Source organism: Silurus meridionalis, chromosome 18 (genome assembly GCF_014805685.1).
Source record: "Silurus meridionalis isolate SWU-2019-XX chromosome 18, ASM1480568v1, whole genome shotgun sequence".
Lineage (NCBI taxonomy): Eukaryota > Metazoa > Chordata > Actinopteri > Siluriformes > Siluridae > Silurus > Silurus meridionalis.
Genome location: NC_060901.1, coordinates 12,759,669 through 12,881,564, shown reverse-complemented (window position 1 = coordinate 12,881,564; position 121,896 = coordinate 12,759,669). Strand labels below are relative to the sequence as shown.

Sequence of the window (121,896 nt, the reverse complement as noted above, 5' to 3'; positions counted from 1 at the left end):
TCTGCAAATTCTCATCCAGCAGTCAACAATTATATGGCCACTGTGCGAAATCTTCCGATATCTGATTAAACCTGCTAGGGAGAATTAAAAGTAATGACAGGATGAGACTGATTTCCTGTACAGAGCTCTCTGGTAGTATATTACATATGGAGAGATAATGTAAAAAGTTTCAGAAACAATTTCATACTGCCACCTAGTGGAAGAGTGAAAGCACTCCATAAGAGGGTAAAAGGGCTTTTTTACTTGTAATATGTACATTATGGTACATTTAAATTCTTTCTGCACATATCTCAGCAATTTTAGGAAGCTGGAGTTAGAGCATAAGGTCAGCCATGATACAGCACCCCTGGAGCACAGAGGGTTAAGGGCCTTGCTTAAGGGCCCAAGGATGGCAGCTTGATGATACTGTGGCTTGAATCCCCAATCTTCTGATCAGTAACAAAGAGCCTTGACCATTGAACTACCACTTTCCAATAAGGTTAGATGGTTTACTAATGAAAGTTTATATTGTGATGAAGATTGATAGTCTCCAACAAAACTGTGAAATGACGAGAGCCATAATACACAATCGGTATATTTATTGCATCCGAAGACTGGATTTAAACTCCAGCAAGGCGATAACAGAAAACATGTACCTTTTATAAATAAAGGCAATTTAAATGACATGAAAAACATACAGGAACTAATACAAAGACTAAAGTGATTGCTATCATTTATCTACAGACACATGGCTCAAGGTTGAAGTCTAATCTTTAATGTAGAGACATCAACCTGATGCAATGGGATTAAACCATTTTAAAGTCAACTAGAGCTGGGCGATGTATATGTAATGAAAATAAAAATAATGTAGGGAACGTTTAGTTGTGTTCAAACATAAGTAAAAAATTCAGAAAATATTCTATGCAGATAGTTCAGTCGAAATGCTGTCTTTTTTATATTTCCTTTTCTACCCACAGACTTGCTGCAAGAAAAAGACCTAAAAACAACAAGGCCCAGACATTATCCTTGAAGGGTGAATGTTAGTTCAATGACAACATTTCTCCAGATGTCTGCGTCCTCGGGGATTTTAATTATCACCCAGCTCCATGTTGAACGTTTAACTTAGCAAATGAGATACTAATATATGCACATGACAGACAAGTGACAAATCAAAAGACAGTAAACATTAAACATAACACCAATAATGGTTGCTGATATCAATAAAGAGTAAGAAAGTGGTCAGAGCAGGAAGTAAGAAATAAGAACTATCACATCTTTTTTTTTCCCTTTTTAATAAAAAAAACTGAAACAATTATAGCGGTCCCGTGTCACCACATGAATCTTTGCACTGCAGGGCTATCGGGCCACTGGAATGTCTTCTGGATGAAGATGTAGATCGTTGCCGCATTGACCGTCGAATACAGAGCAAATTCGAGCATCAGTCTGGGGAGAGAGGAAAGAGGGACGTGGACACGGTAGAGCAGATATGGCAGGATAAAATACCGGAACTCAAGAAGCTTCTGGGGAACAGTGGCTGCCACCAGACACATGCAAAACGCGACGATCCAAAACAGCGACTTGGAATTCAGGGTGTCCATAAAGTTCCATGCTGCAAACAAATACGCAGGAATGAGGAGGAAGCGAACCAGCTCATGCTTCTGTACAATTCTCTTCCACACATAGAAGGGAAAATGCCTGTTGTCTGCTAATAAGTACTGGTGGACAAACGTGAACTTCCAGACTAGAAGTAGAGACAAAGCAGTGATTAGGAGAAAGAGGAATGGATGCCTCCGGAGAGTCTGCAGAAACCTGATGAGCCTGTGATAGCAAAGAGATATAGGAAGGGAGAAGATCAGTGTGAAAGAAAAGAAATAAAACAGCTGAGGGAAGTTCAAGCAGGCTTTATGACTGGTCCTGTCCCCAACCACAATCCCATCATTTAACACCACAAATGCAACAAAACCCAGAGCAACTACACCATAAGGCCAAGTTGCTAAAATAATATTCTTTATGTTGATTGGTGAAGTGAGGTATCTCAGTAAAAAGTGCACCAATCTAATCACACTGCTAAACTGCAATGAGATCTGTGATGTCGATTTCTCATCCCTCTTTTTGGACTGTTCCACCCTCCAGGCCTCATCCAATTTCTGAGCCACGACTGTCCCGGCACAGAATGCCACCCAGATGATGTTAGTCTGGCGGAACAGGATGGCGCAAATGCCCAGGAGAGCTGCAGCTTTGTGGCACCTGTACAGACACATGAGATAGGCGAAGAGAGTGAAGAAGGTGGAGCCGGCATCTGTGTAGTAGAGGAATGTGAAGAAGTAGAGCACTGGGAATGAGGACAGAGCCAGGGCAGAGAGCACACGCCTCCCTGTCGCACGGGACTACAAGGGAAAAAAGAGACAGAGACACTGTGGTGAGAACAAGGACACTATATACACTGTATGGCCAAAAGTATTGGGACACCCAATTTTTGTTGTTGTTCATCCCAAATTGTTACAACAAAGCTAAAAAGACAAAAGTGTACAGGATGTCTTTGGATACAATAACATGAAATATTTCCTTTACTTCAACTAAGAAACACAAAAACCTGCTTCAGCAAGAAAATGCTCCTGTGCATAAGTCCAGCTCCATGAAGATACACTATATTGCATTCCACATTTAGTCCCAAAGTGCTCTTATAATTCCCTCCACTCTGTTCCACCAGATTTTGAAGTGTGCTTATGGATATTTGTGTTCATCAGCCACAATGGTTTTACGAAAGGCAGGTACTGATGTAGGTGAGGAGGCCTGGGGTGCAGACAGCATTGTAATTCATCCCAAAGGTGTTCAGTAGGGATGAGATTAGAGCTCTATAGCAGGACACTCAAGATCTTTCTCTCCAAAGCATGTAAACCAGATCTTCAAGGAGCTCACTTTGTGCTCAGGTGTCCCAGTACTTTTGGCAATATAATGTATATTTACTATGGTTTGGAATGGAAGATCTTGAGTGGCCTGATATAGAGCTCTGACCTTAAAAACTTTCTAATGAACTGAAATACACATAAGCACAAACACATTTTAAAATCTAGTGAAACATCTTCCCAGAAGAGTGGAGGTTATTATAACTGCAAATGTAGAATAAATGTGGAATGGAATTTTTTTCTAAAAAAGGAAAAAAAAAAAAAAAAAACACTTTTGCCTATATATTGTATATTAGGGTCCAATAATAGAAGTCTTATCCTGCTTTTATGTATTTGCTTAAGAAATGTTAAGGTTGATTTATACTAATTTCCAACTTTGATTGGCTGATCAGAGATGTTGCTTATTTTTTCTGAAAGTAGCGATGGCTGTCATTTAAATAACAGATTTATATAAATATGCTCGTTATAATATTTCATTTCTGACTCATGTACATGGACTTATGGCAGACCCCTGCATGTTATGAAAGGATATTTATAAATGGATTTCAATGTGTTTCACACACAAACAAACAAACAAAAACATAATTGTTGATATGGAGGATTTTTCTGTAATGCGATGTTTAGGTAACATTTTAGGAACAGAGCCTTGTTTGTAACAGTCTGTTTTTCACAATGAAAAAGTTTGTTTGTCTTAATAATTTAAAAATGTACATTAAAGTAACTATGAGCATAGTTTTATCTGAATTATCTCTATCCATATATAAAAATATCACCTCCGGCATGCTCATTTGCTGCTTTGAGTCAGTATCCATTGTTAAAAGTACTTTACAAATAAAATGTGTCTGGTCAACACAAAAATACCGTATTTTCCGGACTATAAGCCGCTACTTTTTTCCCACGCTTTGAACCCCGCGGCTTAAACAACGGCTAAAAAGCAGCTAATTTATGGATTTTCCCTGGGTTTTTCCCGGTTTCACAAGCTTCAAACCAAAACACTGAGCCCCAAAACATTAGACCAATGAAACTGCTGAACGGGTTCAGGTGAACCAATGAAACTCTTTATATTAAATCAGATGCGCTCCCACTAAATCGGGCCGCACCACATCATAAATATGGATGATGTTCCTCTGACATTTGACCTGCCGCTCACTCGGACTGTCTACAGGAAATGCGAATCATTCGTCACGCTGAAAACAACCAGGCATGAAAAAACGCACTTCACCTGTGTTCTGAGCTGCACGGCATCGGGAGAAAAGATTCACTAATGGTGATTTTTAAACGCACGACGATGCCAAATGATAAACTTTGGGAGGAAGGAGGAAGACAGTGAACTATGATTTTCTTGGTAGGCTACTGTTTAGATACAAGTCGTGTAACAGACACTGTCTTTCGTTAAAACCTGTTAAAGTTCATTAGTTTCAATGTAGACACCTGCAGCTTAATTATGTTCAAAATAAAAATCTTTGTAGAATTCAGTGGATGCGGCTTATATTTGGGTGCGCTTAATACGGTAGATAGAAAAAGATTTTAAAAACCTTGTCTTTGGGGTGTATTTTGCAGATGAGGAGATAGAGGACGTAGAGGTTGCCACAGTTGAATAGTACATTGATGAAGCGCAGCATGGCAGTGGAGCACACGGCTGTTCCTGTCAAACCCATCAACCACACGACCGGTTTAATCACTCCGACAGTCAGCAGGTACAGACCAGGCAGCGTAGTGATCATAGGGTCCCACTATGGAAAAACAATAATGCCTAAAGATTTTTAGGGCAAAACCCCTCTGGGCAGAAATGTCATGTTTGGTTCTGTCAAATTTATGGTTAAAGAACATCTCTATTTTTTTTTTTTTTTCAGAAAACAGACTATTAAAGTCTTTAAAGAAGCCTTCAAGCATACATTCCCACATATGGCATTTGGAATACACCCTTATCCAGAGGGACTTACAAGATCTCATTCATATGACTGAGCAGGTGAGGGTTAAAGCTTTGTTTGTTTTTTACATAATCTACAGCATGCTTTGAGACATAGCGAACAGCTCATTACTGAGAGATGGAGGTGGAGGCACACAGACAAGCGGAAATTATCAGCTGCTTATGAAAGAACATCATATTTGTAGTCATTATAAAAGGAAACATTCTTCAGCTTCCTCAAAGCATGGCAGTGAAAACATTTACGTTCATGCAACATTTACTTTTGCTCCTCATCCAAGTTGTATTCTTGGCCCTCTTTTTTTTTTTGGCCCTTTTATAGGAAAAATCTCTTCTGATTTACATCATTTCTTTGCATGAATATCACATTTGCATACTAATATGCATACTACTAGAAGACGTATAAGACAACTAATATGAGCTAAATGTTACCTTATAGTACATCTTTTAAAAACAATTATAATAATAAATCCGCCCCCTCCCTGTATAGTGTCTTGCCTTGAATAGTGGTTTGTGTTGCAGTAAACAATAAATGCACAGGTTTATTAAAGATTATTTAGATAACATGAGTGTTGTTCATCTTTTACCTCGGTGAATTTCCCTTCACAGTATTTCTGAGCTTGAGGGACGTGAAAGATTTCGTCCATGTACGTCTCTCTCTGTTCCAGGGTGATTTTAGAAAAAAGAAAACATGATATAAAAAAATTTGTGCTGCAAACAACAGGAAAGATGTAGCCTTCAAACCTCTCCATCGTTTATTTTCTTTGAGAACCCGTCCCAAGGCGAATAAAAGAACAACACTGCTTTAATACAACAATCTCGCGGCAGCCATTCTATTAAAACTGCCTGCTCTGTGGCTCTGACTAGGTTTGGTTAAGGTTGTATTCCAAATAGCTCAATTTTGTTAATATAGTGCACTAGACATACGCTCTAATACTATTGCTTTGTTACGCCCTATATAGGGAGAAAGAAGCGATTTGGAATGCAGCGCTTAGGGCGTTTGACAGTTACTGGTACAACCGTTATAACTTTTCCGGTGGATGTTGTAGTTTTTAGAAAGACGTTCCGCCTGAATTATGTGCTGAACTTTTTTTTTGTAAAAATCTACATATCTACATATAAGCAATAGGTAACCTAATTTAGTATCTAAATTGATATTTTAATTGCATTATGGTTTGACAAACATTATACATTTGTATTATATATATACGTTCATAGTAAAGTTACTAGCTCGGAACCCTAATAGAGCATATGGTGTTTCAGTATTATTATCCCGCCCTGCTGTTTGTCTTGGAGGTATTCGGGAGAGTTTAGGATTGAAAGGATGCATTTAACCAATAGTTTGGAGCTGTTTCCGGAGTTTGCTGTGACTCAGTTGCTTTTTAGAGATGTTAAAAACTGTGCAGAATTGAGAAAGATGGCAATGGAGGGGAAAATAGCCGGCGCGTTGATAAACCCAGCTATGGTGAGTGTTTAGACACACAGCTCAATGTACAGTGGAGGGAAGGAATGGGCGATATCGAAAAAAAAACTGTATCGCGATATTTTATCGGTTTTTACAGAAATTCAACTATAGTCAGAATACAGTTTGGAGAGCTTTACAGCACAAACATTCATCCAAAAAAGTAGTTCTGTCAATCATCATATACAACATACCTACCTGTACACTGATCAGGCATAACATTATACTATTATAGCATTATGAGCGGTGAAGCGAATAACACCGATTATATCTTCATCATGATGCCGATATACTAGACTGCAGGGGAACATTTTGCCCGCAAAGTTGATGTGTCAGAAGCAGGAAAAATGGGCAAGCATTAGGATTTGAGCGAGTTTGACAATGGCCAAATTGTGATGTCTAGACGACTGGGTCAGAGCATCTCCAAAACTGCAGCTCTTATGGGGTTCCTGGTCTGCAGTAGACAGTATCTATCTAAAGTGCTCCAAAGGGTCAGGGATATGTTATAATATTAGTTATACACTCTCAGATTCATTATCCAAGCCCTGGAAAAGCAAATGTATATGTTGTAAAATGATTTTTCTTCAAGTCGAGAGGCTTTTATTGTCATTTCTACCTTATATAGTTGACGCAGTACACATTGAAATGAGACAACGTTCCTCCAGAACCTTGGTGCTATATAAAACAACATAGAGTATTGAGGCAGTTAAAATATGCTTTTATTTTTTTGAAAAAAAGAAAAGTTTTACCTAGGATCTTTACCTACTGAATATTATTGTGGTATTTGATGAAAAACTAATGAAAACTAATAGATTTAATTCGAACATCTATTTGTCTTAAATAGGAACTTTTGCACTCAGGTGTACCTGCTGCTAAATCAGATACACAAGCCGAATGATGGAATATGACAGTCTTTATTGTTACAGATATATAAAGTAAAAAATATACATGTAAAATATATAAATAGAAAGTAAAGTGAGGTACTGATGTAGGTGAGGTGAGGAGGCCTGGGGTGCCGTCAGCATTCCGATTGATCCTAAGGTGTTCAATAGAGAGGAGGTCAGAGCTCTATAACAGGCCATTCAAGATATTACTCTCCAACCCATGTAAAGCATAGAGTGACATGCGAAAGTTTGCGTACCCCGGTCAATTTCTGTTAATGTGCACGCTTAAGGAATTGGAAGAGGAAATGATCTCCAAAAGCCATAAAGTTAAACACACTTGAAAAAGGGAAAGCAGCACTCTGCAAAAGAATGGGACCCCCAGGAGACTTGAAGCTCTCAGAGCTCTCTTTGTCCAAGGTATCAGACCCATACATAGTAAGTAAAATCAGGTACTGATGTTGGTGAGGTGAGGAGGCCCGGGGTGCAGTCGCTATTCCAGTTGATCCCAAAGGTGTTCAGTAGGGTTAAGATCAGAATTCTGTAGCAAGTCAGTCAAGATCTTTCACTTCAAACCCTGTAGACCGTATCTTCATGGAGCTGGCTTTGTGCACAAGAACATTGTCATGCTGGAACTGGTTTGAGTCTCCTAGTTCCAGTGAAGGAAAAATACAAATGTATCCTATACTGTTGTGTGCCCCCAACTTTGTTGTAACAGTTTGGGGAGGAATCAAATATGGCTGGGAAAGTCAGATGTCCCAATACTTTTGTCCATATAGTGTATGATTTGTCTCCCTGTGTCTGTGTGAAGGTGTTGGATCCGTTCCAAACTTTACTAGCAGCAAATAAAGCAGTTCATGTGCAAAAGGTTGGCAAAATGAAGACAAGGAGCTTATACTCTGAAATCATCTTCAGCCTTTCACCAACAAACAATGTAAGTGTTGCCTCACTACAAAACATGCTAGATCTTATTTCAAATATGGGTATGGATATATTTCAACTATATAGCTTAATTGTCCATTTATTGAATTAACATTTATCTAACAAATGGGACAGAAACAACATTTAGAACCAGCACATAACCTCTGCCAGGTTGTAATATTTTTCTTTTGCACAGATCTCTGAGGCTTTTAAAAGGTTTGGGATCTCAGACAATGACCATGCAGTTCTCATTGTCCTGGTTCATAACAAAGAGGAGGAATACAACAAGGATGATGTACAGTCTAAAGTGGATGGCCAGCAGATTCCAGCTGACCAAATGTCCTCCCTCAGTGACTTTGCCAAGATTAAAAAGGTTTGTTTTACATCTCTTAGGACTCTACAGGACTTCTTATAGTCTCAGATCTGTACCAGGATGTAACCCGGTATCAGTTGAATGTTTCCAAGAATAAAATCCTGTGTTTGCGTTTCTCTTTTCAGCTTTACAAAGTTTCATCCCAGGAGGAAAAGTGTGGAAGTGTTTTGGATGCTGTTATCTGCAGAATGGCTGCTAAGGATGTTGTATAGCTGCATTTTATGTCGAAATACCTGTTATATTTATTTCTGTTTAAAGCTTAGAGGATATTTTTTGAAAATTAAAACCAAATTTAACCCAAAGGTTCCCGGCATTGTGTTTTTTTTTCTAAGAGGTCTATAATTTGTGTGTTCATGTTTGTGTGTATAGGTGTGTCACCCTGTAGGTGTGTCGTCCTATAGGTTTTGTCACCACGATGTCTTAGTCTGCTTTCAGACACTCAATTCTATTGAACCTTGGAGCATCATAAATGTGTAAACACAATCTGACTATATATAAGATATACCTTTATGGAAAAATTATAAAAAAAAAATATATATATATATATTAGTGTGACGTGTATATATAAAACAGTATATTTATATATATTAAAATAACTTTATATAAATAAACATAGAGATGGTACCTGAGTATAAGCTGTGTTAACATTCATGGTAATTGTTTCCTACAGCTATTCTTAACAGCATTCAGATGATCAGTTTTCATGCAATCAGTGTTTTGGAATAACTGCCATTGTATGCTTTCCTTGCTCTAGCACAAACTTGTTCTGTGGTGTTATTTACATTAATATCTTTTATGCCACTTTTCTGGAATACCACTCTTAGTTTCCCGGAATTAGGTGAAAACATAACTTTTATTTAAGGCAAGAAGCTTTAAAATGGTAAAACTATTTTATTGAAGTACCATAGTTAAGATAGTTTAGTTAACACAATATTGGTTTGAAAGATTCAGATGGGAGAAGCCAAAAGAAGAAGAAGAAGTTAAGATATGCAATACATTGTTTTGTTTTTTTCTTAATAATAGGTTATACCAAGATTGAATTATTGGAGTCATACAGGTATTTTCTATTAGACAGCAGGTTTCCATATCTGGTCATGGACGATCCTGTCTTGCAAATGTGTGCGTTTTTTTTTTCTTTTCTAAAATACTAAAAGGAAGGGTATAAAATTAAGGGATTAGTTGTGTCAGGTGTGTTTGTTGAAAGGAAAACACTAAAATGCAGAACAAAGTACTCACCATTAGGGTTGGGAATTAGTGTGATTCTGTATCATCTTCCTTCATTCAGGCTGCAGTAAATATAGTAATGTCAAAAAGCCAATATATTTTGGAATAAAAGATAAAAGCTAAAATCCTAATTGTAGAAAAGCCATGAAAGTTTGGAATCATTTTTAGCAAAATATATATGATAGGAAGGCTCTGGAGGATTTAGTTGTGTTCATTTGCTGTAAATTTTACAGGCAGCACCCGTCTGGAGTAGATGAAAAATCAGTACGATTCATTTGCCTAATGTATAAAATATGGTTGTGTTTGAAAGGAAGGAAGTAAAAGTAAAAGAGTGCATGTTTGCAGTCCAGGCTTTACTTGCTGCAACAGGAGTTAGAAAGGGAGGTAGAGATGAACTAAGAATTTTTATCTTGCACATTAATATTTTGTTTGTTTGGACTGTATGCTCTCTCTATAACTCTTTAACACATTTTTTCGTGAGATAATTCACCCTAGATGAAGACCAGCCCTAGCTATCGTCTAATGACTGAAAGAAAACTTGAGAAACTTTCAAGAGAAACTAGAGTCTAAATTCTAAAAATAAATAAAACTCTGAGTTAAATAAAGAAGGTCCCTGCAGGAGTCCAGATAAAGTGTCTCAGAGTTTCTGAATGTTACTCTTTTTTTCCATTCCTATAACTACAGCTTGTGCAGCCCTGGCTAATCATCCTCCACTTACATGAGCTCATTCATTTTAATGAGAGCAGAAATGTAGATCTCCAGCTGTGTAATAGGTGCTCGTGTAGCTCATCCCACTGCGCTCTGACAGAAAGGTCAGACATGTTCCTTTTGCATCTTTCATCCACAAAATGCTAGGTACTTCTGGTTTCTGTTGTTAGTATGTCTTCATCCAGGAAGGTTTCTCAAAATGAGCTTCCTGAACTTTTATTTTAGAGCTCAGCATTTGTTGAGCTACACAAGGATCTGTTATACAGCTAGAGAACGCAGATATTGAAAAGGTGACGATATACTGCATGTAATGCTAAGGAATTATTGTATTGTTGAATTTTTTTAATGAGATTTCTAATCCTTTAACAACAGTAAAGAAAATAGTAACACTTTCCCCCTCTATATATTTTTTCAATAATATAATATTTCAATAATTGTTCAGTTTCCAAACTTTCCAATAACGTGTCCAGTTTATAAATATATATGCCACACTGTCCTCATACATGTCCTGCACCACCCTCACATACTTCTCTGACACACCTGACTTCCTCATACAATACCACAACTCCTCTCTCGGCACGCTGTCGTACGCTTTCTCTAAATCCACAAACACACAATGCAACTTCTTCTTACCTTCTCTATACTTCTCCATCAACATTCTCATAGCAAATAATGCGTCTGTGGTGCTCTTCCTCTGCATGAATCCATACTCTTACAGATGGTCACCTCTTCTCTCAGCCTGGCTTCCACTACTCTTTCCCATAACTTCATGGTGTGACTGATCAACTTTATTCCCCTTTAGTTACTGCAGGTCTGCACATCTCCCTTATTCTTAAAGATCGGTACCAGCACACTCCTTCTCCATTCCTTAGACATCCTTTCACCTTCCAAAATCCTTTAAAACAATCTTGTTATTACTGCCATCTCTCCTAAACATCGCCACGTATGTCATCTGGTCCTACCGACTTTTCACTCTTCATCCTCTTAATTGCTGCTTTCACTTCCTCCATACTAATCCTATCCACTTCCTTCTTCACCATCTACACCCTATCCAACCTTCTCTCTCTCTAATGTTCCTCGTTCATCAGCTCCTCAGAATACTTCCTCCATCTTCTCTACTCACTCTCCTTACTAGTCAACACATTTCCATCTGTTGTTTAGGGTTGTCCTGCTGGAAGGTTAACCTCCGCCGCAGTCTCAAGTCTTTTGCAGTCTCTAATAGGTTTTCTTCTAGGATTGCCCTGTATTTAGCTGCATCCATCTTCCCATCAACTCTGACCAGATGTCCTGTCCCTGCTGAATAAAAGCATCCACACAGCATTATGCCACCACCACCATGTTTCACCGTGGGGATGGTGTGTTCAGGCTGATGTGCAGTGTTAGGTTTCCGCCAAAGATAGCGTTTTGCATGTATGCCAAAAAGTAGTGCTGTCACGATAACTACTTTTAAAGTGTTTCGCACAGAAGCACAGATCCCTCAACAGACAATATGTGCTACCAGATTTGTTTTAAAGTGTTAGGCAGATTTCGAGAAAGGAACATCAACATGTTTGCCTTTTGTGGCTTAAGGCAGAATCTTTCTGGGGTAACAGTGTTACCAGCTGTGCTAAACATTCTTACTGAGCTGCTGCTTATTGCACAAATGCACATGTATTTTTGTGCTAACTTGGCTATTAGGGGAAATCTTCTATGATTATCATGCCACCTTTTTCCTGGAGGAACTTGGTCAGCTTCGCATCAGCCTGCACTCTTTTTGGAACCAATGTCTAACCTTATCCCTAGAGTCTGGTGAGACAGGGCTCTTCTGTTCTGGAGAAGGTCACACAGACTCTTCTTCTTGGTTGCTGGAGGTTCAGATTCAGATCCTTCATTTCCCCTGCAGCTTTAACGCAGCTCTCACCAATGGCACTTTCTCCTTTTCCTTCTTCCCTGTTCATGTCTAGCAGTTCTTGCAAGAGCTTTTCTTTAACATCATCCGTGACCTCCACATGGTACCACGATACCTTGGATCCAAGATGGTGGCTTTTGTCAAAAGGTTTTAGATTTCAGATGGGCTGTATTTCTCTGTCAATACCCTGCTCATGTTTGCCTTTATTTTTGCTGTCAGTGCAGTGTCATTGGGGTCTGGTGATAAAAGTTTGCCTTTAAGAAGTTCCAACAGAGACTTTACTGAGGACACAGTGACATATTGTTCCCCTGAGAGGACATCCGTGATATCATCCACTGGCTTCATTGCTGGATTAATGGATTCCAACACACAAAACATCCTGTCAGGTTAGGTTGAGGTGGCCATATTTTCGATATTCAACCAAGACATGTCGCTTTACAACCCTCTTTATAATTTTTAGTTTGGTGCCCCATCGTGTGGCAACATCCTGTGGTCAAAGATTTATTGGGGTTTTTTTATTAGTTTTTCTAACATTATTCCACAAATACAGCTTATAAATTCCCTTTATTTAATCACAAATAATTTAACATGATTATAATTTAACCAATTATTTAATACATACATACAAACATGCCCCAAAGTAAATCATAAATAAAAAATATTTAACATTTAATTTGTGTCAAAAGCAATTGATCCATGGCTATCCAAGATGATGTACTGCAGTCACAATGTTAGCACCGTTGTCTGTAGTTATACAGCCCATTTTGCGCTCATCCAATTCACAGTCGCAAGTATATCCGCGTTGTAGTTCTGGGAAACGTATTTGGTCTCTAAACATGTTGACTGCAGAGTAGTGTATTTGTCAAGCTCATATATAGAATCATATTTGAGCTTGACTACACGTCTTTTATCTCCTTCAGAATATCGTCTTTTACTTTGTTGAACAAGGATAGAATGCCAGTTTGGGAGATGTACGATGTCCTTTCTTTGGCAATTCGTACTGTATGTCAAAAGTTTGCAGCATATTTTTAAATGCTGGTTTGTCGACCGTGTTTAATGGCTGCATCGATTGAACTGTCAGGAAAAGGCATCTGTAACAGATAACCATCTGGAGCTGTTGTTCCCAGGTTAAAAAACTGGGTGGGCTAGTTATTTTAGGTGAGATTTTAGGTTAGTTGTGCTGCCTGAGCACAGACTCCACCACAGAGAGCAGGCGAGATGACCGGCAGCACGATCAACTAAAATATTGGTGACATTAATGTTTATGTAAAAATGTATATAATTATTATTTATAATTATACAAAAATGTATCATTTGCAATATATTGCGGCACAAAAAATGATCCTGCTCATTTCCATATATCGTGCGATAAGTTGGTTTATTGACTATTGCGAAATGCCTACCAAAAAGTTACATTTTGGTTTTATCTGACCACAGCACCTTCCACATGTTAGCTGTGTCCTCTACATGGCTTGTGACAAATTGCAAACAGGATTTCTTATTCTATTTTGTCAACCATGGCTTTCTTCTTGCCACTCCCCATAATGGCCAGATTGGTGAGGTGCATGACTAATAGTTGTCCTTTGGACAGACTCTCCCACCTGAGCTCTGGATCTCTGTAGCTCCTTCAGAGTTACCAAGGGCCTTCTGTTTGCTTCTTGAATCAATGCTCTCCTTGCCCGGCCTGTCAGTTTAGGTGGACCGCCGTGTCTTGGTAGGTTAGCAGTTGTGCCATACTTGAACAGTGCTTCTTGAGATGTTCAAAGCTTGAGATATGTTTTTATAACCTAACTCTGCTTTAAACCTCTCCACAACTTTATCCCTGGTCTGTCTGGTGTGTTCTTTAGTCATCATGATGCAGTTTGCTCACTAATGTTCTCTAACAAACCTCTGAGGCCTTCACAGAACAGCTGTAATTATACTGGGATTTAAGTACACACAGGTAGCCTCTACTAATTAGGTGACTTCTAAAGGCAGTTGATTGCACTGGATTTTATTTAGGGGTATCAGAGTAAAGGGGGCTGAATACATATACACATTTTTATTTGTAAAACATCTTTAACACCATGTATAATTTTTTTTCCCCTTCACAATTATGTGATACTTTGTGTTGGTCTATCACATAAAATAGCAATAAAATACATTTAAGTTTGTGGTTATAACGTGACAAAATGTGGAAATATTCAAGGGGTGTGAATACTTTTGCAATGCACTGTATATATATAAATATAACAAGATATTCTGCCATGGATTTTGGCATGGAAGTGTGGTTTTACTGCACAAATACTTATATAGGGAAAGTTTTTTTCAGAAATGAGTTGTGAGCAGCATGGATACATCCCAGTTCCAGGGTCCCCGGTTAAAGCCTGAGGGTTTTTTTATGGAGTTTCATGTTTGCTTCAGGTTTTGAGTGAGAGGCAAAACTGAATGTAGAAAGATTCACACGCATACACAGTCATACTAGGGAAATTTTTTTTCATTCATGCTCCAACATGTATATGTTTAGACAGAAGTAAGTTAAATAACTTTGCATTTTAAGTAAACTCACATTAACAAGAGAACACTTAACACTCAACTTAGTTGTCACCCACAGTTAGGAATGGATGAGAGCAAGGAAAGTCGAAAGGGTTGACTTTTCTTTCATTCTTGCTGGTCAAAGAGACATGACAGCTGGCACTGAAAGTGTGGTTTTTAGGAAGGTAAATAGTAAATAGGACTGTGACTCTAGCAAAAGTAAATGCTCAAATTGTATACTTTTAGATATTTCAGGGCAGAATGAGTAGACATAATAAATAATTATAATAAATTAAAGATAGTAATATATTAAATATTAATATATTTAATTCAAATATGAAAATATTGAAATAATAAAGTTGGAAATTTGAAACAATGTTATTTTATTTTGATAAATTTCATTTTAGTGTTTTTCATGGGTGAAATCTTCATCCACATATTAAAAAAAAAAAAACATTTAAGTCCCACATTAAACAGGAAAAGTGGTGTGAATCAGTCTGGGAAGCTGGTAAGCTCATCTTTGCCGATGTTCCCTCCACTCAGGATTATCACAATGTTCCTGCCAGTAATGTCTGGTATTCTGTTGTTAACGAGTGCAGCAAAGGCAGCGGCTCCTGAGGGCTCTACAACTAGACCGGCTTTGTAGAGAGTGGAAACGGCAGACTTGATTTCATCATCAGTCACCAACACGATCTCCTCCACGTATTTCTTACACATTGCATATGGCAGGGCACCTAAGACATGGCACACCAGGTGCACACACCATGTTTGTCATTTACAGTATAAGAACTGAAAAAATTGCTTATAATGCACATTTTTAATTGGTGGTTTTTACTTCACATGTACATTTTTGCACAGTGAAATACTTGCTTCGCATATCCCAGTGGTGTTAGGAAGCTGGAGTCAGAGCACAGGGTCATCCATGATACAGTGCCCCTGGAGCACAGAGTTAAGGGCCCTGATCAAGGCCCTGAAAGTGGCCACTTGGCAGTATCAGGGCTTAAACCCATGACCTTCCAATCAGTGAACAAGAGCCTAAACCACTGAGCTACCAATTCCCCATATGGGCCACATGATTGGTAAAATTACAATCTAGCTTGTTAGAAAATGATGAAACGATGCAAAATTATCAAACAAGTTCGATTTATTTTATTTACTTAATTTTTTGTTTATTCTCTCCATCAAAATTGTAACTGATGTATCTGCTCATGGCATTAGTCAAAATTGTTCATGTGAAGCATTATGTTAAATTACAAAATTAATTTTTATTAGTAGGCGGTTTAGTGCTTATTCAAACAAATGATACCTGCAGATGGAGGTGCCAGACCAGAGGCGATGCTTTTGCTGTCCATGCCAACAGGTTTATTTTCAATGAAGCTTTTATACATGGTACATGCTGTTAATGATAAATAAAAAAAAATCAAGAACCTCAAGACATTAATTTATATTTCCACTACAACCAACTTATCCAATACAGGTTATTTATCTCCTCACCTCCTTCTGGTTCCACACCATAAATTCTCGTGTCCTCACAACCAGAAAGTTTAATGGCTGCTGCTACTCCGGCCAGTAAACCTCCTCCACCGCAGCACACTACTACCACATCAGGATTAGGAAGAACCTCCAGGATCTCAAACCCTAAACTACACCACCATGCAGGTTAGTAGAGAGGTAAGAAATACTACAAAACTCCATTTAACTGCTGTAATAAGGTATGATGAAGATGTTATGTACCTGGTATATCCTGCGATGAGATCCAGATCATTATAGGGATGAATTAAAGTCATTTTTTCTTTTTGAATGCATTGATTGACGACATCCATAATACAAGGTGTGGGCACTCGTTCAACCTCGATGCCAAAACTCTGTTTATAACAAGATCATATATTAATGGAATTTGTATTAATCAAGTTTTAAAATATTAAATGTTTATTTTTCCAGTGTGATCTTACTTGTATTAGCAGAGCTCTAGAGATTGGAGCAGTTTCAGGCATCACCACCTTTCCTTTAGTTCCGTAGTGTTTAGCGGCATAAGCAAAGGATTTCCCATAATTCCCAGCAGACAGAGTGACAAAATGACCTCCATCTGATTTTTGGGCGAACTGATTTGCGACACCTCTAATCTTAAACGACCCTGTTTGTGAGGAAACAGAATGCATATTAAACTTGAGCTAAATTTACATACTAGCTAATACTTTTAAAATCATTTATATTACTTTCTAGGTTTAAACCAGTCTCATCTGTTTTCTTGTGCAATAATCACAACACTAACCTGTAACCTGCATGTTCTCCAACTTCAAATAGGTGTTACAGGGCACATGGATGGGCAGTGTGGTCTGGCTGCAGAGGATCATGGGTGTTTTGATCACTCCTAAAGGGCTGTTCATGACAGTCTCCCGAGCATCAATAAGCATCTTGAGTGTAATGCCTTCTACTACCAGGTCTTCCATGTTGCTGATTAGTGGGAAGAAACTCTGTTATAGACTATATTACATTAATTATTTGGAAGTGTATACAGGTATAAGTGCATTACAGAGTTTGTATTAAAAGTGCATACTTAATCTATTGCAGTCATGCTGCTTTTGTGGGTGCATTAAAGGAGAATTTAATCCAAAATAAAATTGAGAGATATTTTTATTAATCCAAATCAAGTAGTTGATCAAATAACATTTAAATTTGGGGTAAAAAACAAAAAATAGCCAGATGTTTTCCCCCAACCTAAAATGCAAGCTTTGTATCTTGTAATACACACAAATTACACCAACAAATAACATTTTAGATTTATAAGCCTATATTATCTTACCAATATTTACTAATTACAAACTTGTAACAGAATCAGTGTACTTAACACTTAACATCGACAAAAAAAAAAAAAAGATTTATTCAAAGAAAATCTTTTTCCATAATTATATTTGCAATATTAAATATTTACTTTACACTTTCCATCTGCTTTCATCTCACATGATATACAGTACATTAAAACATATACATAAGATATACATAAAGTTAAATGCCAAAGTCCTCACATACACATTCAGCACTGTGAAAAAGTATTATGCACCCTATATTTTTTAAATATAAAAATACATGCCTATTTCATGGCAAAAAGTCTAAGTTACAGAGAAATTATTTTATGGATTTTGCATTTCATGAAATAATAACATAATAGGTCATGTCACAAACTATCAAGGAACCAGAGAGCAAAGAAATGTAACAGGTTTTTCAATAAATATTTAACAATAATATTATTCCCATAAATTTGGGAACACTAACCCAGAGACAGTGTGTATGGTTTAGTCCGTTTGTCAGCAGCAAATCCAGATTAGCAGACGTGTTGTCTTTGAATGTGTACTTGGATGTTTTTCTTGTTCAGAATCAAATTGCAGAAGCAGCACATGATTCGTTTGGGACTTGATTTCAGGGCTTTAAGGCTCCCAAGCACAGATATTGTGGGTTGGGTTCACAGACATCAGTATCATCTGGCTGTCAGAGGGTGTAACTGGAGCAGTCAAAGAAGAAGGTAAGGACGGAGGACTTTAGTTTCAAAGACATTCAGGTTTCTCCCTGTGGCACTGTCTTCACTGCACTGAGGGTCTGAGCCATTAATGTCACTGCATATAGGGACAGAGGTGTTGATTGGTGGGACAGAGTGACTACACAATGATGGTGAAGTGCTGGTGACTAAAGAGCTACACAGTTTGTGCACTTGCATGTTTATGGATAAAACACATTTGTGTATATGGTCGGTGAAATAATTTCGTGAGATTATAGTCCTCTTGCAGCAGCAGCAATGGTAGTGGGTGCTTTTACTGCATCCCAGATTGCATTTTTAATTTTTTTTTCTCTGTAAGAGAGACCCGATATATTGTGGTTATATGAATGTTAAAAATTATCATGCACGTAATAAACGAAACAAAAAATAAAAAACACCAAACCTGTATGTACAGTTTGTCATAAAATATAAAGCTCATTACTTACTTTACCTTAAAATTCAATCGCTGTTTTCTCATGAGTTTGTATGTGAGCCACAAGTGCAGCATACTCTCCTTTACTGTTGCAGAACTGGCATTTATACTTGTCTGGGCCGATACAAATAGGTTTAGGCAGTTTCCCTTTTGGGCAAATAGTGACATGAAGCTGTGATGAAACAAAATGTTTTGACACTTTCCAGTTAAAGAATTAGTTGACCGAATAAATGACTTTTATAGCTATCCAAACAGTCTACATGCACTAGCAAGATTAGCTCTATTGGCAAATGTAGACATGATACACATATTAGTGCCTTACCTCATTGGAATGTGGCATATTATGTACCTGAAGTTTGAAAATGAGCATTCATTCATGAACATTACTACAAAAAAAACAAAACAGGGAGTATAAATTAGTGTGCTGTCAAAAACAGGAACAGATTATTAAATGCGATATGTAATAATATGATAATGATAATATAATATGATGAAAATATTATACACTTCCATTTACCCCAAATGACAAAATCCTACTTAAACTATACTTCACATCCCAGATGACTAATCACTCATCACATACTATGTGCACGCTAAAAACTTTCTTTCGGCTTCTTCTGTTAGGGGTCGCCACAGCGGATCATCCGTATTCGTGATCCACATGTTTGATATGGCAAATGTTTTTACGCTGGATGCCCTTCCTAACACAACCCTCCCCATTTATCCGGGCTTGGGACCGGCACTAAGAGTGCACTGGCTTGTGCAACCCTAATGGCTGGGGTTGGTTCCCTGAACGGGGATCGAACCTGGGCCGCAGCGGTGAGAGCGTTGAATCCTAACCGCTAGACCACCAGGGAACCACATACTATGTGCACACTAAACACTAAAAAGGTATAAAAGCATTCACTTAATTTGGATTTCATCAAATGTTTGCATTGGGAACACTAGTATCGCCAATATCATCCATATAACATTATCATTATTATTATTGTAAAATCCTGCTTTCTAAAATAAACCACACCCCATTATAGTACTGTCCATGGCCATGTTTAGGGCAGCACACACTTGTTTTCATCTAATTAAATTTACAGACTAGCCAAAAACAAATGTTGAAAATGTTCCCCAATATACCCAGAAAGGTACATGATTCATATCTGTATCTGTTTTCTTCTCCCAAAAGAAAGGACACAAAAGAGAAAAAAGATTTTTAACCCAAATGTATCAAGTTAGCCAGCTTACCTCAGCTCAATGTCTCTTCTTTTCCTCTTGACACTGAAAGAGCAAAAAAGCACCTCTGGAATCCATTTTGTGTGAAGAACATGACTAATCCTTTGCATTAGGTATTACGCCTATATACTTATTATAGGACTCATGACCCTCACACCAATGCCATTCCAACATCTTCAAATCCACTGGGAAGGTTTTCAGCTAAATTTTGGAGCCATGGGGATTTTCCCATTCGACAAAAAAGACCAATGAGAGCAGGCAGTGATCATTGAATAGTTTTAACATTTAAACATTTTAATTTATCCCAAAGGTATTCAGGGATCAGAACCCTTTCAAGGACCACACCACCACATAACTTGTGATTTGGTAATTTTAGTTCTGGTCAAGTGAAAATTTTAAAGCTACAGTATACAAAAAAAAAACATTTTATTCACAATAGAACATAAAACCATATCAATGGCTTAAACTTGATCAAATGTACCATTTTGGGGAAATATAACAAATTTTAATTTGATGACGCAACACATCCTGTCTGATACAGGATTCTAGCGGCTCAACAGTCTGAAGAAATGCCAGTTCAGCACCTAGACTCTCCTACTATTAAGCCATGCTGTTGTAATAGGTGCAGTATTCAGTAGCATTGCCTTGCTAAAATATGCAAGGCCTTCCATAAAAAAGACATGATCTGGATGGAAGAATTTCTTGCTATAAAATGTGTAAACCTTTAGCATTGATGGTGCTTGTCCAGAAGTGCAAGCTGCCCATTCTATACTCACTTACGCACTCCCATACTATCAGAGATGCAGGCTTTTGATATGAGTGCTGATGAGGAGCCAGATTGTCCCTCTCCTCTTTAGTCCAGAGGACGTAGTGTCCATGGTTTCCAAAAATAATTCAAATTTCAATTCGTCTGACCACAGTTTTCCACTTTGCCTTAGTCTATACTAGATAAGCTTTCACATTATGAGTATTATGAGCTCTAAATGAGCTGGATCATGTTCACATATGTACTTCTTATATTTTAGGCTTCTTTTATATGCATTTGTGGGTGGCACTGTAAACTGCGTTTATAGACAATGATTTTTGGAGGTGTTTTTCAAATCTTTTAATGATATTACATAGATAAAAAGATATTCAAAGTCTTCACAATTTGATGTTGAGGAATATTATTCTGAAACTGTTCCACAATTTTTTTGACAGTTTTTCACAGATTTGTGAACTTCTGCCATCCGTACTTTTAAAAGACTCTGCTTCTATAAGATACTTTATTTATATTGAATCATCTTACTGCCAATAATGACCTGTTGCCAATTCTACTGTGAATAAATGGGTTTTGAAAATGAGTTTATAGGATTTGCAAATTTTCCCCACCCTTGGGGTTGTAATTTCAACTGCAATATACAGTGGTAGGGAGCTCCAAAATCTCCAAATACAATTTCCAAATTATGAGCCTGACTGCATGTTAATTTTATCACATTGTGGTTAATTAATTTTAATTTTTTATGGTCATGGTTGTTTTCTTTTCACCCAAAAGACAGCAACATGATACCTGAAAACAAAAGTAACCACAACTACCTAGTAAGTCTGGATTCACAGCCAACTTTGTCAGTCACATATTGTGAATCTGTCTCTTCCTTCTAAAGAGAAAACTTGTCATCAGAATCGACATTTTTCCAGAATCCTATCAAAGTCACATGTAAGGCTTTTTCAATGAACTGACTGTGATGTTAGGCACTGGTTTCATTCAATCTGGTGTCTGCATGTAGCATGTTTTTGGTTGTTTAACTACAGCATCAAGTGTTCTTGTAATCCTTGTGTACACAAATTGTGTGTAAATATATACATCAATCAGGCATTATATTATGACCACCTGCCTAATATTGTGTTGGTCCTTCTTTTGCTGCCAAATCAGTCCTTCAGCAATTTGAGCTACAGGAGCTCATCTGTTGTATCGTGTGGAAACAAGGCAAAAGTTCCATTTGGTGTCTTGATGATTTACGTGATTTAATACACGAATAATTACTTTAAAAATTTACAAGAATATTTAGTCTTCATGCTCTATGTTAAGTATAGTTTCACTCATAATAAACATACATTTGTATAAAACACCCATATTTGTCCATACCCATGTTGATTAGAATATTAAAAACTGGAAAAGTATTCATTGAAGGTATGTTGCGATTAATCATGAGTTTACTCATTACAATCATGCGATTAAATATTTTAAGTGAGATCACCCCTCACATTTTAGCAACCATTTTAGTATCTTCTCAAGGGACAAAACTATAGAAATGTGGATATCTTTTAGAGGAGTCAATGTGCAGTTTGTATAGCAGTACAGATTTACTGTCCTCTAAAACATACAGCCATTATTGTCAAGATAAGTGGGCAACAAAAGTGAGTCATAAGTGATCATTTCAAAACTGTGCCCAAAGTGTCAATATTTTGTTTGAGCACCATTGATATCTATCACTGCCTTAATCCTCCTGGACGTGGATCCTCTTTCACTGCTCCATAATGACATCATGGAGCTGCTGGATGTTAGACACATTGTGCTTCTCCAGCTTCCACTTCAGGATGATAGGATTCAGGTATAGAGACGTACTTGGCCACTCCATCAACTTCACATTCAGCTTTTCCTAGCATGGCAGCTGTCATCTTGGCGATGTGTTTGGGGTCGTTAATATGTATTACGGAAAACTGCCGTTTGGCTCAGATTCTCAACGGGGGGCATCATGTTCTGCTTCAGAATGTCACAGTACATGTTGGAGTTTGTGTGTTCCTCAATGAACTGCAGCTCCTTTGTACCAGCAGCACTCATGCAGCCCCAGACCATTATGTTACCACCACCATGCTTGACCATAGGCAAGACACATTTTCTATCATTCTGGAACTCCTCACCAGGGCAAACATGTTTATCTTAGTCTCATCAGACCACAGAACTTGGTTCAAGTAAGTGTGCAGAGCAACAATTTAAATTCTCAAATCCAGTGGTCAGTATGAGAGAATTGTACTTAAAGCACCAAATTTTAACTGCTCTAATACATAAAAACATAAAAAAATATATATATATATCTTGTTTCTTTTGTACTGTCAAACAGCCAAAAACATGAACATGATGAATAGGACATGTGGCATCGCATAGTTACATGACATACACCTGTTATCATTTAGGATGTACTCACTTTGGTTGCCAGCTATTTTGAAAATAATCGCTGTATGATGTTTTTATTTTTTTTTCAGAGGACAGTAAATCTGTACTGCTATACAAGCTGCAAATTGACTACTCTCAAATATAACCAAGTTTCTATAGTATTCCAACGAGAATACTATAGAACATGAAAACGTTTCCAGCTCACTGTAAAGTTAGATCAGAGTCAGATCCATTTATTTGGAGGATCGGATCCAACTGTTTATCGTCACATAACCCTCATCTTTATTTTCACATATTGCTTGTCATTAAAAAAAAAAAAAAAAAAACGTATAAAACGCAAGAATTACGCAAACACATAAAACGTAAAATTGCTCACGTTTTTGACAGACTGTTCTCCAAGATCGTCTTCCCCGAATCTGTGCTTGAAAATGAGGGTTCCGTGTATATATTACAGTATTATTCAAACAATGTTGTCAATTTTAAAAACATATGTCTATGTCTAGGTTTACTTTGTCTATGTCTAGGTTTACTTTAAAGCTTATTTCTATAAACCATTTGACAAGAATATGTCAACTTGTTCTGTTAAATATAATATACCGAAAAACAAAACAAAGATTACTTTTACAACGTACCGGCTATAAAAGTTATATAAATTTAATGCGCGACGTCATGTATCTATGTATAATATGTCATCGGTTATACTGACTTTTGTTATAGTGTATTTTATTATTTTATAATGTACTAGACAGTGCACCAATATACCAATATCAAAGCACTATTTCAGTTTCTTACCGGACATTATTTTGTGTAGGACCGCAAACATGGCGGCGCCCTGTTCGCGAACATGACTCCTTCGATACTTCTTGTATTTTGCAGAAATAAAATAACTCATTTAGTGCTGGTGTAAATGTCATGGGTATAGTGAGATATGTCGTGTGTGCCATGTCTGGCGGGGTGGACAGCTCTGTTGCTGCTCTTTTACTGAAACGTAGAGGTGAGAAATTCATCCAGTGGTTTCAGTATTCACATTTAGCAGTTAGCATTGTCCAAAATGACTTACAATGATCTCATTTATATAAGTGAGCTGTTGAGGGTTAAGACACTTGCTTAAGGGCATCTTGGTGGTGCTGGGGTTTGAACTCACGACCGTTTGTAGTCCAGCATCTTAACCACTCAGATACCATCCCTATCATGATGTTTATTGATCTTTAGTGTTTTCCTGCTCTAGCATGCAGCTGACAATGAACTGATTAATCAGAGCAGGTGTGTCAGGTGTAGGGCAATGACTTAAAATGTTGAGACTATTTCAGGGGCAGGATTAGGGAAAGTAGACAATATGCTATAAGTACATTTTGATCAAAATAAAAAGAAATCACAATGACTTTTAATAAAAAAAAAATGCGTTTACAGCTTTTTACATTTTTTTTACATACATACATACCAGGCATTACGTTATGACACTATAGCATTATGAGCGGTCAGGTGAATAACACTGATTGTCTCTTCATCATGGTGCCTGTTAGTGGGTGGACTATATCAGGCAGCAGGTGAAGTGTTAGAAGCAGGAAATCTGACTAAGCATAAGGATCTGAGTTTAAGTGACGAGGGTCTAATTGGGATGTCTTGACGACGACTGGGTCAGAGCATCTCTAAAACTTCAGCTCTTGTGTGGTGTTTCTGGTCTGCAGTGGTCAGTGTCTATCAAAAGTGGTTCAAGAAAGGAACAGTGGTGAACCGGTGACAGGGTCATGGGTGGTCGAGGCTCATTGATGCACATTGGGAGTCCGAACCAACAGAAGAGCTCCTGAAGCTCAAATTGCTGAAGTAATGCTGTCAGGGTCAGGACTGTTTCAGCAGCAAAAGGGGGACCAACACAATATTAGGCAGGTGTTTTTCTTAGCTTTTATTTAGCTATTTTAAATAAGAGTTACTGCAATATTATTGTCCCACTAACAACAAAAAAAGGTCAAGTGCCGTCCAAAGTCAGCATTATTGATCAAACTACTATAGAATTACTACGTCATGTATATAAGATTTTAGTGAATCAGTCATTCAATTGTGCTGATGTGCTTATGTCTATATTTGTTACCTTAGGTTACCAGGTTACTGGAGTTTTCATGAAGAACTGGGACTCTCTGGACGAGAAGGGAGTGTGCACCTCAGAAAGAGATTGTGAAGATGCCTATAAAGTGTGCCAAATGATGGATATGCCGTTCCATCAGGTCTCCTATGTCAAAGAGTACTGGCATGAAGTGTTTAGGTACAACAATTTACTGGTATTTTTGACATTGTGGTCAATTAATATCATTGATTTTATTTGACCTAATTCTGTTGTTATTAATTGAATTATTAGAATTCATTCTCTTTGTGTATTTTTTTTTTTTTATTATCATGAGCCAATGGGTCAATGTTTGAGTTTTTTTTTTTTTTACTTACAGTAATCTTCTCGGGGAGTACCAGAAAGGCAGAACACCAAATCCTGACATAATGTGCAACAAACACATCAAATTCAAACACTTCTATCAGTATGCAGTCAATATTTTAGGTGAGGTTTCTGCGTATGTCTTTAAACTTGAAGTTTAGTAGTGATGCTGATGTATAGTAATGGAAAACATTTTTTGTTTGCTATGCAGAAGCTGATGCCATGGCAACCGGTCACTATGCAAGAACATCTCAGGAAGATGAAGAGGTTTTCCAAAAGTCACTTAAACCAGCTGATGAATTTCTTTTCAGAAATCGTTCGGAGATCAGAAAAAGTGAGTCTCCGTGTGATATATATATATATATATATATATATATATATATATATATATATATATATATATATATATATATATATATATAGTAATGTTTTCATACAGTTGGAGTGTAATCCTGTGAGTTTATGAGTGTCCTTCTTCTTTCTAGCTGTGCGGCTGTACCAAGGTGCTGATCGCCTTAAAGACCAAACCTTCTTCCTCAGCCAAATCGAACAGGATGCCCTGCGGCGAACCATCTTCCCACTGGCTGGACTCACCAAAGAATATGTCAAGAAAATAGCAGCCGAGGCAGGGTTCCATCATGTCCTGAAGAAGAAGGAGGTAATAAATCATGTGTCCTGTATTTTGACATATTAGAACCTTGTATATTTTGTGATATGAGAGAACATGCTTACTGTTTCTTACAGAGTATGGGAATCTGTTTCATTGGTGAGCGACATTTTGAAGATTTTATCCTCCAGGTATGTGTTTCTTATACGCCAAAGAGCAATACAACACTGCCTAACGTCATGAGACCCGAGGTTTGCTGAATGTGGAACTCTTTCCGTGACAGTACTTAGAGCCTAAACCTGGACATTTTGTCTCCATTGAGGATGGGAAGATAATGGGAAAGCATAAAGGTATTTTTCATATATTATGTAATGCATGAAAATTCTGTAATCTGTACTAATAACAGTTTTAGCGAGAATAATTCTTTTAATTTTACATGACACAAAGGGGTGTTTTTTTGCCGTTTATAAAAAGGCTTTTGTTCAGCCGCATTCTTTGTGCCTGAAAGCAAATATAGTGCACGAGGTATCAATGTCGGTTATATTATACTAAAGACAAAGCAAGAAAAAGCACTGATATTGTTTTCAAAATGAATAATGAAATCTTGTAATAATCACTCAGAGAAAGTTGCAACATACATTAGTATTATTTACATACTGTCCATTTAGCTCAGTTATGAAATCATCCAATCAGGTATCAGCTGTACGGTATAGAAGCACATACAGATACAAGCGCTTTAGTTAATGGTCATATTGATCATTAGAATTGGCTGGATAGGGGTGGATTTGGGGTTTAGATCTCTGTGAAAAGATTGTGCTCTTGATTGGGGAACTGTGTAAAATGGCGAGTTTTATTTAATGAAAATGAACAGTGATTTTAGGAGAGATATTATTTATGTTAAGATTTTTAACTTAAATAAAATTTTATTGTCTCACCCTCACAAATTATCTTACCGATAATATATGCATAAAAGTGTTACTCTTTTGCACAGGCATAAAATACAGTGTTGTGTATTAAATAGCATTATTTGCATGTGTACAGTAAGTGAGTAGGTCTCTAACACTGATCAGGTTTGCACTCACATCACTGTATTTTTTTATTGAAGATGAAAGTACATAATGATATAAGCATAAGTAAATATTAGTGAATTTTCTTTCCATTTTATTATACAGTAAACATTAAAATTATCATATGTTTGTTACTATTGAAACTAACTTGATGTATCTGATACTGGTTTTCTCTGTGATCAAGAAATATTCCACACTTTTTCACCTCAAATGTGACATTCCTGTTTTTGTTTCATTTAGTGTTGGGTTTATTGCTGTTCAGTGGGGGAAAAAATCACAAAGGAGGTTGTGATTTGTCAAATTTCCCCCCTTACAGCTCCCATATTTTTTATCTTAGGAGCATTTTTGAATTGTTCATAATTATAATTGTGTAGTAATCATGTTACTGGTATAATTCAGTAGAAGTATACACAACACATATGTGGTTGTACATTTCAGTCTTGATGACTAGACATTGACTCTAATGCATTTCAATGTATCTAGAAAATGCATAAGGCTTTAGAAATATCATCACATGCGTCTGGATTTACGAATGTGTTATTAAAGTAAAAGTTTATGAAATTGTAATAGCACCTAATCCACTGTATATTATATATCAGACAATGCATGACATTATTGTACATTTTCCTCATAGGTTGGTTCACGTTTACTTTAGGACAAAGAGCCCGGATAGGTGGACAAAAACATCCTTGGTTTGTGGTGGATAAAGATATCAGGACTGGTGAAATCTTTGTTGTGAGTTGTATATCATTTCTTTTTTTTGAAAACGATTTTTAATGCAAATTTGCTGAAGCTCGCTCTTATTTTATCAGGGTCCTACTACCAACCATCCCGCACTGTTACGAGACACACTGCAGACGAATCGCTTCCACTGGATTAGTGGAGAGCCTCCTGCTGAACTGGTGCACACACAGATGATGGAGTGTCACTTCAGGTTCATTCACCAAATGCCTTTAAGTAAGTCATAATATGTTAGGAATAAAGCATGAACCAAACACAGTGTGACGTTGTGTGTCTCAGAGAGACTTTTATTGCCCAAAGTTGTTTTTCAGTAAACCACGTGTCTCATGTATGCTGTATTTATGTTGGACCTCTGATCAGAAGTATGTTGTTGGACTTCTAATAAGAAGGTCATGAGTTCAAATCCCACCACCATCAATCTGCCACTGTTAAACCCTCAAACACGGCCTTTAATACTCAACTGCTCAGTTGTATGAAAGAGAGAATTGTAAGTCGCTCTCTATAAGGGCATCTGCCAAATACCATAAATGTATGTTTTATTCATATACTACAGCAGTTTAGCATTTTCATCAATGTTGTGAGATATCCATCAAACCAGTTTCCATTATTGTTTACTTTATAACAGCTTAAACAGTTGTTCCTCATAAACCTATCTTTTTTTTTCCTGTCATGTTACGGTGTAACAGTTTAATCTGTTAGAAAGCAATGACTCTGGACAATCCTTCCAAATTAAAATACAATTTGTAATTGCTTTTCTAGAACCATTGCCAGAGCTGCTGTTATTAGAAGAAGAAACATCAGCACCTTCTGATGAGTCCGATTCATCGTTTTTTTCATTAGCATGTGCTTTATATTCAGAATGATTTACAAATCATGTAGGATCCAGTTCAAGATTAGAGTGCAGCGGTTAAACATAACCTTATCAAGTGGCCTAAGCATAAGACAGTATGCCTTATTGTAGCCCTGTTGTGAAGTTGCATTTGTTTGGGGTTTTTTTTAGCTCCCTGTTGTGTGACTTTGAATCTGGACGGTTCAGTCTGGATAACGTCAAAGCAGCCACTGAGGGCACTGACTCCTGGACAGGTACATAAAATTACTAAAAATAGACGGTGTGTCGAATGACAGGCTGACGTTGTGTTTTTTTATTTCACAAGATTGCCTGATGTATCAAAAAGTTATTTCAGACAAAAAAAGTTAATAAATAGTTTGCTGCTTGAATGTTAACACTTTTTTTTCTTTACAGTCTTTGCAATAAATCAGTCTGAAATTATTGGAACATCAATATGGTGTCCTATATTTATAGGAATATGAATTATTTAATTTTTATTCATAGAAATGTATGGAGGAAAGTGGAATTTTTGGATTAATTATTACTGGAAAAACTTTCTAGTCTTAACCATCCTACACAGTATTATTCACTGAGTGATCACCTGGTGCATGTCTCTTGCAGTTTGCAGTGTTATATAAGGGAGATGAGTGTCTTGGCAGTGGGAAAATTGTTCAACTGGGCCCCAGTGAGCACACACTCCAGAGAGTCCGTGTTCAACAGCTACCAGAATCAGCCGCCTGAAATAATCCACGCCGAACACCACAGACACGTGTATATTCACACACTGCCTCAATATGCATCCTTACTAGCGTCTGAACAGGATCAACAAAAAGTGGAAGCGGTTTTAGCATTTTGTATAAAAGAATTGTTAAATGTAAAAACGATGGCATCTATCGAGAATGCTACATTTTACAGTATGCAATGTATGTAAATTAATTTACTTGTTATATGTATGACTATTTCATTTGTCAGTTTTATGGCTCACATTCTACCTGTAAAAAAGAAATGTCATTGAAATACATAATATTGGATATTTGTGTAGATACTCCTCGTCTTATTGAAAGAGTGTTTTATATTTATTTATCGTATTTCATGACCACTAGATGGCGCGCTAAGCTAAGTAACAAACTAATTTTAAATTAGTTCTAAATTCCCAATAGAATATATATATATATATATATATATATATATATATATATATATATATATATATATATATATATATAGATAGATAGATAGATAGATAGATAGATAGATAGATAGATAGATAGATAGATAGATAGATAGATAGATATACACACACAGCTGTTTCTGTTTCAGCTAATGACTGTATTTTACCATTTATATTGTTATATTATTGGTATACATACATATGCATATAACTATACAGAAGATAATTATTGAAGAAAAAAAACAGTTGTTTTAACTCTGTAAATGAACTTGACTTGTTCCTCACTGCACAGATTGCACTTATCTCCCAAATTTGAAGAAACATTACATTATAATAAAATGTGTGGCATAGTAACAATTATTTAAAGTATATAATAAGATGTATTTAAATATTTCAGGTGTGCCGTTGAAATATAGTTATTATATTTCATCCTAGATTTACAGCAACATATTTTGCAGTGGACTAGCAATACCAGATAAAACCTCAAATCTGATTTATTATTCTGTGATTAGCTCATACAGTTTGGTCATAAGACTTATCATTGAGACTGTGGTTATTTTTAACAGGTTCTCCATGTGTCCTTGGACAAAGACTTTAAAAGTCATTAAAATAACGGATAAATAATTATATTTCTCCACCTACCTACCATTTAGTGATGCTTAACTCATGGGATTTATTTTTTACCTGTTCACGCAAAAATAAAATATCTTATAGAATTTTATCTGGTACATTTTATTAGAAAATTACACTAGACTAAATATAAATCAATAAACCTTTTTATTAATTTTTTTCCCCCCTTTTTCTATTGCGGTATTTTGTTATTTTTTTCTAAAAATGTTTATTCATAAATAGATTATCTTCCAAAAGAACAAAACTATTGTTTTTACTGAATTTAGATACCTTTAGTTAAAATGTGTAGGAAGAGTACAGTGCATTTATTTGAATCTTTATGGGATAAAATGAATAAATAAATAGATGTTTGGTTTTCTAAGCCCTGTTGTTGTTGTTGTTTTGTTGACGTGAGATTTTCTTAGCTTTTATGAACTCCTCTGAGCAGTGGAGGATTATATATGTTGAACTCCAAAAAACGTATGGTTTCTGAGGCTTGTATCTCTAATAAATGTATCTGTGAGATACTGTAGCTCTTGATCTTCCTTCATCATCAGTTTTGATGAATGTACTTGAGGATACATTTAAAGTTCCTGAGGTTTTTCAGATTGACTGGCCTTCATTTCTTAATGTAATTATTGACTGTCTTTTCTCTTTAATATCCTTTTAACAGATTATGGCGGTCCCCAGTTGTTGTGTAATTCATATTTCTTTACTAAAATAATCCTGGGGACCCTCCTAAGTCTATTTTTTACTTGTCATGGGGGTCCCTGATTCCCCCCACCCTCACCCACCAATTCGAGCACTGGTTTCCTGTCATAATATTGATTTTTCAAATAGTTATAGCACTAATAGTGTTATTGACTGAGTACTTTCAATTTCCTCTGCATGAATTGAAATATTCTGACTACCTCGTGAATATGAGAAAATCATAAGTTTGCTAAACTAAATCTAAATGTAGTTTGGACAATGTAACATATAAAACAAACATTCTGGGTTGTTTATCACTTTTTTTTGTTTGCTAGATTATTCGATATGTGTTCTTTCAGTCTTCAGATTTTCACTATTAATTTACAATGTTGCAAATTATACATATATTTGTCTGTTTGGTTTTTGTTCTCCCTCAGATGAAGTATAAACCGCGCGCGCGTGAAGGACAACACGCCGATGGAGCGCGTGAAGATCCTCGGTGCGTGGAGTCGCGCGCGCACTGGGTTCATATGCTAATCTCCAGCAGGAGAAGGAGGAGGAGAAGGTGGAGAAGGTGGAGGAGGAGGAGTGCTGAGCGCGGAGCCATCTTGGCGTCATTTGGGACTTTGCTGGAGCAAGAGCGAGAAGTTAGAGCTCTATGGAGCGTGGATATTTTGGGGTGGTTTAAAAAAAGAAAATACAACAACAACAGGAAAGTACCATGAAGGATAAAAAAAAGTCGAGGATTCGTGAAAAGGAGAGCTGATGGTTGAGTGAGATTGATCTCGAGGAAAAGTTTGGAGCTTTTTTTTATTTATATATAAAGGACCATGGAAGGGACCGTGTGTCTCCTTCTGCTTCTGTCGCTGTCTCTCGCAGAATGTTTCGACCTGCACCTTTCAGACACTTTACACCCAGGATCCGTTCTGCTGGATTTATCACTCGGACCGGGTTGGACTTATACACTTGATCAGACTTTGACTTCTAAAGCGTTAGAAAACGCTGTCCAAGTGGACCGGCATGACGGAGCGCTCCGTCTCGTGCGCCCTGTGAACTGCACGCGCCTGGCGCAGAGCAACCCGGTCTCCCTGAGGTTCAGGATCTTCTCGGTAAGCACTCACGATTTGGTGTTTGCTCACGTCAACGTGTTCGTTCACGGCCAGGACTGCTTTATCAAATACAGACGGAAGAGAGTCTGGAACGAGCCTGACGTTCACATTGATCACCATTACAGCCTTAAGACTTCCTGCTTGTCCTCGGGTGTCCGGCTCGTGAATCTCGAGGACAGTGTCCCTGCCTTCACGCGGCGTCACGCCCGGGAGTTTTCGGAGCACTCGTGCGTCTCAGAGGGCTTGAACGCGTTTGCGCGTGATGGCAGCGTTTACGCTCGGGGGGAAATCTGCTTGGAACAGACGACACATGGGACAGTAACGTGCGCGCTACGCGGCTCTCCGGTCTCGGTGCGCGTGAGGCTGATCTTGGAGAGGACACCGGGAGCGCGTGCTGAGCACGGAGCTCAGGAATGGAGGCTGCGCAGGAGGAGAAGTGTGAATTCAGCTCCTGTCTTCCAGCTGCCCAACTACCAAGTGTCCGTCCCGGAGAACGAGCCACCGGGCACGAGGGTCATCACACTCAAAGCTGCAGACGCAGACAGTGGAGAAGCTGGTAGGATCGAGTACAGCATGGAGGCTTTGTTTGATAGCCGCTCCAACGATTTCTTAAGGATCGACCCTCAGACAGGTGACATTGAAACCGAGCGACCTTTGGACAGAGAGTTCAAGGACACCCATGTGTTTAAAGTGACTGCCACGGACTTTGGCACACCTCGGCGTTCTGCTACATCTTACCTCACCGTCACGGTCCGAGACACCAATGACCACGGGCCTGTTTTTGAGCAAACGGAATACAGGGTCAGCATTCGAGAGAACGTCGAAGTTGGCTTTGAGGTGATGACGATAAGGGCCACGGATGAAGATGCGCCTTCCAACGCCAACATGATCTATAAAATTGTGAACGCCGATGGTGTAAACTCGATTTTCGAGATTGACCCCAAGAACGGACTCGTGAAGGTCCGAGTCCGTCCAGACCGAGAGACGTTAGCACAATATATGCTTATCGTAGAGGCAAATGACCAAGGAAAGGACCCAGGACCTCGCAGTGCAACAGCTACCGTTCATATAACTGTAGAAGATGAGAATGACAACTATCCTCAGTTTAGTGAGAAGAGATATGTAGTCCAGGTGCCTGAGAATGTGCCTGTCAACACTCGGGTGGCTCAGGTGGAAGCCACGGACAAAGACGAGGGCAACAATGCCAAAGTTCATTACAGTATAATCAAAGGCAATGTGAAAGGCCAGTTTTACATTCACTCTCTGACTGGTGTCATCGATGTTATAAACCCCCTGGATTATGAAACGCATCGGGAATATAGTCTCGGAATTAAGGCCCAGGATGGAGGCAGACCCCCTCTTATTAACAGCACCGGACTGGTCAGTGTGCAAGTAATTGATATTAACGACAATGCACCCATGTTTGTAAGCACTCCTTTCCAAGCGACCATTTTGGAGAATGTACCCATTGGGTATTCAGTCATTCATATCCAGGCCATTGACTCAGATTCTGGTGAGAACGCCCGCCTGGATTATTGTCTCACAGATACTTCTCCTGATTTCCCCTTCACCATCAACAATAGCACAGGCTGGATTACAGCCAGTTCTGCTCTGGACAGAGAAACCACAGAATATTACACCTTTGGTGTGGAAGCCAGAGACAACGGGATTCCTGTGATGTCCTCGTCTGCTAGCGTTAGTATAACAGTGCTGGACGTGAACGACAACGCACCTACCTTTACTGAGAAGATTTACTCCCTGAAAATGAATGAAGATGCTGTGGTGGGGAGCAGTGTGCTGACCGTGACAGCTGTGGACCGGGACATCAATAGTGTGGTGACCTACCAGATATCCAGTGGTAACACTCGGAACAGGTTTGCTATCACCAGTCAAAGCGGCGGCGGCCTCGTCACGCTAGCATTGCCTTTGGATTACAAGCAGGAGCGACAGTATGTTCTGACTATTACCGCTTCAGATGGCACTCTGTACGACACAGCACAGGTCTTTATTAACGTCACCGACGCCAACACGCACCGACCCGTGTTTCAGAGCGCCAACTACCATATAATGTTGAGTGAGGACAAGCCTATTGGGTCCACCGTAGTGGTAATCAGTGCAACAGACGAAGACACGGGTGAGAACGCACGTATAACATACATCATGGAAGACAAAGTGCCGCAGTTTGCGATCGACCCAGACACTGGTGCAATTACCACAATGATGGAGATTGATTTTGAAGACCAGCCCTCCTATACACTGGTTATCATTGCTCATGACAACGGCATACCCCAGAAATCAGACACCACTTACGTGGAGATCATGGTGGAGGATGCCAACGACAACATCCCTCAGTTTAACCGAGAAAAGTACCAGGGCACAGTTTTCGAAGATGCACCTAAGCGCACCAGCGTCCTCCAGATCTCTGCCTCGGACAGGGATTCAGGACACAACGGCTGGGTAATCTACACCTTCCAAGGTGGCGATGATGGAGACGGAGATTTCTATATCGAACAGTCTTCCGGAATCATCCGAACAAACCGGAAGCTGGATAGAGAAAACATTCCAGTTTACAACCTAAAAGCCTATGCGATAGATAGAGGAATTCCTCCCCTCAAAGCAGCAGTGGAGATCCAGGTGTCAGTGCTGGACATTAACGACAACGCGCCAGTGTTTGTCAAGGATGAGTTTTATATCGAAGTCAAAGAGAACAGCCCTATCGATTCCGTGGTGGCACGGATAACCGCCATAGACCCAGATGAAGGAACGAACGCTCAGATCATGTACCAAATAGTGGAGGGAAACGTCCCTGAAGTATTCGAATTGGATATTTTTACTGGAGATCTAAAAGCACTCACGGATTTAGACTACGAGACAAGGACAGAGTATGTGATCGTAGTACAGGCCACGTCCGCCCCGCTGGTCAGCAGGGCGACTGTCCACGTCCGTTTGGTTGATGTCAACGACAATGAGCCTGTCCTGCAGAATTTTGAGATCATCTTTAATAATTACATCACTAATAAATCCAACAGTTTTCCTACCGGGGTTATAGGAAAGGTACCAGCTCATGACCCGGATGTGTCCGATAAACTTAAATATAGCTTCATGGAAGGGAACGAATTAAGTTTGCTCATTCTAAATCCAGACACCGGAGAGCTAAAACTCAGCCGAGCCCTGGACAATAACAGACCACTGGAGGCCACCATGAAAGTATCTGTCACAGGTAAGACCATGCTGATATGTAAATAGGTTCTGGATCAGTTATGTTATTATTATACAGTATATGTCTCAATAGAAGTGCAGTGAACTGCGAATAATGCCGTCGACTGATCTGATTATCCGTCTGTCTCAAGCATGTGTTCGCTCCAGGCTGTAGCAGGATCAAGTTCTGCCGCTTTTTTAACTGTTTGTACTTTTTATTCAAGTGTTGTTCTTGATGTGGGTGGTGTCCTTTCACATGTAAGAATTGAGTTACTGTCATTGGTGAAAGTGAGTTCTAAGATTATATCAAGTGGGAGCGTGAATGTAAAAGGTAATTGTTTGCACTGGTACAGCACTGTCCGTTTGATTACGCTATCTCTGAGACTTGCTGAAACATGTTCGTTATCATATTAGTACAGCAGAACACCAGGAGATGCCACTGCTTTTATCCTCTATTCTCTCTGTCATTCAAATCACATCAGGGGATGTTTTAGATGCTACAACCCTTTTAGTATTTCTTTCTTTTTCATGTTCTCTCTTTCTCTCTCGCTCTCTCTCGCTCTCTCATGCATTCCTCTTCCTGCTTGTTTGCAACCTGTATTTTGCATACAGCCCATTCAGAGAGCCTCTCTTGCTCTTTTGTGTGCTGCCTGTGGCTTTATGGCTTACTCTTTGTTCTCATGATTGCTGTTCTTCAGCTCAGAATCCAGGCTTGCGGTTGACCCTTTGTAGGACAGCATCGGCCAGCATTACCTTGTCGTCCAGTTTATATTTCTCTCAGCCTCTGTCTCACTGTCTGTCATTTTATTAAGTTTTTCTAAATAGTTTTTTTCTGTCCTTTTGACTCCTCTCTCTCTCTCTCTCTCTCTCTCTCTCTCTTTCTTACATGGTGTATTTTAATCCAATTAAAGTAATGCATACTATGCCCCCATTTACCAACCCACCACACACACACACACACACACACACACACACACACACACACACACACACACCAAGGCTACATGTCAAATGTTAGGTAACCATTAACACTGCTTGTATGACCTCTTCACCCTTGACTCTAGGGAAAGGAAATTGGCCTGAAGGCATAAGAACTGACTCTGAGCTAGACCTTTTAGCTAATGAAGAGCTTCTTTGAATTTGCCTTCATTGAGCTAGTAATCACTATTTTTTTTTTTATGTTCTGTCACATTATAGACTTAAACTCCCCACTGTGTTTTTGGAAAGTAAACACAGAACTGCCAGATTTCTCTGTCTGATAATAGCTAAAGTTAACATTGTAGACACAACAAAGGCTTGTCTTTCCCATAAAAACTCATTTAGGATGGCAAACAAGCGGGAATGAGGGCTAGGTGTTCCGGCTGCAACCTAATCTCCCTTATCAGTATAATTCGAGCCCTTTTCCCTATCATCTGAGGGGTCTCTGTGTAAGCATGGTGGCTCTCGCCATTGTGAGGAGTATTGATTTTGATTTTCCGCCTGTCCGCTCTGTTTGACCGGATAAGTACAAGTGATAAGCCGTGTTGACGGCTAAAAGACTGTTAGGGCCATTGCTCAAATAAGACGTGAAAGTTGAAGATCTGTGCTTTGTCAGAGCTCTTCAACTTGACATGATACTGTGTGTGGCATTCAAGGGGATGATGAGTGCTAACTCGGGTAATCACGACAGCAAGAATGCCCCACTCAGGTCTTCTCAAGCCACAGTCTGACAGAGATTTGACTCCTAAAACAAACCATTAATCTTTAAAAAAAATCTTTAGAGTCGTAGTCATACAGGACCGGAGTCTGACATCTACGGGTTATGGTCAGCAGAGGAAGCTTGCCGATACATGTAAGCCCCGTAGCAACATTGACATGTTTTTTTTTTTTATGACCTGCTACAGGTCTCGCATAGCTGGGCTTTTTTACATTTCTCACCCCAGACCATTCAAGTTTATCTCAGTTTCAACCCCACAAGCTACTTTTACAGCTCCACATTGAAATCTATCGCCTCCATTCACATGTTTGGTGTACGCGCATCGACTACGGATGCGCTTTATTGAGACGTTCCTTTATGCACGGAGAACAAATCGAAGGTCCGTCTGTGCAAAATGTTGTTCTGCCGAAAAACATATAAATGAAGCTCCTACCCTGTAATATAAGACATTCGTGCGAAAATGTTTTCGTTTTCTTAGATCCAGTTTTTAAAGGATATATATATTTTCTATAAATCTATAAAAAAAAAACTTGCTAAAGTGTGTGTTAAGGTAGAAAAGAGTGTGTGGGAAACAACAGGTTAAGAGGTAGTGGCCAGCTGTGACTGTACGTCTACCCCTGCCATTTGTATAGCAGCTGCACAAATGAAAGGACGAGAAAAGAGAGAACACATATTCATACACTGGTTACCTTCATGCTTAATGTATAAATCACCATTGATTTTCCGTAACTTGACATGAAGCCTGTCCTGCTTTTCCTTCAGCCTGTTGTCATAACAAGTTATCCTCTTCCCCAGGTGTAAGGTCACTTACGACATGACCCTCTACCCTTTAACCTCTCCATACTGCAGGTCACGCTGTCTGCTGTTGGAAGTCTAGTGCTTTTATGTACCTTTTGCCTATAATAGTGAAACTTGAGGTGCTTTGTGATTATCAGTTCGTCTCAAAGTGATGTCTTCGAATCATAGACAGGTATCACAGTATAGTACTGTTATTGAGTTCCATTAAACTGATCACTGAATAGGTTTAAACCAAATTTTATTCACCCAAAAAGAGGTGGGCAAACTGAGGTGGAAGAAAACTCTCCGATAATCAGGCAATATATTATTCTCTCCTAGAAATGTTTTATGCATAGGATAATCATACAGAATTTAATTAATTCATATTATTTTGTGTCTAATAAAAATCACACAAATGTCTTTTTTTATGAGGAAATCCAGAAGGTTTTTTTTGGTCTCTGGCAACATTTATTTTTCTTTTTTTAAATTAATTTTATTGATTTCTTATTTACAGTCAACCAAAACAACAACAGAGCCAATCTGTATACAGCCGACACTCACAGCATACATTTAAATAACAATATAACAACAATGTATTGTTAGTATGAAACGGTGACCATAGAAAGGCAAAGGGCAAGACAAGGGCTAGGGTCTTGCTTGTTAAAGTTTTTCCGATGAGAGAAGATTAGCCACAAATTTCTACAATTAACGAATTAATAGACAAAAAAAAGATGTCCGCAAACAATATACTCATTGAAGTTCTTCCGCTCATTCTTCTCACTACTCGGAATTTGTCCCGTGCCAAACCTCGCCTGTTTTCATAGAAACTTCTGCAGCAGCTGCTATATCTGTCTGCCCTGTCTATAGAAACTGTTAGATTACTGAGTCTGGCTGGCTCAGGGACCTTCTGTCTCTTTATACTTCGACCACCTACAATCTGTGCTGTAGACAGACTCATTTATTTGTTTAGTGATATTTGCAATTCTTTATATGAGACTGAATATTTTTCATTCCAAACTCAGTCGAAGTGCAACCGCTCTTTATTCTGCATACGGACTTCACTGAGCAACCAGGGGCCCACTGAAATATGAACATCAATTAACCGAACCTAACAGCACAAGCTCTGTTAAATGAACAGGAAAGGAATCTGATTCATGTTTAATCTTGCAGACTCATTCAGGAGCCAAGACAGAAATATGGGGGATGTGATTTCACTCCAGTGCCAAAAGTGGGAGTAATGAAAAACAAGACAATAAGCCTCAAAGACAGATACAGGGTTATTCTAGGACAGTACGCACTGGAATATGGCATAACTACATTTTATAGTGCAGTAAAGATTGATATATAACAACTTATTACATTGTATATAATTTGTATAGTTGTATATAACTTTTAACATTGCATATATATTGCATAAGTATATAACTTATAACCCACCCCCCACCCCCACCCTCTTTTCAAATGATTGCATTCTAATGCCGGTACCTTTATGTAAATTTAGTAGAAATTGTGACGTCGCTCTTTATTTGTTGTCTTATGTGGAAATGTCCTCCAGTCTTTCTGTCTAGGTTTTGAGGTAAAAGTAGCACTCAACCAATTGCATTCATTTCTAGTTTGACCACTTCCAGTCGAGCAGCTGAATGGGTCTAGAAGTGTAATTACAGTCTTTAGAGCAGCATTCTGTACGTTCTGGCTGTTTCATCTATGGCCTCAGGCAGCACACAACCCCAAAGATATGAATGACCCAAACCTTGAATGGCTCTAGAAATGTTTTACAAAGGAATTTTTAACGATATCCTACAATAGACTTTTAGCCTATTTTTCTTACTTCCTTCTTTAAAGTTAGGTGTTTTTTTTTTTTTGTTTTTTTTTATCAAAGAGTTAATACCAGGAATTTGGTCACTTATGGTAATTTATTCCACAATGCTGTCGAATTAGTGAATCTGATTTTGCTGATCGAGCAGGTTTATATAAATGTCACACTAATATCATACAGTATTATGAACGCATTACTGTTTCTGTAGTAACAACTCTTGCATTGGGTTGACGTGTACACTGGATATATGTATATACATATAACAACTGATGATATGGCGACGTTCTTTTAGAAGGTGTTTACTTATGTAAGATGTTTATGGAAGAAATCATTGCAAAGTCTGTCAGTAGTTTTCCATCATGAGGAAGTCTTAAAGACAGAGGACTTAACAAGCTCCCGTTTAATTTGTCCGGTTACCTTCGAGGTAAACTAGGAACGAGATGATTCATCGTAGATGCATTTGTCCTTCATTTTGTTCTCTTTGTATGCATCTGTACATGCTTTCAGGAGCTGCTACAGATTTAGTAGTTTCAAGTTTCAACCTTATTTGTCGTGCACAAAATGTCGGTGACAATTGTTCACTGAAATGCTTGAGGGGATGCATATACTGTACATCACAAGATAAAGGAGAAAGGAAATAGGGGGAAAGGGATTAGTATGCACCTAGTAGTATGTAGTGCGTAGTTAATATGTAAGTGAAGTGCAGATCCTGTGACAAGTGGAATATTTACAGTCATAGAATGTGAAAAAGAGGTGCAAAAGGTAGTCAAAATAATATAATAGAAAGAGTAGAAATATCAATATAATATCTGTGTTCTGTTTAATTGCAGCTTCTAAGGTTCTATAGCTATAACAGTAGTGTTGCAATCTAATTTAGAGTAATGGTTTAGAGTTTAATTTCAGTAATGGTTTTGGATGAAAATGATAGCTATCAGGTTTACTGAGGAAAAAAGCGTACTTCCTGCTTAACAATGTAACGCAGCTGTGTTTGTCTATTATTGTGAGTCCAGACATAAAGATTTTTGGTTGTTCATTGATATTTTTGGTTATGGCTGTGGTTTGACAAGTGGATTCACATTAGTTTTTATTTTCTATGTATGATATATGTTTTAAGATGAAAATGTTACATAGAATGCAAATTCTGGGCTCTCACACTTTAGTTCTCTGAAATAGAGTGAATTATTAATGAAGGTTTCCTTGTGAGTGCTGGTGTGTTTTCCCTGGAAGGCACATCACTAGAGCTTTGCTGCATACATCAAATCACGTCTCAAGTGTTACTCTTTATGCTCAGGAGCTTAGTTTGTGTCTAACAGGCCAAACACAGCATGGGATAGCGATTTCACTGGTTGGAAGTTGGAACTGAGAACCTGTTCCAGTGTAACACAACACACTTTGCTGCACTTTCTGATGTCCCCATTCTGGCACTGGTGACAGCATGTCTTTGTCTCTCTCACTAAGGGGCTTTAACAGGTACTGGTTGAGAAAGTTTTCTATCAAAGCCCAGAATATTTGTACTACATTGAGGACATCTATCATAATTCAATATGCTGGTCATTACCAGTGTGCAGCAATGCCAGCAGATAATTAGAGGACATATGTGTATATCAACAAATTCCCATGGTTTTCTTTTAGGTTGTGGAAGTGCTACTGGCGTTTAATACACTGTATTATTATTAAACTTTTTTCTGTATTGCCTGCATCACTGATTCGAATGGTATTGATCTGATTTATATATGTATTCAACCATTGTTGTCAGTTGTTGTTCAAATAAGGTTCAGAGGGCTTACTTTATCCTAAAGGTGTTTTTTCAGCCTTCAGGCTAAGCTTAAGCCGTATTGAATTTGCACTGCCTTTTAAAGTTGTCCGCTCTTTTGAGAACTCCTGTCATTCATTCTTAAAGGATAGGTTCTCCTTCCACTCTTGCTCATACAGCCGTTATAGACATTTGCGCACGACCTTACAGCGATCCTTGTGCTCGCGTCTCACAACAAGGCGCGAAAAAACAGCGGCCTCAACCTTGTGTGTTCACAGCCACACATCGAACTTAATTCTGGGCCTCTCAAATTACATTAATGCTAATGTAGGTCCAGTTTCACAATGGCCACTGAAACAGTTCACACAAAAGCATTCTCTGTTTCATACGGAAATCCATGTGATGTGGAAAATGATCTACATGCTGCTGCCACATTTTCGAGCTCCATCGAGCTCTATCTAATTTCCATGAGGATGAGTCAGAGTTTGAAGTCCAGGATGCTGTTGTGTGCATGTGTGTTTATGAAGTTTTCAGTTCCTTTCTTCCCCGTGAACATCTGTGTGTAAGGGGATAAGGTGGAGGATTTTTTTTTTATCAATGCCAAGAAAGCTAATGCCAAGTAGCTTGTTAGCTTAGCTAATGACTATCTACAAGCCAGATTAAATGTACTTCCTACTGTTCTTTCTTTTGCTGAGCTTTGACTTGCACATAATCAAACCCTATTGCTACTGTGTAGCAGTAACCAACTGACTTTTTTTCACTGCTAAATCTCAATTGCGATAAAAAAATGTGGGAAAGTTTTAAGTCCACAAAAATTTGTCTTGTGTTTTGTAATGTTTGAATGGTCAATTATGTGATTATAATCTGCTTTAAAGTCAAAGATTAATTGAAAATGAAGTCTCTTAAATGCTTCATAGTGTAAATAAAAATTAAATCCTAATCAATTAATAATGCAAAGCACAAACACTTCCTAGGTCAAAGCCAGGATAGACTTGTTGTGACCTTGTGTTTTTATGCACTGAAAAGTCTATAAGATCACATTAACACATTCTCAGACTTCTATTCCTTCTTCAGTTTTTTCTGCCTACTTTAACTTAAGACCAAAAGCAGTGTTTTTCTGAAGGTTGTTGTGAACCATAAACATATATTATCTCTCACGTTTGAAGAAATTAGTCCAGCTCCTTCCTTTTTGCGGTCATTCAGCGACTGTTGTTTTGTTTATCTGCTTCAGAAGGACTTTTAAAGTGCTTCCACTGCTTTTTTTTTTTTTCGAAAGTCATTCATTTCATTTCAGTTTTGCTGCATTAATGACTCTGTGTGTTATCTGGGAGTGTGTTGAGTTTCCCTTCCAGCGCAAACACTTCGACAAAGGAGCAGGGGGGAGGGGAAGCGGAGGGTCTTTTCCATGTCAAAAGACCTATTCTGAATTGCAATAGGCAGAATCAGTGTTAAAGTTGAACCCATAGGACTCCCTTTTTTTCACAGGTGGCACGACCGTTCAAGCCGTCTCATCTCACAAAGCAAGTATAGGGCCGAAAGACAATGAGGTGTGAGCGCTGCTTTAAAGGTTTTCAACGGTTTCATTACTATTCAGTTTCCTACAGCCTTTGGTTTTTGTTTTTATTATCATCGAGACCTTTTCTTGTTCTTGTGATATGTTCCGTTTTTTTTTTTAGTTTAAGTAGTCCAGACTCAGGTGTTATCACAGACAAATTTTCAGTGGTCTAGATTATAATCAATGTCTTGTAGTAGGTTCGCCACTTTTTCATGCCACTTCATTAGATCTTCTCATATTGTGATTCATGAAGACAAGTATTTAACAGAAACATTTACAATACCGCTAATTGCATAAAAATAAAATATTCTCATAACAGTAGAGAGGAAATCATACACATGCTATGAAAATTGGCTAAATATTTTTAAATAGTAATATAAGCATCAATTTGGTTATTAACAGATTTAATTGGCACCGGTAGTTGATATTGGTCAGTATAGAATGAATATGTTTTATGAGTTAATTATAAAAATTAGTTTTTTTAAAGTATAGTAGGATTTAATTTATTATGATAATATTATTATTGAACCCACATTCTTTGAACCCATAACCTATTGAACCTATTGAACCCATAATATTATTTTTGAACCTTATACTCTCAGGAATATCAGACTACCAAGCTGTACTGTTTGTCACTTGGGTGGTACCATCTCATGTACCTTGAGTATAAATAGTTCGCATAGATCAGGAATGTATAATACGTAAACGTTTCTAGTTACCAGTTGCATAAGTGGAGGGGAGCAAATTAAAGCTACACAATGTGCACCTTTGCAGGTCAATGTTTTTTTTTACTATAATTTCTTCTATAATTTCAACACACATTACTCTCACAATAATGATATCAGTTCTTGAGAGGAAATAACTGAAATCAGCATTTTTGACACTGAAAAATTCTCATCTCTCAGCTGTCAATAACTAGAAACGTACCAGTTAAAATGTATGTGAGGGCCAGTGCTGCATTTCTTGCCCTGCCTCTTTCAATCCTACGCATTGCCCAAGACAGTTGCCCCCAAGCATGTCTCCTCATGTGCTATGAAACTTCAGTTCGTTTTGCAATGGCAGGAATGAGATCAATCTCCACTGGCGCTGACATGTTCCATACCATGGCTGCCAATACAGCAGCTGACCTCATCCTCTATAGGAGTCGGTAAGTAAACACACCCCAACTCAATGCTCACAAATACAGTGCTATGAACGTAGTACATTTATTTGGTCAATGACACCATTGGTAATTTTAAAGAATTATGAAAAAATATAGTTTTAGCAGAGCATGGGCTTTTTTGAGGTTTTGCTAATTATTGTATACGTGGCAATATGTAGAGGGAGAGTCCAGGACAATCAACATTCTAAAAAATGAAATCACAAAATAACAGACTAATGGCAGAATGGACAAAACAGAAGCGATATGCATGAACTAATCCGGTATGTGTGCGCAAGAGAGAGAGAGAGAGAGAGAGAGAGAGAGAGAAATGGCACTTGTATCTGATCACCCTGTGTGTTAGCTAGAGACCTGTGAATCCCACACCTTCCTTACTTCAGTCACACCATGTAGATTGTGTTTACTCTGAAAGGTGTGTTGTTTGCATTTGGGTTTCATCCCACTTCTGCTGGACTTCAGCACTTCTTTAGCACATCACAGCACCATGGTTAGAACAAACACATTGTAAGAATGCTTAGATTCGTCTTCCTCTCCAAAGTATTTGATTACGAATCACTCTTAAAGAATATATATGAAAAATATAAATGGTACTTGTAAAAGTATTAACTTGGTAATAATGCTTTACCTAATAAATAATAATTTTAAGCTCCAATCTTCAGACTGAATGTGGTAACCAATGTACTTTAATAACATGAGTGTGCTAGTTACCTGCTTTTAATAAAGAGTAAAGGAACAAAAGAAGCATATGGATTCCCAAGAAGGGGGTGAAGATGTAACAATATATTATGATTCTCTTCTTTTGAAATTTTTCGATTGAGCACATCATATTTGTGGCCTTAACAAAACACTTTTGGTGAACATTTCAGCTATAAACTCTTCTGCATCCATGGCATTTTGGCAGATACCCTATTTCATGGTCACTTCCATTTATCTCATTTATACCACTGAGCAGTCGACATCTACAGACCTTTGTTCCACACTGCAATGGCATCTTGAAAGTGCTGGGATTCGAGCTCACGGCCTTCCGAGCCAAACTGCAACAGCTTTGCTAGCATCCTTATTTTCCTCTCAATATGAATAGTCGCTAGGTCACTTGGTAAAGCAGGAGCGTCATATGACTGCTTTGTACCTCAATTTATTCCGCTCGATTTCATCACGGTTTCCACATACCTCTGTGTTCCTGATTCTGAAAAGATCTGCCACTCCTGCAGGTTAATTCATCCTCCTGGTGAAAAACCCTTCTGTACTCAGCTATTGTTGTATAACCTGCTTTTCCACTGGGCTACACTGATAACAATCTTGCAAAGTCTTTCCGTCAGCCCATTTTGTTAATATTTTTAGGTAGATATGTGGCATTTTTATGATAGATTTTGGAAAATGTTCCTAGTTTGTAATGCCCTGTCCATTTTTAAAAGGTATTTTTTGGTGCATTTTTTGTTATTTATTAATGTATATTTTTGGGTGAGAGAAATAAAATAGCATTAGTATAATAAGATATTTGTATTTATATATGTCTATTTATGCTTTGACAAACCCGCCTGCATTCTTATGAGCGGTGTGTGGAGAAAGGTAATGTGGTTAACAAGATGTGACTTTTAACTTTGATTTCTTTGCCCATGCTTGTGCATTGCAGGAGTGTTGGGTGCTGCATCTCCTGCATGTTGGCTGATGCACACACTATTATTACAGTGATGACAGTGCTGCTTTGGCATGTGTGCTGCAGGAGCACATCTGGCTTTGTATGAGCTGAGCACTCTCTCCTCACCACAATACCTTCTTTTTTTTTTCTTCGTTTTCTCAAAAATTTGATCATGTTATTGCGCTGTTTGTCTGTTAAAGAATTGAGCAACAATTTTAATGGAATCTAAATGCAATGTTTAAAAAAAAAAATGCCGTAGAAGGAACAGCTTAATTAATACTTTCTGACTGATTTTAGGCATATTCCTTACGATGTAGTCATTATGTCCCTGCCACGTTCTAGGTTTGTTTGTGGGGTTATCGTCATGGTGACCGTAAGCCTCTCAGAGGCACTCAGAGGCTGAGCTGATGGCTGCTTACACCATGGTTTGGCTTTGGTGCTGGGCTGTTTGGGAACATTGAATTCGGTGTGAGCATTGTCCTCTTGAAGCTTGCCCTTTGATTCAAAAGCCTTTAAGGCCTTCAGCCAGCTTTCCTTAGCGCTGTCTTTGTGCTAGCCGTCTTGTTTTGTGCATGTGCATAGTGCTAGACCTTCTTGGGCATTACAGCACTAAGTACAAATTGCACATGGATTTAAATGTCTTACATCAGTGAAAATGTACAGCATGCCAGTTTTATATTAGTTATTACAGCTAAGAAGGCTTGAATCATTCTGGAACCAAAAAGGAAAAAAACCGAGGAGTGTAAAGTTTGCAAAGGAGAAATGGTGCATGTAGATGGGAGAGTGTGTGTGTGTGTGTGTGTGTGTGTGTGTGGTGGGGAGTGTTAGTTCTCTAGAGGAGATCACAGCAGATCAGGAGTCAAACAGCCTATTGAGCTTGTGTGAGAGTCAGTGAACTGTGACAACGCAGGTTATAGCTTTCACTAAGACAGCAGCCAGACAACCAGGCTTTAAATGCAAACCACAGACCTTCCCAATCGACTCTCTTCTCACCTGGAATGGATTTCTCTGTTGAACATGATTGTGTACATTGTGTCCCGTTCATTCTAGAATTGGCTCTGGATCTATCAAGCTTGAATCAAGGGGTTACAAAATTAGGGATAAGAATGCATAATCACATCCATGATCTACTATATTCCCATCTCAACCCCAGTGTTCTCAGGATACTGCAAGGATTTGGGATATATTCCACTTTCATGCAATGGTTTTACTTATGCAAAATATTTGCTTTAATCATTTATTATTGACTAAAAAAGTACCATATGAGTATTCTTTTTTTTTTTGTTTGTTTTATATAAAATACTAAGGAAATAGATTTCTTTTTTCTTTTTTTTTGTAGCAGACCTAGACTTTTGAACCTGATAGCTCTGGACTCCGGATGATCACATGGTGCCAAGTCTCGTTAATAGTTGTTTTGAAAATGGGAACTTCATTCGGTACTGTGTTTATAGCTGTAGCTTGAGATGGTAGATAGTTTGGTTTCTTCTTCAAAGTCACCCACCCATGTATCTGCTCTTGCTTGTGAGTGCCAAGTGTATCGGTGTCAATGTCATTAGATTCTTCCCCCCCCTCTCTCTTGCTCTTGCTCTCTCTCTCTCTCGCTTTTTCTTTCTCTCTCACTGTAGAGGCAGGGGCAGTGTCTGGTTGCAGTCATTGTTCACCCAGGTTACTGATAAACACGCGGCTTGGTTACCAGCCCCCGGTTGATTGGCTCTTTTAAAGAACAGCAAAAAGGACGTTGCCAAGGGAATGCAGGAACCTGTGCAAATTTGGAATAAGAGAGTTTGTCGAATCACAAGGGAGTCAGTGGCATTTTTTTGTCACTTTTACAAATGCACAAGCAGAAATCACTGAACCAAGTGAGCTCTGTGTGCTTCCAGGAAGTTACCACTGCATTAGGAAAACTTACTCCTTTAGTTTACAACTAGTTTTAAAGTTCCATCCAGTATTAAGAACGTCATTAGAGATGACGGGATCAGTGGTTTTTGGGACATGCGGTGTTGTGGTGCATGATTTACCATATTTATTACGGATAACAATCCATTTATAAGGTCTAAATAGATAATTCTGAAGTGTACAATGGCCCTAAAATTGTGGTACAGGCCTAACATTCACCATGTGACATCTTCCACCACTTTAACTGCGAACCTGAATGAATTGTGAACAATCGAGTGCCTTTGAAAGTGCGGGTATAATTGCACTTTTCATACTTGATTATCCGTGGTGAAACTCAACCTTTTTATTTTTTTTTTTTTTTTTTTTTTTTTTTTACCATCTCTCCACCTCAGACTGCCTCAAGCTTTTTTTTTATTCAGAAAGTGCAGAAAGAACAAACTGCTAGTAATTCCAACCTCCCTAAAGCGGTCAAGTGATGTAAAAGACCAGCGATTAGAGAAGCCCGGCACACTTATTGATTTATATAATGCCTCCGAGTGGCATTTTACACCCATCCAGACTTATTAATTACAGATGTCTGGAGTTGTATTGTAAATCAAAGTAATTCCAGTTTGGTCGCATATTTTATTTGCATTATTCCATCTCACAGGCATGCAGATGCCCTTCGGGAGGTGGTATCTAAGCTCTTAGGATCCGGTCTGCTGAAAAGGCGTTGTGGTCGTAAAGCAGCAAACACACCTGGAGCTCCTCGGAGAAGGGTTTTTGATGTTTTAATTGAGTTTTGGCTGTCTTTCGAATGATTCCTCACTCCTGTGGAGTGCCATAAACTCCAAATGCCACTACGGTAGCTGGGATCCACTTCAGCTCGTTCCCCTTCCATATTTTAATGTCCCACTGTGAAGAGAACAAAGACATCCAGGCCGGGGATTTTGGTGTGGAGAAAGGGGGCAGATTAAACCCAGAAGAAGCTAGGGTGAGGCAAGCCAGGTGCTTTTTATTGGTCCCCCTCCTCTCAATGAATAGGCTCGAGAGTGCAGGCCAGCCCATCACACTGCGTTCTAGTCTCATGCGTCTATGCACATGTGCTTTCTGTTTTTGTTCCATCCTTTGCTGGGCCAGACAGATGCTTTTCTTAGTAAGAGGCCCTCGTTAATTAAGCCGAATGTGGGAATGTTAGAGGCTTTAAGGCCATGAGAGCTTGAAGATGAGGATGGCTTGTGATTTCTGTAATGAGATGAAAGGAAAAGCTAAGAGGAATGTGTGTGGAACAAGGATTAGTCTCAGAGGAAAGTTTTTTTTGGAAAACATTTTCACCACATTTTCTTACTTTATTTTTTCTTAATATTTTTAATCTATATTTTAACATAATCTCTATTTACTCCATCTGTAGCGATGAACGATTTCTTATGCTACGGATGAGAACTACTTCATGTTCCTCGTACGGAGAAAAAAATTAGATGAATGACACTTCCGACTGTAATCCACAGGACGTTAGAATGCAGATTTATTCGGGAACCATTTTTCCAAGCAATATCGACTACAACGTTAGTATACTTTAACATGTTCCAGAGGAAAAAGTCTTATCTCTGGCGAGTTACACAGATTAATAGCTACATTAACAAATAAAATTAATGAAATAATGCCTGACAGTGTTCTACAGTGATACAGGTTTTCATACATGTTCACTGACAGAATTCCACAACTGATCATAGGCGTCCAATATAAGCAACATGTCTGCATTTATTTTTTACATATACACCATGCTGCAGATGCAGTGGATTGGGAGAAATCCATTTCAACTGGTGCAGAAGATTTTAAATTTCATGCAGTGGATCACTTGTTTAGTTCTCTAGGATAATTGAAGCAGGCAGTGTTTGAGGAAAGAAATATCTCCTTTTTGCTGAGTTGCAGAACATCACTCGTTGCTGTTTCATAGTACATGGCTGAGTGGAAGTGAATCATTTCGGCCTACCATGAGCTGCCTTGAAGTGAGTGTGACTAAGAGTGCCAGTTCTGCCTTTGTGCGTTATTGGTGAAATCCAAACAGGGATCAGGCAGACAGAGTTTTCGCTAGCAGGCCACTAAATCATGAAGTGAACCTAGCACTAACCCTCTTATCACCGTGGGTTGGTAGGGGAGACCCGCATCAGAGGAATTCCATTCACTTTTAATACCTTTCCTCCCTTTAGTCTTGTGTTTCTTGAGGCTCTGCATGAGAGGATGTAATAATTTCATCGTGCCTGTCAGGTCCCCCAAAACCCTCAAAGAACAACCGAGACAAATTCTTCACTAGACGAGTTATTAAAGAAGTGCCAGGTATAGGTGCCGAGGAATCCTTTTAACCATCCGAGGTGTGAATGAAGCCTAGTTGTGTTGGCACACGTTTTAGTTCGACCTGTGTGGGAACAATTCCACATTAAAGGCACATAAATTTGACTCAAATGTGGGGCGTGACACAGAGTGACAAGAAGAATCGGGTTTGCAGTTGAGGGTATGTACAACCCGTCAGCCATTTTAAGCGTTTAATGATTTAGAGTATAAAAAGCTCCTTTTAATAAGCAGCGTATTGGTTACAGGCGGCGTCAAAAGTAAGAGCAACCGAACTGGTTTTTTTTACACCGAGTTGCACTAAGCTCCAATGTCAGCGTGAGGTGGTGTGTTAAAAGGACCAAGTGGGTCATGTCAGTTTTGTGCTAAATCACTCGTCTGTACTGACCTGCGGCACACAGCTCATCCGCTTTCGATTTTAACAGCGAAGAGAAATAATTTGATCGGAGCGCAAAAAAGGCAGTGAGTAGCACTCAACTCAACAAGTGTACATTGTTCTGTGCACTTATTTTCACATCTTGTTCATCTCACAGCACTCACAAGTACACACACACACACACACACACACACACACCTCTTGACACCTGCTTCTCAGTAGTTTCCACTCCCTCGACTGCAGGCTAGAACAAAGGCACATGTTCATATTGTGGGAAAGACAGCCAGCAGGCTGTCAGTGAGTGAAGAGAGAGCTGCAGACAGACACGCAGAGACACTCCAGCTCCTGGCAGCTGCTTTCAGTCCCACTCAGTCTCACTAACAGGTGGCACATTTTTTGCAGAATCATGCCGGGGCTAAGATAAGAGTATTAATGAGGCCCTCAACCTGGTACTGTCAGGCAAAAAAGAGAGACATACAAGGAATAAATTACAGTGAGGTGTCAGACTTATAGCTGAAGTCATTCGGGCTGAGATGGGCTCGAAACAGATGTTCACTCTGTGGGAGGTCTTGTGGGCATCTGGATTTATGTGAATATATTATCTAGAATTGGGTTGCTGCTTTTCATTATTACAATATCGCAATATGAACTTTTGCATGCCCGTAGTTTTGGTATGACTGTGCAACAGAAACGCATTGATGTGAAGTGTGGACTTTTTTTATATGCATGAACTAGTCTATATCTATACACTCACCAATACTACTGCTGCCACATGATTAGACAGCTGTATAAATGAGCAGACACACTGGTGCACCTGTTGAAGTGAGCAGCGAGTGTACACTATATAGACACACGAGACACCATACTTTTTGGACATATTTGTGGTTCCTCCCCAATCTTTTACCACAAAATTGATGGTATACAATTGTATCAGATGTCTTTGGATGTGGTCGCATTTAATTTTTTCATTCACTTGAACTAGGAGACCCAAACCTTGTACCAGCAAGACAATGTGCAGTAAACAAAGCGAGATGAATGAAGACATGCTTTATATGGGGGGATTTTTTGAAGTGGGGGATCTTGAGTGGCCTGCCACAGAGCTCTGGCCTCAATCTAATTGAACACAATTGCGATGAATTGGAAAGCTGACTGCACCCCCAGGCCTCGTCACCTCACCTACATCAGTACCTGACTTTACTAACACCCTTGTAGCTGAATGAGCATAAATCTCTACAAGCACACTCCGAAATTGAACGGAACATCTTCCCAGAGGAGTGGAGATTATTATAAGAACAAATGGGGTCTAAATGTGAAATCTAATGTTTACAAATAAGTACATACAAATCATATGTTCAGGTGTCCACAAAGTGTCCATATAGTGTATATTTTGTTTCAAGATTTCTTGTGCTATCAAGTGACACGATGAAAGAAACTAAAACCGAGCACCGTATGTCTTTTCCTAGACATACATTAGGCATCTGTCATAAATTGGAATATAGGTCTTAAGATTGTAAATATTACAAATAATTGAAGAGTACTTAAACAAATATTGCACAAGGGTTACATTTTACTAGCATTGTCATTTTCTGTAAGTCTGTGTTCTGTTTTAAAGAGCTTGTCTTCCCGTATTTTAACATTAATCAGTGGCTCCTAGGTACATTTTTACAGCGCTGATATTTATCAGAGTTAGTCACTTTGTTTATCTCTGATTCACTGAGTGCCAGTTTTTGATGCTGTCTGATGGAAGCGGATTTTTTTTTTTTACCCCTGTGGAGGTGGCTTTTATTCCAGCATTGACAGATGCAGCCCATTGTTTGCATATTTCCGGTATTGTTTGGATTTGGTTAAATGCACATGCATGCCTTGTTATGTCGATGCTAATGTTTATTTCTGCACTGCATGGTTTTTATCCTGTATCACTTTATACCTTTTGCATTTTCATGGCAATATGGATATAAATATGATTTGAAAACTATAGCAGCTTTGTGCTTTTAAGAGACCATTGTATTCGGAGGCAGACGCGAATGAATAAACTTTGGAGAATTTAGATGATGATTCGTGTTAATGAGTCAGCGAGTCAGTGTCGGTTTAGGAGCATGGGAAATGCATTTTAGGAGTAAATGTTGATGGGAGGTAGCTCTTCTTGGCCAGTCTTTCCCCCTCTTTTCAGTTCTTTCTGTACCATGGTGGCTGTTGGCTCCAGGCCAAAGTCCAGCCAACAAGAGCTTTATGTAGGTCATTTGTCAGCCATGTTGCCTTGGCTACTGCTTTTTCATAAAGGAAAGACACTTGAATGAATTTCCCGTTCTCACATCTTTCCTCTGGTTTGAATTTTTTCCTCTTTGAGCGAATATCTTGCCGTCTGTTAGCGACACCTGGATGAGTTGACCTCTGACCTGATAAGGCAGGAAGTGAAGAGCTAAAACACGATTATCGCTCTCAGGCAGGCTTCATGTTACTCTGCGCTAAGTGAATTTCAGTCATCAAATTCCAATGCCTTAGTTACACATTTGCTAGTGTAGATGAGCCTAAAAGTTGTGTATCGTTTAGAGCAAAGGCTTATTAGATAAATCATGAAATCCTCATTTCCCATGACAGTAGCTCAATGACACACTAAGCCATGCTGTGCTTTTCTGTCTTGGCTTAGCATCTGCTGTCTTGTGGAGACACAGTTGTCTAATAGGTAGCAGACAATAACTGTGAGAGGAGTGGAGTAACATCAGCCTGCCTAGTAGTATTCAGACTATTAGTGCTGTTAGTGCTTTTAACTAGACCCATTAGGCTTTGTCTGCTTTTTTTAACAGTGGCTTTTTTTATTCCCTCTCAAGGCTAAAAAGAGAACTAGACACTAAGGACAGGGGATTGAGCTTGTCTGCTACTTTTATTTGTGAATTTGCCCTTTTTTATTTGAGACAAATTGTGAGACTGGACTGAAGTTTAGGCCTATAGCGATCAATAGCAACTCTGTGTAAGTGAATTCTTTATTTGCACAAAACTTGTGTCATAACACACCATACACTCCCACAAAGGAAGGAGTAGCTTAAAGTAAAGCTTTTAGCAAAAAATAAAAAGAAATACATTAGTGATGACCCAGTAAAGAGCTTAATTCTGCTGCTGTTTCCATATAAAATAATCATTCCTTACTCCAGTTTCATTGTTGTAACAGCTTCCCTTGTCTAATTTACAATTGTGATATGCTGTATGTAGCTTATCTTCTTAAATAGTACATAAGAAAATCCTTTAAATATTCAATCTTGTACAATTTGAGACAGCAGATTGTTGATGCTAGGTTTATAAATGGCTAAAAATCTCAATTGACAATGAAAATCATGTGACATGACATATAAAAGATTGCACCCAACTGCACCTTATATTTGATTTTTTACATTAAAGCACAGCTGAAGTGATGTTTGTGAGTGTAGTATATATTGTTTATGTGATGCATAGCTTTTCTACTTGTTCTGAATGCTTTTGTATGGATAAGGATGTTAGAAGTATGTCTCTGACTTGGTAATTCTGGCATGCAAGGCCCTGACATGTTACCTGGATTAGATGAGGAAGATGCTTTGCTATGTGATACCCAGTTGTGTAACAAGACCACTTGCATTTATGTTTTACATGCATGTATACGTCTTGCTATCCTAGTAAGATAAACAAGCCTCCTGACTCCTGGCCAATTTTACATCACAATTCATTCTCACGTTTTTTTCTCATTCCTTGGTCCATTGCATTGGGTTTGTATTTGATGTTTGAAGAGCTGAACAGTAATAACTGTGTAAAATATGTATCTCAGTAATGATCAGAACTTTCATTTTTTTTTTTTTTTTTTTGCTGAACTGTGGATTGTGGGCATATCATAATGGGGATCAAGTAAAACAGACAAAGCATTTTGAAAGAATGAGAGGAGTGGAAAACCACCCTTGTCTTCCATCTGTGCTGCGTTTGGGGCTGGAGGAGGTGTCAATGATGTCAGTGAGGTGTAATCTCATTTTGCTCGTTTATTAAGAGCATGGTCCCATCTGGCACACTGCAGCTTATCACATATTACCTCACGGTGTAAAGATGGCTTGAAATGTGAGCGGATGTCTCTGTGTGTGTGTGTGTGTGTGTGTGTGTGTGTGTGTGTGTGTGTGTGTGTTTAAATGTGTCTGTGCTTTGGCTATCTACATTTTTTTATTTGTTTTGCTGAGCACCAAATGTGTTACTGTCAAAATATGTTCATTCTTTATCGGTCTTCTTATTTTATTAGCATACTGGGTCAAATTGAGTGATTTTTTTGGTTTCTGCAGGTGTCTCTGCATTCCACTGAGAGTTCTGAGGTTAATCATTAAGACACGTGTTTTCATTTAAAAGGCCAAAGATCTCGTTAGAGAAAGATCATTTTTAGAGAAATTTGAGCTCTGATCCTTGTTGTCTTGTTCTCCACAGTTTCATTATTTTATTTTTATTTGTTAACATTACAAACAACTGTACATTTGTTCCCTCTGCCTTAGAGAGACCCTGTTTCATAAGAGATGTCAGTGTAACTTGTATATTGTTTATTAGATAGTTGTTATTATAATATATATTTTATACTGAAGTAACATAAGTTTTGTTCTAGTGCTCTTAGAGAGAAACGGAGAGAGAGAGAGAGAGAGAGAGAGAGAGAGAGAGAGAGAGAGAGAGAACCACCTTTTGTATTGAACGCACCTGAAGAATAGGTCGGTTAGTAGAGGAAGGGAGGGGTGAGTAGATGTGCCTCCACAAAGCTGCTGGCTGAGAGGAGGAGCTTTAACTCTGTGTTATGATTCAAATGTTTGAATGTCGTGTGAAGTAAAGAAAGCGATTGGCTGGTTATCATTGCACCTGGCTCTCATTGGCTTTTGCAAAGTCTTCCAGTCTATAACAGTAATTTATTACGGACTCACATAATAACTTGTTTTGATTCTCTGCGTTTAGGTGGTGCTGTGTGATGACAGGACAAGAGTTCATTTGTCACAAATTAAGAAAACACCTGCGGGGGGTTTTGCAAGTTTGGATCAGTTCTTACACTCTGAAATCTAATTAAATGAAAAAAGGTTTCTGAACATTCTAGTTAGTGAACATTTTTTGTGTTTCGTTCCAAGGATTCGATACTCAAATTTGCATAGTTTAAAAAGTTCTTCAGCAGTTCCTCTGTTTTGCTATTTAAGTGAAACAGGATTTTATAACAGCTTAATGACCTGCTGATATTTAGATGTTACAAAAATGTCTTTTATTCATTTTAGCAATAGGGGAAAAACTGTAAATTATATCCCTGGTGTATGTGATAAAGTTTCTACAAAAGCAATATATTCTGTACATATACATACATATAGAGGTGATGGTGGAGGAACTTCACCAGTTTCATTCACCGTGACATGATAATAGTTGACGGTTAATGGTTAACCATTAAATGGCGCCCACCGGCAAGACATGATTTGCCCATGTCGCCTAAATCCGCCACTGCCAAGCGGCAATTAAAACAAGTTTATAACAGAGCACGATCTTTACTCTGATTGGTGGATTGCTGCGTGTTTGACCAGTTAAGTATTTATTCACTCAAAAATAAAAAGGAACTACTGATTTTGGTTAAAATGCAGTAGGCAATATTAACAGCTGGCTAAATCATTAGCTGTGTTATTGTTTCTGCTGTTCTTATAAAAGTATCTAATTCAACAGTTCCGACAGCATGTCTCACCACATTTATTAATTCAGGTTGTTGTTTGTTTAGAAATCTAATTACACATGCATGTTTAATTCATTTAAAATTAACTTACACTTTAGCTTTCTGACATTTTCATTTTTTACTTCCGTAGACTAGTCACATCTGATGTATGTGTCAACTCCGTATATACTCAGTTCTTCTACTTCTACATCCTACCTGAATGCTACCAAACTGCTGCGGAGAAAAATGGCTCTTACAAAAAGCTACATATGTAACCTCAACTAAATATTAAGGGAAGTGTGTGATAATTTCACCACATTGCGCTAAACTTCAGATACCAGACACACGGTTTAGCTGCAGTATTTCCTATTTTTGTGCTCTTACAATGTCAATACAGGAAACATTTGAAAACTAAGCTTTCCTGCTGTTTTAGTGAAAGCAGTAGTAAGAACAAACGTGTATCAAATTCATCTGTCAGGAAAGAGGACAGGATGTGGAATGCTGAAGTGATTGTGTGATTGCTGGTGAATGCCAGTGATTTAGCTATATGGAAGTATTAGCTCAGTTGTTTAGGCTCTGGGTGACTGATGGGAAGGTCAGAGGTTCAAGCCCTAGTATTGCCAAGCTGTTAGTCTTGGGCCCTTGAGCAAGGGCCTCAGCTATTTTGGGTGCTATATTATTTATGAGCCCAGCTCCCTTATAATCTGAGATATGCGAAGAGAGAATTTCAATGTATTGTACTGTACTTTTGACCTAGAAACACAGAAGAATTAGCATTAGGTACCAAATACTAGCCTCCAGTCTCCCTTTAAAGGAATTCTGTGTGTTTTTATTTTAAAATGCTCTACTTATGCACATAAGAAGGTAAACAAATTCCTTCCTGTTTATGCCTGTAGAAGTGAGGGATGTGTACTCAAAACAACCTGATCAGTGTTTTTAAAATGGTATTAGCTTGGCTGGGTTACAGGACAGGGTGTGTATGTGTGTGTATGCATGCACAAGAATCCCCATGTCATTCACTCTGGTAGCCGGGCCTATGCAGCGGTTTGTAAAGCCTTCCAGTGTGGTACTGTGATAGAGTAAAGCAAATACCAAGCCGTGTGAGGCATATCGCTGACTCAACAGCCTGCAGAGGCATTATCAGCTCAGTGCAGACACAGATCACAATCTGACCCACAGAAACACACTGACTGACTCACACGTGTGTATGCGTTATAAAGAGATATATCATTATAAAATATTATTGCTTTATAGTTTATTGGACTGTCACATTTGTTTATTATTATTGTTAAGCTAACACCTGTAATTTGTTGTTATTGCAATCATGATTACGTTATATTACTTTATTATAATTATGGCATCATTTTATGACTTTATGGTTATTATAGGAAGTGGAATAATGTGCCGCACTGTAGCGACAGGTTTTGTTGTGTACATTGTTGCTCCCGTGCTGTTGAAGTCATCTGTCGTAGCGCTGAGTATCCCGTTAATGATTTAAAGCTCCACAGGGGTCTTGGAATGACATCCTCAGCAATGCCCTCGTGTTCACCTCTCCAGAATTCTCTCGACTGGGCTAAATCCAGCAGCTGAATGGTTAAATATAGACTCTAAACAAACAGAGACAAATGCTTTAGAAAGAAAATAGAAATTTCTGCTTTTGTCACTCAATGTGTAGGATGTGACTACGGTCGGTTTTGTTAAATCACAGAATTCAAGCATTAAGTAAGTGGTTAAATATAACAGAAAACGATTGAATTTACTATCTGTGGTGTGAAGCCCCTCACCATAAACACTATTCTTTTATAATGTGTTATAGAAAACTGACCATGATTTTAAAATATATTATGCATTAATAATGAACAACTCATTTGTATACACCATTCAGATTTAAGAATTCAACATTATTGTATAAACAGAATGACAATATAAAAACCTGTGTTGACTTACAATAATCACAATTATTTTACTTAGCATTGAAATTCTTATTAATTCAGTTGTTCAGTTTGTCTAACAAATTGTTTCTTTCCTATTGTATTTTACTTTATATAAACAGAAAATTGTTATAGTAATGAGCCTTCGAATTCAGTATAAAACTCCTGCTTAGTCGCATCAATTATTTTCTAAATAGATTTGAGTTAGCGAAAAGTTAGCGAAAAGTCACAGTTGATTGGGTTTGATTTAAATCCAGGATTATAGGAGATGTATAGAAATATGCTTCTGTGTATGCATCTGTGAATTTAAGATAATAAAATGATAATGGGTTTTGTCCTAGCTTTTAAAGAGGTAAAATAGAACAAGAATATACTTGTGATGTTTTGACTGCAGGTTTCTCATTGAGTGTTTTTCTGAGCTAAGTGCTGCCAGCTTAGTGTTCATAGTCTCACTGTTTAGTTTGGAAGAATCACTTGGCCTTTGTAACCTGGGCTTTTAAAATCTTGAGAGTGTGCTTGTGTTAAGGATTTCGACAAGGGAAACAGCAGTGAGGTAGGTGCATATATGTGTGTGTGGTAGATCAGCTGGCCCATTGGTAGCAGCATGTGCAATAACAACACTGTAGCTGTAGAGTGGGACAGGGCAGGTGGGGAGGGCAGCAATGGTGGAGTGTAACAGATATGGATTCTGTCATGCCCTTGTTTTACCCATTGTCTCCTCAGTTCCCACGCCTTAACATTTACAGCTGGCCTTGTCCTTCACTCAGTAAATGAGCAAAAGAATTGTGCAATATTTGAATGAATTTAGTAAAAACTTATAAGCCTTTAGCTCTTTGTCCAGTGCATGTTTTAATTATGGTCCTCAATACATATAGAGTAACAAGCCAGCTCTGGCTTTTTTCACTCTATTGGCACACACAACCAAATTCAACAGGAGTCTTTTTGCTTCTTTAAGCTTTGTTGCAGGAAGTGTGATTTTACTCTGAAAGCTGACACCACTGTATTTGAAATGCTTCATAAGCAGCAGGGGTACTAATTAGGTACCCCACCTGTTCCCCAGTCGTTTTCTTGCCAGAGTAAAATAGTCCTGAGATCAGTGATCTAAGGCCTTCATCTAAGTGCAGGTAATAGCAACATCCTCTCAAGACTATAGTTTTAATGCCTAAGTGGAACACAAATGGACTTCCTGACACATTGATTAAAAAAATTATGACTTGCTAAATCTTTTTGGAGCGTAGATTTCGGTGGAATATCAAAACTAAACATGTGATGTGTTTCTGTTAAACCCAGAAAGCAGAACAGAGACTTAAACTGAAAATCAAAAACTGGAGAAATAGGAGTTACAGAGGTGATTGAACTTTAAATTCATGTGTGTACTAAGTGAATTATATCTTGCTCCTTTTGGCTCTCCCTATTTGTAACCTTTCCAGTTTGAATCTCTTGATTGCAGACTCTCAGGGGCAGGAGTACTTTATGTCACCCTATATTTATGTCTAGATTCTGACATTATGAAACAGGTGAAATAATACCTCAGCATTTATACGTTGTTAATTTCACTGTGCTTGGCTCTTTGTTATAAAGAAAACTTTTTGGTTGTGTGTTTTTTTTTTTTTGTTTTTTTTTTGCCTTATTGGTCCAGAATTGAATCTTGTACACAATCATTATCCTGGTGAAAATCATTGCTGTTTAGCAGTGTTCCGGAAGGCAGCTTACAGCTTTTTGTAACATGCATACTTGCTCACCTTAGCTTCAAATATGCTCTAAATAACCAAAAATCTCTCTTGCAGATGGACTCCACCAAGTAACAGCGCTCTGCACCCTCCGTGTGACCATCATCACAGACGACATGCTGACCAACAGTATCACAGTGCGCTTGGAGAACATGTCCCAGGAACGCTTTTTGTCGCCACTACTGGGCCTGTTCACCAAGGGCGTGGCCGCCATTCTCTCAACCACACGCGACGGTGTCTTCATCTTCAATGTGCAAAATGACAGCGATGTCGGTGGCAGAATTCTCAATGTAACCTTCTCTGCCTTGCTTCCCGGTGGCACCCCTGGCCGCTACTTTCCTTCGGAGGAGCTTCAGGAGCAGATCTACCTGAACCGCACTCTGCTGCGCCACATCTCCAGCCAGAGCGTGCTGCCCTTTGATGACAACATCTGCCTGCGCGAACCCTGTGAGAACTACATGAAGTGCGTATCCGTGCTGAAGTTCGACAGCTCGCCACCGTTCATCGCCTCCGACACCATGCTGTTTCGACCCATCCACCCAATCAATGGGCTGCGATGTCGCTGCCCACCTGGTTTCACGGGTGATTACTGCGAGACAGAGATCGACTTGTGTTATTCAGGACCATGTCGTAACAATGGCCGATGCAGGAGTCGAGAGGGTGGTTACACTTGTGAGTGTCTGGAGGACTTTACAGGTAAGTCATTTTTAGACACTTGTTTTTCAACTTTAAAATCTTGGAACAGTGGTGGTGGAAAATGTGATAATATATTTAGCATTTTGATATGTAAATGGAAGTGCATATTTTAACTATTACCAATTCAAAACATTTGGACATAAGCAATACATAATACAGTATGCTACAATGTGTTAATACTCGTGTTCAACTCAACTCTGATAGCGGAAAATGTAACAGCTAAATCCAGCAATGCATTGCCATTGGCACTGAGCATCACTTTAGACAACAGATACTCTTGATTGACTTCACAAGACAGGAAAAAAAATAAAATGGAAAGTGAAACTTATCTCCAAACTGATGAGAACAAGTTAAGACAAATATTAAGCGAAATGAATTATATTATGCTTTTTATATTAGATGTATTAGATATTAGATGTTGTAGCTGCAGTTGCTACTGTGGTGTAAACAATTCTTAAATGTTAAATCAGGAATCCATGTCAAAGAATTACCAAACAGAACATGTAGTTTTTTTGCAGTATAAATGGAAAAAAATTATTTGTGACAAATCTCAAAAATGACAATGATCAAATGATCATTACTCCCATACATCTTTCCCAAGTCCTGTTCAGACTGTTCAGTTATCAACCATCTCAGATAATCGAATCACAAGTAAATAAGAGAAATAATTATAATTTCATCAGTAGAATAGTTGCCAAATAAACAAAAAACAAAACCAGACACAAAAGTACTAGTCAACAGCAAAAGAAACTCAATCAAATGTTCATATTTAATCATGCTATTGATTCATCAGTTTTCTGAATAATTTGTCATGCTTTCAGATTGAACAATAAATCAAAGATTAAGTGTATGGTTTATATGGATAAAGTAGATCAAACCCTACGATATATCAAGAATCCTCTAGTAAATTTCTTTTCTATGTTCTCCAAAATCTAGGTTCTTCCATAGCCAGTAGGTTATAAGGCTTCTTTTGTAAGTGTCCGATAGTGTGTGGCCTCTACGTTTATCCTGAAGTAAAGCCATCTCCTTTACTTCCTTATGAGGGACAGTTACAATCTAATCATCTCCTCCTGCCTATTGTAATTGCACCCTTTGCTTTGAAGGTCACAGTTCAGTTCCAGGTAGTCTACGGTCATTATAGCAACGATGACAACCTGGACCCTGAATGTCTACCTCTCGCTCTCGTTCTCACATTAGAGTGAAATGGATCCATGTAATTGCCACATAGAAAGGGATTATAGTGAGGAAAGCAGGGGTCATTACCAGTACAGCGATGACCATCCTGTCCCTTTCTCCGGCACATACCTGGCCCTGTCCAGATCTTGTCAGGATAATCATTGACACATAACCCCATGAGGTTGAAAGTCCATCTCGGAAGCAAGAAGCACCTGGAGCCAACGAGGATAGCTATGATGAGGAGCTAAAGCAAAGTCAGCTTTGATTTTGAGCCAGGGAGTTTTAAAGTCATTAGCAATCTACAGTGGAGCTAAAAAGAAATTTCATTGACATGAAGGTCCAATTGTCATTTCACACAATAAGCATCAGAGAGAAAATGCTTAAAATACTTGGGGAAATACTTGACAGCTTACATTTTTGGTCCAAATTTAATTTTAGTCAAATTAGAAGGTAATGGAATTTCATGAAAGTTTTAAGTAGTACAAATTGGTCCAGTTGATTAGTAAATTGTTTTGAAAGGGTAGCTTTAAACATTTGTGCTTGAAATTTAATTCCCAGAAGTTATCCCATGGTTTAAAAGAAACAACAACAAAAAATAACATGACCTCATAGCTTATAAGGCTAGCTGCTATCTTGTTGGCATTAACACTAACCTGCTAGTAATTTACTTATGCTACGCTGTTATTTACTAAACATTAGTCTAATTGAAGATAGACTGTGGTCTATATGTAGCAATGGGATTATATTACATATAAAATTAGGCAATGGACACACCTTATAGTAGCCTTTTTAGGTAATCTGTTAAACTAGTATGGTCATATTCAATGCTAACTAAAACGTATGATGATACTGGAGTGTGAACTGAATTAATTGCCTGCTTATGTTGTCATTTGGTTAACATGTGGCTTGGGGAGCTGTCTTCAAAAATGGTCTTGCGTAATCATCTATTTGTTCTGACATTAGCTGTTCCCATTTAACTGCTTCGGTTCTTACTCAGGTGAGCACTGTGAGGTAAACGCCCGCTCGGGCCGCTGCGTCCCAGGTGTATGTAAGAATGGAGGAAAGTGTGTGGACCTGCTGGTAGGAGGCTTCATCTGCCAGTGTCCATCCGGCGAGTATGAGAAACCCTACTGTGAGATGACCACACGCAATTTCCCAGGACAGTCCTTTATCACCTTTCGCGGCCTTAGACAGAGGTTCCACTTCACCATCTCTTTTATGTAAGTGCTTCAAAACGTTTTGCCCCTCCTTACGGTAACTATGCAGTCCTGCCCATGTTTCCACACTGTTTACACGCTGACATGCCTGCTTCTTGACTTTCAGACTGCGAAATTATAATTTATGGACGAGCAAGGTTGCACAAACACGGAAAAAAACCCAGCAGCTATTGTCTGCTTCTAGAACGTGTAGAGACGTATGCGCTTTGTCATCCCGCCAACAGTCGTGCACTACGGTGTGAATTATTCTCTCACTGTGTTGAGATTATTATTTATTCCGAATTATTGTCACTGGCGGTTTTCACTGCCTTTCAAACTATTTAATGGAGTGCTAGTTTAGCAAAAATTACAACTACACTGTATCTTAAAAACAAGAAAACTTTTAAAAAGCATCATTTAATTCCGGCAGATTTGACCATTAGAAGACCGATCACCTGACCAGTCATGTTTTTATGAATGTGTCAGAAGCTATAAATCTATAAGAAGTCTGAGAGGTACAATATATGAACTCCTGGCCAACCTTCTGTTTTAAGTTTTCATCTTATTGAGGTGTAAGTTTGCTGGAATGTCATCTTCTTTTCTCTCTTTTGTAACAAATTCAGCCAGTTTGCATATAGGAAAATACGTAGGCTACTACATTCGGTTTATTCAAACCGCTTTTTACATTCCATTTTGTGGCATAATTACTTCGACCAACCCATTTTCTGAATAAATTTTTAGTTGATGAATATGTGTATATATGTTTTTCTATCATTTAACCTATAATCTCTGTATCTTGTACAGGCTAGACATTGTCTGGTAACTGTTGTTGAGGCATTTAAAGCAGAGTGACATCATGTGATTAATTAGCCTGTTTATTTTAATGTTCCTCGAGTCATAGGTAACAAGTTGAATGCAATAAATGTCAAGGAAGGGTCATTAGTGAAATATGTGGGCTCTCATGCACTGTATAATAACAGGATGGGGTTTGAGTTGAGAGAGTATTATCAGTGTTTTGCTTGGTTGGCTGGGTCTTCCTGCAGTGTACCTCTTTTTCCAGCTGCTCCCTGACTCGTCTGCCCTCTCCACACCCATGGCAGAGAAGCCACATCCTGTCTCAAGATCACTGCTCTTACACTCACTTCATTTCTCTTACTTGCTGCTTTTTCTTTCCTTTGTTGCTCATTATCACTAAACAAGTTTTACAGTTCCTGTGAAAGTTAAAGGGGCCCACAAGAATACTTTTTGTCTAGTTGCATATTTTGAGATTTTTTTCTCACATATTAATGGAAGGCTAGATGAGAAACACATATGCCGATGTTATCGTATTGTTTAAGTTCTTCCCCTGTTTACGTTTCCCAGGTTTGCTACACGAGAGATAAACGCCCTGCTTCTTTACAACGGACGCTTTAACGAGAAGCACGACTTCATCGCCGTGGAGATTATCGAGGAGCAGATCCAGCTCACTTTCTCAGCAGGTGGCTTTCTTATTGAACAATAAGTAGAACTCTTTCAGCTTTCACTTATTTATATATAACTGACTTATTTGCTGCCACATAAGTGTACCGTGTGGTTAATATATGAACCATTCAGGGTTCTGATAGTGATGTAAGCCAGGGCTGTAAAGAGAAATCGGGGTGTGCCTGTAACAATGTGTCTCTGTGTCTCTGTTAATGAGAGAACACATTGAGAAGTAAAGATAAAATGACCTGTTGCTTGATATTTTATTATATCTTGTAGGGATAGATGAAATAGGAATGGTTTTGCATATTTCATTTAATATAAGGGCACTTCACTTGCTCTCACAGAAATCTAAATAAAATCTAGTATCCAATCAGTTTTAGTGTAAAAGTGGCAACTATATTGTGAAGATACTCCCAGCTCTGTTATTTATCAGGGATCACTTATGTCAGGTGAGTTGATCACATTTAGTACAGACTTCCTTTAGGAACATGAATTAATAGATATTTTCAAAGATCTAATCCTTTCAGAATGGATACACATGTTTACAAAGAGGCACACCCACTTACCCAAATGCACTCATTAAGCTTTCCTTTTTCACTCCCACACACAAACACACACATATGGCCAAAATGTACACTTATAGGTTTTTGAAAGTCCTGCCATTTGTGTCCCTGTGGCCTTCTAATTAAACATGCATCTTCCTCCAGACAAAGGAATACCACACTGTTTAGCTCTGAATTTTAAATGAGGTTTTTGTCTCACAGGATAATTTATCAAATTAGTCTGTAATTAAATTCAGCTTATGTAGTTTTAAAGCACAAATCCTATGTTAGAAGAGCTGAGGTACCTACTAGCAACCTTAAGTGTTTTTTTTTTTTACACTTTTACTTTAAATGGAAAAAAAACTGAGTGTGTTTTGATGATCTTGTTGAGAAACTAAACCACAATACCTAGGTACTGTTTACTGACTCTTGGTGAATTCCTGCCAAAGGGCTCCTGCCTTTAGTAAATATGCCTCTAAATCCAGTGTAAATCTCTGTCGGTGGTGTTGCACAGCTAAGTGAATGAAGTCTTTTGATAAGAAAGAAATCCCTGCCACTTGCAGGCATGATGGATAGCTTCTCGTTTTGTGTTCTTGCCACTACATGACTCCAGACTTCATCTGATCACGATGCAGACGGAAAAGAAAGAACGACATTTCCATGACATGCCAGAACATATTTGGAAGAGTGTAATTCATTTAGAAAAGATTTACAATTATAGTTAACCACACAAATTGAAGTTTGTACATAGTGTTGATTAATGAAGGTTTTGTATGATTCATATGAATATGTTGTGTCTCATTCAGCTCTCTATTTTTTTTCTCAGGAGAGTCTAAAACTACTGTGGCACCCTTTGTACCGGGTGGTGTTAGCGATGGCCAGTGGCACTCTGTTCAACTTCACTACTACAACAAGGTAAGACGCTGCTCTCTATCCTCTTCCTGCTCGTGTTTTGCTCATTATCCTCTGTTTGTGTTTCCGTACAATTATACACAATGGACTCTTTTTCCTATCGGTGTTTTACTGCTTGTACTCCAGTGGGTCATGAGCAGGCACAAGGTGGTTGTATTGCATGCATTGCATGTTGCATGTGTTAATTTCCTATTATGCAGTTGACATTTGAAAGCTATCTGGTATTTCTAGTATACAGATTTGTAATAATGTATTGCTTTTTTTAAGAGCAAACCGCAACCCTTATGCCATGCAGTTCAGTAGCTTTATTTAAGCATGTCCTCAAGAGTAAAACAGTACATTACAGTGCTTTACATAAGAAATTATCCCTCTTTAACGTATCCATGCTTTGAAGTTTTGCAACCTTGGACTCTAATTTAATTTCATAGAGGTATTAAAGTATGTCATGAGTCTGCATAAAATACTATTAAATTGGTTAAATATAGTTAATAGAAAATGTATAATTACAAAAGCTGCCACTGGTGTGAAATCCATAATTAAGTTCTAGAGCAACCAGCATTTATTATTAGTTCAAATTAAATATCATGTAACCTCAAATTAAATACTTCTGTTTCCGGAAGGCTCTATAATAATTATGATAGTGAGCATATCAATACAAACAGCATCGAAAAGACCAAGGAGTCGTCGAAACAAGTCCAAGACGCAGGGACGTGTAAAAGTTAAGTTGCTATGGTTATTAAAAATATCTAAACATGACTGGATACGGAGAGCATTAGTTTGAGATAAACCAAAGATAGGAGATAGAGAAGAGGGCCACAGTGTGTTTTGTCTGGTGAGTAATTATCGAGCGTAACTATAAAGCCTCCTGAGCTTAAGCATAAGAAGCAAATAGTACATGCAGCTTTCCTGTTGGTTCAAAGCACCATGCTGTGATTTGGCAAGCATGTGAACTGCAGAATCAAGAGAATCAAAATACTCAAAGGAGTATTTGTAGTGGAAGTGTTACTATTATTGTAATTATCAATGCTTTTAATAACCCATTATTAGGTATAGGATTGTGCCATATTATAGTTGTCTTCATTAAACATTTGGAAAGCAGCTTTTTTGTTTTTTTAGGGGTGAATGTTAAATGTTGGAATAGCATAAGCGCTTAAGTAAAATACGTATTAAGAAGTTCAGTTGCATTTAAGCACATACTTAATGAAGGATGATTGTCAAATGTCTGTTAGAACATGTTAGAATGCCTATTCTATGAAACAAGGGAAAAAAATGGGAATTAACAAAAGAATCGTGTCACTGAGCTTCTGTATTATTAAACAGTTCATACATAAACAAATTAGTTTTTTACTCAGCCCCCAAGGTACAACTATAGTTACTTAATTCAAATTATAACGCAAAACACCAGCTTGTAAACAGGAAACTATGTCGCTTGTGCAGCGGTTAAGAAAAGTCTTGTGCATGTGCGTTACAAAAGCCACAGGTGTTCTTTACTGCCCATTGAGTCCTGTTTCATCTGAGCCTAGGATAACACATTATTGTTTCACAGGCTGAACCGGCATTCAGAAAGCACAAGTCCTGGTTGTGATTTTTTTTTCTTGTTTTATTCTCATGCATGAAAAAGGTACAGAATGGGTTCGGCTATCAGTGCACAACTTTTATAAGGTTGTTTATAAATGCAGGGTCAGGTTTATGTTTCTCTCATAGTTTTCTGCTCCCAGAGAATGAGAACATAAATTAGGGGGTAGTTCTAAAGAGATGGAGACAATGAGGTGCTCTCGTGTTCCAGTCCCTGGCAAAGGTGCATGTTCGCATCATTCTAAGAAGCTGAACTTTGCTTTCCTGTTCTGACTTTAATTGGCAGGGGTGTAGGTTGAACCGGTTGAACAGCCATTTATTAGTGTTTATTGGTTCCTGAGCTCTTGCAGCATTGAAAAGGTCCTGACAGGGTCAACATAAAGGGTTGCTCATTTAAAGATTGCCTATTACCCGGGCCCCTGTTAAAGCTCGGACTGTGAAACAACATTATCACCAGAATACACAGGCCGCAGGTCATGGTGTGATTGTGGTCGTCTGTTGCTTCTGTTGTGTCTGGGGAGATTTTACCATGGAAACAATTTAGCTTGATTTTCATGCTGCATGTCTGAGCAGAATGGTTGGTCATGTGCTTGGTTAATAGTTTTTTATTTGAATTGTGTAAAAACAGTGGGTGTGATTCGGCTTATGAGAAACATTTAAGGCAAGGTGTAGCTGTCACGTTGAATACACAGATACAGACATATCTGAATAGCAATATAGATTTAATCAAATTTACAAAACAGTCTATTTACAAATAACTACGCTACTTATAAAGATCCCAAGCCCAACCATGTATATAGGACACGTCATCAAACATGTTCATTGTGTCACAATGTCAATTTATACAGTGTTACTGCTCAATATGTAAATGCTGTTGTTGAAAGAGGTCAGATGAGACTAGTTCCTGCTGACAGGAAGGCTACTGCAACATAAATAACCATCTTTACAGCCATTATGATAGAAAAACATCCTAGAATGCACAAAATGAGGAATCTGAACAATTGGAGACATTACCTAATGTTTTACTAGTTCAGTTCAATTCTTATATATATATTTTTTTTTTGTATAGCGCTTTTTACAATGGACATTGTCTCAATAACCAATTTCCAACCAAACAGTCTTTGAGTCTGTGTAGCCCCAGATTGCTGTTCTTGGCTGACAGAACTGGAACCCATTGTTGTGTCCAGATTTCTGAAAGTAATTCTATGATCTGCATTCTGAGATTATTTTCTGCTAAGTCCAGTTGTAAAGAGTGATTACTGGTTTTACCATAGCCTTTCTGTCAGCAATGGGCATTCTTTACTGACCTCTCACCAAATCATCACCAAGGTATTCATACACACACACAGGCATGTATGGGTCCCAGTAAGTGTCACAGCTTGCAGCTGCCATAGTTTATGTAAGGTGATTTATACAACTGATTTGTTCAGACACACACTTTAAACACACACACACACACACACACACACACACACACACACACACACACACACACACACACACACGTTTAGTCTGTCTTAAGGAGGTTTTTCCAGTATGTCCAGACTAAAGGGCTGAATAAAACTGTCACACACAGGCCAGATGAGACACCAGCAGAGAGGGCTGCCTGAACCTTCATATCAGACAACCAGTTAAAGCTCTGTTAACTCACCACTCTGTCCTTTAAGGTCGGATAGGTTTGTCTGGATCGTTGTGGAGTTTTCACTAGTCCTTTAACAGCATAGCAAAGTTTCACTAGAAACATATCAGAGGAGAGCAGCCTTTTTTTATTGCATTACCTCTGATTTATGGGTTTAAAGGGTAAACATATAGCATTGCCCCTAAGCGAAGTTAACCTGTTTCTGTACTGAGACAGTGGGGTTAGAGTTCATGCAGTAACAGACACACTCCCATTCAGGGTCTCATTCACTGAACTAATGCATAGTGATGGAAATGAGCAGGAAATGCTGTTTCAGGACTTCTTGATTCATTTGAATGAGGAGTTTTCTTAGTGTTTTTCTCTATAGGGAAGATTTCTCTGTAGTCCTCAATAATGAAAACAAGCAATGACTCAAAAATAGCAATAATATAATTAAAATAAATAAATAAATAAAATACTGTTTTAGGAGACAAATAAACTTATTTACACTATTAAATACTAACAGAAGTTTGTGGACACCTAAACATTTATGTGTGCTTTTTGAAATCCCTTTCCACATTTTGACCCCATTTACACCATAGACTCCACTGTTCTGTTCAATTCGATTTTGGAGTGTGCTTGTGTCCATTTGAACTAAAAGGCAGGCACTGATATAGGGTTAGGAGTCCTGGGGTGCAGTCAGCATTACAATTCATCCCAAAAGGTTTTTCCCACTCCAACCATTATAAACCATATTTTAATGGAGCTGGCTTTGTGCACAGGGTCATTGTCATGCTGGAACAGCTTTGGGTCTCCTAGTTCATTGAAAATTGCATCTACATCCAAAGATAATCAAAGTATATACAAAGTATGTCTTTAACTTTGTGGTAACAGTTTGGAAAAGAACCACATATGGTTATACATAAATACATTTTTATTTATTGTGTGTGTTAGATAGACTTTCATTACATGTGCAGATATTTACCACTTATTGTATCAATTATCACTTTCTTGGTCATTTCCACTATGGTAATAAGCACGAGTGCTTATTTCGGATATGACCTTGAGTTTCATATTGCAATACAACAATAGTGACCATTAAGCACAAGGATCATCCAGATTCCCAGACAGCTCTGTTGCTCTGTTTTTTTTACTTTGGCATGTGTGAGTCAGAGCTGATTCTCAGCAAGATGACACTTTTAAGTTACTGGGATGTGGGGGGTCAATAAGATATTGCAGTTTATAGAGTGTCATAGGTGCATTGAGACATGTACCTATAGATTATTTGTAACAAATCAATGACATCTTGATATCACTTATTTTATAGCAAGTATAACATAATAGTTATTCTTTCAGACATTAATAAAATTTGAAAAAAAAAACTTTTTAATTACAATTAGCATATATATATATATATATATATATATATATATATATATATATATATATATATATATGCTAATTGTAAAAATGTCTTTGTCTCTTCATATAAGTCCCAGTTTATATGTGTAGATGGTAATATTTATATTGAATATATCCAGTCCCCTAATGTTAGTTTTTGTAGTGAGATAAACAATGGTTACATTCTCTGGGAGTTTCTCCCAGACGTTACTGAGAGGTGTGTGGGTGTGTTCTATTTCTCAGGAGAAATTACATCAACACACCCAATATCAAGAAAGTAAAGCTGTAACAAACAAATATGAAACTGGAAATGTAAATCATTGAAAGCAGGCAGGATGATCTTACTGTTCAATCCATAGTATTTAACATTTGAACATTTAAGTAATAAACATTTTTATATTAATTATATTTTCTGATTGCACCGCTTTTAATGACTAGTGTACAGACACTAGAAGTGCTTTTTATGTGAGCTGTTTATTTGTTTGGTTGTAGATTTTAGCATTTGCACTATATTTAATCCGGGATAATGACCCTTTAGACACACACACACACACACACACACACACACACACACACACACACACACACACACACACACACACATATATATATATATATATATATATATATATATATATATATATATATATATATATATATAAAATTCTTATTATTATTTACAGATTTTTTTAATAATATTTGTTTAAATAAGTATTAATGCATAATTTTTGTATTAGTGTGTAATATACTTGCTTTTAGTATGGTGTGGTCCTGCTTTTATCTTTTATCATAAAAATTATAAAAATCACATGGCTTAATGGACTGACACATATTATTTATACACTGGCAAATCCATGGTTGCCCTTAGTCAATCCACCAAGTGCAATCAAGGTTAAGGGTCAGGTATTTCTCAGTCTCTTCATAGGCATGCATTTAATGAAGGCAGCCTTAAAAACCAATGCTGTCGACACTGATGTCGAAGACTCTTTGCATCACTTCAAAGTCGGCACTGGTTTTATGCAAACACACACAGAGCAATGACAGGGGAGAGAGGCCTGTAGCATGGACTCTAATTGAGCCTTTCTCTCTCATGGTCTACCCAGGACAGCCTGCACCTGCTGGACGCCAGTGGGGTGCTGCGTGTCCCGCTCTATACAGCCTGGCTGGAGCTCACCCATAAGGAGGTACAGTGGCCTAGTCTAGCTCAGCTCTGCGGTGGCGGTACTGCTAATCTCTGGCTCTTTCCCTCTGCCACATATAGTGCTGAACCTGGGTCAGCCTTACTCAGTCCTCCTGCTGTAATGAAGCGTTTGTGTCCTTTTCAAGCTGTCTGATAATAATATTTATAGTTTCCTTGTGTATTAGCAAGGAGAATCTCTGTGTAAAGCAGAAATGCCAAAAGGGCCATCATGTATAGAGTTGGAGACTCGCCCGGACTTATTTGTATCCAGCTGTAAAGTGTTCTGTTGTAGCATGTCTTTATTGGTCTTTTGATTGTTTTATCCAAGGATCAAGGTTGAGAATTTGTGTGGCATGGACGTTTGATTGACATTTCTCTCCTATTATAGTTTTTTTTAGGTTTTGGTAAAGATTTGAAGATTTTAAAATATATTTTCATATTTGTGGGTCGAAGGTTAATTGGAATATTGTTTTTTATAATAAGGCAGTTCAGTATAGAACTGGTTCCTAGAATAATTTGCAGTTGTGGAGGATTGTTCCCAGTGAAAACAGTATAAAATACCAATTACCAGACGTTTTATTCAATACCCCAGGCATTGTTAATCTGACTGATCAGAGGAGATTTGTGTGTGTGTGTGTGAAAAAATCAGTGGCCACTATTTTTTATCCTTTTAGATTGGCCTTAATGATCTAAATGGATGACTGGATACAGTATATACACTCATTGTTGACTTTATCATGACCACCTGTACACCTGAACATATACACCGTTATTTGGTCAGTCAGTCATGTCGAAAACTGGGAAAAGATTTCCAGAATTTTTTACCATTTTGGTTAAATCTTTGCCCAGGACAACCTAAAAAGTTCTGTTCTTGACTGACAGGAGGGAAACTCTTCTGCTGTTGTAGCTTATCCACTTCAAAATCGATGTTTTGCATGAAGAGATGCTTTTCTGCTCACTATGGTTGATTATTTTTTCGCATTGTACTTCTAGCTAATGATTGGATAAATAGATAACTGCATGAATTTGCAGACCTTATTACTGCATGATTGTGTAGGAGTTGCATTTAATTGCTGTAATAATATAATATAAAGTTAATTATTTTGATTTAACGTTTCAAGGGTGTTTATTGTAGCAGTTACAGTTCAGTTCGCTCTATTAGTGTCCACTTTAAATAGATGCAGAGAATTTAAGAGCGATAACACATACCATGTTTTGCAGAACAGCCAAGGCCTTCTACTATTAAGTTTTGCTATAAGCAAGAAGCTATTTTTTTTGCTTTTTTACTTTAATATTAAATAAAAATTGTATTTGATGCCAGGCTGCATTCTCCCTATCCCCATCAGAAGTGGTCATGTGACCAACAAATTAATCTGGTGATCAAATTATTAGCCCCCACCATGGAAATTGCTTTGCCTTTAGGTTTTAGAAGAAGAGAGATGGATAAGAGAGAGTGGATGAGACATACAGACGGACTTAGAAATTGTCACACCCCAGATAGGAAGGAAGCATGATGTCATATCAGGAAGCACAGCTGTACCACAAACAGGCTCACACACTGAAGAGGCTCCTGGCCAGAATCAGAAATACATTTCATTGAGAGGGGGAGAGAGATTTTTTAGCAAGAGTGTTATTTTTAGTGCATGAATATGTGATGAAAGATTAACTGTGCACATGGTATTGTTACGTTGTTGTATGTGAGCGATAAGCCTCAGTGGCAGGTTCATATGAAGTGCATGAAGTGTTTTGAAGAACTAAAGTGTGTGTGAAGGGGAGACAGAGAACGTATGTGTCATCTGTTACCCATAGTTATACCAGTCATTTCATGTAGCACATTGACACTTAGAGGTCATTGCTACACAAACTTTACCTCAAACTCCATGTCTTTTCAGCTAGCAATAAATGCTATTGCTTTGTTCCAGCGCTTCACTGTTTCCTGAATTAAATATGACTGGAGAACAGACATGAATCATTCTGCTTTTATAAATCCCCTGGTTTCTTTTTGGAGCATCCAGACCAAGATGTAAACAGCCTACAGCAAAACTGTGAAGGCTGGCTTCTCAATCACAATGCAACCAACCACAGAAAAAAAAGAAAGTGTTGCTTCTGACTGTTTGTGTTGGCACACAGGAAGTAATTCTGTCATCCCGAATTAAGCTTCACATAAAGCCTGGAAAGGATAAGATCGCTAATTGTCCGACACATCAATGGATAAAAAAAAAAAATGTCCTGGAAACAGTTTCTGCATAAAGCATGCTCTTCTTGTTTTATCCATGCATATGAAAATCTAAGAAGGATTATCAGAGAATGACATTTGAACATGTTTAGAGGTGTTTATCCGATTAATCTGAAGATCATGCCAGTTTAAGCGTTCTTGCCAACATTTAAATTGCTCACCTTTGCCTTGTCACTCATTTCAGACTGTTCATGCCAAACTAATGTGTTCCCAGAGCACTGTCACCTGTCACTCTTGTGCATACTTGTCACTAAATGTACAGGCTTCAGTCACGTTTGAAAGGTTTTGTATACTTTTTTGTGTATTCAGTGCAATATTGTATGGACACAGGCTCCCACATACAAAGCTGACTGACAGTCATTAAGAGTTTTTCAGTGTCTCCAATGCCATTAGCACTAGTCTGCATGTGAATTGCATTGGTTAAAAGTGTGATCTGAGATTTTCTGTGTATTATCTCAACTATCATCACCAAACTACTTCAGAAAACTACAGAAAATCTTCAGAAATAATTAGACAACATTTTTAGATACAATTTTATTTGTAATTACAATTTGTGTAATGGTTTTTCATATTTCATCTAATTACCACCATCATAGACCATCAAATTGTCGTAGGACCTGTTTGAATCCCGAACAAATGGGTTGACGTTCATCTTTTAGATCTCTAAGGCCCTGTTTTTTCTACTACTTACCGTTTCAAAACAAAAAGGGAGGAAATATAGTGCATACAGGTGCATCTTTTGTCCCCCCTCTATTTCTGTCAGGAAGTACCTGCATATTGGCTTCATTTTTCTCTTTCTTTTTATCTTCACATTCAGAGCTAAAAGGGTTTCACTGTCTCACTTTGTGCGTTAGATTCCTCAGATTCTGTACAGCATGACTAAACACCATGCTAATGTGAAAAAAATGGTCACCCGAACCGGAAACGTTCACAGGATTGCTTTATAATTATACTCTTGCAGAAATCTTTTTGCATTTTCAAGTATTTTCTAATTTACTTAGTATCCCAAAATCCCAAAGTTTAACAGTCTCATGTTACTGAATATAATGAATACCTGACCCTCTGCTTCTGCCTGCATGAGAGTTAATACTTTTTTCAAATTTTACTCTCCATGCAACAGTGTGTGTGTGTGTGTGTGTGTGTGTGTGTGTGTGTGTGTGTGTGTGTGTGTGTGTGTGATAAGTTATTAGTGCTGTCTCTACTTTAGAGTTCGTTTTTTAAGGACTCTTTCATATAGTATATGATGAGTGATTGGAATGTTCTGAGATATTTGAGATCGCTTCCTGGAATATGAGACATATATTTTGTGAAACATTTTTATCTTCAGGTATTTTTTTTTTGGCAGGTTTTAACTGGCATTAATATTAGAGGTTTGTCAGGTGAAGTATGTGTTTAGAGGTGAGGTAAACCAGTCAGTGAGGTGAAGTGGACACCAACTGAAACTGGAGAAGCCTGTGTAGTGTTTTTTTTCCCTCCTTCCAGTTTGTTCTTGTGTTAAAGGAACAGAAGGAGACAAAAGCCACTGTCCGTCTGCATCTCCGTGGAACATGGCCAAGCATTGATAGATGACCTTGTTATAGAGACAAGGCCTGTGTAACATATAGGTCTGAAATTGTGGCTCCTGTCCTGTGGGGAAGAGAACAACATGGTGCTAGGTGTATGTCTTGAGGGAATGTTTGGCAATGTGTATGTAGGTGAGTGTGTGTGTGTGTGTGTGTTTGTGTGTATAGGGTCAGGCAGGTTCCTTTTAATTATTCACAGCTCTAGGTTTACACTGCCACAGGGTGGGTGAGGTAATGGTGTTTGAACTTTGCGTATAAAGGCTTGGGGGAGGACAGCGTTGTGAAAACACAGTCTTATACGCATTGCTGTGATGCCAGCGCCAGACGTACTGATTGTTCCGTGAAGGAGGAAATGGAAGACACGAAGGAGGGAGAGGAAAGAAAAGAAAGCGCAGGCTGCTGAGTTTCCTCAGTCTAACCCAAATAAAATCCTGTATTTATCTTTCTTCTACAGCTCCATTTTGTCTTTCCTGTACTTACCAGCAGCCCATAAAAAGACAACACTGCACTCTTCATGAGCCTCTCTACACTACTTTGCATGAGAGGAGCTGATTTTTTGATCTCAGCTTCATATTGTTGTTACTTTTTTTAATAGTGTAAACCAATATTTCTTTCTATGTGTTATACAGGATAAGAGGTAAATCCCAAAAAGCAACATCGAATGTTTGCAGCCACTTGTATGACAGGCTGAATTGATGTAACAGAAGATTTCTACTTGTCGGTTTTGACAAGGCAGTTTTTCTTAAATCTGAGGTTTCGGCACAAATAAAGATGTCAAATCAGAGAGTTTTCAGAAACTTGAGCTCAGCCTTTGGGCAAGACAATGGCCTCATGTAACAACATGTAAAGATTGCTTGGAAACTGTGAGCCTTTTCCCAATCACATCCCATCACATCTGCCTGAACATTTCACCTAGTTCCAAGTAAATTCAGGTCCTAGTCCCGAACAAGCTTTTTGGGTTTTCCGGGAACATTTTGGAATCCATTCTTTGTACTGCAACTTACTGACTCAGCAGAATTACATACTGCACAGCATTTCATGTGGAAAAATGCACCAATTTTTAGACAATTATAGTGAGCTTTGATTGTGATTCTTTACTGTTAAAGTAATAAAGTGGTTCCTTGTGCTGAATTAAGCTTTGTCCTAGCACAACCTCTTTCTTTTTTCGTTGTTAGCTGTGGAGATCAACATTCAGATGTCAACATTCATATGTGGGGGAAAAAGACAGAGGAACTAGGCCTTTGCTTAACAACTTTAAAAAGGAGCACTAAGGGAAACGCATTCTTAATAGCTGATATTGTCTTTACAATTTGGTTAAATATATCTAGCCTGATAAGCAGTGTTTACAACTCTTAAATAGTATTGTTTAGCTATCTTTGTGCTCATGGAATTGCTCGAGAGACATAGTGATTAATATGTTGACCTACTTGGAGGGAGCATGTTGAAAGAGTTGCTTAAATGAGATAAAGTCCTAGCTTAATGACGGAGAGAGGTTGCGACGTGTACAGAAATTTCACGAAGGGTTTTCCGTCGTGTTCAACTCAGGCGACAGGATCTTTTGTGATTTTTAGCCAAATGCATTATTTTTTGATAGACCACACCTCAGCATCTAATACAGTCAGTGGTGGGATTACAAAGTGGCTAAATTGTAGATGTAGTTGTTAATTGCGTATATATTACTGTGTACATTTTTTTTACTCAGACCATTATGGATCCAATCACCATGCCTCAGATTAATTAGGCTGATTATAAAGACTAACTGACCTGATTGTACTTACATATCTTATGTAGTTACAGAAATATTTTTAAAAAGTACATGCTTCTGTTAAATGATAGTATTGTTGTGTTTCTATGGTTTACAGTAGTGTCAAGTTTGCACTCAGTGACACATGTTGGACATTTTAAACACATTTGTGTGCAGACAGCTGGACAAATAGTCAAATATTTACTCATTGTCTCTCTTAAAGTGTGTGTGATGTCAGCTGCAGTAGTGCACTGTCTCTGCAGGACCATTGTTGAAATGCCCTTATAGGATTTAGTTGTTACTCTATCAGACATCTACCTCTGTTTAAAACATGAGCAGGAAAATACCACCATTGTACCACACTGTAAACTGTGTAGGTTTATTATCGGTTACTACAGCTCAGACAGGTTTGTTACAAATATTTAAAAAAATCTGTTTCAATTGATCTGAAATGGCAATGTGATGGTAGGATGGATAGAGAAGTAAAAAAAAAAAGTAAGTTTGGAATTGCAGGGCGGCGAATGTACACAAGCTGACACCTGTTGGTTTCAGGGGCCAGAAGGCATGTGGACTGATGCCACAGATAGATGTGCACTTGGGTGTGTGTGTGTGTGTGTGTGTGTGTGTGTGTGTGTGTGCGCGCGCATTTGGCTAGGGTTGTCAGAATGTTTGTTTTTTTTCTCTTAATTATTTATGTCAGTGGCTGCTAAAACACATCAAGCATTTTCAGACAAATAACCGCAATCAGAGATCCTGTTTTAGATAATCAACCCAATAGCAGAATTCGCGGCCCTTTATTATTATATATCCAGCATTCAGCATTCTGTCAATAAGTGACGTTCATACTTTCTGCTACTCTTCAGCAGTGAAACTGAACTGTTTCCTTGTTTCCATTAGCACACAGATGGAAAAAAGTAGCCGTAACCTTTCACACATGTCCTCAGCCGTGTGGATCAGCACAAAGAGTCCATTATAACCAATGAAAAAGAGGTTTATGCTAAGCTCAACTGTGGCATTCCTACATCATTTGTTTATATCGAATTCTTGACATAGACTAGATATTGAATTACCTTCTAATTATGCAGACTGAAGTAATATTATTCCATTATGTTGGTTTCATTGCAGCATGAGTACTATTTCGAGATAAATGCAGACTCAGTGCATGTACCAACACATCTCTCTCTCTCTCTCTCTCTCTCTCTCTCTCTCTCTCTCTCTCTCTCTCTCTCTCTCTCTCTCTCTCTCTCTCTCTCTCTCTCTCTCTCTCTCTCTCTCTCTCTCTCTCTCTCTCTCTCTCTCTCTCTCTCTCTCTCTCTTTCTCTCTCTCTGTCTCTTTCTTTGCTTGTAATGCATGTTTGGTATCCCACATGTCAATCAGTGTTAGGTGCTGCCAAAACCACCATAGGGGATCCTGGCTCAGCTTTCTGCAGGGTTAGCCTTGATCTACTGCACTTCAGCACTCTATAAAGAACTCAGCTCAGCACCCGAAATGAAACCTCAGGTCTCAGTGAAAGCCTACTCCAGATTTGGATTAGTGGAAATGTGACTTCAGGCTCTATCTGGTCGAACTTAAGTCTTTGTGGTTCTAATCCATTGACATTTTATTCAACATGTTTTTTTTATTATATATATATTTGAAGAACATTCTAAACAGAATTTAATTGTTTGTCAAGTAAATGATCCTAAAATAAAGCTATTATATTAAGATAAGTACAAATCTGCCTTAGGTGACTTTGGGTGATGTTGTTTTATTTTTTTAATTGCTCTAGACACTGGAGGTTTTGTGTTCTCATGCTTGTTTTTAAAAGCCTGCCAGTAAATGTAATCCAATGTCGAATTTCAACCAGACCTCAAATCCTCTAGTCAGGAATCAGAGATGCTTAGTTTGGAAAAAAAGAAATGCGAAGTAGAGACTCGGAAAAAGCGACATTGTTGTGTTCTTATCATAACACGTGGCGGTGTGATAACTCTTGTAATGACGCACATTCTTCAGTACTGATCTCAGCATTTTTGGATTACTTTATCATGCCTCTCTGTTGTGATCTTTTTACTTGATGTGTGCAAGGCAGTAGCTTTTTCTCCTCTAGCGTTAGTGCGCTTGTTGTTATCCTACTCCCCTGAGAGCTTGATTAAGAGCTTAGATAAATGACTCGCTCTGGAATGAAGCTTAACTATTAATTCAAAGCTTAGAGTGTGTCAGCAAGGCTTAATCGCTTGACCCTGCTTGCTGTTGTATGTGTAGTATTATACTGTACATGGTACATGCTTAGGATTGAGCTGGCACAGGCTCAAAAGTGCTCTTAAATTTCTAGAGGAACTAATGTTCGAAGGAGGTGGAGTTTGTCGAAATGCTGCTTAAAGGCTACTTAGGCTTATTTTTCGCTTTGGTTGTCGAGTGGGTTTGTGGTGAGCTGTTGTATTTAGAGGGTTAACCATGGCCCATATAAATATATATATATATATATATATATATATATATATATATATATATATATATATATATATATATATATATATATATATCAGCAAAGCTCCATCAGCACCAGAGTCAATACATACAGTACATCCATCAGAGGGATTCTTAGACTACAGTAGGTAAAAAGGCGGAGCCAGAATGGCACCCAACTTCAGCATCTTGGTGTGGACTTTGTGCCGGCATCCTTGGCATGCCTGGAACTTTATGATTTTCTCTCTTTGTTTTTCTTGGTACATAGCCAATAGCTTGAATAAGGTTTTATTATTGCTTTCTGTCCTATGAACAGATCATGATCTAACTGCAATTTCTAAAGGATATGTACGTGAGATTTTCCCCAGGCTGGATATGACACATTCACCATGCACCAGTGTAAAAACTGAAATAGAAACAGTGATTGTGTGCACATAGAGAATCTAAACTTAACCTTTCATTATCCATCAAAAGAAAAGGCATGCTTTTAATTTGTATATTTTATTTTATTTTATATTTGTGAATATTAGATATTGTAAAAGTGTGTCAATTGACCACTTATATATCAATACCATATATATATATATATATATATATATATATATATATATATATATATATATATATGTGTGGTCAGTTGACACACTTTTACAATATCTAATATTCACAAATATTAAATAAAATAAAAAACACAAATTAATTAATTAATTTATTATTATTATTATTATTATTATTTATTTATTTATTTATTTTTTCCATGGGTTTTATTGCATGTAAGTGGAAATTATTTCCAAATGAATAGAATAGTAGTCAGTTATCTGGGATTTAGTCTGTGCTGGAGTCTCTTTAATAATTGTATAATAAAAGAAAATAATTGCTAAAAAAAAAAATAATAATAATTAAATTAAAAACAGCATAAAAATAATTCTAATTCCACAATTAAAAAGAAATAAAACATGATAATTATTAATTTCAAATATTACTATATAAAAATAACTGTACAACTAAGACTATAACTATAACTATATACATATATAATAGTAAATAGTAAAAATGTTTAAAAAATTTTTCTTTATATATATATATATATATATATATATATATATATATATATATATATATATATATATATATATATATATATATATAAAGGAACCATTTTAAAAGTAACCATGCAAATATACGTGTTCCATGTTATGTCGATGACACCTCATGGCTGACCATTAGCCAGTTTTGTTTTGTTCAGTCTCCTATGTAAAAAAAACACCCAGCATGACTGGAGATAGCCATCTGGATAATAACGCACGCCCTCGTATCCTGCTGCTAAAGCATTGGAACAATGCACCAAAATATGAGCATGCTGCTTTTATCTCTGGAGCCATTAATCTGCTATATTAAGGACTTTTGACACACACTGTGACACACTCGGCTCTTCTAAAACTTTGTTCTCTCCCTGATGGGAGTCTGCTTTCCTGCTCACACCTTGATGACTCCTGCTTCTACATTCTCTCTGACACTACTGCACTTCCTTAGAAAACAGCATCAAATGCTCAGACTTAGAGATGTACATATACAAGGGGATGTTTTGAATGTCCAAGACAAACAGGATAAAAGCAGGTTGAGCATCTGAAGGCTAATGTCTAGTTGTTGAGGAAAAATCTATTGGAAAACAGAGTGTGTTTTGGTGGTGTAAAAGGGTAATGATATACAGGTGGGGCATTGATGATGGTGATAAGGTCTCTGCTGTGAAAACTGTGCCATGCCTGGACCAACTTAAAAAACTTTTAGTATCTCGAGAGTTTAGTCTCTCATTTTTGTTTCACTGTATTTGCATCTCTCTCTCTCTCTCTCTCTCTCTGTCTCTCTCTCTCTCTCTCACTCTCACTCTCTTCTTACTTGCTAAATGTATGGTAAATGAATATGAACGAATGTGTTACACTTAAACAGCCTGCCAATACATCAGCTGCCTATATAAAGCCTATAATTATGGTATGTGTGTAAGTGGCTGTGCATAACAGCTTATGTATTGCAACCAAAAATTCATTGTGTACAATTTAGTAAGATAGTAAGATATACTTTGATTTTAAAATATATTATTTATGATTCATAAATATTAATTATTTTTTTAATCTCTGATCAAACCAATTCACTCATTACTTGCTTTAGTTGTGTTGCCATATATTTTATATAATGCGAGGTGATTTGCTTTAATACTTTTTTTTACAGTAATCTTCAGATTTTTTGTGTTATGTATTTGGACTGACCTTGTGACTGACCTCTCTCTGCATGTGTTTTTGTGTGTGCTGCAGCCAAACATTGGGCGCCTGGGTGTCCCGAATGGTCCTTCGGGGGAGAAGGTGGCAGTGGTGGCTGTGGATGACTGTGATATTGCCATGGCAGTGCGCTTCGGAACTCAAATCGGGAACTACACGTGCGCGGCACAGGGCACACAATCAGGCCAAAAGAAGTTAGTACCTATTATTGTGTTTATCCGTCTATGTCTTTCTCTCGCTTAACAGATCTGTTATATTTTTAGTTGTAATCTCCACAGATTGCACTTCATGCCCAGTCAGTCCCTTTTATAGTCTTTCTAGTGGCACACCCACCTCCTTACAGCAAATCATTACAAACTGATTCTGCCTGATCACTGAATATTTCTGTCCTATAATAGTGGGTCTTTTCAAGAATGACTCTGCTGTATTGACATTGCAAAAGGGCTTATTGAACAGTTTAATTAAAATGTTAATAACGACCATCCCAAAGCTTCTTTAGCCAAATAGAACAGTTGTGGGTGATTTTGGAGTGGCATGTTTTCCTTTAAATTGTCGTTGATCTGTAATTGTTATTATATCTGGCTAAACAGCTGTGCACATAGAGTTTAAGGCAGTGGGCGTGGCTGCACACGAAGCTCTGCGTTAAAAGCACTTCAAACGAATGCAAATAAAATTAGAGCAGGAACAAGTGTCCTCAGCCTGATGGCAAGCAACCTGCTCCATTTTGTGCCAGCCTGCTCCAAGCAGGTCACTGAGTGGATCGGGTTAAATGTAATATGCAGAAGAGTTTTTAAACAGCTCTGTGTGCTGTACATATAGTATTTATATATCTAATAGATTATACAGTAGCCTGCTGAATGTTTTAATGTAGTACAGCAAAAAAAGGATGTAAGAATTAGATAAAGAGGGCATGTTGTGACATAAAACAGAGCTAATCCTGTACTGCCATTATTTAGTACAAAACACACTCTCACACAACACCTTCAGTATCGGACCAGGTCACAGTAGGGCGGCGAAACTCGCACAACCGTTTGATGTGATGCCTAGTAATCTTATCTTGTGAGAGACTTGTAATGCCTCTATTTTTGCTATTCATGCATGCCGATTAAATGTGTACATGGGTACTGAGCTCTCTCTGATCTGCTCTACACCGGGGACCAGCAATGTTTCACACAATAACCTAATTTTGGAGAATTAGGCTTCTATTAAAATATATTATACAATCCACGATTGTTAAATTCAGTTGTCTGCATCGAATTGCAGTTTTCCAAGATGTTTGACAGATATGAGCAGATTAAGACATGGGCATTGGTGTGCCTTTTATTAGTAAGATTGTTATAACTTAAACAGAAATATGCAGATTATATTTTAACTCTATATTTACTGTATAGTCAATTATTTGTTTCTTACATTTCATTTCATTTATAATGTCTAAGTGACATGCAATTTATGTTTGCACAGCTGTTAGATAAATCAGTGACTAAAGCAATAGTCTGGTATATAGTGTATGTTAGCATCCTGGATGATTAGTAATACCGGATGTAATTTTTTTGAAGATCGCTGGACCTGACTGGCCCTCTGCTGCTGGGTGGTGTCCCCAACTTGCCAGAGGATTTCCCAGTGAGAAACAGAGACTTTGTGGGCTGCATGAGGAACCTAACCATCGATAGCAAGCCCATGGACATGGCCAGCTTCATCGCCAACAACGGCACCACAGCAGGTCTGACTATTAGAGTGGCTTGCATTTACACTGATCTATTGATTAGTGGCTATTGATTGTTTTAATGTTTTTTTATAATAAATGCTTTAAATCTCTTGTTTTCCTAAATTTGTAAACAGGTTTCGACATGTACAAAAATGCATTTAAGTATTAGATATATTAGACATAGATATCTGCACTGTTACACTATATTGCCAAAAGTATTGGGACACAACCTTTTCTGCTATATGTGGTTCTTTTCCAAACTGTTACCACAAAACTGGAGGCACTCAATTGTACAGAACGTCTTTAGATGCGCTATAATAAAATTTTGCATTCATTTGAACTTGGAAACCCAAACCTGTTCCAGCATGGCAATGCCCCTGTGCACAAAGTGAGCTCCTTGAAGATCTGGTTTACATGCTTTGGAGAGGAAGATCTTGAGTGCCCTGCTATAGAGCTCTGATTTCATCCCTACTGAACACTTTTGGGATGAATTGGAACGCTGACTGCACCCCAGGCCTCCTCACCTACATCAGTACCTGCCTTTCGTAACACCCTTGTGGCTGATGAACACAAATATCCATAAGCACACTCCAAAATCTAGTGGAACATCTTCCCAGAAGAGTGGAGGGAATTATAGGAGCACTTTGGGATTAAATGTGGAATCCAAAGCTTATAAACTCATATACCATACATATGAATAGGTGACCCAATACTTTTGGCAATATAGTGTGTATAAATTAGAAACACTGTTGGAGATTTTATTTGTGAATATTCCATCCTACACTCTGTGAAATCTGTGATTTAAAACATTAAGTACCATCAGCATCAGCAACACTTTTCAGTTTTGAGTTTAATGGTAAATGCATTAAAATCATTATCAATAATAATAATAATAATAATAATAACAATAAGCAGAATAAAAATAAAAATTAGATTTATTAATAATTTAATATTTATTATATATATTATTCATTAATTTATGTATTAATTAATGATTATTTGATTATTATATGATGATGATGATGATGATGATGATAAGTAGTGTTTATTATTTTTATTTGTTTGTTTATATGTTTTAAATAAACACATACAATTAATGTATAAATTAAAATCACAAAGCTTTGGCTTGACACAAATAACGACATTAGGATTGCCAGCACATTATCCTGTCATGTAACAGTTAAAATCCCTGTGTTTGAGGAGTTAATGATAAGGAGTTTCACATGTTGGTGTTGTATATTTCCCTTGTAAAGCACAGAAAAATTCTGTATGATTCATCTACTCTTTTCCCTATTTTTCCTCCAGGCTGTCCTGCAAAGAGGAACTTTTGCAACGATGGCCTGTGTCAGTATGGAGGTCAGTGTGAGAACAAGTGGAACACGTATTCCTGTGATTGTCCTATTGGCCGCGGAGGCAAGAACTGTGAACAAGGTAAGAAAGTTTTCGACATTCTGTGTTTTTATATATTCTTTATTCACGCTTTAATTCACACATTGACTCTCCACAGAACCACATGTAACATGCAGAGAAATCTCTGTACTGCTATCCATCAGATCAAATTTGCTGTCGTTTTTCAGCCCGATATTCAGTTCACTGTGACACAGACTCAAAGCAGCAGCCGATAAGACCCTCTAGCAAATCTGCTGTCATGTTGTTGCCAAGCCTGTTAAGATACACCTTTTTATTCTTTACAGCTTAATAAAAGGGCTCGATTTCATCCCTCAGGAAGAACATGAGTCATCGTCACATGCCTGGCACTGAGCTGTAATGACAAAGTGTAGAATCAAGTTCATGATTCAAAAGGAAAATTCACTCTGGCCTTGAAAAAGGCGTGATATGAGCATGAGGCTGCTTCAGAAAGGAAACTGCAAAAGGGAAAAGAGAATTTACTTGGAAAAAAAATAAACGGACTTTATTTGTATTTTTATAAAAAAATGTATGTTATCCGAGTCTTTTGCATTTGTGTGAACATATTTATCAGCAGCAATATTTTCTTGTCAAGTTAAAACACTTTTTAAAGCCTCTGTCAATCTTAAAACTGATGCTTAAGGGATGTCGAAACAATAATATGTCCTAGAAATAACATGGACCTATACCTCATTTTCTACATCAAGCAAGAATGGTCTTCCTTTGAGTGACTGTAAATGTGGATGAGAAAATGTGGATTTTCACCTTCAAACGAAAGTCAGACAATCTCACTCAGCATCTGCTAATTTCACTTTAGCTCTCTAACATAAACTGTAAGCTTTAATGAGAGCGAGAGAGAGAGAGAGAGAGAGAGAGAGAGAGAGAGAGAGAGAGAGAGAGAGAGAGAGAGAGAGAGAGAGAGAGAGAGAGAGAGAGAGAGAGAGAGAGAAGTATTTATACAGCACAAAACTTGGGCATTAGGGAACTTAGATGTGTTCTGATTTGCCAGGAATGTAGCAGTAATGAGATTCTCAAATCCTGTTAAAAGCCTAGGATGATTCATCAGGACAATACATAATATACAACAGTAAACCCTGTGCTGAGTGACTGATCGACATGTGTACATCTGAGGTGAAACAGGATTATAATGATACATTAGTCAGCATGTTAAACAGGGATTTTGTGGTCAGACATTTTATAAGACAGGACAGCAGCTTGTGGAAAGTTAAAATGTTCTCTTCCAGGTGCTCATCTGAAAGCTATAAACTCTGGCTAAATCAGCTTTCTCGGATAGAAAGCTCATGCGTTCATGCTGATGAGGTGAATCCTTGAAATAGCACGCTCACTTGTGTTTCAGTTTAGCTGCAGGACAGTCTAGTTTTTTTTTGTTTTGTTTTTTTTGTCAACTGTTTTCTACAGATGTGAATGAAACTGTTTTCTGATGGCTTTTATTCTGCTGTTCTGCTGTCTGGTTAGTGAGCAGATCAAATGTACGTCCTGGAGTTAAACATGGAACTCTTGCTGCAAGTGTTCGAGAATCTTTGGCTCTTTAGTGAGTGTTAATGGCGGCTGAATAACATCTCTAATCATGTGAGGTGTATCTGCTGCATGCTAAACTGCGTGTGAGGCTTTTTTTCTCATATTTCAGACACGGCATTATCTCTGAGAATTGCAATCGCTTATAAAAACAATTATTTTTATATTTGCAATGATATTTGCATTGCATTTTGTCTTTAAGCAGGTTTTTGGCTTTCAGGCCACATTAAAGGTTGACATGCTTTTGTTACATACATTAAGTATATATTTTTTTTAAATATTGAATGCAAAATACAATTTTACATTATATAAAACGTATTTATATAACGTTGTTGTTGAATGTATTCGAAAAAAGAGTAGTTGAGCAAAAACCATGATCATATTTCAAATATGATTAACTATGTAGACCTACATTCTTATGCACACTTCAAAGAGTCTCAGCCAACTCATTTTAAGTCATTTTGGGCCAAAAGAAAGAGGCATTTCAAGAAATATTTGAACATTTACATAGCAGCAGGTCAGAGCTTGTAACTGCAATCTTCCCTTGGGGTAACAGAAAACTTGGAGACAGAGAAGAATGACCCAAGAGAAAAAGGAAATTTGAGACTGACGTGCTGACAAAATTAGACGCAAATTAATTTTTTTTCAAAATAATAGAATGTCACAAATAATGGGTGCCACTAGAAAAATGTGCCTTACAGTTTTCAGCACTGGGCTTCATCGTGAGGGGAGCAATCGATTATTAATCACATGGTCTCTTAATGCAGGTTTAATTGTGGATTATGAGTTCATGTTATTTCTGGTAATCGTTAAGCCCAGTCTCTGTAATCTCAGGAAGTACAACATCAGTAAACTGACACATGGTTATATTTGTGGTTATTTGAGGTATAATTACAACCACTGATGCAGGCTCTTTCAACTCCGCAATTTTATTATTTGCTGCGTAATTAAATGTAAAAAAAAAAAAATTTTTTTTAAACTGTATCTTGTTTTTACAGTGATGCCCTCTCCACAATACTTTGATGGACAGGCCATGATGTCATGGAGTGATCACGATATCACTGTAGCTGTGCCCTGGTACATCGGCTTGATGTTCCGAACAAGGCAGAGCAGCACCACTGCCACCTTGATGCAGGCTAATGCTGGCTCTGCTTCCCAAATCAACCTGCAAGTGAGTAAACAGCTAGGACCAGACATGTTTTTTTTTTTATGTAAATCGATTTGCTGCTGTTGGTGTGGACTATTTTTTTATTGAGATTTTTGTTTTATTGAGATTCAGATTTACTATGTGTCTGAAAGGGTTGAATATCTTATTGTGATTATTTTATAACTGCATGGGAGCAATGTGTGTTGACAAAAGGTCTTGAAATGACATTAAGCTGTCCAGCACTTGTTTTCCATTTTCAGAAAAGACTTTTATGGTGTTTTTTTTTCATGATTTTCTTGTAGGTGGTGAACAGACAGGTGCAGATGGAGGTGCTGCTAGGGGAGAAGCGCATGGCGCTGCTCGAGTTTCCCGAGGTCAGGGTGAATGACGGAGAATGGCACCACCTTCTCGTAGAGATCACTAGCAGCAAAGAAGGCAAAGACACCAAATACATGGCTCAAGTGTCTCTTGATTATGATATGTTTAAGGTATGTGATGGTCTGGACAACCGTACTATAATTATATGTTATACATTGTGTTTTAAATGAGATAACGATATCTTTTGGGCCGTCCGTTATTTCAGACAGATATTTAGAAAGTGGTATGCAGTATTGTGATTTTTGAGACACTACTAGAAATTGTCAACCAGTACAGATTTTGTCTTTTTCCACTGAAAAACTATAAAGGCTTAAAAAGGCAACATATTGTATAATGATGTGTTGTGTGACTATATTGAGTGATTTGAGGCTGTTCTATGTTGTTGAATGCTGTGTTAATGCTGATCTGCATGTAATTATGACGCATTGTTACATTTTACATTTTTTTACTGATTTTGTCACCATACTGTGGTTAATGAGTATTGCATGCTCTGGGATGTTCTGCAGAGGTCAATTGAAATCGGAAACGAGCTCCCTGGACTGAAGATAAAGAGTCTGTATATTGGGGGCCTTCAGGGGGAGAACAACAATGTCCTACAGGGCTTTCAGGGCTGCATACAGGTAAACATATGGATTTTCAAAGATGATTTGTTCAATTCGATTCAGTTAATTTGTATCGCTTTAAGAAAATGGACATTGTCTCAAAGCAGCTTTACATAGATAAAGTGGTAATAAAAGAATGTATAGGTTTGTTGCATTCATTTAAGCCATTACATGGGTTGCCTGTTGTGTAAGGTCAATTGAGAATGGAAATGCGTGTACGTCTGTTACAGGGTGTGAGGATGGGCGAGACCTCGACCAACATCGGCAACATAAACATGCAGCAAGGTCTCAAGATCCGCGTTGAGGAGGGCTGTGACCTGGCCGACCCTTGTGACTCTAACATCTGCCCTAAGAACAGCTTCTGCATGGACGAGTGGAACGCTCACACTTGTGTTTGTGAGCCAGGTAAGCTGAATATACACACAGCTATATCTGAGTATACACATTTACAGCTCCTACATTTACTACATTAAATAGACAATCTGACCCAGAAAGACAAACAACATTACATTGCAGGTTCTTTGTGCTAGTACAAATAGTTTAAAAATGCTTTAAGCAGAAGCTCTGTTACAAAAGAGATAATTTTTAAGTCTGTTCAACAAGCAGTATGTTTTTTAGCTGTGTCGAATGTTGTGCAAAACTCTACTAAGGGACAAATTATTACTTTTTGGTGACATTTAATTTTCTCTCTTTTTTGTCTCTTCGCCTGTCTCTCTCTCTGCCTCCAGGCTTTTTCGGGAAAGATTGCCTAGACGCTTGCATGCTAAACCCATGTGAGCACGTGTCCACCTGTATGCAGAAGCCCAGCTCGTCTCACGGCTACACGTGCGAGTGCGGTCAGAACTACTACGGCCAGTACTGTGAGAACAAGTAAGAAAAGCACGATAAATGACTTCTCCTCCAGCTAACCTCAACGTGACTCACATTACTTGCTATCAAACCAGCGCAGCGACTTTCAGTGTGAAACTTTCAGTGGCTGCCAACTCCTGCGAGTACAGAATGACGGCTTAGATTCGTTTGTTTAATCAGGCTACAGTCACGCAGTGTAGCAGAGTCCAAATTTTCAGTAACTAGGCTCTTGTCAGCGCTTGCTGAAAATGCCTACCGGATCCCTTTAAGGCATGTCAAGTCAATAAATATTGAGTGTATTCTTGTTCGTACATTTTACAACCGTGTACGTGACTGCATGAGTTTGTGAGAGTTGGCAGCATGACATTGTGTTTTCCTCGTTCATTTCGGAAAAATGTCTCGGTCAACTCGGTGGAAATGTTCCTGCGGCCAGTACTGGAAGTGAGTGTGTTAATGAGCCTGTGTGTCACAGCCCTGGCACTTCTCCACACAGCACAGTTAAACATGTCTGTACAGGCTTAACCTATTGTTCTCCATATTCTCAAGGAGGGTGTGAACAGTGTTTGTTTTTTTATTAATATCAATTACCTGAATTGTATGAGTTTATATCCATTTTACTATCGCCATGGTGATAAACAATAAAGGAAACATATTTCAGGAGTAAAAATTGTTTAAGAAAAATGAAGAGTAAGAGAATTGGCTAAAGGTTGACAATTTGCTTGCGATTATGATTATTATTTCAAGTGGATCCAAAATGATCTCCAAAATGTGTATATTTTGTTGCACATTTCTTAAAGGGTGCTTAAAGGGTTCTTAAAATTCAAGATTCATGATTTTTATTTGTCACAACAGTAATTATACACACAATGCAACTTGCAGTGAAATATAAACTTGATCGGTTGCCTTAAGAATTCTGCATTAGATTGGCTGGAACAGCGTCCGAACACAGTGGTACCATCTTGGATTTTGGAGATGAGAGTACATTTTTTTTTTGTGCAGTGCAAGCCATTTTTGCCTTGAAAACAAATCTAGTAAATAAGTAACAAGAAACGTTGAATGACCTGATAATAAACATTTCAACTATTTTAACTATTCTACATTTCACTAAAAGATAAACCTGTAAGATTTTATTCTGATGCAATGGATTGCAACACAATTTTTATTTTTACATAATACATTTACAGTATATCCAAAGATGATCCTGCCCACACATTTGGGCTATTTGGATTCCATATTAGGAGCTGCAGGAACCTGAAAGGTCCAGAGCTCTGGCAGATTCCAAATGTGTGTTTTTCTCTGTGGGTGGGTTTGGTTCTTGTGCCAGCTTGAGCTAAAGCAGTGTGTGAAAGGATGACTTGAATAAACCAAACAGAGTCAATGCAGTATTCATTCACTTAACAAGTGTATAAACTGTCCCAAGCTGACCACCAACACAGTGTGTTTTATCCTAAAATGTTTTTGCCTCTACTGTTATGCTACCTCACAAAGGTCACTCCTTACCTATCCATCCTAACACACCCGTTCTAATGAAGCTTGTTATGGCATTCGTTGCATTTGTATAGTTTATACTTAAATCTGGATTAATTGTGGAATCTGATCTCTAATAATAGAGTTGGCCTTATATGGTTAATTTGCATTCACATTATATGCCATTAACTAAAGCCTTTTTACTACACTACATGACATTTCAATCCTTGTGGGGGGAAAAGGGCCATTATACTTTCTGTTTTTTTTTTTTACTCAGGCTTCAGCCTCGGCTCAATGACTTTGTCAACCACTGAAAAGCCGCACTGTATCCATGCATGTCTGTCTTCTATTTATCTTTATCTGATTCTGGTATTTATCTTTCTCACGCTGTCAGTTTTCACACTCTGTTGATGTGGATTGTTTAGTTTGTTAATGCATTTCAGCATGGCTGAAAAAACAAAAGTGTACTTTATTCAGCCTGCATATAGCCTTAGCTAAAGTAAATAGGAGGACGTCATAAATTAACTGATATTCGTTACCTGGTTTTGATCTAAACTTACAGGTGTGCCATTAATATAGCAATGGAAACTAACACCATGTTTAATAAATAAATAAGGGAAAAGGTATTGGACCTATGAGCCTGGTAGAACACAGTGTTGCTTATACAAGTATAAGCATTTGGGGTTAGCTTCTAAATAAATGGTAAATGGTATTTGCCAGTCTGAAAGAGTACGCTACACAATGACTATTAAATACTGTTGGTATTTGTGCTTTAGCCAATTGTGTTAACCCTGCATAGCTTTTGCCATGCTCCTAAATATAAATCTGCCATATTTTTACCATATTCTTTTAGGATTGAAAGATAAGGCATTTCTATTTCTTTTAATGAGTCTCCCTGGCTGTACATCCTAACATCGGACTGATCATTTTGCCCTTGTGAAATCTTTCCCACCTTTTTTTTCTTCAGAATATTATCAATTATGAACTGAATCATTGACTTGAAATCACTTATGTTTTGAGCATGTGCTTAAAAGATAAGATAACTAAGATTACAAATTGAGGCTGTCGAGGTAAAATGTCATTTATATACAAGGTTATCAATTGATGGCACCGTTTGTTTTATCAGGATGGAGAAACCATGTCCCAAAGGCTGGTGGGGAAGCCCTGTGTGTGGCCCCTGCAACTGTGATGTTAGCAAAGGTTTTAACCCAGACTGCAACAAGACCACAGGAGAGTGTCGCTGCAAGGTATTCATCACATCAGGGCTTAAAGCTGACTACATACATACAGTTTAAATACTCAATCACAATGTTTTCTTGACTTTGATTTGTATGCTTGGAACATAATGCATTTACATTTTCCTACTTTTCTCACAGGATAATTATTACAGCCCCAAAGACAGCGATTCCTGTTACCCGTGTGACTGCTTTTTTCCGGGCGCTAGCTCCCGAACCTGTGATCCTCAGACCGGCCAGTGTCCGTGCAAGGCTGGTGTGATTGGCCGAGAGTGCAACCGATGTGATAACCCCTTTGCAGAAGTGACTAACACTGGCTGTGAGGGTGTGTACTTACCACATGGTGCTTTATCCCTGATTACCTGCAGCCATTTTGATATAAAGAAAGCTTATCTATAATTCAGTATCTATTATCTATATATCAGCTTACTGCTGCTGTTAGAACTTGGTATTTTATAACATGTAACACAACCAAGCTTAAAATGGAAAGCTAATTAAAAGTTCATGTAATAAACATATTACTGTTATTACATTTTGGATAAAGCTTAGAGATCGTTTCAACACCAGTTCAGTTTCAATTTAACAGCTGCTTAAAGAAATCATCTTTGTTTAAATGTTTCTTACATAATATCTGCCCAAAGTCGTGTAATAGGATCTCCACAATAATAAGCAGTTAAATAATAGAAGTATGGAAGTGCCAAACCGCATTTGTGTGAATGTGAAAAGTTCACGCTTCTGTGTGTCCTGTGTTTGAATTGCAGTCGTTTATGATGTCTGCCCCAAGGCATTCAATGCTGGAATCTGGTGGCCAAGAACCAGTTTTGGTCGTCCAGTTGCTATGAACTGCCCCAAAGGATCTATAGGTGAGTGCTGTATGTTTTTCCTAGAAGAATCCGGGTTTTGGATATAAAAATCAGCTTTTCAAACACATAATCTGACAGGAATTTAACAGCCTATATAATTCACATCTAGACAAATGGCTCAAACAAATGAGTTCACAGCTACTCAAATTTCCGAATTATTTTCCCACACTTTTTCTGTGACACTGCTTTTTTATGAAATGACTTGCTGCCGTGTTTTAGTTTTTGGACGGACATGCATTAAGCAACACGTTCTGCTCAAATTCTTGGATTAATGAATTGGTTGCTGTGGATTGTGTCCTCTCAGCTTTGGCTTTCTCTTCTATGCTGTTTTCTTTTGTTTTCCCTTTTTTTTAACTGAACCGTCACACCCACTCAGGCCTTTATTCTTTATATTGGCCGGCTAAATGCATGTTAACGAGGCATTTGAAGTGATCCATTGACTAAACATGCCTTATCAAAAGGAAAATCCTGGCTGTCCTGCCATAGAGTCACATTCTCTATAGAAGCAGTGAATGATCTCTATGGTTGAAAGTCTAGTCCCGGAAAACAGTTCAGGATTTTCCCGAGAGTGAGACCACACAAGTATTATTGGCAGTTGTTTTGCACCAAAAAAGCAGTGACCTGATAACTTTTTAGGCTTTCAGGGATTTAATTGTTTGCAGACGGCTATTTGATGTTGATCTAATCACGAAACAAAATGTCATTACAATGACATTATTGCGCCAAAGAATGTTTAATTGGGTTTTTTAAATGTGTATTGTAATCAGTAATCAGTGTATTTGATTTAGGCACCGCTGTGAGACACTGCAATGATGAAAAAGGCTGGTTGCCTCCTGAGCTCTTCAACTGCACCACCATTGCCTTCTCCCAGCTCAAGAAACTGGTACTATTTTCACATATTTAGCATTTGTTTGAAAGCTTAGAATGACTGAAAAGCATTCTATAATCAGTGCTTAATACTCTAATAAGCACTCCTGATCAACATTGTCTAGGCCACTTAATCAGAAATGCAACAGGGAACAATCAAGATTGGACAAACCTACATGTATAAAATAAATAATAGAAACGCAAAAGCATTTGCATCCTGGTTCACCTTCACTTACATATTTGCTCAGACCATCACGTTTTCTGTCTCTTCCTGTTCTCTAGAATGACGAGATGAATCGAAACGAGTCCAGAATGGATGGACAAAAGTCTAAGGACATTGCGTTCATGCTCCAGAATGCTACCAGTCAGACCAAATCTTTTTATGGCAATGATGTGAAAACGGCCTTTCAGCTAATCTCCCGTATTCTGCAGTACGAAAGCCAGCAGGAAGGCTTTGACCTTGCAGCTATGCGTGACGCCGACTTCAACGAGGTTACATTCCACATTATCTATTACTTTGAGAAATTGGGTTTTCTTTGTTGCCGCTTCCAAATGAGAGTGTTAAGTTTTACCCAGCAGATACCACTTTTGTGGTGTTAGTTTAGCACATATGTAGTTAATATTTATAAAGCCTGAACAAGCTGGGTTTGAACATTTATAAATCCTGTTTGACCTGTTCCTCTCCAGAGTGTGTGAAGTGTCAGTGTAAGTAAATGAATTATGACACACGTGACATGGCACACCATGCGGCATTTAGAGAAATATATCTTTCATTTCACACACACACACATATATATATATATATATATATATATATATATATATAACTATAGTATATATATTTTATGGCCAGAATAATGATTAACATTATAATCTCTGTTATTTTGCTCGAAATAACAGCATAATAATTTCTATCACAGTTTGATTTGCAGTTTTTATTAATCACATTGCATATATTTCATTCATGTGTACAATTCTGCAGTTAAAAATAAGGTTCCATATGCGATTTGCTAAATATAAACACAGATAAATAGGATGCAAGCTAGATACCACCACTACAGTATGCCATGATTAGCTTTATCTTAGTTCAGTATCGCATTCCTGGATCGTTTCTTTATTATAATGTCTCATTGAAAGAAAGAAAGAAAAAACGAGTTCTTTATGTTAATAAGTGGTAATCTGTCTGTGTGAAATGGTTACAGAACATTGTAAAGGCAGGCAGTGCCATCCTGGACCCCAGCAATAAGAAGCACTGGGATCACATCCAGAGGACAGACGGTGGGACGGCACACCTACTTAGTAATTTTGAGGATTACACCAACACTGTGGCTCGCAACATGAGGAAGACTTATTTGAAACCATTCATCATCGTAACGGACAATATGAGTGAGTCACTTTGTAGTCTTTATTAGTTGTTCAAATGTTTGTGTTAAATGGTATAACATGCTTGTATTTGTCTAAAAATATTTGTTTTTATTCCACTCTTGAAGTTATGGCGGTGGATTATCTGGACTTTTCCACTCCAGATCCTATCAAGATGCCTCCTTTCCAAAAAATTAAAGAGGAATATCCCAAAGACCTGCAGTCCACAGTCCTGTTTCCAGAGTTTAGCATCAAATCCAATCAGAACAAGGGTAAACATCTGTAAACACTGTACATACAATGTAGCATGCAAACGAATGATCAATGTCACCAATACATGTGTCTTACTAGTATAAAGGACCATCAAAGGATTACTGAAGTGTTCTAGTTTTTCCTATTTAATGTAAACCTTTGTATTTGCTTAAATTTAGGTTTGTTTTTGATAATGAACAAATCTTGATAATTTTATTACCTACTCTTCCACTGAATTATCTTGTATAAATGGCAATTACTTAAGTTAGGCTAATAGTTTGGATGAACATACATGAAGTGTTGTTCATTTTCCCTCTTATGTCAGATTTATTACATGTGAGAATTATTATACCCATTCTTATGGAATGCATACGTTCCCTGCAGTCGTTCCAACAGACGAGCCAGCGTCTCAAACTCGGTCAGCTGAGGAAGACCATACCCAGAAGGAGAGGAGGAAAAGAGAAGCCGAAGGTCCTTCTCATCACCCTGTGGCTGCTGTTATCGTGTACCGGACACTGGGGCAGCTTCTGCCTGAGCGCTATGACCCTGATCGACGCAGCCTCAGGTGTTTATATTTACACCTTATTTCAGTGGAATTTTAAAGAATAACTGAGTGATTCTTAAGTAAAAAAAATTTGGAATCTCTTGCCTGTCAATCATGTTGTCTTACATTAGAAAGCTCTTTCTTTTGAATGCAGGTGTTCTACCTTAGGCATTATCAATGACAGTGTTGACACTGACATCCTTATCATCAGTATCATTGCCAATTCTATATAAAACATATGTCTAAAAACTAGCAAAATGCAATTACAGAACAACGTGAGTAAAGTCATGAGTTGTATGAATGAATGAAATTCACTGACCTACCAGAATCACTCCTTATCTCAGCATAAAACTTTTAGCACAGTTAGATTAGTTGCCTAATTACAACATGCCTTTCACATAATATACAGGCTTCAGTGACAGTTTGTTATCACGAGGAGAGCAAATCCAAATATTTAGGACAGCTGGTATGCTACGGCTGTTCCTACTGATCCTGCACACTGTTTGGCCTGAAGCCAGAGACTGAGCAAGTCTATTTCAGGATTCAGCATTACTCTCTTTCTCTGCAGGCTTCCCAATCGGCCCATCATCAACACGCCTATTGTCAGCGCTACAGTGCACAATGAAGGCCAACCCCTGTCCATGCCACTGGAGCAGCCCATCACACTCGATTACATTCTAATGGAGACAGAGGAAAGGTCCAAGCCTGTGTGTGTGTTTTGGAATCACTCCATTGCGTGAGTTTCTTTCAAGATTCATTCAGCCTATGCACTCAAATCCATACACTCATATTTGTTCATGCATTGGTGCAGTTCTTTCAGTTTTCTCAAGATGGTGCTATTATACTGACACTCTGATCACCAAAATTGCTAAAATATACTTTCTTGGTGCAGTTTTGTAACCTTAAGTAAACATTTTTTTATACTTGAGACAAAGCAGTGTCTTTCTCTGATAATATAGATACTGTATATTAATCTGTTCTGGTATGATATATGTGTGTGTGTGTGTGTGTGTGTGTGTGTGTGTGTGTGTGTGTGTGTGTGTCCAGGATTGGAGACACGGGAGGTTGGTCCGCTAAGGGCTGTGAGCTCACCCTCAGAAACAAAACCCACATCAGTTGCCAGTGCAACCATATGACCAGCTTTGCTGTACTCATGGACATGTCCAAAAGAGAGGTAGGGCTCTCTTTATAAGCTAGCGTATTGTTGCCTACGAAAACCTACAAAATACTACAAGCAGCTACTACAGGTTGTTCTCTAGAAGCGCTTCATTCATTGTGAAATTGTTAGCAGTGTTTCTGTATAAATAAAAGTGGATATATACGGTTTAAAACCTTTAGCCAGACTTCTCAAATTTTATCTAAGCAGCTATAACTAAGTACAGTAAATCAGTATCTCAAAATATTAATTATTAAAAAATATTTAAGACTGAATGCACAGAAGAAAATGTTTTGGATCTGGAATCAACAGTGCCTTGAATGTACTTCCAATTTTTTCAGCACGGAGATGTGTTGCCACTGAAGATAGTCACATATACTACAGTTTCTGCCTCTTTGCTGGCTTTGTTGATCACCTTCATATTACTGGCGATCCTGCGAAAGCTCCGCTCCAACCTGCACAGCATCCACAAGAACCTCGTGGCGGCGCTCTTCTTCTCCGAGCTTGTCTTTCTCATTGGCATTAACCAGACGGACAACCCGGTGAGGCCCTTTCTCATTCCTCGGTTTAAACTAAAGAGAAACTGCTGACGTGTCACAAATGAGATTGCAGAATATGAAAACTGTGGACGTGTATTTATAAAAATGAATTTTTAATGTGGAAAAAACTTCCATTACGTGGTAGCCATTTTTGCCAGGGAATAAAATCACATAACAATGTATAATATCTGACAACAAAGTGGACATGTATGCATGCTTTGCTTAAAGGCGCATTTTTAGAGCCATGTTTCTTGCGGTCAAACCTAAACAATTCCATCCCATAAGTTGTTAATTAGGAGCTGCATCCAGTGAGGGGTTGGGCCAAGCTGATAGCTGTTGACAAATAGCTGGGAATAACCTGTGAGGGGGAAAAGGGTCTGTTTGGACTGTAGTGATTCACCACTGAATGGAGAGCGAGAGAGCCATTTCATTGGTGGAGATGCAATCCCTGTAATTATATATTTTTAAACACATACACATTGCTCATGCTGTTCATACCTGGAAGGCAGGCTAGATTAAAGTATTCAAGGCAATAGTGTTTGAGATGTTGGCCTCAGGCAGTGGCGGTCTGTAAATTGGTGGGAGCTTAAAAACCATGAAAAGGTTTAGAAATACCACAGGCATCTCTTTTGTTCGATAGATTATGTCATAGATACCAACTAATTCTTTGTACAGTAAAGCGCTGTTTTTCATTTGTCTCATAGTACCCCTCTATATGAGTTTTTACCTCTATTATTCTATTTTTTCTATTTTGTTCTGGTATGTGTCTGTCTTTGTGTTTTGAGTAGAGAGACAGTACAAAGAGGAGTCTGCAGTTGTAGAGTCAGTATTAAGGAGCACTCTCTGATGTCTACCTGTGAGCTTTAGCATGAAGACAAGCAGGGACTGGTGTCTACTTGTACAGTTGCTTATAATTTGTTGTTTGCTGTCCAAATAAATATGACGGCTTTGTGAAATTCCCCAGGTGATGAGGCAGGTGAACTACCTCCAACAGTCTTACTAACTGCACCTAAAAAGACCTCGACACTGACAATCTCTTTTCCTTTCTCTCTTCGTGCTGTGTACAGTTTGTGTGTACCGTGATTGCAATCCTGCTGCACTTTTTCTACATGTGCACATTCGCCTGGATGTTTGTGGAAGGCCTGCACATTTACCGCATGCTCACAGAGATGCGCAACATCAACTACGGCCACATGCGATTTTACTACGCCATTGGGTGGGGCATCCCTGCTATTATCACAGGTTAGTCACACAAAGGCATGCACACACACATATCCATTTGAGCCAGCATGTTTACCAAACACCAGTTGAAGGGTTTTAGAAGGATGGTGTTCATCCCTCTAGAGAAAGAAAGCGAAAAGGCCCTGGACCGTACTAAGATATTATAATGTGTTTTCCTTTAATTGGTTGCCAGTCTGTGCATTAATTTAGCTATTCGTTACGTATATTATGACAGAAAAACCCCCCATTTACGTAAGTACATTGTAGTTGAACAAATTGTTAAGGCAAATGTAGGTACAAGACAAGTAAATAAACAGGTGTACATCTATAAACATACATACACAAACAGACATGTAAAACACTAAGCGCAAACCACAATGAAGTCATGCTGGAACGTGTCTCTTTACTATAATCCCTGTGGGAAAGGAGATTGTCTCTTTCTCTTCTCTCTCTCTTTCTCTCTCTCGCTTTATCATCCTCTCTAATTTCCAGTCTTCATTCCCTCTCCAACCTCAGAATTTCTCTCTCTGTCTAGTTAGAACACCTCTTCTGAGGTGTTGGATCCATCAGGGTGTCACTTACCCCTCTGGCACCCACTCAAAACCAGAGCAAAAAAACAACTCTATCACATGCATGAGGCCAGGCATGCTCTTCTTCAGCTCATATTCTGGTCCTGGTACATTTGAAACCCCAGTGCAACGCGTGTATAACGAGCTGTGTGTGTGTTTGCAGGTCTAGCTGTTGGGTTAGATCCACAGGGCTACGGTAATCCAGATTTTTGTTGGCTCTCGGTCCACGACACCCTGATCTGGAGCTTCGCCGGGCCCATTGCCGTCGTTGTGCTGGTCAGTGCATTGCAGTATAAAACATACACCCAGGGAAATATTCTGAATTACATTTTTGTTCAATGAAAATACAACATGTTGACTAACTAAATGGTGAAGATTCTTAGCAATGCATTCTGCAATCTTCAGCCATTTCTATAACATGATCAAATATAATGTTATGCTTTGTTTTTATATTTTGGAAGTCTCATTGATTCTTGATGCCTGTGCCACAGGTGAACATTGTAATCTTTATAATGGCAGCCAAGGCATCATGCGGACGCAGACGCAGAAGTTTCGAGAAGTCTGGAGCCATGTGAGTTACTTTATACACACAGAGAGACTTTGAGTACCGGTAAAACTCAATACAGTGGTATTCAGACTTATTAAATATGAAAATCTACAACTATAACAACAGTATCTCACAAAAGTGAGTACACCCATCACATTACAGCAACCATGTAAGTATCTTCTCAAGGGACAATACTATAGAAATGAAACTCGGATATATTTTAGAGTAGTCAAGTGTATAGTATAGATTTACTGTCTTCTGAAAAGAACTCAAAATGCAGCCATTATAGTCTAAATATCTGGCAACAAAAGTGAGTACACCCTAAGTAAGTGTTGGACACATGGCGCCATCAAAATCACCAAATTTTAACTGCTCTTAGACAAGAAACACAAACATGTATGGTCCTGTCAAGCAGACAAAAACATGAACATGATGAGTAGGAAATGTGGCTAAATGACATACAGCTGTTATCATTTAGGGTGTACTCACATTTGTTGCCAGTTATTTTGACAATAATGGCTGTATGTTGAGTTATTTTCAGAGGACAGTAAACCTATACAGCTATACAAGCTGCACATTGACTAAAATATATCCAAGTTTCATTCTATAGTATTGTCCATTTAGAAGATATACTAAAATGTAGGGGTGTACTCACTTTTGTGAGATACTGTATATTAATATCATCTATATCTATATAGGACCAGCTGTTTAACACTCACAGGGAGGATTTATATTAAACTATATAATTCCTCAGTGTTAAACAGCTGGTCCGATATAGATATAAACATAGATATAGATACAATATAGCTCAATATAGCTTTTCAATGCAATGATTGTGACGTGTGCAGTAACTTATATAATTGTATAATTGTAGTCTGCCATCTGTTCACTGCTGCTACACATTCCTATAGTACATGTCACTAAGATTGGATATTCATTGATTGTACAGAATCTACACTTAATAGATATCTTAAGTATATTTTGTAAAATACTTATATTACTTTTTGTTTTACTATATTTTTACTTCAATTTTGAATTACTTCAACTGTGAGCAACTGCAACCTAACAATCTCCCTGTGGGATCAATAAAATATTCTGTTTCAATTTCTGATAAAAGTGCATTTGTGTTTGTGTGTGTGTGTGTGTGTGTGTGTGTGTGTTCAGTCCTGCATTGCGGATGGCCTTCCTGCTCTTACTGCTCATCAGTGCTACCTGGCTGTTGGGACTCATGGCTGTTAATAGTGATGTGATGCTCTTTCACTACCTGTTTGCTGTTTTCAGCTGCTTACAGGTGAACTGACTGTACTAAAGCCCCAAAAAAATGCTATACCCCAAAACAGTATTTTGGGTTCTGCTTTTTAATAAGTGGAAATTACAAATTCACTTTAGAAATATTTTACATTTATTTCTAAGAGTTAATAATGATGAATATGGACACTATAATAATGCATGTACTGTGTATACTGAGTTCACAAGCATGTACTAAATTCATGTTTGCTACTTAAAATGAACAAAATTTACTTTTTAAGACTGATAAGTGCACATATCAAATGCATATAGATGCAGAAAATATATTTATGAAAAAAATATTTTGAACAAATTTCAGATTTTTTTTTTTTTTACTTTTACAGGTTCCTCTAAACGTGTCAGTAGTTTTCTAGATATTGTATAATCACTAACTTGATATCTTTCATCTAAGATATAGTTACTCTATGCATTCAAATGACACATTTTAATATAACATTTATGGGGATTTCTTGTGTTTCTGCAGGGAATTTTGATTTTCCTTTTCCACTGTGTGCTAAGTAAAGAAGTCAGGAAGAATCTGAAGCTGGTGTTCACAGGGAAGAAGCCAGTGCCAGATGAGTCAACTACGACACGTGCTTCCCTGCTGACTGTAAGTGAAGGAAGGTGATACGTAGCAGAACTGAAACCTGACAGTCACACACACTGTGGCTTCTCAACATTACTGTGTCACAATGCCTGTGTCATTACTGCTTGGGTACAGAAAGGTGCCATGTATTTGAATGTACACCTGAACTAAAAAGTCAGGATTCATATAGTGAATACTTCCTAGGCATTTTTTATATATATATATAAACTTGGAAGCTAGGGGTCAGAGCATAGGGTCAGCCATGGTACAGTGCTTTTGGAGCACAGAGGGTTAAGGGCCTTGCTCAAGGGCCCAAATGTGGCATCTTGGTGATACCATGGCTTGAACCGATCCATAACCTTCGCCTTAACCACTGAGCTTCCACTTCCCTATATGCTATATTCTAAAGCAAAAATATGTACTGGTAAATATAATATGGACCATTGGTACATTGTGATACCACTTGTCTGTGATTCATTCAAGGAAAAGGTGAACCATTATTGTTTCTGGTTGTGTACCATCTCCAAGCACACTAAGAATTTGACTGGGCAGTTTAAAAAAACAATTAGAAATCCTGTTTGCATTTTAGCACAGTGTGTGCATGCCAACGGGTGTGTTTTATATTCAAATACATGGCAACTTCATCTCTATAAATGCATACTGGGAAACTACATTGTTTTGCAAGCCAAAGCATGTAAATTGTTTGCTAAATGCTGCTTTGGAAGGAGATACAATCCTGAGTATAAAATAAAATGTCTTAATTAGTGATTGTGTTTATTACAAGGCAGATTTAGATTGATGTGAACTGCTCTACCTTTATAAGGCTAAATAACATTTAAGGGCCTCCTAAAAGTCGGCTAATGACAGTTGAGCACTTGAAACATTACATTTTAATTCTAGCTGCTAATTAGGAGGCCTATTATACAGCCTAGTGTATCAGTCTTTGAAACTGGTGCTGAAATAAAAAAAAAGTTATAATTGTTATTCACAGTGTTCTGCTTTACAGGATGGTGGCATTTTTATAATTTGTATGTGTCCTGATTGGAAGCAAGACAGTCACCTACTCTTGCCCAAAGCGTTATATATTAGCTAATAATAACCTTGTTTTCCTCATTCCCAGCGCTCTCTAAACTGCAACAACACATACACAGAAGACGGCACAATCTTCCGTTCAGCTATTGGAGAGTCCACCGTGTCCCTGGACAGCACCATCAGGTCAGCCAAGAGCCACAGCGGCTTCCTCGCTTACCCTTTCAGGTAACCGCCTGCTACGTGCATGGCCTTGCCACACCTTTTCTGTCTTTTTCTTCCACTCACTATCTCTCTCTTTCTCTGTAATTTTTTTCCGGTCTCATTCCATTCCTTTTTTCACATAAATGTCTAACCTAACCATTTAAACCTAATATGATCTTATGTAAAACAATTTGCACTCTCTGTTGGCTCAAGCGCATGGCACTGGCTCAGCTCTACAACTCTGCAGTTTTACACTTGCATGCTTCAACATAACTACAGTATACATATCTGGTTTTATACCATTAATTATGCAAAATTCACATTTCGGTGAAGTATTTTTCAGAACAGAAATCATCTTTATCTCTATATATACAGTTATCTGATCCGCAAATAAGTTGTGTGTGGCAGAGTGGGAAGTGTTTGGCAATTTTTGAGTCCATCCAGAACAGACTCAGAATTGTAGCTTAAGTGCCTCCAGCTAACATATCAGACATCAGGTGTCTGACCTGCAGTGCTTCGTGTGATCTTTACAGCTAAAACCCTACAATTACAATTGATGCACAATTCACTGCATCCACTGCACAGCATAATCTCCAGGACCTGAGTGCTGCTTTACATTATAGTTAGCTGCTTGTTAGAAGAGTTCAAAATGTTATGCAGAATTAATTAATATGCCTATAGACGGATGGAGCGATTGATAAATGAATGCCTAAATGTATGGATGGATAGATAAACTGAAGTTCACATAGGATCACAAGGAAGACGCTCCCTCCTTGCTCATAGTTTACTGTATTTCTTTATCTTATTTACCCCATTTCTCTCTCTCTCTTTCTCTCTCTCTCTCTCTCTCTCACACACACACACAAACACAGAGATGACCAGAAGCCCAGTGTCTCCTCAGGAACAGCTAAAGCTGGACACACAGACATCGATGGATCGCTGTTCCATCGCAACGGCACTAAGGCTGACGGTACAATTCATTTTTTATTTTATTTATTTAATTTTGTTTTATGCCCGTGTTTGAATATTAGTGCTTTTGAAACCCAGTTAGTAAAAATGAACAGGCATTTTGCAGCAGTTCCAGTTGAATGGTTGTGTTTTATGGTGTTTGTGTCAGACTCGGATTCAGACAGCGAGCTTTCTGCTGATGAGCACAGCAGCTCCTACGCCTCATCGCACTCGTCCGATAGTGATGATGATGATGATGAAGTCCACATGAAGCCGAAGTGGAACAATGAGCGACAGCCGTTACACAGCACTCCAAAAGGTGGTGTGGTTGTGCATATAAAATAGGTTAGACATGGAAGATAAGTGCTTTTTTTTATCAAGTGTTGTGACTGTTTATATCTTCCTCTTTTTTACAACACAGTAGACTCAGTGTCTAATCACATGAAGCCATACTGGCCTGCTGAGGCCACAACAGCAAGTGACAGTGAGGAGGCAGCAGGGGCAGAGAGACTGAGGGTGGAGACTAAAGTGAATGTAGAGCTCCACCAGGAGAACAAGCTGAACCACATAGGAGAACCACCACAGGATAAGGACTCCTCCAGCAAAGATGGAGGAACACCCAACCAGACAAACAGCAACCACCAGCCAGAACAGCGGAAAGGTGAGGAAAAAAATTACATTGTTTATTGCAAATAAAATCCTTGGTGTCTGTTATCTGATGCAAATCTAACACCAAGCATTATTAGAGAACATACTCATATTTAGGTAAAGGCTGCTTTTATGTAATGGTACTTAATGCTATATATACAGTACAAGTAGATGAGCCACTATATAGATAGATATGTGGATGGATAGAAGAATGGATAAATGGAAATATGGAAAGATGGATTGATGTGAGGATATATAGGTGTCATGTAAATGGAATGGATGAGATGCTATAGGGATGGCTGGAAAAATAGATAGATTGAGGAGGCTGCACAGATCATATTTAGATTGAGACTGATGTGAGGCTACATAGGGGTGCATTTTGGGTCCTATATGTGTGAGTGGATGGATGGATGGATGGATGGATGGATGGATGGATGGATGGATGGATGGATCAGAGGCTACATAGATTACATGTAAATGGGATTGACAGAATGTTAAATGAAAGAATGAACTGTTAAATAGACAGATTGATACAAGGGTACACAGGGTCTTTGTAGATTGGGCAAAATGGGATGCTGGCTGGCTGGCTGGCTGGCTGGCTGGCTGGCTGGCTGGATGGCTGGATGGATGGATGGATGGATGGATGGATGGATGGATAGATAAAAGATAGGATGCATGGATGGATGGTTCTAAGGCTACATAGATTGCATGAATAGTTAAATAGACAGATTGATACAAGCCTACACAAGGTCGATATGGATGGATGGATGGATGTTTAATATATGAATAGGTATGGATAAATTGGATCTAGTTAGACAGAAGAATAATGTATAGATAAGTGAATGTTATCTAATAATGCAAAAAAGCATATTTAAAAGAGTACTGTTTTAACAATATTTTTTATACATTCCTTTTTGTCCACAGGAATTCTGAAGAACAAGATCACATATCCTCCACCGCTCACAGACAAGAACATGAAGAACAAACTGAGAGAGAAACTTTCAGACTACAACCCTCGTACCATCTCATCACACACACCGTCTGTGACTTCCGAAGGAGTAAACAGTCACAACGTTCTCATCAAACCTCCTCACCGTGTCCTGCCCCCCAGAGAGCAGCAGAACGGAATGGTTCTGAACATCAACGGAGGCAACCAGTCAGACTCGGAGTAAGTAGCCATTTTACAACTAACAATATGACTTAACACAATCTTTTATGTTGTGAAAAAACATAAAAGTCCATTAAAAAAAAAAGAACAAAAAATGTTTGAATTTCTGTCTAGCATGCAGTTTAGTTGATTGAATGCAGGTTATTCCTTTCTTCACTTGCACTGCTGCATGGACTTTTATCCCAACTGCCTTTAGTCCTGCCTGAAAACCCATCTAACCAGCATGTTATCACTTGCTCCATCTATTATGTCTCTTTCTTCCTTTATTTTCCATCCCTCTCTTTCCCCTTTTTTCCATCACAGAGGCAGTAACGAAACCTCAATCTGACCCAGCAGGAAGCCAGAGGAGTCTCTCTCTGCGTAAGGGCAGCTGTCCCCATAATATAGAAGAGAGGTGGAGAAAAGGATGAACGGTGTAATTGATAAACATTTCATGGACCTCCTGGCCTCTCCTTCATGACCTCTTTGACTACACTCCAGTGGAGAACAGTATTAATGCAGACTTTTGGCCTGCATGGGACAGAAAGATAAATGAAAAAAAGGAACTGTATGAGACTGTGCTTGAGGGGGATACGCCCTGTGCCAAACTGCTGCAACAAGTGGAAACTACATCACTAGAATGCCGAGCTGTGTGTTACAAGTGAGCTGCAGAACGTGATAAAGGATGATATCACTAGTACTTATAAAAAATGAACTGAATGAATGGGGGAAAAAAACTTCACTTGAGTCACATGGGGCCTGTGTGGGACATTTAATTGATGCAAATATGAACTGAATTTTTCACCAAGTGCCCAAGTCCATATGTCTGTCCTCCGAGAGGAGTTTTTTTTTGTTGTTCATTTTGTTTTTTGTAATTATGTAGATACTGGTGAAATGAATTATTTTGTATATGGACTGTTTCTTGTGAATTTTCAGGCACATTTTTATAATTTTTTAAGATAAATTTCTTTCGATGCTGTGCAAAATCACAAAGTTGTGATTTATACTCAGTTCAAGTTAACAAAGTTAACGTTTGGGCCACTCCAGTGCCTTAGAGTACACAAGATTACTCGCTTGATTTAGCCATCCACTGGTGCACACTTCCCTGAAAACAGACGCAAGATATGATATTTTTTTATAAAAGAGTAAATTATGAAATGTGAAGAGTTAGCTCTGTGATTTCTTCAAAACGAAAAATGAATGTGTTTGCCACGATTTTATGAAATCTTTTTAATTAACATGAGAGGACTGCAATATTCGAAAACACCGTGCTCTTAGTGCTGTCATTCTGTTTCTCTTTCTGTCATAACCACTGCAGTGTTTGAAGCAGTTAAAATTGTTGTTTGTGTTTTCGTACTTTTCCATAAGACACTGGAAATTTTGTAAAATATGTATATTTATTTTGTATGGTTTCGAGACACTGGACAATAATTGCAGCTATAAAATTAAAACATATTTGGAATTTTCTATTTCCTTTAATATTTTCATGTCGTGACCAGGTGTCAGTGTAAAGAAATATGAATCAAAAATGTTATATTTCATATTCTCATACATAGTCGAAACCATTTTTCTAAACATATTTACATATATGTTTATTAATTGGGATGATCTAAAAAAAAAACAGGTCTTCAATGCTGGGAATTCATTTAAAATTGATGTTGCCACTGCTCCGGTTTTATCACATCCTCTTAAGAAACAGCTGCGAAAAAAGTTTGATTTAGTGCTGAACATGCCACAGGTAGGTGGTGTTGCATCAGAAAATATAACAGCTAAACATGTTTGAAATACAAGCCATGCAAAATCGATCCACCACGGAACATGTATTGGTTATGGCTTTTTACAACTGGAATTTAAATCATGTTGCAGCACAGTACATCAGATAATTTATAAAATATAGAAAATAATGTACAATCTAGTGGCCTTTACAATTACAATTGCAAACATCAATTAATTAAATTAAATTAATTAATGAATTTATAACACCAATTAGCCAGAACAATACAAGCATACTATCCATTGGTATAAACAATAGAACAGTGATTAAATATTTGTTACCCACACTAATAACTGACCACTCAGAACAGGGGTTGGGCCGGTGAGGTGTGTGGGGGGATTAAACGGTAAGTCCCTGAAAAACACAGACACATTTAAAAGCACACACACACACAGACTCAAATAAATTGTGACTACTCAGAAGGCTGGAGTAAGGTCTAATGCTTTGCAGTGCAACAAACTCAAGTCACACAGCAGTCAGGTGAAATTAATTTCATAAGCCTGATCATTTAGCAAAAAATTGAAAGAACCATAAGAAATAAAGCCGCATTTATTTAGTTTATATCATGCAGCTTTACTGCCTTACAGATCCAGGATCCCCAGTTTCATCATATTCTAAAGTAACTGTCTGTGACAAGGTTTCCTCGGGGTTCACTGTAGGGATGTGCATCTCCATAACTGAGGCCGATGCGATTTACAACTTGATGCACAGCCAATGATTTGATACATAAAAGATACACATGAAGCAGCTACCGATGCGGTGCGATACGATGCAGCTCTTTATGATTCAGTGCGATCGGATTTGATTCAGAACAATGCAAAACAATGCAATAGAAAAAATATAATTCTATGCAATTAGATATGCTACAGAAAGTTCGCTTTTTGTTTAGAGTTCTAACACATGGCCCTTTCACATACAGGTACATGTACAAGTGCAAAAATTTTCCACTCACTATCTCTCTTTCCATGCCACAAATTCAGATTCGCTAGATTAGCCTGGAATTCTTTTTTTACTACCCTATTAAAAGGTCTGACTTAAAGCCTGAGGAAGAGGGGACGTTCTAAGGAAGAACCAAAGAAAAAAAACTCAGCAGCCATATTTCAGCAGGGACGTAAAATCCATAATGACTCCTCATGGCTAATGGCTGTAAAGTTGCATTCCTAAACTGACACACAGGACACAGATCAGCCAACAGAGGGAGAGACGGCAATGAGGGCCTGGGCCTCCATTCTGCCGCAGTGTAAGAGTAGACAGGCAGGTAGAGTTTCAGCAGGCTTAAGAGATGTCAGTCAGCGTGGTAACAATAGATTTCCTTCATCTAAACAGAAGGGGGGGAAAGGCAAAAAAAAAATTGTATGTACCTGCTAACCACTCGAATGATGTAGAGAGAATTGTAATGGTGGGGGAGAAGAAAGGTTGAGAAATGGGTTGAGATAGAAAGATAATGCCCAGCGTGTTACAGGAATCAACAGGCTAAAAAGTGCCCACAGGATATGACTAACGTCTTTCTCCGCTCCACGCCATGAAAATTCTTACTAAAAGTCAATGAATCGTTTTTGCATTATATGTAGAATACTTAAAAAACATTTATGGTACTGTTTAGACACTTTTTCTGTCAGTATATGACAGTGTTTATTTGTATTTGTACTAGGCTTTGCAAATGTTTAGCTAACAGAAACGGGGCTAGTTAGCATTATAGTGTCCAGATGTGAAAACTTTTTACTACATTTTGAGGATTTTTGCCATAATTATGTAATGTTTTGTACAAATACATGTTTGATTTCAGTAACAATTTGTCAAAATTAATTCCCATCTGCTAAATATGTCTGTGCGAGTGAAGGGCGAAGCCGGACCGAGCGAGCGGTAAGAAACACCTGCAGCTGATGAGACTAATCAGTGCGCTCTCTTTCAGTTAGGTGAGGCCAATAAAGCCAAGAGCGAAACACCAGCCGAGTGATACGGGCGGATGCCGGGGAAAAGGCGGGCTAATTAGCGAGTGGCCGCCGTCGCTGTCAAGATCGAGACGTCCTGAACCACAAATGTGTGTGTGAGCCCTGGCGTGAATACTGAATAGGAAAGCGCCAGTGTGAAAATGAAATTAAATAAAGAGAGCTCTGCTTGGTGAACTTTTGCCTGTGTCTCTTTTTTCCAGCACGGTACCAGTGGTGCCGAAACCCCATGCTGGAAGAGGGGTATGACACCAGGGAGACTTTGCCACAGAGGGAGCAACCGTCACTAAATTAAATTAAAAGTGAGCTAAAACAAATGTTAAATCAAGCATATGTAGTGTCATACGTGAACTTGTACATTCCCCCGCAACCATCTTAACTTCTCTGACCTGTATAAGACAATGCTAAGGCTTGAACCACGGACCTAGTTCCTGACCCAAGTAGTAAACTGAAATTGAACTCAGTGTGGTCAGTATTTGAGATAATTATCTTCACCCTTTTCTAGATCCACAAATCATTGGCAAAGAAGCACTTTTCATAACTAAGGAAACATAGGTGCCAAATTTAAAATGGCCTAATGTCTTGTTATACCTGTTACCGCAAATTTCCTTTCCAATGTGCATGCAATGTTATATTTTAATCCTGTGATCACTGGAAGTGCAGTGCAGTTTTTCAGAGGTATGTGAGGCCGACATAAGAGAACAAGCACTTTCAATTATTTAGGTGTGGGAAGTGTGCTGAACCTGGGAGACACCCACATTATCTACAGCTCCATCAAAGTCTAACAAAGAAACATGAGCCATGAAAGCAGGAAGGATCTCTATGCAGAGCATGTGAATGCTGTAGATGCTTTGAGTGGAAATGCTCTCATGAGAGACAGGTGGTGTGCGAGACATGAAACTATTCAGCATTTTATTTTGATTAGTTGTATGGTACAAAAATAAAACTTTCTGAATTTAGTTACTAACGTTGATTTTAAAAAAGCGAACAAAGAAACTTGAATTGTCAGGAAATTTATGAAGTAAAAATCCTTTTTTTTGGATTGGTGTGTGACAGATGAGGGGGAAATAAACTTCGAGTGCCACCTACTGTTCGGTCTGAAGAATTAATTTTCTTTGCCTTAATTTGTTTACTAATCCCTCAGCTAAAAAATAAAAAATGGTCGTCTGAAATTCATCAAAAATTAACGTTAAATGTTATATAAATTAAAGATTATGAGAAGGTTATTTCCTAGAGGCCAGTAAATTATACACATGCTTTTAAGAACTTTTTCCCGCTCTTATTGAAGCAATTACAAGCAAGCATGACTAGTATGCTTTTTAAATAAACATTACACGTTTATTCTCCATGTAACCTTATTATAATCTCTAATAATAAATAATAAATAATAATAAATAATAATAAATAATAAAACTTTTCTAGATTTTGTGCAGATGTGCAGCTAAGGACGGTTTCTCATCAACGCCTTGGGTGGTTCCATGAAATTCCGGAGTAAGAACGGGAGCATTGAGGATGGAATTGGACTGTAGTTAATGTCAACAGACTGCTACATTGACTCAGGACTACAGTTCGCTTCTGATCATCATCACTGTACCCCGCAACATTGCATATCTGCTATAAATGGACATTTGGTGCAACCCAGATGAGGATGGGTTCTCTCTTTAGTCTGGTTCCTCTCAAGGTTTCTTTCTTATGCCACTCGGGGAGTTTTTCCTTGCCACAGTCACCACCGGCTTGCTCATCAGGGACAAACTTACTTATAAAGAACATATTCACTTTTTATCACCACATTATCTGTGTAAAGCTGCTTTGAGACAATGTTCATTGTTAAAAGCGCAATACAAATAAAAGTGAATTGAATTAAATTGAATTGAATTTTGGAGTGCCCTTGGGGAGATGTTTGCTCATTCAACCACAAGGGTGTTAATAAAGTCATGTAGTATGAGGAGGCATGGGGTGCAGTCAGTGTTTTAATTCACCAAAAGTTGTTAAATAGAGATGAGATAAGAGCTCCATAACAGGATGTTTAGGATCATCCACACCAAAGAAGACCTAAATGGAGCTGGTGCTATGCACAGGGGCAGTGAGATGTTGACAGGTTAGTTCCTCATAATTCAAATAAAGGGATATTTTTTCTTATCACCTCCAAAGACATCCTTTACAATTGCGTGCCTGTAGCAGTTTGTTGAAGGAACATATATGTAATCCTTTTGCTCTTATAGTGTATAAAGGGCCCATTTGTAACATTTCTAAAGTTACCAAAAAGTGTAATCATGCTGTGTGTACGAGCAGTAGACAGTTATTTTGAAAATATTTTTCCCAGGTTGTTCTGATATTATATTATATTATATTTTGGTTCCTTAATCAGATAATCTAAAAACTACTAAAGCAGCTTTAGAGAAAGCAAAAAGATGAACTACCTGGTAGTAGAAATATTTGAATATCTATATAGAATTGATTTAGAATTGAGAGGAATTTATTCACTTCTGAAAAATTTGCCTCTAAAGAAAGAGTTTCCCGGTTTAGCAGGTCTTATTGGTAGGCCATCCTTGCTTGCTGGGTAAAAAGCGTTTTCCTTTTAATTGTCACTCATAATTCTACATTGTAGACAAACCCTTTTAAAAAAGAAAAACCCACAACAATAATATAATTAGAAAATCTTAATAAAAAACTTATTCTAATAATTAAAATGAAATCACTCATCAGGGGGTCGAAGCTCAGACTGTATTTTTGGTAGCTTTATCAACTAGGCTGGTAAATATACAATATTTTGTATTTTTTTAAAATCCTTAATTCTATTCTTTTTTTATGCCTAAATGCCTAAAAAGCATTTCACTTCATGCTGTACTTTGTATAAATGTGTATGTGACAAATAAAATTTGATTTGATTTGATTTGACACTGTACACAGCTGGATGAGATTTTCAAAAACAATTATATTCAATTGTACAACTTCTAGCCATTTCATTTCAATTCATGAATAGATCTACTGTTGCTTTCTTCTATGTGTCTAGAATCTTCACATAATGCCAGGCTAAAGGCTCATTCCCTAGAGTTCTCCTTCAAAGGAGCATTGTGGATTCTTTCTTGTGCACTGTTATATATATATATATATATATATATATATATATATATATATATATATATATATAAAATTTTGACTTATGAGATTTCTGTTAGTTGCCTCAAGGGCTTTTTCTGCTGTCTGCTTGTTGTTGTATGGTGGTATGTCTGCAATTCCCTAAATGCCATTTCACCAGAAGGATTCTGTAGGGCAGAGGCTGATTGTGAAGAAACAGCTCAGAAGTGTTTCGGGTAAAGGTCACAAAAAGTAATATTATGGTCCTTGGAGTTACACATAACTATTTCCAGCAATAGAGTTGCAAACCTGTGCACAAGCTCATGTTAGATAATGTGGTTGATGTTTCTGTAAAGAAAATATCTGGTTGGATATCATATCTTAACATCATATGTCTTCTATACACAAAAGAGTTTTTGGTCTTAATTTCAAATGTTGTATTACATAAGCATGTGCCACCTAGGGGTGGAGTATAGGGGGTTAATGGGGGCTTAGTGGTTTGTGCATACGCCTCACATCTCTAGGGTTGGGAGAGTTCGGGCTCTGCTTTGTACAAGGTCTCTATTTAAAAAGGTTTCAGGAAATGTCCCCCATATTTGTCAGGGTACTCTGGATTTCTCCCTGGTCCAAAGACATGCATTGCAGGCACTTTTAAATAGTCCTTAGTGGTCGATTGTAATGTGTTCTTGTGTTTTGTGCTCTAAGTTGTCTATGCTATGCTAGAATAGATAGAATAAAAACTTTTTTATTCTATTTCCATTTTATCGACTTTCAGCTACAGTTTTTTTTTACACATCAATAAATGAATAAAGCTCCCACTTATTCTGTTACATTTTCCTGATACACTGATCAGGTACAACATTTTGATCACCTGCCTAGTATCGTGTTGGTCCTCTGTTTGCTGCCAAAACAAACTTGACCCATTAACAACATTAACTTCTTCAGCAATTTGAGCTACAGGAGCTCTTTATCTTTAGATCGGAACTCATGTACCAGCTTTCGCTCTCCATATGCATTATTGAGCCATTATTAACCATGAGCATGCCGCTGGTTTACCCCTGTTCCTTCCTTGGACCACTTTTGATAGACACTGACCACTGCAGACCGGGAAACACCCCACAAGAGCTTCAGTTGTGAAGATTTCGGATCTAGCCATCACAATTTGGCCCTTGTCAAAATCGCTCAAATCCTTACACTTGCCCATTTTTCCTGCTTCTAACACATCAACTTTGAGGAACTTTGCTGCCTTATACATCCCACCCACTAACAGGTGCCATGATGAAGGAATAATCAGTCGGTCGGTGTATAAGCAATTAAATTAATGATTCAATCATGTAATATGTATCATAGTGATACACCACGCACCACGTGATTTCCCTAACCCGCAAAAAAAACACGTGGAAAAAATGGTCTTGCGTGGAAGTGGTCCTTGATGCAAATATATGGGGGTTGATATAGGGCAATGTAGGATGAGTGGGAGTGAAAATGGAGCGCGGCGCTTCCTCTTTAAGACACCAGCGTGAGCGTGAGTGTGAGTGTGATGTCACGTCCTGCTCCGGCACGAGCGCTGGTTTAATCAACAGGAGGCGGACGCGCGCGCGTTCTCGGATCAAACGCACTTTTCAAGCGCTGCTTCTACTGCGATGCTGAAGCTCGAATAGCGGCCTGACAGCGACCTGCCCCCGGGGGGATTACTGACATTTATTTCCCATTTCCAGCAAGTGCACAAGGACGTTTTTTTCCCCGACGCAGACCTCCGCGTTAATGAAACTTCGCTCCGATTCCAGATCTGGGTAAGAGATTTCCTCTGAATCCCCCTTATAAAGTCATGGATTTTTACAATATTTTATTACTCACTATCACATACTTAATAAATAAAATTATGTTCTAGATGCCTCCATAGAATAGTATAATACAGGCTGCGTGTTTCACTTTGCCCAAATAATTGTGTGATAACAATAATATCACTCTCAAGGTTACATGGTTCATCCTCAGTATCATGTAGTTACAAAGTAAACATGTTAGAAAACAAAAAAACAAATAACAAATACAAAATGGTAAATTTCAATTGATTGTATATCCACTTGATGTATTATATATAATGTATAATAATATCCAATTTGACCCTGATACTAAAATCACAGATGCATTATGGTTATTGTGACTTATTATGGTTATTATAAATATTTCCTTTTATTGGATAATAGATTATATGTGAGGATTCATACTGGGATTTGGTCTGCTTTCACCTCCAGTAATTCCTGGATGTTTAGAGACTTCCTTCAGTTCATTTTGATGATTAGTTCATTTTGTGGTTTAAATACATACAATACTGCATGGAGGATGTGTGTAGGAATCGGAGCTGCACGTTAATATCAGCTGAAGTGGTAAATGAATAATAAACGTTTTTCGATATTAATAGTGCATTAGTAGAACATGAATACATAATCGGGCATTAGGGACACATCAAGACACTTTTTTCCCCCCACTGGGATCAAGTACCGATGAGGACAGATTTAGAATAGTATAATACAGGCTGCATGTTTCACTTTGCCCAAATAATTGTGTGATAACAATAATATCACTCTCAAGGTTACATGGTTCATCCTCAGTATCATGTAGTTACAAAGTAAACATGTTAGGAAACAAAAAAAACTAATACAAAATGGTAAATCTCAATTGATAATTGTATGTCTTGATGTATTATATATAATGTGTAATAATATACAATTTGACCCTGATACTAAAATCACAGCTGCATTATGGGTATTGTTACTTATTATGGTTATTATAAGTACAGTATTTCCTTTTATTGGATAATAGATTATATGTGAGGATTCATACTGCGATTCGGTCTGCTTTCACCTCCATTAATTCCTGGAGGTTTAAAAACTCCCTCCAGTTCATTTTGAATGATTTCTAAATATTTTCTAATCATCCTGATTCTGTTTTCATTTGTGGTTTCAATACCTACAATACTGCATGGAGGATGTGTGTAGGAATCGGAGCTGCATGTTAATATCAGCTGAAGTAGTAAATGAATAATAAATGTTTTGCGATATTAATAGTGCATTAGTAGAACATGAATACATAATCGGGCATTAGGGACACATCAAGACACTTTTTTTCCCCACTGGGATCAAGTACCGATGAGGACAGATTTAGAATAGTATAATACAGGCTGCATGTTTCACTTTGCCCAAATAATTGTGTGATAACAATAATATCACTCTCAAGGTTACATGGTTCATCCTCAGTATCATGTAGTTACAAAGTAAACATGTTAGGAAACAAAAAAAACTAATACAAAATGGTAAATCTCAATTGATAATTGTATGTCTTGATGTACAATATATATAATGTGTAATAATATACAATTTGACCCTGATACTAAAATCACAGATGCATTATGGGTATTGTTACTTATTATGGTTATTATAAGTACAGTATTTCCTTTTATTGGATAATAGATTATATGTGAGGATTCATACTGCGATTCGGTCTGCTTTCACCTCCATTAATTCCTGGAGGTTTAAAAACTCCCTCCAGTTCATTTTGAATGATTTCTAAATATTTTCTAATCATCCTGATTCTGTTTTCATTTGTGGTTTCAATACCTACAATACTGCATGGAGGATGTGTGTAGGAATCGGAGCTGCATGTTAATATCAGCTGAAGTAGTAAATGAATAATAAATGTTTTGCGATATTAATAGTGCATTAGTAGAACATGAATACATAATCGGGCATTAGGGACACATCAAGGCACTTTTTTCCCCCACTGGGATCAAGTACTGAATGAGACCAGATTAAGTTTTGTTACTACTAGAAGTGAAGCCGAGAGCCGGTATAGTCCGCTCTGATCTACTCTGGTCTAGGACTTGGTTTGTTATGAACCATTTTACACATCCAGTATATTTTCCAGCCTATTTGTTCACTCTTTTTTACTTGGTAAAGAGGCATGTTATTTGCTTTATGATTTATTTATTTTTCTTAATTTATAGTGTTTTTATTGCTGGGTAGAGGTACTAACATGTTCAGAAGCTCTGTCACCCCCATTAGTTCTTTCTCTTCTTTTTAAAACAATTCTTTTATTGTGTTATTATTAACAAATCATGTCATCATTAGTTGTTTATTTGTGTCCTACTTTAAAAAAAAATTACCAAATGAAATGTAACTCAGGATATTAATTCAAATGAATCAGCAGTTGAACCTTATTTACAGTTACAAGCTTTGGGTAAAGATAAAAATATATGTCAGCACTAATCAATGTAAGGACTTTATTTACAACAGCCTCAATAAATGTCAAATTAAACATTTATTTTTATTTATACAGTATATTGGTGAAATGAGATGAAGGGAACTTCGTAGCAAATCCAGACTGCTTCGTGAATAATATGAGAGATGGAAAATGGTAACAGGATCTGTTGATTAATAGAACAGAGTCAACAGTGTGCTCTTCATAAATTCATTTCCCGATCAGAACGAAAAAATAATCCACGACAAGGTTAAGTATTCTAATCTTAGAACAGTTACCACTGACCTGAACAACGTCATATTTTTTATCTCTTTATACTGTAGATACATTCATGTTGTTCCAGCTCCAGGAGACACTATCACTTATCGCCTGCATTGTTATAAACAGTCGCTCTTTCACCAGCTCCTTTTTCCTTCTCTCAATCACTTAAGGTTAATAAAATAGAAAAAAAAATAGTCTGTCCTGAAGACTTTCTCTCTAGCTCTGATGCTACAGACTACATCAATGAATGTTGAATAAACCATCTCCTAATGAAATCCACAAGTCCTGTGAATTTGGTTTCTATAGAAACATAATGTATAGGATTGAGAGTATGATTTGTATAAGCTTTGGTAGGCTTCTGCATTTGTTCATGTATAAACTGTGGGCTTGGAGCATGTGTGTATAAAATGACCAGAAAAAGGAAGGTAAAATAAACAATCTTTTTTTTTTTGTACCACTGCAGTCTGGCAGTGATGGCTGTCTGGTGGCATCTTTTTTTTTTCTTTTTAGAAGTCTTTTTTTGCAAAGCTTGGCCCGTGTGTTCTTGTGCATTGCCAGGCCCAATTTACATAAATTATTGCCAAACTGAAGCCTGTAATGTGAAAATGGGGCCACAAACACAATGAGTGCGCAGTACCACCTGATTAGATCATGAATGGGGGAAATGTTCTCCTAGTCATTGAGGCACTGAGGCATGCAGTGTGTGACCTGATAGCCGAGCCATTAGACCAAGTGTATTCTAACTCTGTGTACACTGCTCTCAACGAGAAGACCTCGCTGAGAGCCGGTAAGCATCGTGACCTCTATGAGCTTGAGATCTGGTGAGCAGCAGGAGTTGGAACATTTAGTCTTTAATTCTGTTCAAACATTCTCCTCTCTCTTTCACAGGAAGTTGTGCTGGCAGCGAAATGTAATTATTACCTTTCACAGTAATGGACTGTTGAGTGCTCTTACTCTCATCTGTGTGTAAACTCACTTCAATGAGAGGTTCTCTGGAAAGGAGCAGCAGCACCTGAAGAACATCTTTGCATGCAGTTCTGTTAAATACCAACTAGGGGTTTTCACAGCTCGGCTGAGACCCGCAGAGATTCATGTTTAATTCATGATGAATGAAGGGTCGCATTTAGTTTAGTGTGGATTGTAAAGCACTGAACAGTATGAATTGTTTTGGTTGTACAGTAAATGGTTGTACCTAGCAACAGTTGTAACAGACCCAATGACAACAACTTACCTTTTAATACAAGATTTATGTATTATTTATTGATTTATCTCATGCGAGACTCCTGTTTGTCCACAAGTGAACACACCTTTTATACGTATTGGTGATTGAATTCATTGTACCAAGTCAGATGAGGTTAGGTTGTAAAAACATCTCTCTTGAGCTGTGCACATGAAAACTGGTTGGGTGGAGGGGCACTGCCTGCTTTTGTGGTAGGCAGATATCAGACCTAACCTACATATAAAGCATTCTGTGGTCTTAAGGAGACTAGACTGCATTGCAACCAGCATAACAACACATGAGAAGGTGCAACATAAACACAAAATGAAATGAAAACGACACTGCACACCAGTTCTCAAAGCTCAGGATAAACCTAAACATAACCAGCTAATTGTGGGACCTTTCCCTGGTGTGCCCTTTATGCTCTCTTTCTCTTATGAGTTGCTCAGTAGCTCCTGGTTCCATAACCTCAATTGACTGTATAAGACTGTAAAAAGGACATTACTCATGATCTTACATTCTGGTGCTCATGTTAGTTCTCACTCTCTGGTGTTTTGTACTCTTTTAAAGACAATAATGACACTTATGATGTCACCCAAATGGGGATGGTCTGGTTCCTCTCAAGGTTTCTTCCCCATAACGTCTAAGGGAATTTTTTTCTTGCCACATTCACCATGGCTGCTCATCAGGGATAAATACACATCGTTCAACTTAACTCTTAAATTCTGTAAAACTGCTTTGAGACAATGTCCATTGTGAATAGAAATATACTTAAATAATATTACTAAACCCTACACTGTATCATTTGGAATTTTGTATAAAGACTAATCCAATTTAATTAAATTTAGACCAAGATCAAGAGTATGATTGTCAAGATCGAGGCCTAGTTGACTGGGACTGGGAATTGAAAGACTGGTTCACTGGTTCCTGGTAACCCAGGTTTATAGCAGAATCCTATATTTGGCTTCCTGTCAGTTGTGTACTTATTTTTGCAGGTGTAAGGGATTGAAATAAATATGCCAAAATGAGAAAGTGCACCGAATTACAGTAGCCACACTAAAATGTATTTCCTGTGTGTAGCCACACCAGTACTTATGTGCATTTGTGTTTTGCTTTCTCCTGTTTAACTGTGTGTGACTGTGTCTGATGAGTCACTGATTGATCCTGTCTCTCACTCTTGCTTTCATTGCTCACCAACACATGCAAATAGCGTAGATATGGCAGGGGAATTCGATCACCTTTTAGGGCTGCAATATTAATAATAATAATAATAATAATAATAAGTGTAAAACAAAGTTTTGAACCTGAGCATAGAGTTTCTAAAGTGTTTTATGGCCAGACGTAAACAAATTGTTCTAACCTTGCTGATTTTATAACTTGGATTATGAATACCTCAGAATCAGAAGGATGCACTATATCCATATTTGGACGTCAACTAAAGAAGCAGATAGTGGTGAAATGAATCATTTTGGTGGATATGGTGGAAACATTTAGCTTTGTCAAATGCGTAACAGTGAAATACTAACCCACATGTCCAAGAAGCTGTGCCATGTTTAACCAGCACTATTTTCCAGAAGAGTATTGCTCATACTCACACACACCATAAATGGGAATTGAAAGATTTTTCACACTGCAGTAAAATGTGACTTTTGGGTGGCGAAGCTCTACATGATATTTTCTTAATTTCACTAGTTGCAAGGTGCAAAATTGAAAGTGCTAATTAGTCATCTTTATTGATCTTTATTCTTTTTGCAGAGTTGGCGTACACCATGTTAAGGTAAAGCCTAAGCTAGCCGTGTTGAACATGTTAAAGAGGCTGGACAAAATAAGGTTTCGAGGCTCGAAGCGTGATGAGTTCCTGGATCTGGCTGAGTCTCCTACCGCCTCGGATAACGAAGGCATCGAGGACATTCTGATGAAGCCTCGGCTTTCCTTGCGAGACACAGAAGAGCTGAGAGAACCAGTAAGTCATACAAAATTCATTCAGTTATTCTAGCTCAATTACGTTAATCTTTATTCAAACCAAGTTAGTGTATCCCCAGTTCAAACTCATTTAGCCTTACCTACTGTAACTTAATTATCCATCACTCAAACCCAATTAAATAAAATCTTTAAGTTTTACTCAATTTTAATTTGGTTAATCCTACTGCAACTCAAGTCCAACAAAGCTGTCAATCAAACCTGGCTAGCATAACCTAAACAAAAGACACCTAGCTTTACATCATTTAAATTTGATAAACCTTAACTACTGTAACTTAACCTCAACTAATCACTCAAACCTGGCCTTAACTCAGAACCCTGTTTCCATTCACAAATTCTTATCTAACTCAAGTTTAGTTTCCTTACCTGATTTTAATCCAGTGTTCCTTTATTATTTAAAAATCTAGAGTTTTTCCAAACATAAAGACAGCTGACACATAGGGAGAACATCAAGTATCTGTTTTGACAGTTTGCTTTTACTTGCTTGTTTTCGTGAATGTGGACGTTATGTCTGTCTGGTTGAATGAGGCTGGCTGTATTACTTAGACACGGCCAAGGTCACGCTCTCACACGGTCTTTGTTACCACTCAGTTTGTATGTCTGAGGTTTATCAAATGGAGTGTTATGTAAAACGTCTTACTTAACAACACCAGGTTACTGGCAGTACGTTGATTTTGTTTCCTCACCAGAAATGTCATTCTTTGAGTCAAAACTGAGTGGTACTGTACATTGGGCATTGCACTTGATGTGTCTAGATTTTAGGCGTAGAGGTGTTTTGTTGTTTGCTGTACTTCCCTGTGCATGGCATGTGCTGTCGGATAAATTGAGCTAATTCAAAGCCCAGGGAGAGATGGCGAGATGGTCTGGTGTTGATAGACATTCAGTCGAGAGTTCGCTTAATGCTTTGCCTTCCTGTTTATTCAGCCGTATTTATGTTGATTTTGTGCTCAAGGACGATCCAAAAGATTAAACACGCCAGCGTGACCAAACCTGGTGTCTCCATCAACGAGCAGAGAAGAACTCACAGCCTCCTCACAGAGTCACACAGTCTCCAAGTGTAAGAGCTCCAGAGCCCAACTCTTACATATAATGACCTAGTCATACTTTATGGATAATAGATGAAGGCTGAAAAGCGATTTATCTTTTGCAATCGTTCTTAGACTTTCTAAGAGATTAAATCCCATATCTGTGTAATGTGATCCACCATATGTGTGTGTGTATGTGTGTGTGTCCGTTTGTGTTCTGCTTATTTTTGAAGCGTTTCCCATGATGAAATATATTAGATTAGTCATCATGTTGTGTAAGCACCATGTGAGCCCAGTTTCTGTTTTTAATTTTCCATGTTGAGGTGACCTTGCACTTTCTCTAT

At 38.0% G+C, this 121,896-nt stretch overlaps 6 protein-coding genes across 20 annotated transcripts in view; 4 read left to right on the top strand and 2 right to left on the bottom strand.

Annotated features, from left to right (window-relative positions):
* Nucleotides 1-558: 558 nt before the first annotated feature.
* On the bottom strand, nucleotides 559-5,699 carry alg10 (ALG10 alpha-1,2-mannosyltransferase). The gene is made up of 3 exons (XM_046874259.1): nucleotides 5,400-5,699; nucleotides 4,421-4,618; nucleotides 559-2,366 (listed from the first exon to the last, which is right to left on the bottom strand). The coding sequence occupies exons 1-3, from the start codon at nucleotides 5,562-5,564 to the stop codon at nucleotides 1,308-1,310; spliced, it is 1,422 nt and encodes a 473-aa protein (XP_046730215.1). The 5' UTR covers nucleotides 5,565-5,699; the 3' UTR covers nucleotides 559-1,307.
* Nucleotides 5,700-6,050: 351 nt separating this feature from the next.
* tprkb (Tp53rk binding protein) lies at nucleotides 6,051-8,751 on the top strand. The gene is made up of 4 exons (XM_046874261.1): nucleotides 6,051-6,277; nucleotides 7,967-8,089; nucleotides 8,273-8,449; nucleotides 8,575-8,751. Exons 1-4 carry the CDS (start codon nucleotides 6,137-6,139, stop codon nucleotides 8,659-8,661), a joined length of 528 nt encoding a protein of 175 aa, XP_046730217.1. The 5' UTR covers nucleotides 6,051-6,136; the 3' UTR covers nucleotides 8,662-8,751.
* A 6,398-nt stretch (nucleotides 8,752-15,149) lies between these two features.
* Nucleotides 15,150-24,047, bottom strand: srr (serine racemase). Of its 8 annotated transcripts, none has more exons than XM_046873982.1 (11): nucleotides 23,506-23,550; nucleotides 19,988-20,020; nucleotides 19,071-19,134; nucleotides 18,762-18,920; nucleotides 18,057-18,627; nucleotides 17,056-17,237; nucleotides 16,736-16,917; nucleotides 16,518-16,648; nucleotides 16,278-16,426; nucleotides 16,090-16,179; nucleotides 15,150-15,517 (listed from the first exon to the last, which is right to left on the bottom strand). In XM_046873982.1, the coding sequence occupies exons 6-11, from the start codon at nucleotides 17,231-17,233 to the stop codon at nucleotides 15,276-15,278; spliced, it is 972 nt and encodes a 323-aa protein (XP_046729938.1). In that variant the 5' UTR covers nucleotides 17,234-17,237; nucleotides 18,057-18,627; nucleotides 18,762-18,920; nucleotides 19,071-19,134; nucleotides 19,988-20,020; nucleotides 23,506-23,550; the 3' UTR covers nucleotides 15,150-15,275. The 8 variants fall into 8 exon arrangements, with proteins under 8 accessions (XP_046729938.1, XP_046729939.1, XP_046729936.1 ...); XM_046873983.1 differs by having other exon boundaries at nucleotides 18,057-18,394; XM_046873980.1 differs by having other exon boundaries at nucleotides 18,767-18,920.
* Nucleotides 23,989-29,836, top strand: trmu (tRNA 5-methylaminomethyl-2-thiouridylate methyltransferase). 2 transcript variants are annotated; one of them, XM_046873976.1, is made up of 11 exons: nucleotides 23,989-24,123; nucleotides 25,224-25,389; nucleotides 25,568-25,674; nucleotides 25,763-25,885; nucleotides 26,037-26,209; nucleotides 26,296-26,349; nucleotides 26,442-26,508; nucleotides 27,860-27,960; nucleotides 28,038-28,182; nucleotides 28,967-29,049; nucleotides 29,417-29,836. In XM_046873976.1, exons 1-11 carry the CDS (start codon nucleotides 24,042-24,044, stop codon nucleotides 29,534-29,536), a joined length of 1,221 nt encoding a protein of 406 aa, XP_046729932.1. In that variant the 5' UTR covers nucleotides 23,989-24,041; the 3' UTR covers nucleotides 29,537-29,836. The 2 variants fall into 2 exon arrangements, with proteins under 2 accessions (XP_046729932.1, XP_046729933.1); XM_046873977.1 differs by lacking the exon at nucleotides 23,989-24,123 and adding an exon at nucleotides 24,837-25,012.
* Nucleotides 29,837-31,870: 2,034 nt separating this feature from the next.
* celsr1a (cadherin EGF LAG seven-pass G-type receptor 1a) lies at nucleotides 31,871-107,476 on the top strand. Of its 6 annotated transcripts, none has more exons than XM_046873198.1 (36): nucleotides 31,871-35,594; nucleotides 59,951-60,589; nucleotides 62,763-62,985; nucleotides 64,324-64,439; nucleotides 65,794-65,882; nucleotides 71,577-71,657; nucleotides 81,951-82,108; nucleotides 83,471-83,634; nucleotides 84,925-85,050; nucleotides 87,561-87,733; nucleotides 88,012-88,197; nucleotides 88,594-88,707; nucleotides 88,920-89,094; nucleotides 89,418-89,559; nucleotides 92,132-92,252; nucleotides 92,382-92,565; nucleotides 93,002-93,103; nucleotides 93,892-93,986; nucleotides 94,253-94,462; nucleotides 95,173-95,356; nucleotides 95,461-95,604; nucleotides 95,969-96,149; nucleotides 96,697-96,864; nucleotides 97,176-97,302; nucleotides 97,626-97,826; nucleotides 98,891-99,065; nucleotides 99,777-99,889; nucleotides 100,105-100,184; nucleotides 101,325-101,451; nucleotides 101,932-102,057; nucleotides 103,154-103,290; nucleotides 104,139-104,236; nucleotides 104,384-104,533; nucleotides 104,639-104,875; nucleotides 105,787-106,030; nucleotides 106,364-107,476. In XM_046873198.1, exons 1-36 carry the CDS (start codon nucleotides 32,096-32,098, stop codon nucleotides 106,392-106,394), a joined length of 9,120 nt encoding a protein of 3,039 aa, XP_046729154.1. In that variant the 5' UTR covers nucleotides 31,871-32,095; the 3' UTR covers nucleotides 106,395-107,476. The 6 variants fall into 6 exon arrangements, with proteins under 6 accessions (XP_046729154.1, XP_046729156.1, XP_046729152.1 ...); XM_046873200.1 differs by having other exon boundaries at nucleotides 31,872-35,594; nucleotides 103,154-103,248; nucleotides 104,636-104,875; XM_046873196.1 differs by having other exon boundaries at nucleotides 31,872-35,594; nucleotides 104,636-104,875; nucleotides 106,367-107,476.
* Nucleotides 107,477-114,359: 6,883 nt separating this feature from the next.
* Nucleotides 114,360-121,896, top strand: part of gramd4a (GRAM domain containing 4a) — a 47,520-nt gene continuing 39,983 nt past the window's right edge. The window contains exons 1-2 of one of the 2 annotated variants that reach the window (XM_046873300.1): nucleotides 114,360-114,603; nucleotides 120,303-120,510. In XM_046873300.1, coding sequence (XP_046729256.1) covers nucleotides 114,575-114,603; nucleotides 120,303-120,510 — 237 coding nt within the window. In that variant the 5' untranslated portion in view covers nucleotides 114,360-114,574. The remainder of the gene's footprint in view (nucleotides 114,604-120,302; nucleotides 120,511-121,896) is intronic. The other variant, XM_046873301.1, reaches the window with a different exon arrangement.

Excerpts from the sequence above, each read along its gene's own strand:
- tprkb (XM_046874261.1), top strand. The coding sequence starts at position 6,137 with ATGCATTTAACCAATAGTTTGGAGCTGTTTCCGGAGTTTGCTGTGACT. Across the intron at positions 8,090-8,272 it reads GCCTTTCACCAACAAACAAT|ATCTCTGAGGCTTTTAAAAG; the intron begins GTAAGTGTTGCC and ends TCTTTTGCACAG. Across the intron at positions 8,450-8,574 it reads ACTTTGCCAAGATTAAAAAG|CTTTACAAAGTTTCATCCCA; the intron begins GTTTGTTTTACA and ends TTCTCTTTTCAG.
- celsr1a (XM_046873195.1), top strand. The coding sequence starts at position 32,096 with ATGGAAGGGACCGTGTGTCTCCTTCTGCTTCTGTCGCTGTCTCTCGCA. Across the intron at positions 87,734-88,011 it reads CTTCCCAAATCAACCTGCAA|GTGGTGAACAGACAGGTGCA; the intron begins GTGAGTAAACAG and ends ATTTTCTTGTAG. Across the intron at positions 88,708-88,919 it reads GCTTTCAGGGCTGCATACAG|GGTGTGAGGATGGGCGAGAC; the intron begins GTAAACATATGG and ends CGTCTGTTACAG.
- trmu (XM_046873976.1), top strand. The coding sequence starts at position 24,042 with ATGGGTATAGTGAGATATGTCGTGTGTGCCATGTCTGGCGGGGTGGAC. Across the intron at positions 25,675-25,762 it reads GTATGCAGTCAATATTTTAG|AAGCTGATGCCATGGCAACC; the intron begins GTGAGGTTTCTG and ends TTTGCTATGCAG. Across the intron at positions 25,886-26,036 it reads TCGTTCGGAGATCAGAAAAA|CTGTGCGGCTGTACCAAGGT; the intron begins GTGAGTCTCCGT and ends TCTTCTTTCTAG.
- alg10 (XM_046874259.1), bottom strand. The coding sequence starts at position 5,564 with ATGGAGAGGTTTGAAGGCTACATCTTTCCTGTTGTTTGCAGCACAAAT. Across the intron at positions 4,619-5,399 it reads GTGAAGGGAAATTCACCGAG|TGGGACCCTATGATCACTAC; the intron begins GTAAAAGATGAA and ends GTTTTTCCATAG. Across the intron at positions 2,367-4,420 it reads AAATACACCCCAAAGACAAG|TCCCGTGCGACAGGGAGGCG; the intron begins GTTTTTAAAATC and ends TTTCCCTTGTAG.
- srr (XM_046873978.1), bottom strand. The coding sequence starts at position 24,043 with ATGACATTTACACCAGCACTAAATGAGTTATTTTATTTCTGCAAAATA. Across the intron at positions 16,649-16,735 it reads CTAGAGCTCTGCTAATACAA|AGTTTTGGCATCGAGGTTGA; the intron begins GTAAGATCACAC and ends TGTTATAAACAG. Across the intron at positions 15,518-16,089 it reads TCTGGCACCTCCATCTGCAG|GTGCCCTGCCATATGCAATG; the intron begins GTATCATTTGTT and ends GCCATGTCTTAG.